The 126,209-nt window shown below is 34.3% G+C and overlaps 6 protein-coding genes and 1 pseudogene across 6 annotated transcripts; 3 read left to right on the top strand and 4 right to left on the bottom strand.

The window, feature by feature from the left end:
- Positions 1–22,107: 22,107 nt before the first annotated feature.
- On the top strand, positions 22,108–32,783 carry LOC118063360 (protein DMR6-LIKE OXYGENASE 2-like; annotated as a pseudogene).
- Positions 32,784–72,432: 39,649 nt separating this feature from the next.
- Positions 72,433–74,213, bottom strand: LOC118063363 (protein DMR6-LIKE OXYGENASE 1). The gene is made up of 4 exons (XM_035077385.2): positions 73,928–74,213; positions 73,504–73,751; positions 73,066–73,387; positions 72,433–72,913 (listed from the first exon to the last, which is right to left on the bottom strand). Exons 1-4 carry the CDS (start codon positions 74,147–74,149, stop codon positions 72,653–72,655), a joined length of 1,053 nt encoding a protein of 350 aa, XP_034933276.1. The 5' UTR covers positions 74,150–74,213; the 3' UTR covers positions 72,433–72,652.
- A 1,865-nt stretch (positions 74,214–76,078) lies between these two features.
- LOC140955807 (uncharacterized) lies at positions 76,079–76,927 on the bottom strand. Its single transcript, XM_073410526.1, has 2 exons — positions 76,557–76,927; positions 76,079–76,454 (listed from the first exon to the last, which is right to left on the bottom strand). The coding sequence occupies exons 1-2, from the start codon at positions 76,925–76,927 to the stop codon at positions 76,079–76,081; spliced, it is 747 nt and encodes a 248-aa protein (XP_073266627.1).
- Positions 76,928–80,433: 3,506 nt separating this feature from the next.
- LOC140955806 (uncharacterized) lies at positions 80,434–83,745 on the bottom strand. The gene is made up of 10 exons (XM_073410525.1): positions 83,586–83,745; positions 83,196–83,465; positions 82,951–83,096; positions 82,453–82,750; positions 82,212–82,345; positions 81,916–82,104; positions 81,630–81,798; positions 81,333–81,539; positions 81,077–81,198; positions 80,434–80,979 (listed from the first exon to the last, which is right to left on the bottom strand). Exons 1-10 carry the CDS (start codon positions 83,743–83,745, stop codon positions 80,434–80,436), a joined length of 2,241 nt encoding a protein of 746 aa, XP_073266626.1.
- Positions 83,746–87,030: 3,285 nt separating this feature from the next.
- LOC118063364 (protein DMR6-LIKE OXYGENASE 1) lies at positions 87,031–89,293 on the top strand. Its single transcript, XM_035077386.2, has 4 exons — positions 87,031–87,397; positions 87,997–88,244; positions 88,340–88,661; positions 88,958–89,293. The coding sequence occupies exons 1-4, from the start codon at positions 87,161–87,163 to the stop codon at positions 89,207–89,209; spliced, it is 1,059 nt and encodes a 352-aa protein (XP_034933277.1). The 5' UTR covers positions 87,031–87,160; the 3' UTR covers positions 89,210–89,293.
- Positions 89,294–107,294: 18,001 nt separating this feature from the next.
- Positions 107,295–108,788, bottom strand: LOC118063361 (uncharacterized). The gene has a single exon (XM_035077383.1). The coding sequence runs from the start codon at positions 108,786–108,788 to the stop codon at positions 107,295–107,297; it is 1,494 nt and encodes a 497-aa protein (XP_034933274.1).
- Positions 108,789–114,320: 5,532 nt separating this feature from the next.
- Positions 114,321–116,455, top strand: LOC118063365 (protein DMR6-LIKE OXYGENASE 1). Its single transcript, XM_035077387.2, has 4 exons — positions 114,321–114,625; positions 114,987–115,234; positions 115,407–115,728; positions 115,871–116,455. The coding sequence occupies exons 1-4, from the start codon at positions 114,401–114,403 to the stop codon at positions 116,120–116,122; spliced, it is 1,047 nt and encodes a 348-aa protein (XP_034933278.1). The 5' UTR covers positions 114,321–114,400; the 3' UTR covers positions 116,123–116,455.
- Positions 116,456–126,209: the final 9,754 nt, after the last annotated feature.

The raw sequence follows: 126,209 nt of genomic DNA, 5'->3' as shown, positions 1-126,209 counted from the left end.
AATGGCGCTCTCAAAACTTGAAGAGTTTTTTTCCATAAGAGTCGTGGCTTCATGAATTAAACTACTGGTTTATTATGCATGCTGATAAAATAAATGCTAAGAAAAGAAACAACCTTTCTTGATAAAGCCTGAGCATCTTGTTTTTTTGAAATTCATAAAAAGGTCACCTCATCACAGACGGTATAACATAAAAAGATATACCCAAAATCAGAGTTTCAATTTGGACACCAAAGAACTCATGAAAAAAAAAGTCATTTTAAATCTTACAACGGGTCATTTTTTGTTTTCAAAATACAAGACAAATCAAAGGACTGCATTGAATAACGTGTGTTGGGTCTTTGATCAAAAAGTTTGAATTTTCAAAAAAAAAAAAAATTTCCAAAAGGATATCTCTGATTTTCATTTCAAACAATAAGACTTTGAATAGACATGACCTTTAAATATGAGATTGATTCCAAGAACAAAGAAGGATTTTCAAACACAGAAGAACATTACATTGAGTTTGCAAAATCCTTGGAAAAAAATGACATCAACAATTTTCGCTCGACACTCCTTGAAAAAGCGTGGCCACTTAGGGGCAATATACAGTGGACCCTTGGAAGAGAAAAGTCAAACAGTACATTCTAATCAGCTAGGGGCAAAGAAAGAATCAGATGATGAGTCATCAAAGTCCTGGAAAAGTCATTCCTGATTAGCATTGACAATGACAAAGAAACCTTTGAGTATAAACCGAAGAATGAGCACATTCAGATCAATACTGGGGGCAATGTCGTTCCAAAATAGCCAATGCTCTAAGGGAACCCTTCAGCAATGGAGAAACAAAGATGTACCTGAAGGACACTTTCTTATCATATCTTTTTGAAACATGGCTGAGCGATCGATGAGGATGACATGAATGAAAGCAATTGAATGGCGAAAAAAAAAAAAAATGCATACCACCAAGACTGACTCTGGAAACAATGCTGCACTTAAAGGACAATCTCATATTGTATCATTCTTTGAAACATGGTTGTTGACAGATGTTATCACAACAACTACATTGAATGAATGTCAAGAAGGCACCCACCTCGAAGACCTGACTGTGGGATAATTTGTTTTGAAGCCATATGAGCGCCTCACCGCATTGAGTATGGGTGATAAAAGCAGCATCATTGATGAGGCCGAGGGCATTCTTTTTCATAATCTTATTAGAAGAGTTGAAAGGAGTCATAAGAAGAGCACTGAGCATACAACCATGAGCCTTTTTACTGCAAGTTATGAGATGCATGATTCTGGACGACTGATGATTTCCCAAGAAGGCTGATGATAAACATGTACTTGAAGAGTACTGTTTCAACTAGAGTCAAGTTTCATTGACTTGATTAACAATCTTGATTGGGTTTGGGCATGATGCACACAAATTAATCAGAGGATAATTCTCAGAAGAAGCCAGACAGAGAGAAAATCCTGGATCATGATGACATCAAGCAGCACCACACTTGGGGGCAGGGTCAAGCTTGATGAACGATGCAAGCAGTAATTGTCAGAGACAGCCCGGTTGGGCACTACATTTTACAGCTGAGTGGAATGGCTAGCACATGAATGAGCCAATGCATTGGAAGAGCAAGGAAAGCTTTGGAATGCAAACAAAGGCACCCTATGACGATGGAGCATCAAAGAGGGGGGGACCTATATTTCAAAACAGGTAAGGATGCATGCATGTCATCTAATCTAAAAAAAAAAAAAAAAATTTGCACATATTTTTGAATTGTTACAGGAAAATCCTTAAGGAGGTCCAGCAAGATATTGGAAAAAGAAAGAAGCATGGTGGTGATGATAATAAAGAATCGGTTTTGATAATGGAATAAAAGGATGATGGGATGAACCCTAACATTAGGAAAATCCCAAAGAAATGAAAAGATCAACCTTGCAATCGGGAAGCCTCGAGTTTTCAACCCTTGCAGTCAGGAAACACCGAGTTTTCAAATCCTACGATCGGGACTTATCAGGAAGCACCAAGTTTTCCAGCCCTTCTTCTGTCATCCCCTCAGGACTTCGTCAGGTAAGTCCTATTTTTCACACTTGTCATATCATATTTTTTCCATCTGGGTAGGTCGCCCATCATAATAAGATCGTTCTTCATATTTTTTCCATCCGGGTAGGTCACCCATGACAATGAGACCACAGTTTTCCACATTTTTTTCATCTGGGAAGGTCACCCATTACAATGAGACCGCATTTCATATTCTTTCTATTTGGGTAGGTCGCCCATCACAACGAGACCACTTCATCATATTTTTTCCATCTGGGTAGGTCACCCATTACAATGAGACCACACTTTATATTTTTTCCATTTTTTTGGGTAGGTCGCCCATTACAATGAGACCACACTTCACATTCTTTCTATCTGGGTAGGTCACCCATTACAATGAGACCACACTTCATATTTTTTCCACGTGGGTAGGTCACCCATTACAATGAGACCACACTTCATATTTTTTCCACGTGGGTAGGTCACCCATTACAATGAGACCACACTTCATATTTTTTCCACGTGGGTAGGTCACCCATTACAATGAGACCGCACTTCACAGCATTTTTCTAGGGTTCGTCACCCGTACAATGAGACCAGCATTTTTTCTAGGGTTCGTCACCCGTACAATGAGACCAGCATCTTTCTAGGGTTCGTCACCCGTACAATGAGACCACCATTTTTCTAGGGTTTGTCACCCGTACAATGAGACCAGCACTTTTCTAGGGTTCGTCACCCGTACAATGAGACCAGCACCAGGGTTCGTCACCCGTACAATGAGACCAGCAGCACTAGGGTTCGTCACCCGTACAATAAGACCAGCTTTTTTTCTAGGGTTCGTCACCCGTACAATGAGACCAGCTTTTTTCTAGGGTTAGTCACCCGTAAAATGAGACCATTTTTTACACATTCTTTTGTTTTGGTTAAATGAGGTCGCCAGATGGGATCTCATGTAGCTTTGGTTAAAGGGAATCGCCAAATGGGATTTCAGGTTAACCGAGTTACACAGTTTAGTTCCAGTTGAATGAGGTCGCCAGATGGGATCTCATATAGCTTTGGTTAAAAGGAATCGCCAGACGGGATTTCAGGTTAACCGAGTTACGCAATATTTTCGTTCCAGTTGAATGAGGTCGCCAGATGGGATCTCAGGTAAACCCAATGTGTGGGCAGGTCGCCTGTGAAAATAGACTATTGTGAGTGTGTGGGCAGGTCGCCCAAGATAATGAAATCATTTTCCTTTTGTTTTCTTTACAAAGCTTACTATGCAAAATTTTAAGGATTTTCGCTTCGTAAGCATTGTAAAGAGGGGGCATCTGTTGCTACCCAATTTTTGACCCATGTTTTTTATATATTTTCAAAAAATCCAAAAATAGAGAAAAACAAAGAAAATCCAAAAAATATGTTTTTTAATATATTTTCGTCATTTTAGCATTTTCAACGTCGTCTAAAAAGAATTTAATTTTTCAAATGCGTTCGACTTTTCACGCGTCGTTTTTAAAATCATTGATTTTCCTCATCGAGTCGACGTTGATATTGCTCATTTTCAAAAAATACAAAAAAACAAGAAAAATCAAATTTTACAAAAAAAGAAAGTTAAGGGACCAATTTTGAAAACTTGGCAATATTTTTTGCCTATAAATATTGGTTTCCAAAACTTACAAGGAGGGGGGGCAATTGTGTAAAGAGGAGAGAAACACAAAAAAACCCTAAAAACATAAACTTAACTCTCTACCCACACAAACGAGCCGCCGGCTCCTGACCAAAAAATAGCCTCCGTTCCCCGGGGTCCTTGGTTGGTGTTTTCAGAAAAGAGCCAAGGACCCCCTGATTGATTGCTCCCAACCCGGTTGGGACTTTGCTCTCCCGAAACAGTCGCTGCTGCTTCTCAACCAAAACCCCCCCACTGGTTTGATTTTATTTTTTTTCCTACAGCTGCCGGCCACAAACACAAGCCAAAACAGCTGCTCCCCACCCGGTTTTGATTTTTTTTTCTTCGGAACTAGCCCCCTTTCCCCTTCTCTTCTTCTCATTTTCCCCCGCCGCTCCTTCATCCTCTCTCGCCGGCCTCCTCTCCATCAACATCGGAGGCTTTCCCTCAGTGGCATCTTCTTCCCCCTTCGGTCTCCATCATCAGCCAGCCACCGCAGCCTTCCCATCAGCAACGGTTGTTTCCCCTTCGGTTTCCTCTCCCAGAGGCGGCCGAACAGCAGCGCCGGGGCAACACTCTCGTCGCTCCTCGAAACCACCTCCACCGCTGCCTCCTAACAGCCCTCCTCTTCAACACCGCCAGACCGGCCACCTGCTGAAGAAGGAAAGAACAGACGCACGAAGAACAAAGAAGACAGAAAAGAATAGATCTAAAAAAGGGGAAAATCAGCACAGATCTAGACATAAAATGGAATAAAATCAACTGTTGCGTGTGTTCTCTATTCTTGTTTACAGATCACTGCCGGAGAGGAAGAGGAGCGGGGAAGGTAGCCGTTTTGGACCCCCCTGTTGCTGTGCTTTTTACTGCGGCGGCGCGTGAACCCACGCGCCGCCAGTGGCGGTGGCGCGTGGGAAGACGCGCCGCCAGTGGCCTGCTGCCCATGATTCTTCACAGTGTCGTTCCCAGCAATTCCAGGAGGCTTTGGGGGGGCTGTTTTTTTTGTAAATTTAAAATTGTTTGATTTTTTTTTTTATTATTATTTAGCATTTGATTTTTTTTTTATTGTAAGTTGTAATGTGATGTAAAAGAAAAAGAAAAGAAAGGGAAAGAAAAAGAAACAAAAAAAATAGTGAAAAAGTGAATGTTTGTGTTTGCATTTTTATTTATGTCATTGAATTATAAAAATAAAATAAAAAACAAAGAATTATTTGTTAATTTAAATATGGTTAAATATCTCAAGGACAAATAAAATCAAGTTGTATTTTCCATGAAAATATGAGGACAAGTTTCTACATATATTCGGGGATTTAATAACTGATTTATTCAAGCCTAAGAATTTAATTGATATTTTAAATTTTCAAATCACATCAGAACACGAAGCAGCTTATCTCAGATAGGGTGTGTTAGGGGTGCTAATACCTTCCCTAACCACAACCAGTCCCTTACCCATGATCTCTGACAAGACCAGTACATCAGGTTTCCTAGTAGCCCTCAATAAATTACTAGGTGGCGACTCCCACGAACGAATTCAAAGCAAACGCAACAACGATAAAAATCGCCATCGAACGCCGCACTGAAATTTTTTGGGGTGCGACATATTGAACAAAAGTAGAAAAATAATTAAATAAAAATCAAATATATAAAAAGTAATTAAAATAATATAAAAATTAAATATTTATTACAAATTTAAATATTTTTAGGTTCAAATATAATAAATTTAAAATAGAGGCGGCACTAGAGAAAAAGGAGGAGGTTGGTCGTGGATCGCCATATATAATCTCATCTCCATTACCACTGGGTGGAGTTCTTCATAATCCATAGTGAGTTGTTCATTTTTTTATTAAGATGGGTTGTCTAATTTTGTACTCGTTGGGTCTAACATCGCTGCAAACTCTGGAGTTAGTGTGATCGGAACGGACTGCGAGCATCAACACTACGAGTTGTCCGCAAGTTTTTCAGACATAATGCTAGAGAGTTCTTATATTCCAATTTCTAATCGGGCCCACCAGATAATCTTGCCTCCAACCACAAAACTAGATCAATATTCAAATGAGTCAAAAAATTGTCCATGTACCTCTCCTTCAAGCGATTGTTATATGTATCACAGAAACAAAAAAAAAAATTCATCAAATTAAAGGAAATTATAACTTAATAAAAATAAATTTTGAAAACCGACATACCACAAAGTGTTGAGCTTGGCTATCCATGAGCTGATGCACCTCTTTTTGATGGTCATCACTTCGCATATGTGTTTCAACAAAAAGCTTCATCAGGCTTGGCTCGCGTCTAAGAACCATAGCCTGCGAGATAGAAATGTTGTCAATTAAATATATTTATAAAAAAATAACAAATAAAAAAATAGATGTAATACAAAAATTATTATCATCCGCTTTACATGCAAAACAAACGGAACAGACCTACCGATGTGTGTGGTAACGGAACCATGAACATCATGGTGCCAATTCCCTGCACCGAACTATGACTATCGCATGAAGGGCACACATATCACTTGTTAAATGTATTCTGCCCATACAACCTTTGAGATATATGGTGGTCTGCAATTCTATCAAATCATCACGTCATTCCAGGCTAGAAACTCGCTTTCTCTCGTATATTTTTTTGCTTTCTTTTGAGCCTTGTACCAAAAATCACACAACCTATACGTTACCAATAAATTTTCTTAATATTTGAAATAAACAATTATCCTGATTTCAATCTTCCCTAGTTGGGGGCATGATTCTCTTAAACCTTCCTCGTAACATTACAATCAACTCTTTCCCATTCAAATTTTTCCTTGCAGTGCAAATTTATAAAAGGAAAATTTTAGTAATTTCAATAAACTAACCAAATTAACATAATAAAAAATATATTTAATTTAATACAAACTTTAAAACTCGAAAATCATACATCAACCTATGGTTTCCATTCAAGATATTTGGAAACTTGGCTCCATTGAAACTATAGAATTTTTCATCGATGATTTAAATGTTGATGTTATTGTTCTTGCAACCTCAATGTTTGTAAAATTGAAATTACATTTATTAAATAAAATTATTTAAAAAAAAAAATATTAAACATGTTGTGAAAGCAAAAATAAACTTACATTGAAAGGTCGTCTTTTCAGTGGGCCTCATACTTGCAGGTAAATGGATCCTTATGTGAAAGGACCCCCCGACATTGCGACATCACACATGACGACCCCACGTTTTGAGTCGATGCATGTGCCTCAGGTGTTTGTTCTCGGTCGACACCTAATGACTCGTGATCATCAAAGAGAGTAGGAAATGAGAAGAATAAAGAAGATGAAGCATCATCTGTTGTGCTCATGGTCTTTTATTATAGGTTTAAATATTAATATCTTTAACAGAATAACCGACAGAATATTAAATATTAATATCTTTAACATTTTAGTTAGTGATTCTATCTATGAAGTCAAATTGAAATTTTTATTTCGCATGAAAATTTTCAAAAACCCTTTAAATACTACAAATATATTACCGACAACTTTTCATTCAGTTGATGATGCCGGCATTTAAAAGAGTAAACAATCAACAATCAAAAAGAGCATTTGATTGGTGATTCCGTTGGCAAAAAAAAAAGGCATTAATTATCAATGTCTTGAAAAGTGAACAGGGCTAAAGAGAAGGCGAGCAGTTCTCATCGTCATTGGAATATACCAAAAAACACATATGTCGATACTTCTATAGAAGTAAAAATATTGTTTGGTGCTAGTTTTGATTTGTATTCCTTATCTATCCATCTTGCCAATACTTAAATTCACAACTGCATGCACAACACAATAACACCAGTTCACTTCACAATACACACACACACACACATTAATTATTCAATAATAAATTAACATCATCATTGTCATTACATTGAATTGAATTTTCTCCATAAATATTACATTATAGTTTATGGCATTACACATTAGTGTTTTGCAAATTATCAAAGTTGTCTTCTTCTTTGTCAATTGACTCGTCCTCATCTTCATCACAATCTTCTACGTCGATTCCGTCATTATTATCATCTTCATCGACGTAGAAGATTGTAATGAAGATGTATGTGTTCACTTGAGCTCAAAACACATTTAACTCCAATTAGAAATCATTCCATAAGTATATTTAAGGACGTACTTTACCGCCATGTTAATTACTTATGCAACGTTGTCGGTAAAAGTTACACGTCATCATACTATTTGGTATTTTTTTATTCCTTATTTTTTCACTGCAATTCTATTAGTATATGCCAACGAAAAAAATTTGTTATTGTTTATCAATGGATACAGAGATGAAAAATTTTGTCGATAAAGTTTACCGCACTATACTGATAAAAAAAAAATTGTCAGTGTTTCCATTTATATTTTCTAGTGGTGTCTAAAATTACAGTTAAACTATAAACATAATTTTAATTTAATAAACATAATAATTGAATGCTAAAAACATCAGATTTGTTTTAAAAGTGAGGATGCACACTGTTAAAGCGTTTCCACGCTTCGCCGTCAGAAGGACGCACCATCACACCATCAACCGCATCATGTGCTTGGTGCCATGTCATGTGCTCAGCAGTCCCTGGTGACATGAATAATCTCTGCAGTCTAGGTGTGATCGGGAAGTATCTAAGTTTTTTATATGCCACTAGAGTTTTTCCCTTGTCAGTTTTGGGTTTGTAACGGGAATGCCCGCATGTCATGCACTTGGTCATCTCAGCATTTTCAAGGTAGTATAACATGCAGAAGTTAGGGCACATGTCAATTTTCTGGTATCCTAAACCGAGGGGTTTCATCATGGACTTCGCAGCATAAAAGTTCTCTTTTAGCCTATTCCCTTCAGGTAAAATGCTTCTTGCCCATTTAATAATTTTGTCATACCCGGCCTCACTCAGTCTGTGATCTGACTTGATGGTGAACACCTGTGCCACGGTTGATAATTTACTATGGTTTGTGCAACCATCCCATAATAGTTTTTCAGAATCTTTCAACAAATCAAAAAACCTAGCTGCATCTGCATTAGGTTCTTCTTCTACGATTAGAGAATGACTGAAATTACCTTGATTCATTCTCATTGCATCCATAACCATATTTCTGTAAGGATTAGTGTTGTCATTTGGCGCTTCATGCACATTGCTAGCACTAGAAGTTGACCCCACCACCGTTTCTCCCATTCTCCTCTTACTAACAAATACTTCTCCATGTGCATACCAACACTGGTAATTCTCCATAAACCCTTTGTGTAGAAGATGCATCATTACAACATTTAGATGCAGATACTTTTTATTTTGACACTTCCTGCATGGACACCTAATACCGCCTCTAGTAAAATTTTTGGGAATAGATGTTGTGAAATTAATAAAACCCTGAACCCCGTTACAATAATCCATCCTCCGCAATCCTTAGAGTGAATCTTGATACATCCGTGAACGATCATCCATGACTTATATATATCAAACCTCTATAAAATTATAATGACATCATGTATTAATTAACTAAATTAGGTAAATAAACTTGCAAAAATATTACTTTACCTCAAGATTATCCAACAAACCAATCACAACTTCTCATAAATATTAAATATTCATTATGATCATTTATCAACGTCCATACGTACTAATTAATATATATAAATTTACGGAAATTACCACACCGCAATACCATTAATAAAACTTAAAACGGACCCATTAAGCAAGTTATTAATTATTTCAAAAATAGCACATGTAATTCGGTAATTCCATAAAGTTTTAACGATTTACAAACAAATACAATCTTACAAAATCTAAAACAAACCATAATAGGTATAAAATTATATATTCATATACTACAAGTTTGTTTGAGAAATAACAATAAAACATGTACATCTACTAACAAAATACATATACTAAAAAAAAAAAAGCAAAATTGACATTTAAATGTTAAAATTTAAAAAGATAGAATTACTTACAAAAATTGATAAAATTCATCGGCAAATCAGAACACGTATGTTGTGACCACAAAACTTCAAGAAATATAACTTGTTGTGCTGAGATGAAGGAGATTTCTGTGTGGGTGTTGGTTGTTTGCAGATGGAGAGAGTTGGGATTAAGAAGAAGAAGGAGAAATAGGGGAGGAGAGGGTCGGCAGCAGGGAATTATATTAACTTTTTCCAACGACTATTCTGTCGGAAAAATAGACACGTCACCGTACGAATCCGCCATTTCAAATCCGTCGGTATTTTTAACAGTGAATCGATCACGTCACTGTACGAGCCTGTCATTTTGAATCTGTTGATAATTCTGTCGGAAAAAACCACCATGCCAAAACCTCCAACGTTAGCGACCTGTTTTTTTAATTCTAAACTTTCTGTTCATAATTTAGTTGGTAACTACCGATAGACAATATTCATCAGTAGTTACCAACTGAATTATGGATAGAAAAATTTTTATTGATAATTTTAACTTTAAATTACTGATAAAAATATTTCATCAATAAATCTATTGTTATTAAACGAATTTATGATAGTGGAAAGTTTCTCTTATAGAGGGTGTTTGGGAGTGTGGTAGCTGTTGCTTTTCAAATAGCTTTTCGTGTTGAAAAGTATGCCAATAATGTTTTTTTATTTTTTAAAAATTATTTTTGATATCAGCACATCAAAACGATCTAGAAAGTACAAACCGAATTTAATTTTAGAAAAAAAAAATAAATAATTTAAAATTGTGCAAAAAGCCGTTTGGACCGCAGTACCAAACGGCCCATAGTCGGCAACCATCACTGCCGTGCCCAGAAGTTTTGAAGTATATCCTAGCTGAGAGACAAGGTTGCCACGTTTCATATATTATTCTTTGCATATACGCATTAATGGCTCTAGATCTAGTGATATTTAACAAGATCAGACCGGCTTACCAACCCTCATTATAGTCGCTCTTCGATCCAGCTGGACGATGCCGACAAAATACCAGACAAGCAAATGACGCTGACAAACTTAGTCAGAATCCATTTAACCCGATCGTATCTGTTGTCAATTGGATCTAGCATTGATTTATTTCATTAACCAAAGGTTTGATGACATGGTATATGGGTCGAAAAGTTATTACAGGTTAGTATTTTATTTATTTATTTATTTCCTCTTTTATTTCATTGTTCTACACAGTATTTTTAAACCCAATTTGTTGACCCAGCTCGAGCCCGGGTCACCAGGTTTTGACGTTGTCATTGAGTTACCTGAGTTAATTTTAATTTTTTTTATAAATCAAAAACACGTTATTTTAATAAAAAAAATTAAAAAAAAATAATTAACAGGTTACAACAAGGTTTTTTTACCTGGTTATTTCTATTTTTTTTAACCCGGCCTGATTCTAGCACCAAGTCAGCCAGGTTTTTTGTCGACCAGTCAAGCCAAATTAGATTTCAAAATTATGGTTTAACAATTTTTTTTTTTAAAATGAGCTTTGTAATTTTTTTAAAAATATATATTTTTTATATGCAAATATAAATAAATTAATCCAAGCTAACTTGCTCTTTATTATTTAGATTTATGTTTATTATAGTTGACTAAAGTTAATTTTTTAAAAAAATTTATTTAATTTTTTCCTTTTAGTTAAAAATTAAATTGCATTGATTTTTTTCCCCACACTATCTTCATTGTTGTTGTTTTTTTTTTAGTTTATTTATTATTATTGTCAAATTTATTTATTCCATTAAAATAAAACTAATTTATTTGATTTAGCTGTATCTATAACTCGAGGTGGCTGTTTTTCTTCCTTAAAATGAGGTTACAATACCTAAACATTATTTAAGAAAAAAAAAAAAAAAGAGGCGTCGTTTCGTAGCATGTGAGAACCCAAATCCCGGGACCTGCTTCTTGTTGTATTCATCCGTGACCTGTCGTCCAGTTTTGTCAGATCATAATTGAAAGGAATCTTAGAATTTAATAAAATAACTTGTAGTTAGTTTAATAAATGTCCATACTAGTGTGTACCAGATTACTTCCGTGCCAGTTTGCTTTGAATTTTTTGTCAAAATTCATTTCTTTGTGGGGATATTTTTTGGTACCTCTCGAAGACTTTTGATGAGCTATTTTTCCAACGGAACATCAGACTTTTGATGTTGCTTGGAGTATTTGCCTAATTAGCTAGGCATAATCTATTTTTCAAGGAAATTTAATCAGATTATAAAGTGTGTTTTACTCTAACATTACACCGATTATCGGCTACTATGGTATTTTATATGTTTTCTTTCTAATTTTTTACTTTGTTTTTAGTAATTTTCAGGTTTGTAACATATAACTTCTTGGTTTTTTACACCTCGATCATCCTCTAAATGGCTATTTTAATATTTTCCTTGATCTTCATAAAATAATTTATTATTATAATAAAATAACTTATAATTAGTTTATGTATTCATATAGATAATAAATTGATATATTTTTTAAATTGTTTTATAATAACTTCATATTTTAACTTATGTGGTTAAACCATGTCCAGACAACCTATTACCTACCTATATTTTTTAAGAAGGGAAGGACGACTAGGCCATTCACCTTACTTTGTTGTCATAAGCTGTTTAAGTATTTTTTATATATATATTTTTAATTTTTAATATTTAATTTTTTTAATATTAAATTGATAATAAATTGATTTTTTATATTTTTATTATATAATAAAATAAAAATAATAACTTGATTTAGTAGAGTTTATATAACTCGAGTTATAATTTCAACAAATACATTATGATTATTAAATAAAAAGTTAAGTCATAAATTTTTAAATTTAAATCATTGTCTCGTGTTTAAAGAAACTTCTAAAATAATTTCTAATGTTTAAATATTATTTTTTAAATTCGAGAAAATTTTAATCCAACGTGATAGCAGGAATAGGGAGGCAGTTGGCTGTGATATTGTTGTCGATTCTTGTGTGAAAGGATGGCTTCGGGCACCAGCAGTAGGTCCCGCATGACCACAGAGTTGCTCAACAGCCTCAGAATGTAGCTGTCAACAACATAGTATTTATTGTAAGTCAATTTCCATCATCAGTCGGCGTTATGATAGTGCCCGGCGAAGAATTTAACTGAGTACTGATATGTCGGCAACATTAAACAAAATAGTAATAAGGTTTTTTTAGATTATTTTTACTGTTTATTTTGGTGTTTTAAAAATATTTTTAAAAAAAAATTAAATTTTTTTACTTTAAATTTAAATTTTTTTTCTTATTTTTAAATTATTTTGATACAATAATATCAAAAATAATTTTTAAAAAATAAAAAAATATATTATCTTAATATATTTATTATTAAAAAATAATAAAAACCACACAACTAAACTAGCTTTATATCTAATAATCATCAACTTAGATAAATAACTTATTAGTTGTTAGTTATTACGAGTTAATTTAAATCAATATACAAAGTGAGAAACCATCTCAAAATTAAAAAAAAAAAACAATAAACAAAAATCATCTTTCTATTCCTCACTAGTTATGGGACTTGCGCTCCGTCATGGATCAAATATTTTATTTTTTATAAAAAAAATATTTATGTATGCTTTTCAACTTATTTTGGTGGTTCATAAAATATATCAAATCAAAACATTTATGCATGCACATAATTAAATAAACTAAGAATTATATGCGTTAATAAATCAATAAAAAATCATTAATGACACTTAAAAACAAAACTTAAAAAATCGAGAGATAAATGTAGATCAAGATATTGAATATTGAAAAATAGAACATTAAATTGATTGAATAAAAAAAAAAAGAAGGAATAACATGTAAGGCTACACATATTAAGAATATTATCTAAAAATAAAATATTTTTATTTTAAAAACATAGTTTGTCTATATAAAATATAAAAACAAAATCATAGATGAATAAGAAAAACCACTCCAAAAATTAAACATATAACAAAAAAAAATCAATATTTTTTAAAAAAGGCCCTTGAACAAAACAAAAGAAATGAGGTTTTGTCTATTTTTTTGGTTTTTAGTTTTTTTAATTGGTTACATCACTTTATTTCTTTTCAATTGCATTCTTTAAAGTTACATTTTCATGGCAAATATAGTTATTATACTCGGCCTGGTGATTGACCTGGTCAAGTGGCCGGGTTCCGGATTCCACTTGTTGACTTGGGTCAACCTAAAAAAATAAAAAATAAAAATATTTGAGGTTTAATATTTTATATGATAAAATTAAAAAACAATCAATGTGGATATATGTTATACATGTTATAAGTAATTAAGTTTAAAACATTATTTCAAAAGTTTTTTATCCCACATTGAAAAAATATAATTTTTTTTTCTTATGAACATAGAGTATATATACTAAAAAGCTTCAAATCTCATATTGAAAAAAAATAAAAAAATTATTCTAGTATTTTATATAGTGAACTTTGAAATAAGTTACCAACCAATTAAAAATATGAAAGACAAAAAAGGGTCTGTGTATAGGAGAAAAAACATATTTAAAAAAAAATAGTATTTACCTGATTTTTTTCAGGTCACCTGAGTTTCGAGTTAACCCGGCAAGTCAACCGATTTGCTCTAGGCTAATTACATACCTGAATTTTGAATGAAACAGGCTCGTTCAAAATCCCAGGTACTGGGTTAACCCACCGAGCCAGGCGGGGTCTTATTATTATGATAGCAACCATGTCAAACCCATGGTATTGGGTCTCACATGACAGCTAGACCCAATACCATGGGTTTGACTTGGCTGATAGACCCAATAGCATGGGTTTGATAGCCATATTGGACCCAATACCTTGGTTCCCATTGTAAGATTCTTGGGTCTGGCGACAGAGCCAAACAAAAAGACATTAGGTCTAATAGGCAAGGAAATTGCGTCTGGTGGTCCAGCGAGATTCTACAGGCTTAAGTCTAGTTGCGAAGCAAGATCTAAATACTATTGGGTCCTAAATGCTATTAGATATGGCTATAAGCCAGACCTAACAACATTAGATCTGATGGTCATATCATATCCAATAATATTTTTCAACCAAAAAACAATGTTTTTTGATGTTACAATTATATTCACAGTATAAACATTTTATATTTATAATATGATTCATGGTATAATAAATATATATTCACAATACTTACATGATATTTTTTTCTCACATCTTTTAAAATATAATATAATATGATCACCATTTTTATCATCTCATCAACCTCTTTTTGTCTTTTTCTTAATATAATCTACCATTAATCCATTTTGGTATCACTAATACAAACAAATTGGCTATTTCTCGAAGAAATGCATTGCTACGTCTGATAAGAAAGATATGAAGAATTCTTGCTTAATCCTCAACTGTCTTATTGAATTGAACTGCAGAATGGCTTTATATAGCCTTCAAATGCAGAGTTAACATGCAGAGTAACTGCTGCCCCGTAAACCAAGGATTCTGTTGCTGAACTGATGCTAACCAACTAACTGACTTAACTAACTAACTGTTCTAACAGAATTAACTAACTGTTCTAACAGAATTATCTAACTGTCATTTCTCAACATTCTCTCCTTTAAACTAATCTGTGTAACAGTTAGTTTACATCAGGTATTACACAGACTCCCATTTGTCCTCGAAGATTCTCAAATGTCTGCAGCTTAACTGGTTTTGTTAGGAGATCAGCTACTTGATCATGTGAGCCACAGTGCATCAGTTCTATGATCTTGTCTCGTGTTAACTCACGCAGGAAATGGAACCTCACATCAATATGCTTGCTGCGTCCATGCATGATGGGATTTCGTGAGAGCTTGATGGTTGAGCTATTATCACACATTAAGATGGTGCAGCCTCTTTGTTCATGATTCAGTTTCTCTAGTATTCTTCTCATCCATACTGCCTGGCAAGCACAAGCTGCTGCTGCCACGAATTCTGCTTCAGTCGTTGACAGAGTGACTATAGGCTGCTTCTTTGATGCCCATGAAACTGCTCCTCCACTCAACATGAAGACATAGCCGGATGTGCTCTTCCTGTCTGTAATGTCTCCTGCATAGTCACTGTCAGTGTATGCAATCAGCTGCTTGTCCTCATTCTTCTTATAGTATATACCATAGTTAATAGTGCCCTTCAAGTATCTCAATATTCTTTTCGCAGCTTGTAGATGCCCTTCTGTTGGATTAGCCATAAACCTGCTTATAAAACTCACCCCAAACATGATGTCTGGCCTTATAGCAGTGATGTACATAAGACTTCCTACTATTTGTTTATAGTAAGTATCATCGATTCTGTTTCCTTCTCCAACTGTATTAGTTTTGCACCCAGGCACTATGGGATTCATTACTGCATTGCTTTCTTCCATTCCAAAGCGTTTCAGAACTTCCAATGTATATTTTCGTTGACAGATAAAGATTCCATTTGAATGTTGCAGTACTTCTATACCTAGGAAGAATCTCATTCTTCCTAGATCAGTCATATCAAAAACCTTCATCATGGACTGTTTGAATTCCAGAATCATCTCCTCATTATCTCCAGTGAAGATCAGGTCATCTACATAAATGCTCACGATAAGGATTTTGCCTCCACTGGTTAGTTTGACAAACAAAGTCTGTTCACTGATGCACTTTTGGAATCCTTCATGAGTGAAGTAGGCTTCAATGCGGCTAAACCAAGCTCTAGGGGCTTGTTTTAATCCATATAGTGCTTTGTGTAATTTGTAAACTTTGTGCTCATTTCCTTTCTGCTCATACCCTCTTGGTTGTTCCACAAACAACTCCTCACTTAATTCCCCATGCAGGAAGGCTGACTTAACATCTAATTGATAGATAGGCCACCCTTTCTTAGCAGCTAGAGCAATGATCATCCGAACAGTATCCATCCTTGCCACCGGAGCAAATACTTCAGTATAATCCACACCATGTTTTTGAGCATAACCCTTAGCCACTAGCCTGGCTTTGAACTTATCCACTTTGCCAGTTTCATTTAACTTGGTCTTGTATATCCATTTCACACCAATCTTCTTGGTTCCAGCTGGTAATTCCATTAGACTCCATGTCTCATTCTTCTGAATTGACTCTATTTCAGCATCCATGGCCTCCCTCCACTTGTAGCTTTTCACTGCCTCTTCATAGCTCACGGGGTCATCAGAAGTCACAATTGCCATGTTCAATTCTGTTTCTTCTTCTGATAGTCCTTCACCAGAGACATAGTCTCTCATCCAGCTGGGCATGATTGTCTCCCTTCTTACATTCAAATCAACACCTTCTTCATGTATGGTGTTGATATGAGCATTGCTTGATCCTTCAATGCTATTCAAATCTGACTCTGCTCCTGAGTCTGTAGTATTAGTCTCAATTGCCTCTGCACTCTCAATTGCATCTGCATTTCTACTGATGTTTGCATTTTCTCCATCAGTTGCACCTTCTCCTCCCCATTCTAAATCCATTTGTAACTCCTCCTTGTGACTGATATCCCAGTCCCAATGTTTTTCTTCTTCAAAAATGATGTCCCTGCTAGTTACAATTCTCTTTGTTGCAGGATCATACAATTTGTACCCCTTTGATTCTTCACTTACTCCCAGCAATATGCAGCACACACTCTTGTCTTCCAGTTTAGTTCGTCTTGCATTTGGTATGTGCACATGGGCTACACATCCAAATACTCTAAAGTGTTCAACTGAAGGCTTGATTCCAGTCCATACTTCTTCTGGAGTCATATCTTTTACAGCATTCGTAGGACATCTGTTCAAGACATATATGATCCAGTTTACTGCCTCAGCCCAGAAGCTCTTAGGAATCTTCTTTTCTGTCAGCATGGATCTTACCAAGTTCATCACTGTCCTATTCTTCCTCTCTGCCACTCCATTCTGCTGAGGAGTGTAGGCTGTGGTTAGCTGTCTCTTGATGCCATGTTGTAAACAGAACTCATTGAATTCCAGTGAGTTGAATTCACCACCCCTATCTGTTCTTAAGCTCTTGATGTACTGTCCAGTTTCTTTTTCCACAAGCTTCTTAAAATACTGGAAATGTTGGAGAGCTTCTGATTTCTCTGCCAAAAAATAGACCCAGGCCTTTCTGCTATAGTCATCAATGAGGCATAAGAAATACCTTTTCTTGCTGTTTGAGGTTGGTGTGATTGGACCACACAAGTCTGCATGAATAAGTTGTAATCTCTGTGATGCACGCCATTGACTTCTTTTAGGAAAAGGTTCTCTATGCTGCTTGCCCGTAATGCAGGCAGTGCATTCTGTGGTTGAAGCAGGAAGTTGTGGTAATCCTCTCACCATCTTCTTGTATTGCAGGGTTCTTAATCCTTTGTGGCTGAGGTGACCATATCTGCAATGCCATAAATGAGACAGATCCTGTGTATGTGTATGAAAACAGGAGGTATCTTTAGCTTGAGCCTTTGCTATTAGCACAAACATCCTGTTGATTGTCATCCTGGTTTGAATGATCAGACCCCTTATAGGATGATAGACTTTGCATGTTCCTGATTTGATAAGGATTGCCATACCCTTCTCTTGTAGCTGGCCTATGCTGAGGAGGTTATTCTTTAGTTCAGGTACATAGAAGACATCAGTGACCGTGTGCTGCAAGCCATTCAAGAGTAATTTGATTTTTCCTTTACCAAGAACTGTCATCCGTGTGTTATTCCCCAGCTTTACCAGTTGTCTAAATCCTTCATTCAACTCATGGAACATATTCTTATCCCCACACATATGATTTGAGCAGCCAGAGTCAAGAAACCATGAATCCTCTCGATTGCTGTCATATAGTTCCACATGAGACATCAATAGTATTTCTTCTTCATTGTTTAGTTCTGCATAATTTGCCTCCTTGTTTACTGTGGGACATTCATACTGGAAATGGCCAAGCTTGTGACATCTATAGCATTCCACAGTGGTTTTATCAAAGCTATATCGTCCTCTACCTCTTCCTCCACCTCTAAAACTTCTTCTGCTTTGACCTCTACCATATGATCTTTCTTCAGATGTTACTTTTAAAGCTTGTTCCTCCATGCTGTATTTCTGGAATTTTTGTTCATGTACAATCAATGAGCTTTGTAACTCATCAATTGATAGAACATCAATATCCTTCGATTCTTCAATTGAACATACTATGTAGTTAAATCTGTCAGTTAGAGATCGAAGAATTTTTTCCACAATTGTTACATCTTGCATTTTCTCTCCATAGATCCTCATTTTGCTGGCTACAGTCATAACTTTTGCAAAGTAATCAGTGACATGCTCACCAGTTTTCATCTCCAGTGTTTCAAACTCCTTCCTTAGTGTTTGGAGGATTGATCGCTTCACTCTTGCATTTCCTTCATATTTCCTTTTCATCGAGTCCCAAATCTGTTTGGAGGTGTTCTTCTCCATAATGGTTTCAAGTATAGTTCTGTCAATGGCCTGAAATAGGTAGTTTTTTACCTTCAGATCTTTCAGTTTTAACTCCTCTAATTTCTTGCGTTGAGTTTCTGTTATACTTGCTCCTTCTTCTGGTTCTGTGTAGCCTGTCTCAATCAAGATCCAGAATTCCTTGGATCGCAAGAAGTTCTCCATTAGCATGCTCCAGTGATCAAAATGGCCATCAAACCGTGGTATGGATGGTTGAATAAAATTGCTGCTGCTGTCATTTGCCATCTCTCAGTTTTGGCTCTCCTTTGTTTTGTGAGAGTAACAACACTTTTAATTTCGGCAGAATCAAATTACTGCCTTTCTTTTTCACTTGCTGCAGCTTTTCTTTCTTATTTCTGCTCTGATACCAATTTGATAAGAAAGATATGAAGAATTCTTGCTTAATCCTCAACTGTCTTATTGAATTGAACTGCAGAATGGCTTTATATAGCCTTCAAATGCAGAGTTAACATGCAGAGTAACTGCTGCCCCGTAAACCAAGGATTCTGTTGCTGAACTGATGCTAACCAACTAACTGACTTAACTAACTAACTGTTCTAACAGAATTAACTAACTGTTCTAACAGAATTATCTAACTGTCATTTCTCAACAACGTCATCATAGTCGCCACTTGCAACCCTAATGCTGACATATCATAGATAACCAGGGGTGTTGTAACCCAATTTTGGGTCCCCATAAAAAAATAATAAATACAAAAATAAAAAAAAAATAAAAAAAAAAAAAAAAAAGAAGCTCAAAACAGTGCCGTTTTGAACGGCACTGTTCCCCTTTCTTCCCCGCCGAACGCACAGCATTAAAGAAGGAAAAAGAATGCATATTTAATGACGCCGGTCCCTCAAGCCCACCGACCATCGGTCCCTCTAGCCCACCGACCGAAGACATTGGCCGACCACCTACCGCACCGCCGAAACTGAGGTAGGCACGCCTGGACAGCCGCGCCCGACCAGCCGCCGCATGACCCGTTCCTTGGCTCCACAATGAAAAAAACATGCTCACAAGCTCTATAAATAGAGGAGGAACAGCAGAAGAAAGGAGAGGGGGGAAGAGAAGAGGAAGGAGGACGGAGAGAGAGGGAACAAAAGAGGTAATAGAAGGGAGAATAGAGTGAGAAGAGAGGAGAGAAGGCAAAGAAGAAGAAGGGAAGAAGCAGAGAAGAAAACGGGAAAAAACAGAGGAGAGAGAGAGAGAAGGAAAACCGCCAGCCACCGCGAACCGCCAGCGCCGCCGCCCCTACTGCATCAGCTGCTGCCAGCATCAACACAGCTCCAGGTAACGTCCTACCTTTCCCGTCGTTTTTTTTGCTTCAGTTCATGCAGAACGTTTACGTTCTGCAGAATTAATTAGCTAGTTACTGTGCTATGCACAGTAACTGGCTAATTAATTCACATTACTGTGCATTTGCTAAATTAATTCTTTGGTCACTGTGTGCACAGTACCCCCGGTTACTATGTGCACAGTGACCAGCCCATGCATTTGGGCCAGGTTCGGCCCAGCCCATGTATTTGGGCCTGACCCGGCCCATTTCAAAGAAAACAAATCAAAAATATTTGTTTCAGCATTTTATAATTTTTCCGCGTAGTTTTTATGTCATTTTGATTAATATTGGGTGGTATTTTATGTTGTTAAAAATACAAAAATCTGATATTAAAATACCCGGTTTTCATAAAAAAAAAAACTTCCAAAAATACAAAAAAATTGAAAAAAAAAGAAAAAAATGTTTTTGTGCATACGACCAAGTGTCTCAAAGCTAAAAATTCATATTGTATTTTTTTCATACACAAAAAAAATGTTTTAGCATGCATTTTGGTTTTAATAACCAGTTTATTAAAGTCAAGAGAATATTGGCCAATATTTCAAAAACAAAAAAAAAAAAATTTTGTTTGGCTCTTAGTATCCGGGGTATGACTTTACACGTAATGCATATTCCGGATATTTAATTCTTTTTGTTTTTTTGGACAATAGAACCTGGGGTATGACATTACATGTAATGCGTATTCCGAACAATAAAAAACCACAACACGACCTTAGATTTTATCAGACATTAAAACAATGCAGCTTACCTTAGGTAGGGCGTAGTTGGGGTGCTAATACCTTCCCTTTACGCAACCAGTCTCCGTACCCGATCTCTAAAGACCAGTTAAGGTTCCTAGTAACCAGAATACTAGGTGGCGACTCCCTGTCCATTTTTTACCTTAGAGACAAAGAACTCCTTGTCTCTCCCTATTTGCCAAGAATAAATATTTTCCGTTTTTTCCTTGAGGGTGGACGATCGCCGCGCCGCCGCACACGTGCGACAGAATGGCGACTCCACTGGGGACTTTGTGGACTAAGCTTTCTTTTTGTCTGATGATTGTGTTTTTTTGTTGTGGTTTGCGTGTTTATTTTTAAATATGCATTTTCTTTATATATTTGTTCATATTTAGTTGTGCGCTTTAATATACATATTTATCTCATGCATCACATAGTTACTTTTTTTTTAAAGCACACACAAGCTTCAGGTTAGGAGGGGGACTAGCAGCTTACCTTACGACTTTTAGTCAAGGTTTAAGTTTGTGTAAACCCCAATTCTTCGTTGAGTGCTTAGACTGGTAATGGTTGGTACACGTACCATCTCATTGCCTACAAGCCCCCATATTGCCTCCACGAGGGCGATCACTGGGACAACGAGAGTCCCTTTTTTTTTAGAGACCAAATAGTAAACCTACCTTTTGTCTCACTTAAAAAGATTAAAACTAGCCTTTAGGATGTATGCTCCGTATACATTGTTTTGCATCCGAGCAAGCCCTTCTTGAAGCATCTTGAACTCCAGACTTTTGGTTGACACAATAACCGTCGCTCAGAAAATTTTTATTGTAGAGTTTGTGCAAGAATCAAGATTCTTGTTTCATCATACAAGATTTGTGACCATATGTCACCCCTCGAAGGGCGAGTTTGTGTTCATACATTTAACATGCATACATGTCAGATTGAAATATAGGTCCAAAAAAAAAATCTACAACACCCGACTTCGAGCAAGAAACATGGAAGATGAAGAGCGTGCTCAACGTTATGCCTATTTGCACGAAGAGTTGGAGTCTCTGAACAAAAGCTTGACTCACCTCTAGCTTACTCGAGCATATATGGAGAAATGCCTCTGGTGAAGGTCCTTCCAATTGACCTATCATTTTTGTTCAAGCCCCAACAAAGACTCAACCTGAAGACATTGAGGGCCCACATGATCAAGAGCCTCAACACAATTTGAAGGGAAATTGCATCACCGTTGCAGAATGGAGCCTGTTCTTTCTCTGCCAAAATAACTACCTCAGTTTGATCATGTCTCCAAAAAACTTGATTTTTTGTTTCAACCTATTCTAGTTTTTGTTGGTAATTTGGCTAAAAAATTCCACAAGACTTTCCTTGTCCACTGAGCCTTTCTTGTTAATAAAATCATGTGTTTTGTTGTGTTCATCACATGCCTTCATTTTTGTTGTTTCATGCAAATAACACATTGAGCATAACCTTTAAGCATGAAACCATCACGCCCAAAATCTTGTGGTGCATTTCCCTTTTCTTCCAAAACTATGCATGATCGCATGTGAGGATTTTTGGGAATTCAAAGTTTAGTACAAAAACAGAAATCATGTTGACGTTTGTCCGAAACAAACGAGTTCTGGAAATTCAGGTGATTCTTTAGAGAGGTAACCATACACCTAGAAAAACCAAAAAAAAAAAAAAACATGAAGTGACTCCAAAAGCTGGGTTTTATTTGCATGAATAATGAGAAATCATATTGCATACTCGCATGAAAGCAAGGCTTACCGATCCTAAATGCATGCATTTGAGATGAAGAAAGGCTATCTTTGATAATCCTTTCACAAAGTTGAAATATATCATTTGCAGTCCCCTTTTGAGCCTAATACATTTTCTTGAAAAAATGACCCTGGCTAGGATCACACCCCTACACTGGGGGGCAAGTGCAAAAAAAATCCATAATGATTGAAAGTGCCCAAATAACTCTTGGGGGCATGAAAAAGTCTTCAACAATGAAAGTGCCCAAACAATACTGGGGGGCATAAAAGAAAATTCTCAATCATCAAAGGTGCCCATACAAAGCTAGGGGGCATGAAGAAAAATCCAAAAAGTTTGAGCAAAAATTACAAGGCCAATGCAATGATGCTCAAAATCAAATGAAGAAAACAAAAACAAAGAGAAAGAGCCCAAGCCCAACACTGGGGGGGCACCTGTGGACCATTTTACAAATCAATTCTAAGGTCCAAAAAATGTATGAACAAAAGAGTTTGGGATATAAGCACTTGTGATTCTTAGTCTTAAAGTCCCTTAAACACCTTTTGAGCCTTACAAATATCCTTTTCTTCATAGCCAATAGCCAAAGCCTACATTACATGCCGTAATCAAGCCCTTTCTGATCAAAGGCAAGCAATCTGGATAGGTAGGCAGTGCTTTCTCGTACGGGTCAAATCATTATTCATGCAAATAAAATAAATGCTTTGAATCAATTCGGTTCTCAGTAACCCTCAAATTGAAATTTCAACCTTTTGTGACCAAACCAGATGTCACTTCATCTTTAAACCAAAAAGCAAAAAGCTTTCATCACGTCAAGAAACCTGTCCATAGGAATCACTTGAATTTTTTGAGAACAAGTTTATTTTGAACCAATATCAAAATCATTTTTGTGATTGGCATAACTTTTGAAGTTCCAAAAATTTTGCATGAAAACATTTCATTGTACAAAAAAAACCCAAACTTACTTTCACATATCCTCACCCCAAACTAAACCCAAGTTGAACACTTGGGGGGCATGATCAAGCTCGGGGGCAATCAAAAACACATGGTAGGGCTGGCTCCATGATTCCTGTTCTAAGGAAAATGACGGGCAAAATTGGTAACTCTACTTGTTGGGGTGAAGGACAAAGATGTATGATGACATCAAACCCTTCCCAGAGGTCAAGATCACAATATGTAACCCGAGTAAGCAAAAGTGGAAAAGCCATCGAAGTTTACTACCAACACTACAACTTTTGAGAGAAAACAAAAAGACACCATGAAGAAATGGGGGCCTATATTTCTCAGGTAAGTATACATGCATATCAATCATAATGCATTTTCTTGCAACATTCACAGATCAGTGTTTTCAACATCATCCCTTGGGTAGTGCGTTTTTCTAACCCTACCTCCGTTTTGAGTGCGCCTTTGAGCCCTCACCTCCATTTTGAGTGCGCCTTTGAGCCCTCATCCCTTGGGTAGTGCGTTTTTCTAACCCTACCTCCTTTTTGAGTGCGCCTTTGAGCCCTCACCTCCATTTTGAGTTGCGCCTTTGAGCCCTCATCCCTTTGGTAGTGCGTTTTCTAACCCTACCTCCGTTTTTGAGTGCGCCTTTTGAGCCCTCACCTCCATTTCTGAGTGGCGCCTTTGAGCCCTCACCTCCATTTTGAGTGCGCCTTTGAGCCCTCATCCCTTCGGTAGTTGCGTTTTCTAACCCTACCTCTTTTGAGTGCGCCTTCGAGCCCTCACCTCCATTTTGAGTGCGCCTTTGAGCCCTCATCCCTTAGGTAGTGCGTTTCTAACCCTACCTCCGTTTGAGTGCGCCTTTGAGCCCTCACTCCTTTTGAGTGCGCCTTTGAGCCCTCACCTCCATTTTTGAGTGCGCCTTTGAGCCCTCATCCCTTGGGTAGTGTGTTTTCTAACCCTACCTCCGTTTGAGTGCGCCTTTGAGCCCTCACCTACTTTTGAGTGCGCCTTTGAGCCCTCACCTCCATTTTGAGTGCGTCTTTGAGCCTCATCCCTTCGGTAGTGCGTTTTCTACCCACCTCCTTTTGAGTGCGCCTTCGAGCCCTCACCTCCATTTTGAGTGCGCCTTTGAGCCCTCATCCCTTAGGTAGTGCGTTTTCTAACCCTACCTCCGTTTGAGTGCGCCTTTGAGCCCTCACCTACTTTTGAGTGCGCCTTTAATCCCTCACCTCCATTTTGAGTGCGCCTTTGAGCCCTCACCTACTTTTGAGTGCGCCTTTGAGCCCTCACCTCCATTTTGAGTGCGCCTTTGAGCCCTCAACTCATTCCAAGTGTGCCCTTGAGCCACCACCAGTCAGGTAGAGCGTTTTGTAGCCCTACCTCCTTTTAAGTGCGCATTTGAGCCCTCACCAACATTTTTCTGGGTAGGTCACCCATTACAATGAGATCACACTTCACATTCTTTCCTTTTTTTTTCGGGTTAAAGGGGATTGGCGAAAGGAATCTCAGTTTAGCCCAACCATACATAGGACTTTGGGTCCGGTTGAAGTTTTAGGTCAATCAAATTTTGAGACGACCAGTTTCGGAAGACCAATGTTTTTTTCTTTACAACACTTACTATGCACAAATCTTTGCTCCGTAAGCATTGTAAAGAGGGGGGCAACTGTTGTAACCCAATTTGGGTCCCATAAAAAAATAATAAATACAAAAATAAAAATAAAAATAATAAAAAAATAATAAAAAATAATTAAAAAAAAAGCTCAAAACAGTGCCGTTTTTGAACGGCACTGTTCCCCTTTCTTCCCCGCCGAACGCACAGCATTAAAGAAGGAAAAAGAATGCATATTTAATGACGCCGGTCCCTCAAGCCCACGACCATCCGGTCCCTCTAGCCCCACCGACCGAAGACATTGGCCGACCACCTACCGCACCGCCGAAAACTGAGGTAGGCACGCCTGGACAGCCGCGCCCGACCAGCCGCCGCATGACCCGTTCCTTGGCTCCACAATGAAAAAAACATGCTCACAAGCTCTATAAATAGAGGAGGAACAGCAGAAGAAAGGAGAGGGGGAAGAGAAGGAGGAAGGAGGACGGAGAGAGAGGGAACAAAAGAGGTAATAGAAGGGAGAATAGAGTGAGAAGAGAGGAGAGAAGGCAGAGAAGAAGAAGGGAAGAAGCAGAGACAGAAAACGGGAAAAAACAGAGGAGAGAGAGAGAGAAGGAAAACCGCCAGCACCGCGAACCGCCAGCGCCGCCGCCCTACTGCATCAGCTGCTGCCAGCATCAACACAGCTCCAGGTAACGTCCTACCCTTTCCCGTCGTTTTTTTTGCTTCAGTTCATGCAGAACGTTTACGTTCTGCAGAATTAATTAGCTAGTTACTGTGGCTATGCACAGTAAGCTGGCTAATTAATTCACATTACTGTGCATTTGCTAAATTAATTCTTTGGTCACTGTGTGCACAGTACCCCCGGTTACTATGTGCACAGTGACCAGCCCATGCATTTGGCCAGGTTCGGCCCAGCCCATGTATTTGGGCCTGACCCGGCCCATTTCAAAGAAAACAAATCAAAAATATTTGTTTTCAGCATTTTAATAATTTTTCCGCGTAGTTTTTATGTCATTTTGAATTAATATTGGGTGGTATTTTATGTTGTTAAAAAATACAAAAATCTGATATAAAATACCCGGTTTTTCATAAAAAAAAAAAACTTCCAAAAATACAAAAAAATTGAAAAAAAAGAAAAAAATGTTTTTGTGCATACGACCAAGTGTTCAAAGCTAAAAATTCATATTGTATTTTTTCAATACACAAAAAAAATGTTTTAGCATGCATTTTGGTTTAATAACCAGTTTATTAAAGTCAAGAGAATATTGGCCAATATTTCAAAACACAAAAAAAATTTTTGTTTGGCTCTTAGTATCCGGGGTATGACTTTACACGTAATGCATATTCCGGATATTTAATTCTTTTTGTTTTTTTGGACAATAGAACCTGGGGTATGACATTACATGTAATGCGTATTCCGAACAATAAAAAACCACAACACGACCTTAGATTTTATCAGACATTAAAACAATGCAGCTTACCTTAGGTAGGGCGTAGTTGGGGTGCTAATACCTTCCCTTTACGCAACCAGTCTCCGTACCCGATCTCTAAAGACCAGTTAAGGTTCCTAGTAACCAGAATACTAGGTGGCGACTCCCTGTCCATTTTTTACCTTAGAGACAAAGAACTCCTTGTCTCTCCCTATTTGCCAAGAATAAATATTTTCCGTTTTTTCCTTGAGGGTGGACGATCGCCGCGCCGCCAGCACACGTGCGACAAAGGGGTTGGCAAAGAGCCCTAGCCCTTGCAAAAAAATATCACAAAAAAATATCACTCCCTTGTAAATATTTATAATTTTAATAAGAATAACTTAATTTTTTTCTTGGCCCTCCTAATTTATAATTTGACCCTTCATTTTTCTTTCTTGCTCCGCCCCTATGGATAACATCATGACAATCAATCACCACGGGATACCGTCCTACTGACAAATTACATCCATGGTTCTACTTGTTTAAATTCTTATCATTTTAATCCCTTGCTTCAATTTTAGCATATTAATAACATTAGTTCTATATATGATAATGATGATAAATAGTTAGTAAATAGTTAAAAAAAAAAAATTAACTATTATTTAAAAAATTGCTAAAATAGCTGATCATGATGATGCATGACGTTCTTGAAGTGATGTCAGTGGCATGTCGTATATTTGCTTACGTCATAATTCCAGAGATTGGTTGATTCCTGAACACTGGCAACTGGCCGACTTAATTAGTTAGTAGGTGTCATTTATTTATTGTTGATCAATTATTGGACCAAGCCATGTGCCTCAGTGAAGCACTTTATTTTTTTTTCTTACAACCTATGCGATTTGAGTGTTTAAACATTAATTGTGTTTCTGTAAGGTTGATTGTATGCTGTATTTTCTATTCAAGATCCGAGGGATGGTCCGAGGCATGGCTATGCAAACTAGTCATAAATAAATCAATAAATATAAAAACATAGATAAAAAAATGATGATTATCCCTCTATGTGTATACATTTTATATGATTTTGTTTATATTTTTATTAAACTATCATGTGATAATGCACTATAATTTATTATATTTAACAATTTTTTTTGATTGGTCAAACTGTAAATACTATTTAACTATGCAAATATTACTTTACCAAATATAAAATATATACACATAACGTGTTTATATTAAATAGGTGTATTATTGTTAGAGAATAATATAAAGTATATCCTGTGATCTCTCGTGATAATTTAAGCCATGGTTTTTTAACCCTATATAATAAAAGAGATGAATAAAATCATAAAAATATTAGTATTGGAATAATGAAAATGACCTGGAGAGTTGAATGACGGTTTTTTACAATAAAATTAAATCTATTTTGATAGAGCATGCCTGTTCCGATCTCTATGAAGTTAAACATAATTTTATTACATTAAACCAAATTTTACTATGTTTATGACCCGGATCTAGCACTATATTATATTTAATTACATAAAACAGTTTATGGCTATTTTACTCTGTGCCTTTTCTATATAATATGATCACCTACTTCATATATAAAAATAATAAAAATTGGGGGCATTATGTGGAATTTTTTGGGGTAAACCCATGGAGATTTAAATTGTCTTTTTTAGGATCCTAAACAGAATTTTCAGGATTGATACAGGTTTAGAGATAATTTTCAGTGTTTAGCCTATTATTTTTTTTACAAAGGTTTTTATTGATTTATCGGTTAGTTTATAATTAATTTATTTTTTAAATTTAAGGTTTTTGATTGTTATATAATTTTTAATTTTACTTTCCACCACCGTTTAAAAATTTTATTTACACAAGATTTAATCTGGTTAGAAGTCTTAAATTGGACTGATTTAATTTGGTTTTTTTATTTATTTTTTATTTCTTCTTTATGATACTTATATTATAAGTTTTTATTCATGTTGTCACTATTTTCGTGTTATTTTTTCATTTAATTTCTACTTAAAAACTAAAAAAAAATAATTATTTACTATTGTTTAATTTTTAAATTCTAAAAAATCGGAAAAGAAAATACACTTTCCTGTCCTGCTTAAAGTTCAATTTTTTTTTATTTGAATATTAGAGCAAATTCAAGGAAATAAACCCGACTCTAAAAGAACAAATAAAAAAAACCTTCACTGTAAATTACTTTTAACCTATTTTTCTGAAAAAGAAAAGAAAAAAGAAAAAAAAGCAAGAAAGGGCAGGGGAGGTGAAACCCCACTCCAATAAAAATTCAAGGAGCCCCATCGGAAACCATCAATTATTGCGGCTGATCAAGCCTTATAAGTATGGACTTCCATGTCTTCATTTCCATCAGCTCAAGAACATACCAGAAAGAACTCCATTGCATTCTCACCTAGTCATGTCTTCCCCTGCTAATCTACTACTAGCCGACCTTGCATCATCAGGTGTCAAGCAAATTCCTACCAGCTACATCCGTCCCATCTCCGACCGCCCCAATCTCTCCGATGTTCAGATTTCCGACGTCCCCATTCCTCTAATTGACCTTCACGGCCTTAATGGTCCTAACCACTCTCTTATAATCAAACAAATTAGCCAAGCTTGCGGAAACGATGGCTTCTTCCAGGTACTAGCTAAAACCGTGTTCGTTTTTCTTTGTTATTCCTTGCTCACTTCACTCCTTCCTTCTCTCTCTTCTCCTCGTTTCGTGCAGATCCTTGCTGTAGTTATGCTTCAAAAACTATGGCTGTTAATGTTCTTACAAAATAAATGCACCACTGTTTTCAGGTGAAGAATCATGGGATACCAGAGGAAATGATCGGTAACGTCATGAACATAGCTAGACAATTCTTCAATTTGCCTGCAAGTGAAAGGTTAAAAAGTTACTCCGATGATCCTACTAAGAACACCAGGTTGTCTACAAGCTTTAATGTTAAGACAGAACAGATTTCTAGTTGGAGAGATTTCTTGCGACTTCATTGTTACCACTCTTGAAGAATACGTACATGAATGGCCTTGCAATCCCCCCATCATTCAGGTAACGTCTAAATTCCACCCGTTTTTCAAACCATTTTTTATTTATTTCGATATACTTTGAATTAATACTACACATCACATCCTTTTTTTATATATATAATAAAATATCGTTGGATCCTTATGCTATTAGTAGTTAATTCTTTTTGATTTGGAAAATCTAATATTGAGTCTTTATATTTTCGTATGTGTTTGTAATTTAGTCTTTTTTGATGATTTGTTTTTTTTCAACCTCACTATTTACAAGATAAATTAAAAAATACACTTGAAATGAAAATTAAATTAATTTTTTTTTCTAAAAAATAAAACTAATCAAAATTTCCAATCCACTTATTAAGAGAAAAAATATATTTGTATTTGAAAAGGGTAATTTGGGATTTTTAAAAATAATTAATACTAAATTTTGGTTAAGAAACTAACTTATTGATTTTCAAAACAAAAAGGATTAACTTATAGAACATTAAAAATTAAGGGGGATAAAATCATAATACACTATTTTTGTTTCATGTTTCAGTAGAAGATGTGGCTGAATATTATAACAAGTATTAGGAATTTGTTTTTGTTGATTAGCATAGTTAAAAAAAAAATAATAAACAAACATAATTGAAAAAAATAATTTAGAAAACTATTAATAGATCTTGAAAAAAAATCTTAATTTGTTTTAAATGTGCTAGCTACAAAATTATAATTGTATCTGAAAAGGGTAATTTGGGAATTTCAGAAAACAATTAACAGTAAACTTTGGTAAGAAACTAACTTATGATTTTCAAGACTAAAAGGATTGACTTATAGAACATTATAAATTAAGGGGCTAATTATAACACTATTTTTTTTTGTTGTTGTTCCAGGAGAGATGTGGCTGAATATTGTACAAGTATTAGAGGTCTGGTGTTAAAGCTGCTCGAGGCCATATCAGAAAGTTTGGGGCTTGAAAGAGACTACATAGATGAGAAATTAGGCAAGCATGGACAGCATATGGCTATGAACTACTATCCACCGTGTCCACAGCCAGAGCTCACGTATGGGTTGCCAGGACATACCGACCCTAATTAATCACCATTCTTTTTGCAAGATGACGTGCCTGGATTGCAGGTTCTGAGGAATGGCAAGTGGATTGCTGTGAATCCCATTCCCAATACCTTCATTATCAACATTGGTGATCAAATGCAGGTGAACTTCTCTGTACTTTCCGGTCATCGGAACAAAGAAATATTTCTAAAAAACGGACTTGATCATCGGAGCATTAGATTGGTGGAGATTTTGTATTATTAGCTCATAAAATTTAATATATTGGCAAATAATTAATATAGTTACAGATAAAATAACATGGCTTGTGCATGTAGTAATTTTAAGATATGATACATATAAAAATTAATTTTGAAATATATTGTTATTTAGAATTATAATAATTTAAATTATCATGATTTAGAATTATAATATTTATAAATATCACGATTAAGATTAAAAAACAAGATTAGTTAAATTGTGATAATTCATAAAAAAAATTCAATAATTTGACTCAGTTTTTCCCGGTTTAGCTCCGTTTTTTCGGTTTGAATTCGATTTGGTTTTTTTCGGTTTCAAGTTTAAAAAATCAAAACCAAATTGAACCGGTTAGTTTTTTTAAATTTTAATTAGTGTAATTGTTTTTTTTATAGTTTGATTTTTTTAATTTTTTTTTATTAGTTTTTTATTTTTTTTCTCACCTCTAGATAGGATTGATACGTCATCATTGAATTAATGAGTATGTGCGTATGGCTTCCCATAAGGTTGCCTCGGAGTTGGCGTGGAAAAGCAATATTTTGAAATTGACCGACAACACTGGAATTATGATTTTTTACATTTGACTAAATCAAAAAAGTCTAACAACCTTTCAAAGCCTGGCCCAAGCCTTGTCTACTTTCGTCCCCTGCCGACTTTGAACTCGGTGATTTTAAGGATCATTTCACAATTCATTTTTTTTTATGTGTTTTAAAAATATTTTAAAAAAAATTAATTTTTTTTATTTTTTTTATTAACTTCAAATTAATATATATATATATTTTTAATTATTTTAATGTGCTGATATCAAAAATAATTTTTAAAAAATAAAAAAAAAACATCACTGTTATGTATTTTGGCATGAAAAGTTATTTGAAAAGCAACCGCAACTACACTACCAAACAAACTCTAACTGAGTGAGATTTTAATGGGTCAATTTCAATAATGTTTTTTTAATTTTGTTCAGAATAAAATTGTTTTAATTTTATTTTTTTAAAATAATATTATTTTATTTTTTATTTAAAAACATTAAAACAATTTTTATAATCTGTTTGAGAGTGTGGTTGCGGTTGCTTTTAAATCAAAGTGCTTTTTCATGTCGAAATGCATTAAAATGAAATTTTTTTTTTTAAAATTATTTTTAAGATCAACGCATTAAAACGATATATATATATATAAACTTTGATGGAACATGGTTACAATGCATTGCCAAACACCCTTAACTATTTGCATCAACAAATGCAATTAATTTGGTGGTTAATTATTATGCAATGGTTCCACGACGCAATTAATAATTTTTTATTAACTCTAATTAACTTGTGTTTTTTATTAATCTATTTATTTATTATGATAAGGTACTAAGCAATGACCGTTACAAGAGCGTGCTTCATCGAGCAGTGGTGAACTGTAACAAAGAGCGAATATCCATACCAACATTCTACTGTCCTTCGAAAGATGCTGTCATAGCGCCCCCTAAAGAGCTAATTGACGACGATCATCCAGCAGTTTACAGAGATTTTACATATGGTGAATACTATGAGAGGTTTTGGAATAGAGGACTCGTAAAAGAATGCTGCTTAGACTTGTTCAAAGCCTCTAGTGATTCATAAATTTTTGTGTGTTTTGCAACCATGGATATTTAAATAGTTTATATGTATTTTAACTAATCCTATAAAATTATAAAATTAATAATTAGATAAGCTTCTAGTTACCAACTTGAACCAGTAATTATTAAGGAACAAATCCAACATGCAACTTGATTCATTATGTTTTAATTAATTGAAATCCCATATCCATTTTTAGTCACATGTCCAAGACCATATGTATTTCTTTAATTTTAATGATAAATGTGATAAATATTAACTTGAAACAAAACTATCTATAAAATAAATATATATATATATATATTTTTAATTCCAAGCTAGAATAATTAAAAAATTAAATCGAGTTCCATCAAATAATTTACAAATTAATTAAATTTTAAGTTTATTATATACAGGGGCGGAGCAAGGAAAAACATTTAAGGGGGCCAGATCATAATTTAAAGAGGCCAAGAAAAAAATTCAGTTATGTTTATTAAATTTATAAAGAAAGGGGTATTTTCGTGCAGGGCCCTAGCCCCCTCCCTCCGCCACTGATTATATATATGACCTGATATGTTGTTCGATTTTGTCAGATCCCTTAACTTCGATTATTGGAACGAATTCTGAATATTTGAAAACAAAAAAAAGTGATTTGATGTGATATTTTAAATTGATTCTTCATTAAAAAAAATTAAAACAAATTTCCTTTTTCTTTTTTAGTAAAAAGTTCAATAACAGTACTCATTTGTTAAACAAGAAGACAAAAGGCAATATGTCCTTCGTTGTTCTCTACAATTTCAGCGAAGAGAAAATAATTTCCGGAGAAAATAAAATATGGTGGAGAAAATTCAAATTAAACAATACTGAAAATAAAGGCAGCAATAAATGAACTAAATAAAAAAAATCATTATTATTCATGGTGTAGAACAATGCTTAAGGATTTTTGGGATTATAGTAGTGATTTCAGTTTAAAGTATTTTTCGGTTAGAAATACATTAAGATGATGTTTTTTTTATTTTCTAAAAAATTATTTTTGATAGCAACACATCAAAACAATTTAAAAAAACTAAAAAAAATAATTTTAAGCAAAAAAATTAATTTTTTGGGAATACGGGTTGGACCGCATTCCTAAACATACTTTTTTAGATTGCCTCCCAAAAACATCTTGTTTTATTGTCTTTGGCTAGACAACTCTCAATAGTTTTTATTCTTGGATTTCGGTTAGATCATTTGTAATAATTATTATTAGGGTTTCATCCTCTGTCAAGCATATATACTTTAAATGTTTGGGTAAAGGCTTTAATTCTAGTTTAAAGCCTATTTAACAGAAGGTAAAACCCTTTCATCAGAAGTTGTTAGTTGTAAAAGAGAGTTAACCAACTTGTTTTGCTTTTTAAGTAGTGAATGCAAAGAAATAATTGATTCTTTCATGTTCCCATTCTTCTCTGGCCTTGCATCTCTACCTGTTTTGCTATGCTGTAAAACAAAGTTCAACTCATCATTTAAGAAATTATGCTTTTAATCATCATGCTATGTTGTAATATTTAATTTAAATTTTCAGTTTAATAAATTTTCTTAGAAACCCCCCAAATATCACCAACAACTTTTTAGTCCATCAAAGATTTTGTCAATAAAGAGCATTAATTGACAGTGTAATTGTGAAATAAACAAATCTAAAGCTCTTAGAAAAATACCGACAAACTTAATCCTTTGGTGGTCTTGTATGTAATTAACAATATAAATCATACAATTGAGAAGTGAACAATTACAAAATTCTTTGGAATATACCAACGAACTTAATTCATCAGTAATATCGTTTATATTTAACACAATGAACAGTGTCAGGGAGAAGAGAACAATTCCAATGCTCTCTGAAATATACTAACGAACTTATTTCGTCTGTGTATCTGTAGGTATTTTAGAGTTTCGATACTCTCTTAATTATTACCGATGAATTTACAAATAAAATTTATCAACGAATTAATATTGTTAGTAATGTCGATTATATAAAGGACATGTCATTGCAATTTTTGGATTTTTTTTATTCTTTCTTTTCCACTGTAATCCCCTTAATATATATCAAGAATATTTCTGTTAGTGTTTACCAATGGATATAACATATGAATATTCTATCAGTAAAATTCACTACAATTTACCAACTAAAATATTTTGTCGGTAAAATGCTTATAATTAATGTTAATACATGATATTGCTAGGGTAAGTTAATCTAGCCTTTTCCATTATTTGCTTTTTTTTAGAAATGTTTTGTCTTTGGAGATGGCAATAAGTATCTACCAATTAGGTATTTATTATATTTTTACCATATTCATTATTTATTCGATAAACCAAAACAAAGATCCAAAACCAAAAAAGATGAAACATATAAAAAACATAAAAACTAAAAAATTCCTTAAGAAAAATGGTTCAAACACAAAACAAAATGAAGAACACGAAAAACATTCAAGCTTAAATCCAATAACATGTAACCTAAACTAGACTAGATTTCAAGCAATAAAAGGCAAGGTTTTGTGCGCAATCAAGCATAGATCTAGAATAAGTGTCATTAAATTCCATTATTTGATCAAAATATATTTCGGATAGTTCAAAGAAACCTAGAATCTAAATGCATGAATTTGTGCTATTGATGCATCTTAAGCCTAAATTATCTACTAATCAAGTTGTTTGAAGGGTTCTGTGCAAATAAAAAGACCAAAACTTGTTCAAATTATAGAGCTAAGACAATGTTATTCCTAAGAACGTGAAGAACATTTTCTTAAAAACCCAAAAACTATCTAAAAAAATATTAGCCATTGTCCAACCCAGAATGGTAAAAAAAAGAACTAATAAAAACAACAAATTATCATAAACATGAAAAAAAAAAATCAGAGGTCCAAAATTATCAACCTAAAAGAAAGACATCCACCTTGCTAACACTTTTGGCAAATTTCAAATCAAACTTGGATGCAACACATAACATATTAAAGCAATCAACAATATGTTAACACATTCAAGACATTATATTTAAACAACTATAATCAATCTAATGCTTATAGACTCCACCTTCAAGGTTTGCAAAGATATACCTTTTATGTTTGAAATCTACAAATAAAAATGGATTTCTAATGTTCTCTCCTATTTCTTCTCTTCAAACCTTGCAAAACAAATTGAATCTTTGAAATCACAAACTTAATAGGATTACTTAAACTTTCACCAAAATGTCTTTTCTTTTTTATTTTTCTCCCACTTTCTCTTCTAATTAGCTATCATTTTATAAGCTAATTCAGAGCTTCTAAATGAGTTTGTTAAAGTTCTAACAAATCAAAACGAAGTTGGTTTTATCACAGGATCAATGATTTTTGGATTTAAATGGTTTTGTAATAAATTTGGAGACTAAGGTGAAATGTTTTTGGCCTTTTAATCTTGAGAGGAAGGTTTACAACCCTTGATAAGAACCCTCTATGAGTGTTTTATGTGTGAACACATTAAAGAGTTAGGTGATTTTGTGCAAATAAGTGTCTCAGTTAAGGCTGACTGAGTTGGTCATTTTTGCGGCTTTGCTGGAGAAACTCTGATGTCAATGTTGCTTGAGACCACTTGAACTTAATAGAAGGGGTGCATATCTTTATGCTGGATCCATTCTTGCTTAATTTGAAAGTATATAACTTCACATTCATTCATTAAAAAGTGTCAACTCGATCATCATAGAATCAGAAACTACAATGATGACTAAGCATGGACAAGATATTGTTGAGATAATTAGAGAGCATGGGATGTAAGCGTTTGATTTTATGGAAATAGGGTTGTTGAGGAGGTGTATTTCAGTTGAAAGGTAGTGGTTATAGCCTTTGAAGTGGTTGAAAAAGCTACATTCATCCACTTGAAAGTGAATACTCGACCAGTCAAAACTATGAAAGAAAAAGATGCACAATATTCTGAACAATGCTGTATCGGCTAAACCCTATAAATTAGGGTTTTTAATTTGGAATTTGGAAAACTTCAATTTAATTTCTATTCTTAAAATTTCTTGTCATTTTACCCGAAATTTCCTTCCGAACTCCTAATTTCATGCAATTTCGCCCTTGTCAAATTTAATTGCTAGCCCCAAATTTGAGTGCCTTTGAAAATTTGATCTTTGATCTTTGATTTGTTAAATTGGATCCTAGATGACCATCAAACTTTTAATTCCCTTCGATTTGGCCCTTGATTTCAACAATTTCAATCCTTGAAGTCATATGCTTTTTGCAAGTTGGTCCTTGGTCTCTAATTTATTCAATTAAGTTCCTAATTGTCCATCAAGCTTCAATATTTATGCAATTAAATCCATGATTTGACTTCAATAATTGTTTTTTCTTGAAATTAAGCCCTCAATAAATTCAATTAAACATTGAGAAATTTTATTTATATCTTTCAACATTTAATTTTGAATTTTCTTCGCCAATAAGGTCTTTTTTAGTAAAAAAATATGCTGACAAAGTTTTAAATTTTATATATTTTGATCATCCCCAACTAGTTTTCGACAACTTCCTGAGTGTTCTAGTACATTCTTTCAATACTTCTCAATCTTTTTGTAATTTCTCTTTTCTCATCTTTTTTCTTTTGAATTATTTTGTTTACGTGAGGTCAAAAAAATGATTAAAAGTATATATCACATCCATTACTCGCCGTTGTTATATATACATGATGGATCACTAACATATAATAATAGTCACGATCACAGTTGTTGTGAATATATATCATGGAAATATCACAATTTCATGATGCAAAAGAACATTTGTTTAAAAATAATTATCTCATATAATTCGTTGTTTAAGAGCTCAGTTTATTTGATTGAATAATGTAATACTTGCTGGTACCAATGATGCATTACGTATCATATTGTGTGATTTGGTCGTTGGTGAAGTTTCATCTCTCTTCTGGCAAAGACTCAATGCAGTTTGGTACATAAAATTAAGCAAACATTGTCACCTCATCAATCTGTCATACGTCGTGACGTTTAAAGCAATGACATATCAAAAACCAAATACCACGATGTACCGTCGTTGAAAAACAAAATCAAATAATTGGATGGTTTTTAGTGTAGCTATGGTTATTAAATCTAACCCGGCCTAACAGATTTACTTTAGAATCAATCAATCCTACACCTAGCTTAACCTGGATATCATGAAAATAAAAGAATTAATTTAGTGTGATTAATAAAAAAAATATAAATTAATTCGTGACATATAAATATAGAAAAGAGGATATTTTAAAGTATGATAATAGCTATGATTTAAAGTTTGTTTTTTAAAAATATATTAAAATAATATTTTTTTTATTTTTAAAAATTTATTTTTAATATTAACATAAAAAACAATTTAAAAATATAAAAAACTTCTCATTTTTTTATTTGTCCGGTTTCTGGGTAGAAATTTAGGCAATAAAGTTTAAAAAATAACTTATTTGTCTCTTTTCAAAGTTTCAACTCAGGCTTTTACCAGCACCATCAGTGTCCTCATATAAGAATTGTCTCCATCATCATAGTCGTCGTTTCCTTAAAAATTCTGACGTGTTGCGCAGGACTTCAAAAGAATCAGCACCTCTACAAACCGTCCTTGTAAGATAGCTGGTCTACTCTATATCACGGGTAAAATTTTCAATGTCAAATTGATGTTACTGTTTTTAAAAGAACTGAAAAAATATTGAGATTGTATTATAATAATTACAGTTAATTTAATTATATAATTTTAAAAAATATTATAAATATCATGAAAAAAAAAACAATAATTAATCATCATACCAAAAGTAACTTAATTGTGTCGTGAACATTACTCAACCACAAAAAATAACTTTTCAAGACATTTTGAATACCATTGTGAAAGGCTCTATATTAATATCATAAGACGTCGCACACATTGTTAGAATAATGAACAAGAAAACAAACTAATCATAATATCATAAAATGAAATAAGAGCATTTCATTCTTATATTTAATAAATTAAATTAATTTAAATTTAAAATAAAATTTCTAAAAAAAGCTAAATTAAACAAAGAATAATAAATAAAAAGACTCGATATAACTCAAGTCATTATCAAACTTAGTGCAAAATCCTATAGAAAGCAATTAAAAAAAATATTGGACTTCAATTTTCAATTAAATAAATGTTGAGGGATGAAACTAAAAAATAATAAAATTAAAAAAAAAAAAAAAAACAAGTAAGCCCGCAAAAATTTTCTAAACCTGGATTAATCTTCCAAACTCGTTGTCGCACGTATGCGGTGTCATGACGGTCGTCCTCTCAGATCGGGATCTTTGTTGTGGTGTGGGTGGAAAGAATAAGGAATTCTTATTTCTTATATATAAAAAAAAGGGATGAAGTTGATACCTAATATTATGGTCACTAGAAACCTTAATTGGTCTTAGAGTTTAGATAAAAGGAATATTTATGTATAAAGAGGACGTATTACTCTTAGTACACCTTACCTAAGATAAACTGCATTATTTATCTGTCTGATATAAGCTAAGGTGTTGTTGTGTTTTCTAATCGTTAATCTTGTTAATGGTTAAAGTCGGTCAACTCCAGTAAAATATACCATAGCTTTAAGGTCAAGTCTATATATTTTAGAGTCAAAGTGTTTTTTTTTTTTCCTTATAATGTTAGGAATGCATCTTATTTATAAGTTCACATTACTTAATATTAAAATAAATAAAACTATTTTTTGTATTTTTTTAAAATGTAGGTTAATTTCTCATAAATTTCATAAACTGATTTTGAATAAAAAAAATGCATGCAAAGATATGAACAAACTATTTTTATTGAATTTTGGTATTTAAAAAATGTATTTTTGTTTTTATTTTATACAAACATGATCCTTTTTTTTTAAAAAAAAAAATTTAGAGTGTTCGTCGTATGCAATTTAAAATAAAGTTGTATTTTTGAAAGAAAATTTTTAGTTATTTTTTTTTTGGAGGGACACCTATTTATTTAATATTAAAAGGCACCTCATGCGAAAGTTATAATTCTAAATATTAAATATACAAGGGTAAGAAAGTGGAGAATAAAAAACTAATTGCAAGATGATCTTTCAAAAATTAAAAATTTATTAAAACTGGACTAAGGCCATGTTTAAACAAACATAAATAAAGTGTTTTTATCAAACTATTTTAAACATGACATCCACTCAAGATGAATTGTCATTCATCAACTTAAAACCGAGCAACACTAAAAATTTACATGAATCTTATTAAATTCATGAATTTTGTTCAAATTTCATGCTAATTCTAATAAATTAATACAAACCCAAACATAACTCATGCATCAACATTTAATGTCCAAAAGCAATCAAAACAAAAAAAGTAATAATAAAATAAACTCATAATTTAACACAAATAAGCAAGTCATTTCAAGATTAAAAAAACGCATATCAAACCAAATTAATAGTGTTCAAATAGTTCAAAAGGTATTCATAATGATGAGCAATTTTGTCCCAAATTTTACAATATTTTAGCAATTTATTCAAAAAATGTTTTAATGGTATGAATTGACCTTCCAAGGTGTTTGACATGTTTGAAATATATTGTAATCAAGGCTGGAAGTAGAGGAACAATGACATGTATGTTCCATGCGCGACCATGAATTGTGGCATGTGAGAAAGATGCTCCAGAGACCTTGGTGACGAGTGACTTGCGGGATCATTTAGATCTCTTAACTCTCGTTGCTAAATATATCGGCGGTTTCATTTGTCATAACCTATTTTGGGGTTATTCCTCTAAATTTACCTTTTTCCTTGTAAAAAAAGAAGAAGCAATAATAATAAAAAGACTGAAAATTTGGTGGAAGGTCCCAGATAAATACAAAAGAATCAAACTGGAATTTTGGATAAAATTTGACACCTAATCGTACCTAAGATTCGAGAGACAAAGCAGACTTAATGTCAAATTAAATGATTATTGGTGAATCTATATAAAAATTAAGTTCATAAATATAATTAGATTTTTAATAGGTCAATTTGATTTAATTATGGTCCAAATTAAAAGTTTAATTATGTTTAAGAATTAATTTATGTCTATTTAAAGTATTTAATTAGGTGCAAGGACTTAACTATACTTTTAATAGGTCAAATTAATTTTATTAGTTACTTAATTGGTGAAAAATGAAGTTTGAGAGCCTGATTTCGGCTTAATTAAGAAGATTGAAATTTAAGAAGACCAAATTTAATTTTTACAAATTTAATTGATTGAAGTCAAGGGTAAAATTGCAAGATAATTGGAATTGTAAGGTCATTCAGGGGTTAAATTGAAGAAATTCATAGCTAATGACCACAATGAAAAGGACACTAAAATTTGACATGGAAAAAATTTCAGAAAGTGAAAAGTTTGGGGTTAATTAGAGATGCAATTAAAAGAAATCAAAGCCCAAGAGAATAAATTAAATTTTAGTCAAATCCTTAAATTAAAACACTAAAAGCAAAAAAATCGCTGCTTCATTTAAATAAAAAGTCACGTTTTGACCAAAATGATGTCGTTTTGACCAAACAATAACAAAAAAAAAAAAAAAAAATTGCCTAGTTACCGTTCATCATCTTACACTTATGTACCCAAAAAAGTTGCTCGAGTGACTACTTTCTTAGAGTATTTAATGCTTCATTTTTCAACCAAATCAGATAAACTATACACCACCATGATGACCTGACATTTTGGTACACCCCAGTGTAATCCTTAATGGTTGGTTGTCCTTACAACTGTCGTGGTGCTGCCTTAAAGAACCAACCTGATCACTCTTTTTTCAGCCAATTTTTACAAACCATGACGACACCTTTGAGCCAACGATTGAGATCCTTTTCACCTGAATCAAGGGCCAAGATTTGTCCCTAATAAAAACAAGGTGTACCTCTTCCACCTCCTATAAATAAGGGTGGATTTTGGGCATTGAAGAACAAGAAATTAGTTTACATAGTTGGCAAAATATTAGTCTTCTCCCTAATTTTTCTGCCATTATTGTTTTTCTTCTTCACCACCATCATGACTTTATCTTTTACAGCTACCACCACCTTACCTATGTCGTGACCATCAGTGGCCTAACACCCTTGCAACCCCATCTTCTTGCCGGCAACAAGAATATCCACTATGAGCTTCTCCTTCCCCCCACACTATAATCAATCAACCTATCCACCAATAGCTCCTTTATGTTGCCCTGATCGCCAGTTCATCCACTAGCAAACTCTAGCCTTCACTAGCATACCAACTAACCAAACCCATGCTAGGTAAACTTCTTCTCCCCTTTGTCATAAGACCGACCACTATATGCAGATTGAGAATTTGTTTTGCATGTAGTGCAAAAGGCAAACATTAATTCACATGGTCGCTAGGTAGGGACAGTGACCAAGTGCCTAGCGACCATGTGAGCCAGGCTAGACCCGTTTTAGCCCAACCTAAATGGCTCTGCTGAGTCCAACCCAATATTAAAAAAAAAAAAGACTACTAGGCTATCAGTTGGGCCAACCCAATTCGACTGAGTCAGGTTGGACACGTTTCAGCCCCGCCTAAACGGCTGGGCCAGGTCAATAGTTTGGTTATTGCTAGTCTTATTGAAGATGAGTTGGTGGTAACCAAGAGAGGAAATTGATGCTGGGGTTGTTGCTGGTGGTTCTAGCAGTTTTTGAGGAGAGACTTATTTGGGGAAGCTATGAAGATTTTTGGTTATGGAAGTAACCACTTGTGGGCAAAAATAAGAGAGGGGCGATCAATGAAGTCTTTTGTTGGAGATGCCCATGATGATAGTGAAAGGGACTATGAATGGCGCAAGGGCTGGTGGACAGTTTACCACATTTCCTGATGGTAGTTGGTGAATGAGGGTTAATTTATAATGATGGAAAAAACATTAGAGGTTAGGTAATTGTTGTGTTAATTTGATAATGAAGGAGGGGTTTAGGAGATGAGGGTTTTTTTTTTTTTTTAAATGTGTTTTTTGTTCTTCATAGTGATAATTTCTCGAGAGGACAAGGACAAAGTCTAGTCTGGTTTTTTCTTTTTATGAGAGGAGGCAAATGGTATTGTTAAAAGTGGGTGTCTGTTTTATTTTTCTTGAATTTTTAATTCTTTTCAAAAAACACTAAAAATGTCAAAATCAACATAAATGCAAAAAAAAAAAAATGCAAATATGTTAAAAATATATTTTCTTTTATTTTAGTTGTTTTTATTACTATTTTTTGGATTTTTTTAAAAAAAATAAGAAAAGAAAGTAAAAACATCATGTTATGACACTCATAGCTCGTGAAATTGTAGCCTCAAACTTAATTAAGAAGCTAAATTTTTTAAAATTAAATGGTGGAACCTGAAATCTGAAAAAAATGGATCAATCTAAAAAAACTGTTAAGGATAAAAAATATCAATTAAAATAAGAAGGATCAAATTTGTAGAAAAAAAAATCTTTAAATGGATGAAATTGTAAAAAAAAAAACTTTGCAAAATTATTTTATATAAAAACAAATATCATTAAAAGAATAGAGACTAAATGTAAAAAATAAAAAACAATTGATGGGGAATGAATTTGAAAAGAAAATCTAATTTCATAAATCATCTCAATTAAAACAAATAATAATAAAAAATAGTGAAGAAATAATAAAGTGAAGGGTACTTTTATTTTTTGTAATGTTAGCATGGAAATAGAGGAAAAGAAAGAAAAATAAAAAGAGAGTCATATGAGCTAAACCAAATGTTCTTTAGAATAAGAACTACTCTTGGACTGTGAGGAAACCGAGACGAATCTAACACTACCTTGGAACTCACTAACTACCACATGAGATCCCAAGTGTATCCCAAAGAGCTTGTGGATATTTCACACACTGGCATGCAAGTGTAACGCGCAAACTATTTTTTAAAATAATATCTATATTAAGTAATTGCAAAACAATATAAAAATAATAAAAAACTATTTTTTAAAATTATATATGAGAATATTGAAAAACAATAAAAAAAATAAAAAACATTTAAAATTTAAAACATATTTAATTTTAAGAAATTTTAAGAGAATTTCCAAAACCTCTAACAACCCATCACAGTCACGTCAAATCAAACATGATAAAATTGACATAAAAAAAGAGAATTCACGGACCTATTACAATCCACAGTTGCAGCATGAGTGAACAGTACATAAAAAAAATGTAAACTTGGATGCATGACGTTGTTGTATCGATGTCACAATGGCTATGTCATGGTGTAGTTTGATTTCGAGGATCCATTTAAGTTCAAGAGCTTTGGATATATGATTGTATTTGTATTTCTAAAAAGATTAGATTTTTTTTTTGTTCTTGTTAAAAGTTAATATATATATTGAATCGTTTGAGATGTTGATTTTAAAAATAAAAAATATATTATTTTAATATAAATAATACTTTAAAAAATAATTATTAAATTAGTTGATAGCTTCCCACTGAAGATGCTGGCTTCCACTTGCCGATTTATACAAGAAGAAAACAACTTGTACAAGCACTCGTTTCTCGACTGGCAGAAAGCTACACCCGTCCCCACTAGGTCGTCGATAAGCTACCGAGTAAACTATTATATTTGTTCGATCTCTATAATCTTAACGAATATAATTATTTAATATTCAGCTTACCGAATATGAAGTTGCTAGATTTTCATAATTGATTGTTATTTAATCAGTTTATAGATCTTTCATGATAATTAAATTATTGTTTTGTTTGAATACCCGTAATTTATAATTAAAGTTTTCAATCTCACCTACCACTTCCAAAATTAAAATTTCATTTTAAAATGACAATTTAGAAATTCTTCTAAAAACATTAACAAGTCAATTTTGATTAAAACACTAATTTGTGTTTTTCAGAACTAGAGACATATACTTGCAAGATTATACAAAAAATATAGAGACTAAATTAATAGTTACTAGATCATTTCCTTGCGCAACATTGTGGGTCGAATCAATATTTTTTGTAATATGTTGACAATTAATAATTACTTGATCATTTACTTGGGATAAATGTCTAATTATTACTAACATATTTTTAATATTTTTTTAACTACGCAGGAATGATTTGATGTGACTTGATTGACTTAGTACATCCAAAGGCAATCTAAAAAACAAAAAAATATTTGACTAAAAATGATTTTAAGATGATATTTTTTTTTATAAAAAAATATTAAGACGATAACATATTGAATAAAAAACGGGGCAACCCAAGTTAACCCGTAAAACCAAATCAATTAAGTTAACCCGCAAAACCTGTGATCTAAGTCATGAAACCAGAATAACTTTATAAAAAGCAATATTCTCAAACATGTTCTTTTCGATGTGCATGACGTCAAGGTTATGGCAGAGAAGATTGGTCTTTCAATAAGGAAGCTCCCAAAAGATACTTTGTTTTACCCAATTATGGGTCAAACCAAAACCAGGAAACTTTTGCTTACCTGATTGAAGGCCAAACACAATGTTACCGTATTCTGATACAACATGATGCAATTCTTCAACAGAAAAGACGCGGGGATGCAACATCTTTTTCAACTCTGCCAAAAAAGAAATCTTTTTTGTTCTTTCTGAACCTGTGATTAAGTGGCAAGAAGCGACGGTGACAGTAAAAAAAAGAAGCTTTATCTCCGTTTGCTAGCGTGAATGCCTTGTTGTTTTCCATGCAGTATGGACATGCGAGTTTCCCATGTGTGCTCCAACTAGAAAGCATTCCATAAGCTGGAAAATTATTAATAGTCCACATCAAAGCCGCCTCTATAAGGAAATTTTGTTTCCTCGATATATCATAAGTCAGAGCTCCGGAGGACCACAACTCCGCCAACTCATCAATCAACGGTCGGAGAAAAACATCTATATTCCGTCCCGGGCTGCTTGGACCGGGTATGACAATAGATAAAACCATGAACTCCGGCCTCATACACATTCCCGGTGGCAAGTTATAAACTATGAGTATGACCGGCCAACAAGAACAGGGAGCAGCAAATGACCCAAATGAGTTGAATCCGTCTGTACACAACCCAAGACATACATTCCTTGATTCAGCTGAAAAGTTAGGATGCACACTGTTAAAGCGTTTCCACGTTTCGCAATCAGAAGGATGCACCATCACACCATCAACCGCATCATGTGTTTGGTGCCATGTCATGTGCTCAGCAGTCCTTGGTGACATGAATAACCTCTGCAGTCTAGGTGTGATTGGGAAATATCTAAGTTTTTTATACGCCACTAGAGTCTTTCCCCTGCCAGTTCTGGGTTTGTAATGGGAATGCCCGCATGTCATGCACTCGGTCATCTCAACATTTTCAAGGTAGTATAACATGCAGAAGTTAGGGCATATGTCAATTTTCTGGTATCCTAAAACGAGGGGTTTCATCATGGACTTTACAACATAGAAGTTCTCTTTCAGCCTGTTCCCTTCAGGTAAAATGCTTCTTGCCCAATCAATAATTTTGTCATACCCGGCCTCACTCAGCCCGTGATCTGACTTGATGGTGAACACCTGTGCCACGACCGACAATTTACTGTGGTTTGTGCAGCCATCCCATAATGGTTCATCAGAATCTTTCAACAAATCAAAAAACCTAGCTGCCTCTGCATTAGGTTCTTCTTCTATGATTGGACATTGACTGACATTACCTTGATTCATTCTCATTGCATCCATAACCATAATTCTGTAAGGATTAATGTTGTCATTTGCCACTTCATGCACGTTGCTAGCACTAGAAGTTGACCCAACCACTGTTTCTCCCATTCTCCTATTACTAACAAATACCTCTCCATGTGCATACCAACACTGGTAATTCTCCATAAACCCTTTGTATAGAAGATGCATCATTACAACATCTGGATGCAAATACTTTTTATTTTGACACTTCTTGCAAAGACACCTAATACTGCCTCTTGTAAAATTTCTGGGAACAGATGTTGCAAAATTAATAAATCCCTGAACCCCATTACAATAATCCATCCTCCGCAATCCTTGGGGTGAATCTAGATACATCCATGAATGATCATCCATGACTTCTATCGAACCTCTATAAAATTATGATGACATCATGTATTAATTAACTAAGTTAGGTAAATAAACTTGCAAAAATATTACTTTACCTCGAGATTATCCAACAAACCAATCACAACTTCTCATAAATATTAAATATTCATTATCATTTATCAACATCCATACAAATTAATATATATAAATTAACAGAAATTACCACTCTGCAATACCATCGATAAAACTTAAAAAGGACCCATCGGTAAACAAAAATTACCACATTCATATACTACAAGTTTGTTTGAGAAATAACAATAAAACACGTACATCTACTAACAAAAATACAAATAGAATTACTTACAAAAATTGATAAAATCCATCGGTAAATCAGAACACAAATGATGTGACCACAAAACTTCAAGAAATACAACTTGTTGTGCTGAGATGAGGAAGATTTTTGTTTGGGGGCGAGGGGGGCTGGTTATTTGCAGATGGGGAGATTTAGGATTAGGAAGAAGAAGGAGATATGGGGGAGGAGAGTGTCGGCAGAGCGGCCATATATTTACTTTTTCCGACAGCTCACCGATGGAATAACACCGTCGGTGACTACATCGGCGACTCCGTCGGAAATTCTGACATGAAATCGACACGTCACCGCATGAACCTGATTTTCAAATCCCTCGGTGAGTCCGTCGGTATTTTTGACGGTGCACCGGTCATGTCACCTGCACGGATCTGTCATTTCAAATCTGTCGGTGATTCTGTTGGTATTTTTGACGGTGAACCAGTCCCATCACACGTACGGGTCACCCGTTTGAATCCGTCGGTGATTCTGTCGGAAAAATCACCCGCTAAACCCTCCACGTCAGGTACCCGCCCTTTTTTCATTAATTCTGAACTTTCCGTCCGTAATTCGGTCGGTAATTACCGACAGTTGTATATCGTCGATAATTACCGACCGAATTACGGACAAAAATATTCCGTCGGTAATTTCGACCGAAAAATACCGACAAAAATATTCCGTCGGGGGTTCCGTTGGTATTAAGCGAATTTCTGGTAGTGGTTAAGTTTTTTTGCTAGGGTTTTTTATGTTGTCCTTTTCATTTTACAAGATTGTCCCCCCTCCTCTTGTGTGTGTTGAAGGCTACTATTTATAGGTAAAATATTGTTTGGTCCTCAAACTTGGTCCCTCAACTTTTTTTTTGTAAATTTTGATTTTCTTATTTTTTTGTATTTTTTAAAAACAAGAAATATCAACATCGACTAAATGAGAAAAATCAATGATTTTAAAAATGATGCGTTAAAAGTTGAATGCGTTTCAAATATCTTTGAAAATTTAAATTTTTTTTGAGACGATGCTAAAAATGCTAAAAATGATACAAATATATTAAAAAACGTATTTTTTTTTAGATTTTTTTTTTTTGCTATTTTTGAATTTTTCAAAAAATTTATCAAATAGATGGGTCAAAAATTGAGTTACAACATTCTCTTTTCAGCTTTTTTTTTTCTCTGAATTATTTTGTTTACGTGAGGTCAAAAAAATAATTAATAGTATATATCACATCCATTACTCGCCGTTGTTATATACACATGACGGATCACTAACATATAATAACAGTCACGATCACAGTTGTTGTGAATATATTATGGAAATATCACAATTTGATGATGCAAAGGAACATTTGTTTAAAAATAATTATCTCATATAATTCGCTGTTTAAGAGCTCAGTTTATTTGATTCAATAATGCAATACTTGCTGGTGTCATATTGTGTGATTTGGTCGTTGGTGAAGTTTCATCTCTCTTCTGGCAAAGAGTCAATGCAGTTTGGTACATAAAATTTGTCACCTCATCAATTTGTCATCCGTCGTGACGTTTAAAGCAATGACATATCAAAAACCAAATACCACGATGTACCGTCGTTGAAAAATAAAAATAAAAAAATTAGATGGTTTTTGGTGGAACTAGTGTTAACAAACCTAACCTATCTGACAGGTTGATACGGGAATCAATCAATCCTACACCTACTCATGAAAAATAAAAGAAAATTAATTTAGTGGAATTAATGAAAAAAAAGTTAAAGTTGGTTTTGCTTGAAAATACATTAAAATAATATTTTTTTATTTTTTAAAATTTATTTTTAATATTAGCATATAAAAACAATCTACACAAATAAAAAAAATCATTTTGAATATAACATAAAAAAATTAATTTTTTTTTTAAACATGATTTCTATCACATTTCTAAATAAAAAAGTGAGTTTGGGAACGCGGTTTGCCAAAATTCAAAAATAATTTTTGCTAAAAATTTTATTTTTGTATGTTTTGGATCATTTTGATGCGCTGATCTCAAAAATAATTTTTAAAAAATTTAAAAACATCATTTCATATATTTTAATAAGAAAAATATTTTGAAAAGCAACTGTAACTACATTTCCAAGCAAGCAAATGATAGTTAAAATAAACAACTTATTTATTTATTTTTTTCAAAACAAAAATAGAGTGAACCTACCTTATGTTGGGTCAAATCACATGTTAGGTGGACTCGATAAAAATCGGGTTTACGGGCTCTCCAACACTACGGCCGACAACTTGCGGTCGGCTCATAGTGCTTCAACTGTCGGGAGCTCCCAATCAGTATCGAGCTCCCAATCTAAGGAGTTCGTGGCCTTGCAGCAACACACGGCTCAGCTCACCGAAAAGTAAGACCACCTATCATAGGCATACACACAACTCAAAGAACAACAAAACATGGCGTACAAACAACTCAAAGAACAACACAGAGCGGACTCTGAACAATAAAGAACGACCTATGAAAAGCTTCGTCAAATGGTCATGAACATGACACAAGGTGGAACATGTGCGCCTAATCCTTTTTGGCCGTATGACCGCCAGCCTCCTCCTCCTCCTCCTCCAACTCCACCTTTATATTAATTTTTAATAAACATTATTTACCTTTAAAATTTCATTTAATATTTTTTTGAAACAAATTCATTTTGTAATGAATATTATTTAACTTTGATTTTTTGTTTTTGATGCTTAATATAAATTTTATTTGCATAATTGGTTTTTATTACCATTAATTTATATCATTTTATATTACATAGTCTAAATATTCCATCAGTGTGTGACTGAGAGTTCGTCGGTAAATTATTTACCGACTATATTACTGACGGAATAAGCCCATCGGATTCCCTTTTATCGGTGATTTCACATTTCATCACTATATCGGTCGGAAACACAAAAAAACATTTGCGGGGACTCAATGCCCTATAACTCATCTCAAAGCATACTACAACAAAATGGCTGAGGTGGTTGATGATGAGAAATTGCTAATTCATTTCTTCCAAGACAGTTTGAGAGACGCTGCCCTCACTTGGTATATGCGGTTGGACAATACCAAGGTTAAAAAATGGAAGGACTTAGTTGATGCCTTCATGAGGCAATATAAGTTCAATATAGACGTGGGCCTTGATCGGTTAAGCTTGCAAGCTATGGAGAAGAACAACAAGGAATCCATAAGAGAATATGCCCGGAGATGGAGCGAGGTAGCTGCACAAGTTAATCCTCCCATGTTGGAAAAAGAGATGATCAGTTTATTTTTCAATACATTTAAAGCTCCGTACTTTGAATACTTGGTTAGAAGCTCTGCACAACATTTCACTGACCTGGTTATTATAGCTGAGAGGATTGAACAAGCCATTGGGTTAGGTAAGATTGCTAACTCGACTAAGAAGAACGGTTTCACTGAAGGTGGTTGCCAAGACACTTATCGTTCCTATAGCTAATTCCTTCACACCGACTCCCAGAAATCAACTATTTTGAAGATAAAGCTATGGTGATAATAGGTCGAGGATGGTCTACATGTGACTGAAACCAAGTGTTGAAGAGATGCCCTTTGTCAATGAGAATGAATGATTGAAAGATTCTTGAAAATTCCAATGAATGATCGCTAAATGTTTAGCCCTTTTATGTGTTATCATGCCAATATTCATGTTGGCATAAGTTCTTTGTTGTTAAACTTCTTTTCCAAAGCTTCAATGAAATAATGAGTTTCTCATTCAATTGTGTTTGCGACCAATCATTATTTATCTTCTTAAGAGAGTTTTCTTATAAGGACTCACGAATACACCTTTGAAGCCTCGCGTGATCTCATAGACGCAATTCATCTCTTGTACCAAAATCCATTTCCCTATTGGAGTTTTGAAAAATTGATCTGGTATTTTGATTTCAAAAATAATTTAATGTTCTTTCAAAAATGATATTTTTAACATTCTACTTGTAGAATGACAATTGAATCAAGCAACTCCATCATTGAGGTGACTAAATTATAAACCAAAAACAAAAGAAGAAAAAGAAAAAAAGAAAAAAGAAATGAATAAACGCCCTTACCCTATGACTCTTGAATCGTGTGTTTTTAAATGTATGAATAATGATATGTAGTGAACTCTTTACTCATGACTCATGAAATGCATCTTTGCAAAGACCAAACAATCATACTGGATGAGGTCAAAGTTTATTGATCTTAACTGCTTGCGCTTGAAATGAGGAAAGGCCATCTTTGTTATTCATTTCACGTTCTGAAATAAATATATCCCTTGCGATCCCTTTTTGAGCCTGAATAATTTTTCTTTCATGAAAAAATCCCGACTAGAATCACACCCCACACTGGGGGGCAAGAGAAAATTTCAATGAGAAAAAAGAAAAAGCTGTAAGAAAGCCAAAAAGGCATAAGAGCTCAAGAAACTCAAATGCTAGGGGGCATGCCCAAATCACTAGAAAAAGTGACATCCAAGATAAAGTGAGTATGTCTTAGCAAAGCAAAGAAAAAGAGAAGAAGCAGCAAATCAAAGAAGAGCAGCAAAAGAAAATATGAATGACATCAAGAGTCAAACTGTTGATAGTGATCCTCAGTCTTTGAAACCCTGAAACACTCTTTGAGCCTTATGAATCCTTTTCTTTCATAGCCAAGAACCATAGCCTACGTTACGTGTCTGTAAAAGTCCTTTCTAATCAAGCATTCAAGCGATCTAGAACAATAAACAATGCTCTCAAAATGCAAAGAATACTTTTTCATAAGATTCATGACATCAAGAATAAACTACTCATTATTATTCATGCTGATAAAAATAAAGGTTCAAAAAGAGACAAATTTTTCTCATACAAAACCTCGAGCTTTTTCTCGAGCCCTTCACTTTGAAACAAAAGGTCATCTCATGACGTATTTTCACTGAAGATCTCATTGCCAAACACAAGAGCAAATAAGCTCTTTTCCAAGAAAGAAAATAACCAAGGAGTTGCAAGATTTCAAAAGCAAATTGTTTTAGATTCACATCAAAATAATTTTTGTTTTTAAAATGCAAGATCAAGATTTCAAGATTCATTCTAGACCCATATTCCTTCAACAAAATGAACAAAAAGAGAAATGAGAGAATGGTCTTTCAAAACCATTATTTATCTAAGTCGCTGGCAAAGCACACTTGGGGGCAATGACTAGTACAAGGGGGCAACATTGTATTTTCTCTTCTAGAAAAAGAGAGGAATATTTCCTACATCAAGACAAGGGGGCATTTTGGTTTACGAAAGACAATTTAATCCTTTCAGCAAGTGACACCGAATGTTTTTATCAGTGAGACGAGAAGTAATGAATGATCCTTTCACAATATTTGACAAGTCAGAAAATCTTTAGCAAGCAAGTGGGTCACGATGGGCGCCACAAAGGTTGAGTTATGGGAACAAATCTGGAAATAGACTTACATGGGCCAACCCGAGTAGGCTAGAAGCCAAGTGACAAAGAGGACCCAAATCAGAGTTAGCAAGTCCTCATCAGTCAAGCAACGAGAAGACTAAGAAGAAATGGGGGCCTATATTTCAAATCAGGTAAAGATGCATGCATATCATCTAAACTTGGAGGCATTGGACAATGAGTTTCACAAATTTTGTATGAGAAATTTATGGCTGAATCCATCAAGTGGAAGGCCAACTTGAAATGGCCAAAGATTGAAATTGTTGTTGGAAATATTTTTGAGAATTTTTTCAACATGGGAAGGCCGCCTATAAGAAATAGGCCATCTGAAAAATCTTCGTGCTTTTCCACCTCTCTTGAGCGCCTTTGAGTCCTCACTTCCCCCTTCGAATGCCTTTGAGCACTCACTTTCCTCCTCGAGTGCCTTTGAGCATTCGTTTCTTCTTCAAGTGCCTTTGAGCACTCACCATCCTCCTCGAGTGCCTTTGAGCACTTGCCTTCCTTTCGAGTGCCTTTGAGCACTCGTCTTCCTCTTTGAATGCCTTTGAGCACTCGCTTCCCTCTTCGAGCGCCTCTGAGCCCTCGCCCTCCTCTTAGAGCGCCTTTGAGCGCTTTTCGCTTCTCTTCGAGTGCCTTTAAGCGCTTTTCGCTTCTCTTCGAGTGCCTTTGAGCCCTCATTTCCTCCTCGAAGGCCTTCAAGCCTTTGCTTTCCCCTTCGAGTGCCTTTAAGCACTCGCCTTCCTCTTCAAGTGCCTCTGAGCACTCGCTTTTCTCTTCAAGCACCTCCAAGCTCTCGTTTTCCTCTTCAAGTGCCTCTGAGCGCTCGCTTTTCTCTTTAAGTGCCTTTGAGCACTAGTGCCTCTGAGCACTCGTTTTCCCCTTCAAGTCCCTCTGAGCACTCGCTTTACCCTTCAAGTGCCTCTGAGCACTCGCTTTCCCCTTCAAGTGCCTCTGAGCACTAGTGCCTCTAAGCACTCGCTTTCCCCTTTAAGTGCCTCTGAGCACTCGCTTTACCCTTCAAGTGCCTTTGAGCACTTACTTTCCCCTTCAAGTGCCTCTAAGCACTAGTGCCTTTGAGCACTTGCTTTCCCCTTCAAGTGCCTTTGAGCACTAGTGCCTCTGAGCACTCGCTTTCCCCTTCAAGTGCCTTTAAGCACTCGCTTTCCTCTAGGAGTGCCTTTGAGCACTCGTTTTCCTTTTCAAGTGCCTTTGAGCACTAGTGCCTCTGAGCACTCGCTTTCCCCTTCAAGTGCCTCTGAGCACTCGTTTTCCCCTTCACGTGCCTCTGAGCACTAGTGCCTTTGAGCACTCGCTTTCCTCTTCGAGTGCCTTTGAGCACTCGCTTTCTTCTTGGAGCGCCTTTGAGCACTCATTTTCTTTTCGAAGTGCCTTTGAGCACTCACTTTCGTCTTGGAGCGCCTTTGAGCACTCACTTTCCTCTTCGAGCGCCTTTAAGCCCTCACTTTCCTGTTGGAGCGCCTTTGAGCACTCGCTTTCTTCTTGGAGCACCTTTCAGCCCTCCCTTTCCTCTTTGAGTGCCTTTGAGCACTCGCTTTCCTTTTCGAGTGCCTTTGAGCCCTCACATTCTTTTGAGTGCGCCTTTGAGCCCTCACATTCTTTTGAGTGTGCATTCGAGCCCTCATTTTTCTTTTTTTTTTACTTGGGTAGGTCACCCATCATAATGAGACCACTTCTAAAAAAAAAAAAAAACAAAAAACAAAAAATGTTAGTCGTCTTCCAAATGACTTGTTTCTTGATTTCTACATCTCTATGTAAAGGTCGTGTGTCAATCTACTGTTTTCAAAGTTTTCAAGACTAAAAAAAAAAAAAAAGGATTCTTTCTATATCTACTTTTCTTTATAAATTTACTACACAAAGCTAAAGAAAAATGAAAATTTCCAATATCTTTGCATAGTAAATATTATAAAGAGGGGGCAACTGTCATAACCCAATTTTTGACCATTTTATTTTTAATTATTATTATTATTATTTTATTTACTGAAAATGATAAAAAAAAAATGATGATGAAAAAATAATAATGATGAAATAAAGGAAGAATGAATTAAAATTTGGGTTAATGGCAAAATGATTGGAAGTTTTGGGGTTTAATTAAACTTTAGAATTAATCTAATTAAGCTTGAAATTAATTTAATTAATCCAATTAAGGGTTTTATTGGAGAATTGATAAGTTTTGAGACTTAATTGAGCTTAGAATTAATTTAATTTATCCAATTAAGGGTTTAATTGGAGAATTGATAAGTTTTGAGACTTAATTAAGCTTGGAATTAATTTAATTAATCCAATTAAGGGTTTAATTGGAGAATCGATAAGTTTTGAGACTTAATTGGACTTTGGATTTAATTAAATTAATGAAATCAAGGACTTAATTGAAGAAATATCAAATTTTGAAGTTTAATTGGGGTCCAAATTGCAAACATTAAAATCCAAGGACCATTTTGAAAATGACGCCGAAATGCAGGGGTCCAATTAAAATTTACCCAGGGGCTTAATTACAAAATTTTTAAAAATTCAAGGGCCAAAATGAAAATAACCATTAAACACCAAAAAACGGTGTCGTTTCTCAGCACTGTTCATCTTCTTCAAAGTCTTCAGCTGCCGGCCGCCACCATTACTCCTGCAATAACAGTCAATTGATTACCTGGTAACGGTGGAATGCTGTGGCTATAAAGCCGGAGAAAACAAGGAATCACGGGACGAAAAAAAAAGGGAAGAAAAACAGAGGGAATAAACCCAGCAGAGACAGAGTGAGACAGAGGAAGAAACCCAGCAATACCGAGAGAAAGAAAACACCACAGCCAAAAACAAAACAGAGAAAACGCAAGTGTAAAAGCCCAGAAAACCAACGTTATCATCACTGTCTTCTCAATCGCCCCCTGCAAACCAGAAAGAACCCAAGAAGTCAGTCGTGATCTTCATCATCACCAAAGCAAAAGGAAAACAAAAGGGACAGCCATACGTAGACGAGCACGAAATCACTGTGCTGCAAGCCATTTCACGATTTCCAGAAGCAGGTAAGCCATTCCCATTCTTCTCTTCATTCTCGTTTGAATTTGAACATAATGAAAGAACTGTGCGAAGGTAATTTAATTACCTTCGCACAGTTGCTACACGCGTGCAGTTTAGATGCAGAATTAATTAAGTTCTGCCAGGCCACTGGCTTGAGCCAGTGGCCGGGCTGGCTGGGCCCAGTCCAGCCTCTTTTGGGCTGCACTAGGCCCGACCAAAAAATATATATAGATAATAAAATAAATAAATAAATAAATAAAAATAGTAGAAATAAAAAATGAAAAAAATATGTGTATCCATAGAAAAAAATAATATAAATTTACCGGTTTATTCACCGACGCCAGAGTCGGGAATAAATACTGGTCTAAGTTTATATTATTTTTATTCATTATATATATTTTTCTTTATTTGGCAAGAAAAATATATGTGCATGTATGAAAAATGAATTTATTTATTTATTCACTGACGCCAGAGTCAGGAATAAAAATACTGATTTAATTATTATTATTTTTTTTTACTACATAAAAAACGAAAAAAATCTAGATTTAATTTCTTTTTTTTACTACGTAATAATTACCAACGCCAGAGTTGGAATTTTCCGTAGTTGAATATTCATTGACGTCAGAGTCAGGAATATTGTGAATAAATCGTCAGAACATAAACCAATAAAAAATTTAGCAATTTAAGACAAAACCAACAATGCAGTCTGCCTTAGACAGAACGTTTAAGGGGTGATAATATCTTCCCTTTTACTTAACCAATCCCGAGCCATAGAATCTCTGTTGACCAGTTAGGGTTCCTAGTGACCATAATACCAGGTGGCGACTCCTCAAACAAGACATTTTTCCTTAAAAGAACCGGATGCCAGAAATCTGTTCTTTTTCTGTAATTCAAGAGAATTATTTTTTAGGACTGCCGCGATGTCGGGTGCGACAATCGATAAAAGGGAATCCGATGGGCTTATTCCGTCAGTAATATAGTCGGTAAATAATTTACCGACGAACTCTCAGTCACACACCGACGGAATATTTTCGTCGGTAAAACTGTGAAATCTTGTAGTGATTTTTGTTCTAAAATTTAATAGAAAAATAAAATGGAAAACCATATCATTCACGAGGGATTGCATTTCTAATTATATTGTTGGCCCAGCAAATACATAAACAATGCCAATGTGGTCTCTAATTGTGCTTACGATGTGTACTTTTGCATATTGCTGGACTCTTTGGTCTATTTATGACTTCATCTGCCGTCTATAAGAGCTCATGTTGTTTTCTTCGTGTTTGCCCTTGATTAGTACTATCTAGTAGAATTTTTTTTAAATATTTTTGTTTGGCTTTGTTCATCAATTTTAATTATTAAATAGAAGAAATACAATGGCGGATATGAAAAACTATTGGGAAGCAAATGATATGGATTATAATTTCAAAGTAAGAACTTTTCCTCCAAATGTTCTTTTTTTCAAAAAAAAATGTTATCTAATAAACATGTTATATCCATCCTAGTGTTCACATTCTTCTTCTTAACTAAAAAAAGAAATTGGTTGATTTTTAAAGTAGAAAAAGAAGCTGAAAGGTAATAAGCAAAAATGAAAGTAGAAAATCATTCTTTTAATGATTTAATTCTATAAGTTATTGTTCAAACTTAAATAAGGTGTTCTTACTTGTGTTATTTATTTATTTATTTATTGAGAAGGGTTTAATGTAAGTTCAATTGTTTATAAAATGTTGTCATATATATTGTGTGGAAAAATGTTATACATTTATTTAAATAAAAATATATATCATTGATCGTAAAATTTATCTTAATTTAAAAATTTTAATTATTAAATGAAACATCAATAACAATTTTATATTATTCTTTAACATGTATAATATTAGAAAAAAAACATTTTTATGGTTGATTTTAAAGTAGAAAAAGAAGAGTAAAAAAAAGCTGGAAAATAGGCAATAAAATTAAGAAAATTAAGCCTTTCAACTAGTCTAAAATGTTGTTGTACATTCTTTGATTTGATAAATTGTGCTCACAATAGAATTCCTTTAGGCTGCTTTTCTTCTATGTTTTTTAAGATAATTGATCTTATTAATGTATCACCAAAGAAAAGCTTCAAGAAATTTGAAGTTTTGTGAAAGCTAACTCCGTAGAAGGCACGTTGCGCAAAGCAAGCAGACAATTTGGCGTGTGAACTCAGACCACCAGATTTTCAGTTCTAGAATGGGGATTTTCAGAGTGAGTCTTGCATCAAATTATACTTATTTTTTATTGTCAAATTCCATAACTAATCTTTTAATATCGTTCCATAATGACTCGCACTTCGACTTCAACGACAAATTCCTTTTTTTTTTTAATGGTTTGACAAAACTTCCTGCACCGAAATCAAATCTCACATCATTCAGGTTTTAAGTTATGAACGTATTCATAAAATACTACTTTTTTTTTAATCCTTTATAAAATTTAAATTCAGAATAATGATATGAGAAACAAATATCAGGTAAGCTTCGGATCGTCTTACATCAACAAACATTAGCTACTATTATATAAAGGATGGTGTGATAAATCAAAATGCTATGATGAGTGCATTTATTATTATTATTATTCAGTGAGAAGCTTAACAATAAAAAAATCCCAAGTTTAAAGTCTAATGGTGATTTTAAATTGAGAATAATAGGACGCTTAACTAATTAGTTAGTTGACTTTTTATTTTTATATATATGACACTGTATGATAGTTAATGTAAAGATTTTAGCATAAAATTAGCTTGTACACATGGTAAGTTGAATTGATATAATGTATATCCTATAAATTAGCACTTTTTATAATAGGCTCACTCAAGCTGAGGGTGGGGAGTTGATTCAACTCAAAGCTTAAGCCAAAAATAAATAGAAGAAGCAATTGGAAGTGGCATGGTAAGAACATCTACAAGTTGTTCATTGTAAGAAATAAAACAAATATAAATGTCTTTCTTGACAATCTTAAAGCGTACAAAATGATAATCAATCTTCATATGTTTAGTACGAGCATGGAAAATAGAATTTGTGGCACTCAAATTATCACATCAAATCATAGACACAAAAGTAAGATTAATCTGCAGATCCATCAATAAATATTAAAGTCATATGACTTCAGAAGTCTTGTTAGTCTAAGCCTTATACTCAATCTCAATAGAAGATCGAGCAAATGTGAATTGTTTGCCTAATTTTCAAGAAATCAATGTATTATCAATAGACATCAATGTACTCAAATTATCACATCAAATTATAGACATGGAAGATTAATCTGCAGATCCATCAATAAATATTAAAGTCATATGACTTCAAAAGTCTTGTTAGTCTAAGCCTTATACTCAACCTTAATAGAAGATCGAGCAAATGTGGATTGTTTGCCTAATTTTCAAGAAATCAATGTACTATCAATAGACATCAATGCCTTATATATATATATATATATATATATATATATATATATATATATAAAATAAAGAGTTAAAGAGAGAACTTTGAGATGTGATATTAATATGAGGATTAAATAAAGATAAAACAATTATCAAAGTTAGAGGATCTACTAATTGTATTTTAAATAAGTATAAGCATAAATTTTTTTTTTTATTACTCAACTAAATAAAGGAAGTTTCAATCGGATGATTTATCATGAATGACTCATTATAAATTATCAACATGATCATATTAATTATGTTATTTAAATAACACCAATACTTGTAAATATTGTCAGGTATTCATGATGCTAACTTATATCAACAACAAATCAAGTTTCTTTCATAGCACAAGAGTCGGTTATCCATATAGTAGGCTATGAAAGGATCAACAACAAATCAAGTTTCTTTCATAGTACAAGAGTTAGTTATCCATTTAGTAGGCTATGAAAAGATCAAGTATTTGTTGTACTAAAGGATGTACAATACAAATCTAGATTAACCATTTAATAAATAAGGTATTAAGAATGAGTGAGATAACCATTTAATAGCAAACTTTTTTAAATATAAACATTAAAGTCCATTATGAGTTTGTACTATATTTATTCTAACACCGTTAGTGAAATATTTTCACCTTGAAAAAAACTTAACTAAAGATAATGAAAAAACATAAATAACCAAGATAGTTCTTATATAAATTAACTAAGTATAGTAAAGAAAATGAAAAATATAAATAAAAAATTAATGAAAATATAATATGAAATAAAACTTGAACATTACAGAAAATAGAAAGAAAAAAAAAACAAAAAAAAAGTAGGGCAATCTTATTAGTATTAAAGAGGAAAAAAAAAGAAACTATAAAATATACAACTACTAGATTATATATATTTATGACATATTATCATATATAAATATAAAGCCAATATATTGTAACTACCACTCAGAAATAACAACCACTCGTAACTTCAAAGAAAATTTGGCAATATATTAGTATTAGAATTGAATACACCCTCATTTTCAAATATATTAATTACCGTTTAAAGAGAAGGTAGGGCTGCATTCACAAATTCTAAGATGACAACTCCTAAGAGCGTATCTATTTTTTTAATCAAACCAAAAACAAAAACTTCTGAGACGACGGAATGATTTAGTAAACTTTTCATTGATGTAAAAAATATAAAATATGACTAAAATCTTAGTCAAACTAATCAATAAATGGCTAGTCAAATGATGACCGCTGCTAGGAGACATAATTTCCACATTAAATTAGAAAACAACAACAAAGTGACAATTACATATTTGAAGTTATCATGGTGTGACGTCGACCAAACACAAGAAAAAGCACAAACAACGTAAGAAAAAAGTTGTAGTGAAAGGTTGATGATCACCCCATACAAACCTCGTTTCAAAAAATGAGGAATACAAAAATCGGCCACAGCCATTGAAAGCTTTTATTTTAAAAAAATCCTTTTAACTCGAAATTATATTCTGGAATTTTATTTAACAATTTAAGTTATTGGGTTGAAATGGTTCTTTGACATGGTATCTGTTGCTACCCAAATTTTGATCTATGTTTTAATCTTTTTTCAAGGAAAATCCAAAAATAGAGAAAAATATCGAAAATCCAAAAAAATACTTTTTTAATATATTTGCATCATTTTATAATTTTTAGCATTGTCTCAAAATAATTTAAAATTTCAAAGATCATAGGAACGCGCTCAACTTTTAACGCGTTATTTTTAAAAATCACTGATTTTCCTCACTCTAGACGATGTTGATAAAAAAAATCCAAAAAAATAAGAAAAAAATCAAAACTTACAAAAAAGAAGAAGTTGAGGGACTAGTTTGAAAAACCTAGCAATATTTCTACTTATAAATACTGGTCTCCTGAACACACTCAAGAGGAGGGGCAATTTTGAAAGAAAAAATACACAAAAAAGGGGGAAAACCTAACCCTAAAACCCATCTCTACCCCAAACACAGTCGGCGTCGCCCCCCTCACCAGAATTCTCACCCAAAGCCATTTCCCCTTAACCCAAAGCTCAAACACAGCCGGCCCCCACCCATCCGGTAGTCTGGTCCAGCTTCTCCTTCTTTTCCCCCGCTTCCTCTGGCTCTCCCAAAACCGAAACAAAACACCAGCCGCTCATCCTTCAGAAACCAGAGCCAACCAGACCTCTCCTCTCTCAGACCGACCGTCATCGTCCCCCTCAGCAGCTGCAGATCTGTCCTTTCCTCTCCTGTTCAACCGCAGTAATCGTCTCGCAACTTCTCCATCCGAAGCTTCCCCCTCAGCAACCTCTTCTTCGGCGGTTCCTTCAACAGTAACAGCCACATACCAGCCATGACTGGTCATCTCTTTCAACCGGTTGGTCGCAGATCCACCCGTCATCAATGACCCAACAACGGCCACAGATTCACCACCAGCCAGCAGTGCCGCCCGATCTGCCACCTGAAGCAGAGGAGAAGAAGAAGAAACACAAAACAGACCGATCTGTAGAAGAAGCAGACCCGAAACCGAGAAGAAGAGAAGGAGAAGAAGATCTGACAAAAAGAAGGAAAAAAAACCGAAGCAGATTTCAAAAACAAAGGAAATAAAATCTAAAATCAACTGTTTGTGGCCCCTTTTTTGCGTTTCTTATTGCAGGTAGAGGTAGCAGTCACCGCCGACGAGGAAGAAGGGAGGATCTCCCCAGCTGCCTATTTTGTTTTGGTGGCGTGTGAACCCACGCGCCGCCAGTGACGGTGGCACGTGGGAAGATGCGCCACTGTTCCCGTGCACTGTTCATGATATCCCATAAGGGCTTCCCAGCACTGTTATGGATTTTTTTAGGGGTTATTTTGTAATTTTCAAATTGTTTAATGTAATATTTGTTTACTTTGAATTTTTATTTGTATTTTGTAAATATGGAAGCAAAACAAAGGAAAAAGAAAAGAAAAAAAAATATAGTAAAAGTGAATGTGTGTGTTTGTATTTGTTTTATTTTTTTTATATATTTTTTTATGATAAAATTGCTAGGATTAAAGAAGAATTTAATATTTTGATTGGATCACGGTCAAGAGTTATTAACTTATACGTAAGTTGTATTTCTAATATCCAATGAAAAGAAAATTATTAAAACTTCTTTAACACATCACATTCGCGAAGCAGCTTATCTCAGGTAGGGCGCGTTAGGGGTGCTAATACCTTCCCTAACCACAACCAGTCCCTTACCAGCGATCTCTGACAAGACCAGTACATCTGGTTTCCTAGTAGCCTGCAATCAATTACTAGGTGGTGACTCCAACGAACCAATCAAAGCAAATGCAACAATGAGAAAAAATCGCTAGCCGATGCCGCACGGATTTTCTGACGTCCGACAGAATGACGACTCCACTAGGGAAGGTACTGTTTCTAACAATATTGGACTAAGCTTTGTGTATTTGATGTGTTTAAGTTTTTGCAATTTTATCTCTTTTTTTAATGTTTTTGTTTCCATGCATTTTATAGAATTGTTTCATGCATCACTGTTTTAATTTTGAAAGCACACACAAGCTTTTAGGTTAGGTGGGGAATTAGCGATCTGCCTTAAGACTATTGGTCAGGGTTCAGATGCGTGAAACACCCAACTTATATTTGTGTGCCTGCTTGGTAATGGTGGGTATACGTGCCTTAACTATTCCTTGCAATGCTCCTATACTATCTTTACGAAGAACATCACTAGGCAAGTATGAAACCCTTTTGAGACCAGGTAGAAAACCTACCCATGTTCACATAATGAATATAACTTATCCTTAAGTTATATTTGCTATCGTTATTTGCATGAGGACAAACCCTTCTTGAAGCATCTTGAACTCAAGACTTCTGGGTGACACAATGGCCGTCACTCAGAAAATTTTCATTATATAGTTTGGGCAAAAATCATGATTCTTGTTCCATCATACAAGAGTTACGACCATATTGTCACCCCTCGAAGGGCGAGTTCATCATATAGATTATATGTTCATACATTTGTCATGCATGCACCGGATTGAAAAGTAGGTCCCCTACAAGTCTACAACACCCGACTTTGAATGAAAAAAACACGGAAGATGAGGAGTGTGCTCGCCGTAATGTCTATTTTTAAGAAGAGTTGGAGTTTCTAAAGACATGTGTGACTCGCCTCTAGCTTACTCGAGCAAATACTGAAAAATAACTCTAGGGAAGTTTCCTTTCAATCGACCTATCATCTTTGTTCAAAACCTCACAATGACTCAACCCGAAGAAATTGGGGGCAGACATGGTCAAGATGCCTCAACACAATCCTGTATTTCTGCAAAATCTTTTGTGGAGAGGCTGACTGAAGGGGAATTGCACCACTGGTGCATATTGGAGCCTGTTCTTATTCTGCAAAAAGAAAGAAAAAAAAAAAACACCTCTGTTTGATCATGCCTGCAAAATTTATTGATTTTTGTTTCAACCTGTTCCAGTTTTTTTTGTTGGTAACTTGGCTTAAAATTCCACAACACATTCCTTGTTAAATGAGCCTTTATTGTTAATAAGATCATGTGCTTATAACATACATTCATTTAATGTTTGTCCACACTGGGGGCAAGTGCGAGAGACATAGCAAAAAAAAAAAAAAAAAACCTCAATGATTGAAAGTGTCAAGGAACACTAAGGGGCATAAAAGAAAATTCTCAATCATTAAAGGTTCCCAAACAAAGCTTGGGGGCATGAAGAAAAATCCAAAGGATCCAAAACTTTTGAGCCAAAAAAAAAAAAACCAATACGATGATGCTCAAAACTAAATGAAGAGAACAAAAACAAAGAGAAAGAGTCCAAGCCCATCACTAGGGGGCACGATAGATAGTTTTGGAAAGACATTCAAATGACAAAAGGTCAGGAAGCAAGCACAAGTGATCCTTAGTCTTGAAATCCCTTAAACACCTTTTGAGCCTACAAATATCATTTTCTTCATAACCAAGAGCCCAAGTCTACATTACGTGCCTAATCAAGCCCTTTCTGATCAAAGGCAAGCAATCTGGATTGGTAGGCAATGCTTTCTCATGTGAACCAAATTATTATTCATGCAAATAAAATGAATGCTTTCAAGACTGATTCTTTGAAACTCTCTGATTAAATCTTGAACCATTTCGACCAGCCAAATGTCACTTCATATTTTTCACCAAAAAGCAAAACAAAAAGTTTTCATCACTTCTGATAACCTCTCCATAGGAATCACTTGAATTTTTTCAGAATGAGTTTGCTTTGAATCGATGTCAAAATGATTTTTGTGTCTGGAATAACTTTGGAATTCTGAAAATTCTGAATGAAAAAAAAACTCATTGTCAAACCTTCCTTCACATAGCCTCGTCCCCAAACTCGAATTGGACACTTGGGGGCTTGATCAAGCTGGGGAGCAATAAAAAAATATATATATCTGGTAAGGCTGTCTCCATGATTCCCCTTCTAAGAAACTGTCAGGCAAAATCAGCAACCCTTGAGATAAAGGGCGGAGGACAAAGAAGTATGATGATATCAAGTCCTTCCTAGAGGTTGTCATAACCTAATTCTGGGTTATTCCCCAAAAATCAATTTGTTTTTCAAAATAGAAATCAAAAAAATAAAATAAAAGCTGGCAACATGGAGAAAGTAGGCCGGGAAATCAAGCTGTAATTTTTGAGGAAAATTCAAGGCCTAATTGTACCCCTTTATGCCCAAAAATGGAGGAAACAACGCAAATTCAAGGTCCAATTAAATGATTATTGGATGAATTTGCATAAACATTAAGTCCAAGAACATAATTAAATTTTTAATAGGCCAAATTGATTTAATCATGAGCCAAATTAAATTTTAATTATGTTTAAGAATTAATTTTGGTTCAATTAAAGGATTTAATTAAGTGCAAGGACTTAATTATACTTTAAATGGGTCAAATTAATTTTATTTGGGGCTTAATTAGTGAAAAATTAAGTCAATGATATAATTAAATTTTTAATAGGCCAATTTGATTTAATCATTGGCTAAATTAAATTTTAATTATGTTTAAGAATTAATTTGGGTCCAATTGAAGGATTTAATTAAGTGCAAGGACTTAATTATACTTTAAATGGGTCAAATTAATTTTATTTTGGGCTTAATTGGTGAAAAATTAAGTTTGGAAGCTTAATTTGGGCTTATGAGAAGATTGGAATTTTAAGAGACCAAATTTAATTTTTACCAAGTTAATTGATTGAAATCAGGGGCAAAATTGCAAGAAAATTGAAGTTTTGGGATCAATTAGGGGTTAAATTGACAAAATTCGCAACCAAGGACCATATTTCAAGAGGCGCCACACTTTAGGGGCTTAATTGACAAAAACCAGGGGCTAAATTGAAGAAATTGAAAGTTTAATGGTCAATTAGGGGTTAATTTGAGAAATTCCGAGACTAAGGACCATATTGCAAAAGGCGCGTAAATACGGGGCTGTAATTGAAGGTCATCAGGGGCTCAATTGTATTAAATCAAACGTTTAGGGTCAATTAGGGGTTCAATTAAAACAAATTGAAAGCTAGAGGACTACATTGAAATTCAGTAAAAAATCCCTAATTCAGTCCAAAACGGCACTGTTTTACTTAAAAAAAAAAAAGAGGACCAGACGACGCGTCGTCTGGTAACTATTCATTGTCTTCCCTGTTTTACCCGAAAAAAACAACATGGGAGCCTCCTTTGCAGGTGCATTTAATGCTTGATTTCTCCATCAAATCGAACCAAACTTGCACGAAACGGATCCCCTGCAGTTCCTCTACAACCCCATGTGAACAGTTCAGAATGTGTGACAGCACGGCGACGTCGGCGACAGCGTGAAGAGGTCAACTCAGGCAGCCTTTTCCTGTAGATTTGACAACTCGGGGAGGCTACTTTGAACCAACAGTTGGGATCCCTACCAAGACAATCAAGGGCTCAAATTTTACCCCAGTAAAGACGAGATTACCCTCTTCCACCTTCTATAAATAGAGGCGGAGTTGATGGCTTGAGGGAGGAGAAAATCGGGTCCAAAGTTGACAAAAAAATTAGCCTCACTGCTCCGTTTCTGCAGTTTCTCTCTCCCCGCCGCTCCAGCCACCAAAGGGAGCCACCACCAGCTTCTCCACCACCATCTCCACCACAGGAAGACACCAACCGACCACCGACAGCCACCGTGAATCTTCCCTCTCCCTCTGCAGATTCTCTTCTTCTGCATCTTTTTCTTTCTTCCTCTTCCTCCGCAACTGGCCGCCAACTCTTCCACCGTTCTTCGCAGCGACGCCGCCCGGGTCATCAGCTCACCCTCATGATCGCGCCCGTGACCACCGCATCTGGTAGCCTTCTCCTCCGCCGTTCCCCGCTCCTGCACCCAGCTCTCGTGGCCATTGCATGCAGAAGACATTCTGCATGCAATGGTGAATAATTAATTGAAGGTGGGCTGGATCTTATTCAGCCCAGGCCAAATTCATGGGCCGAATCCAGCCCACCCTTTTTTGTACGTTGGGCTCGGCCCAGCCCACATATTTTATATTATATAATATAATATATATTATAATATTATTTAAAAAAAATAAAAAAACAAAAAAAATCCAAAACAAATTCAAAAATCATTTTGAAAAAATTTATGATTTTCACAAATATTTTTCTATCCATTTTGCATAATATCGGGTTGTATATTTACATTGTAAAATACAAATCCGGTATTAAAATACCCGGTTTTTCTCCGAAATATTTCAAAAAAAAAATTTTCAAAACATTTTCATAAAGAAAATATATTTTGTTGCATACGGTCAAATTCTAAATTTTTTTTTTCAAGCATATTTTTCATAAAAAAAGAAAAAAAACAAAAAATTGCATCTTTGTCATGTTTTTTTTAAAATCTGAAAAATGATATCATAACCGGTTTATGATTATCCATTAGGATTTGGCCAACATGTCAAAAATATTTTTCCAATCTTTTTTTATGATCCAGATGTAGACTTTAATATTTGTGGGGTGTAAAATTACACGATAAATTACACCCTCGGGTATTAAAGATACAAGGTGTAAATGCGATGCTAAAATTCAGACTTTAGAACGGTTAGGATTTAACCCGATAAGGTAGAGACCCTCTCATGAAGAGAGATCTACCTTGAGCCTTAGAAAGACCAACAAAAAGCAATCAAACAATAATGCAGCTTACCGTAGGTAGGGTGCACTGGGGGTGATGCGTCTTCCCCTTGCACAACCAGTCCCTTAGTCAGACTCTCACAGACTATAGGTTCCTAGTGACCATAATACTAGGTGGCGACTCCTAAAAATTAATCATAATCCAAAACCCTTCCCAACACACCTCACATCAGGAGGCATGACAACAAGTAGCCTCCGTCGTCGCCAAACGACGTCGCGACACCCCGCGACAGAGGTCAAGATCACAAGAGATGACTCAAGTAAACAAGAGCGAAAAAGCCATCGAAGTTCACTGCCAACACTCCAACTTTTGAGAAAATAAAGACACCGTGAAGAAATGGGGACCTATATTTCTTAGGTAAGTATACATGCATGTTGACCATAATTCATTGCTTTCAACATTGTCAGATTGGTGTTTCATCATCACCTTTTGGGTAGTGTGTTTTCTAACCCTACCCCATTTCGAGTGCGCCTTTGAGCCCTCACTTCCTTTGGTGTGAGCCTTTGAGCCACCATTTCAAGTGTGCCTTTGAGCCCTCACTTCCTTTTGTGTGAGCCTTTGAGCCACCATTTCTCAGTGCGCTTTTAAGCCCTCATTTCTTGTTGAGAGCGCCTTTGAGCCCTCACTTCTCGGGTAGTGCGTTTTCTAACACTACCTTATTTTGAGTGCACCATTGAGCCCTCACTTCTCAGGTAGTGCGTTTTCTAACCCTACCTCCTTTTGAGTGTGCCTTTGAGCCCTCGCCAACATTTTTCTAGGTAGGTCACCCATTACAACGCGACCAATTCTCCATGTTTTTTATCTGGGTAGATCGCCCATTACAATGAGACCATTCTTTCACTTGGGTAGGTCACCCATTACAATGAGACCACTCTTTCCTTTTTCTTGGGTAGGTCACCCATTACAATGAGACCAATATTTTTCTGGATAGGTCACCCATTACAACGCGACCAATTCTCCATGTTTTTTTTTCTGGGTTGGTCATCCATTACAATGAGGTCATTCTTCCAATTTGGTAGGTCACCCATTACAATGAGACCACTCTTTCCTTTTTCTTGGGTAGGTCACCCATTACAATGAGACCGCACTTCACATTCTTTCCACCTGGGTTGGTCACCCATTATAATGAGACCACTTTTTACACATTCTTTTATTTCAGTTGAATGAGGTCGTCAGATGGGATCTCAAGTAGCTTTGGTTAAAGGGAATCGCCAGATGGGATTTCAGGTTAACCGAGCTACGCATATTTTTTTGTTGTGGTTTAATGAGGTTGCTAGATGGGATCTCAGGTGGTTTTGGTTATAGGGAATAGCCAGATGGGATTTCAGGTTGACCGAGCTACATACAGTTTTTAGTTCCAATTGAATGAGGTCGCCAGATGGGATCTCATGTGGTTTTGGTTAAAGGAAATCGACAGATAGGATTTCAGTTTGACCGAGCTACACACATTTTTTAGTTCCAGTTGAATGAGGTCGCCAGATGGGATCTCATGTGGTTTTGGTTAAAGGGAATCGCCGGAAAGGATTTCAGGTTGACCGAGCTACACATATTTTTTAGTTCCAGTTGAATGAGGTCGCTAGATGGGATCTCATGTGGCTTTGGTTAAAGGAAATCGCCAGATGGGGTTTCAGGTTGACCGAGCTACACACATTTTTTAGTTCTAGTTAAATGAGGTCGCCAGATGGGATCTCATGTAGCTTTGGTTAAAAGGAATCGCTAGATGGGATTTCAGGTTAATCGAGCTACACATATTTTTAGTTCCAGTTGAATGAGGTCGCCAGATGGGATTGCAGGTGGCTTTGGTTAAAGGGAATCGCTAGATGGGATTTCAGGTTGACCGAGCTGCACATATTTTTTTGTTCTAGTTGAATGAGGTCGCTAGATGGGATCTCATGTAGCTTTGGTTAAAAGGAATCTCCATATAGGATTTCAGGTTGACCGAGCTATAACATTCTTTGATTTTGGTAAAGGATGTTGCCAGATGGGATCTCAGGTTAATGAAAAAAAATACAGAGAGAGAAAGAGAAAGAAAGAAAGACAAGAAAAAGAAACAGAAAAAAAAATAGTGAGGTTTTTAGATGAGTGGATATTGAGCAAGTTAAGCAGACAGAAAGACAAGTTTTTCTTTACAAAGCTTACTATGCAAAATATTGAGGAGTTTTGCTTCGTAAGTATTGTAAAGAAGGGGCATCTGTTGCTACCTAATTTTTGACCTATGTTTTAATCTTTTTTCAAGGAAAATCCAAAAATAGAGAAAAACATCGAAAATCCAAAAAAATACCTTTTTAATATATTTGCATCATTTTATAATTTTTAGCATAGTCTCAAAACAATTTAAAATTTCAAAGATTATAGGAATGCGCTCGACTTTTAAGGCGTTATTTTTAAAAATCATCGATTTTCCTCACTCGAGACGATGTTGATAAAAAAAGTCCAAAAAAAAAAATCAAAATTTACAAAAAAGAAAAAGTTGAGGACCAGTTTGAAAAACCTATCAATATTTCTACCTATAAATACTAGTCTCCTCAACACACTCAAGAGGAGGGGCAAATTTGAAAAAAAAAAATACATAAAAAAAGGGGAAAACCTAACCGTAAAACCCATCTCTACCCCCAAACACAGTCGGCGTCGCCCCCCTCACCAGAATTCTCACCCAAAGCCATTTCCCCTTAACCCACAACCCAAACACAGCCGCCCCCCCACCCATCTGGCAACCTGGTTCAGCTTCTCCTTCTCTTCCCCCGCTTCCTCTGGCTCTCCCAAAACCGAAACAAAACACCAGCCGCTCATCCTTCAGAAACCAGAGCCAACCAGACCTCTCCTCTCTCAGACCGACTGTCATCGTCCCCCTCAACAGCTGCAGATCTGTCCTTTCCTCTCCTGTTCAACCGCAGTAATCGTCTCGTAGCTTCTCCATCCGAAGCTTCCCCCTCAGCAGCCTCTCCTTTGGTGGTTCCTTCAATAGTAAAGGTCACAGACCAGCCAAGACCGGTCATCTCTTTCAACCGGTCGGTCATAGATCCACCAGTCATCAACGACCCAGCAGCGGCCAAAACCGAGAAGAAGAGAAGGAGAAGCAGATCTGACAAAAAGAAGAAAAAAAAAACCAAAGCAGATTTCAAAAACAAAGGAAATAAAATCTAAAATCAACTGTTTGTGGCCCTTTTTTTGCATGTCTTGTTGCAGGTAGAGATAGCAGTCACCGCCGGCGAGGAAGAATGGAGGATCTCCCCAGTTGCCTGTTTTTTTTTTTCGTAGGCGTGTGAACCCATGCGCCGCCAGTGATGGGGGCGCATGGGAAGATGTGCCACTGTCCCGTGCACTGTTCATGCTATCCTAGAAGGGCTTCCTAGCATTGTTATGGATTTTTTAGGGGTTATTTTGTAATTTTTAAATTGTTTAATGTAATATTTGTTTAGTTTGAATTTTTATTTGTATTTTTGTAAATATGGAAGCAAAAAAAAAAAAAAAAAAAAAAAGAAAAGAAACAAAAATATTGTAAAAGTGAATGTGTGTGTTTGTATTTGTTTTATTTTATATATATATATATATATATATATATATTTATGATAAAATTGCAAGGATTAAAGAAGAATTTAATATTTTGATTGGATCACGGTCAAGAATTATTAACTTATACGTAAGTTGTATTTCTAATATCCGATGAAAGAACAATTATTAAAACTTCTTTAACACATCACATTTGCGAAGCAGCTTATCTCAGGTAGGGTGCGTTAGGAGTGCTAATACCTTCCCTAACCATAACCAGTCCCTTACCCGTGATCTTTGACAAGATCAGTATATCTGGTTTCGTAGTAGCCTGCAATCAAATACTAGGTGGCGACTCCAACGAACCAATCAAAGCAAACGCAACAACAAGAAAAAATCGCCAGCCGATGCCGCGCGGATTTTCTGACGTGCGACAGTATCAGAGCCTTGATAACCAAGTGGTCTCAAGTTTGAATCTCACCATCCCCATTTATTTGATAAAAATTAAGCACAAGATAATGTGAGCCTATGCAAGTTTTAAGCTCAAAAGTTTTCACTTAAGAGGGTGTGTTAGAAAATAATATAAATCATATTCTAGAATTTCACTTAACAACTTAAGTTATTGGGTTGAAATAATTCTTTGACACGACATGTCCTTGAGTTTCAAGAGGGTGGCTCGTGCGAAGTAGAGCATCTTTGTTGTTTTCTTTCATCCTTTTTTGAGATAGAATTTCTTTGCTTGTTCAGGGAAAAAAGCATGTATACGATCAACCAATAATTGCAAGATATTTTAATTAATTTCACTTTCAACAACCTCTTCCGAGATCATATGCTAGTGATGTATTTTAGAGAGGAAATGATTTGATCATGGCTTTAATTTCCTTGTAAAGAAGCCTTCGAAAACCTGGATTGTGATCTATAATTTTGATGAACTTATCCAATGAGCCTTGACTATATAATGGGATAGCCTTCTTCAAGCATATTAGTATGGTTGAGGAACTGCAATTACGGAAATTTGAATACTGGTAGAAGTTTTTTCTTAAATATTAGACCTTGGAAGGAGACATAATTTAGGTTAGCCCGGCCCAAAGAAGAATAGCGAGCAGGAGCACTATATGGTAATTTATGAGTTAATTCTCAAGGAAAGAAAAGTAATGGGTTCAGTTCTTGGGCTTTTTATGGGCTTTATAACTTGTTTCAGTTTTTTGAATCTGAGTTTAATCTTTCGGTCGAAAAAGTTGGCAAGTAGGGCTTAAGAACCAGCCCTTTCAATTACGTCAAGCATAACTGCTACTGCTTTGCCCTTCAAAACCATAATTATCAGATTGTATAAGTTTTTTTTTTTTTTTTTAATGAAATTATATCATTCGGATAAAAAAAAATAAAATGATATTATTTTTGAATAAAATTTAAAATAATTCTTAGAATTAACTAAATCAGATCTCATATAAGTTTATTAGGTCAATCAAGTTATAAGTTAACCTGCTAGGTTATTTATAACCAAATCAACTCTGATACCAAATTTTAGATTAACATATCATTAAATTGATCCAATAAATAATATTAAGTTTGATAACTATATTCAAAATTAAATCATATTAACACAACTTAACATACCGCAATTGAAAATAAAATTAAGCAAAGAAAAACAATTATGAAAATGTTATAGAGTTTGTTTCACTGCTGGTGTAAATATTACTACTTTACCATGTCAACATATTTGTCTTATCATAAGATCGATAATATATTTATACTATAGCTCAATTGGTTATAATGAGATCATAGGTTTGAAGATTTAATAGGAAAGAGTTATGTGCGATATTTAAATATTTTTTTTCATGTTTAAAACAATTTTAGCCAAATGGGAAAGAACCTAGTGTTATTCTAATTAAGTACGAATTTTGTGACTTTCATTCAACTCCAAAATATGAATCAAATTTTAGAGAGATGAACAAATCTGCACCATAAAACAAATTCTTCCAGCACAAAAAATTCACATGACATGACTCAACTTAAAAAAAAAAATAAAAATAGCAACATTGATTTTTATTAGAGCAAACAAAATTAATAATTGAACTTATTTGAAATACTGAAATTTTCTCAACAGTAGCACTTGCAAACGATACTGACAACACCCGTAATCGACACTTACAATTTATAGTTTTTATTAAGACAACGAGCTAATTAATATTTTCTTCAAAATAAGTGGCATATCCCATGCATTTTTCGAACTTTAATTAATTAAGCAGCAGGACTGGACACATCTGGTTGGGATTTAGCTGCTTTAGCTGCTGCAAGCCCTCCATTCCACAGTCTCTCATTGAATGCTCCACATGTAGACTTTCTATAGATGGCTGGATGGTCATGGTCGATCAAGTCTTTTGCTGGCCCTATTTCTGTATCTGGTGATGAATAGTAAAACGAAGGAATAGATATTCTCTCTTTATCGCAGTTCACAACAACACGATGAGGCACACTTTTGTATCGATCATTGCTAAGTACCTAAATCATTTAAAAAAAATCAGTTCTAATGACATATTCTTTAATGTCTTCCACTGTTGCATATTCAACATTATCAGTATTTTTTTTAATCCTTTTATCATGGCATAGGTAATAATTCAAATGGCATGTTAAGAAAAACAAAAAGAGTTCACCTGAATTTGATCACCAACATTGACGACGAAAGTGTTGGGAATAGGACGAATATTAACCCACTTGCCATTTTTGAGGACTTGGAGTCCAGGAACATCGTCAATCAAAAGAATAGTGATTATGGTAGGGTCAGTGTGGCCAGACAATCTGAAAGTAAGCTCTGGCTGTGGATAAGGTGGATAGTAGTTAAAGGCTATCCCTTGGCCATGCATGCTCAATGTCTTGTCTATATAATCTCTTTCCAAGCCTAGGCTCTCCGATATGGCTTCCAGCAATGCGAATTCTAGCCCTCTAACACTTGTCCCATAATTAGCCACATCCTCCCTGCCAATAATAACTTGTCAAATTAATAACAAAATAACTACAATAAGGTCTAAAAATAAAAGTAATGCAAATATATGTGTGTGTGTTAATATATATGTCCCATGATAAAAATTTACTTGAATGATGGAGGATTTGAAGGCCATTCATGCTCATAATCTTCGATAGGATAACTATGAAATTTCAAGGATTCTCTCCGGACAAAGACTTTCTGATTCTTGTTGTTAAAACCAGAAGTCAGTCTGATGGTCTTGGTAGGGTCAATTGATTGAAATTTCAACCTTTCGTCATTTGGCAGCTTGAAGAATTTCATTGCTGTACTTTGTATGTTGTTCATCGTTGCCTCTGGAATTCCATGATTCTTCACCTGGCAATATGAAAAAATACTTTTACAACTTATATATATATATATATATATATATATATATATATATATATATATATAGAGAGAGAGAGAGAGAGAGAGAGATAAATCGTCAAATCCGAGACTCGAGCCAAGAAATCCAACATTTATGAAACATATATAAGATTAGTATTTACTACCATGAAGAAACCATATTCTTCGCATGCTTGGCCAATCTGATTGATAATGAGAGACCGGTTTGGACCGTTGAGGCCATCAAGATCAATGAGAGGAATGGAGTCATCTGATGCATCAAGCTCTGAGAGTTTTGGTAGATCAAAGATAGGATTAATGTTGTTGGATGGAACGTCTTTCACGTCAGAGATTAGAAGGGATGATAGCACCTCATTAGAGTACATCATTCTTGAAGCTAAATAATTTGTGGGGATGTTTTTTATTCTATGACCTCTGGGTTTGATGAACAAATTATGTGCTATTATTTTGTTCTTTGACCCTATTTATAGCTAGAAACCACTACTGGCAGACAGCTGTACAACCTTTACAGCTGCACCGGTCCCCACTAGGTCGTCGATAAGCTACCGAGTAAACTATTATATTTGTTCGATCTCTATAATCTTAACGAATATAATTATTTAATATTCAGCTTACCGAATAAAGTTGCTTAATTTTATTTTCAATTGCGGTATGTTGAGTAAAGTTGTGTTAATATGATTTAGTTTTAAATATAATTATCAAACCTAACATTATTTGCTGGATTAATTTAATGATAAGTTAATTTAAAACTTAACATGACATTTAATTTTATTATAAATAACCTGTAGGTCAATTTATAACTTGATGGACTTGATTAAACTTAAATGAGATCTGATTTAGTTAATTTTAAGAATTTTTTTTAATTTTATTCAAAATAATATTATTTTATTTTTTTATCCAAATGATATCATTTCATTAAAAAAAAAAAAAAATTATACAATCTGATAATTATGGTTTTGAAGGGCAAAGCAGTAGCAGTTATGCTTGACGTAATTGAAAGGGCTGGTTCTTAAGCCCTACTTGCCAACTTTTTTGACCGAAAGATAATTAAACTCAGATTCAAACAACTGAAACAAGTTATAAAGCCCATAAGAAGCCCAAGAACTCAACCCATTACTTTTCTTTCATTGATAATTAACTCATAAATTACCATATCTCCTGCTCGCTATTCTTCTCTGGGCCGGGCTAAGCTCTGATATTTAAGAAAAAACTTCTACCACTATTCAAATTTCCATAATTGCAGTTCCTCAACCATGCTAATATGCTTGAAGAAGGCTATTTTTTTTTTAAAAAAAAAGAAGCTGATAGAATTAGATAAGACATAATTGTGTTATGCAATCACATTACACAGAATAAAAATTTGTTGAACTAACTAGCTAAATATAGAAACATAATCTTCAGATCAGTTAAGATTTTTCCATCATCTGTTCCCTGTATAGTAACCAAAACATTGCCCCAAAATACCACAAGCTACAAAGGCTAAACATGGTACCGACACATTATCTAGGAGGGTCATAGCCAGGCAACAAATTCAGATATTCTGTGCACTTCTTGTTTAGCGAGGTGATCTGCCATGTGATTACTTTCCCGGTAAGAATGAGTGTAGGTGATTGAATCAAAACATGAAGCTAGCCTCTGAGCTAAAGAGAAGAATTTATGATGAATCCAAGGCCTATTATAAGGATTATTCATCCAACTAATGACATTGACAGAATCAAATTCAGTAATAATATGTTTATGATGTCGGAAGCAATTAGAGGCTGATAATTCAATAGCTTTGACTACTGCTCTCAGCTCAGCTACATTGGAGTCTAAGATCCCAATCGACAAAGAAAAAATACCGAAAAGTATTCCATGGTGATTCCACAAAACACCACCTATTCCGAAGAGGCCAGGTTTTCCGATAAAGGATCCGTCAACATTTCATTTTAATTTATTAGTCATAAGGGGAGACCACATAACACAAGTCCTCAAAGTTTGAGAATTAGTCCATCGAATCAGACCTTCGGCAAATTTGAAGAGGAGCAGGGAAAATCCGGTTCTATAGCCTTTAACCATAAGCAAAGCCAAGTAACAATAAGGAAAAACAATATTTTATAGTCTGGGATCTTCTGCTCAAATATCACATCATTGTGGAGAAGCCATATAGACCATGCTATAGAGAAGAACAACATCACCCATGTTTTTTTTTGAAATTTGCCATAAACCAAAGAGTCCCACTAAGAGAAGAGATTTGCCAAGTTCCTTGGACAACACCAAGCTAAGCCCCACCAGTTGATGATTTTGGACCAAATGAGCTAGTGCTTGTAGCAATGGATAAAAAGGTGGTCGACCATTTCTTCCTCAACTAGGCAAATAGGACAGTTTGCAGCTGAGGTATCCAAGATGCCTCTTCTAACTAACATGCTACGGGTGTTGATTTTGTTGATGATAGCCATCCAACAAAAAACCTTTACTTTAGGGGGGACGAGACCTCTCCAAATCCCCTTAAAGGAGAAGACAGTGTTCAATGGAGGACTGAGATTTAAAAGCCCACAGAGAGATTTAACCCAGAATCTTTCTGTGTTATTGGCTTTCCAGACAAGCCTATCCTCTGTTTCTTTGTCCAATTGCACCCTTGACAGAATAACGTACATTTTAGCAAGAAGTCTAGTATTCCTGCCTCTTAAAACTCTGTTCCAGGAGAAAACCCAGCACCATGCATGGCCATCCCACATTCCCATCCTTTATAGGCTGGCTTCTTTATCATTGGATAACTAAAATAATATAGGAAACTTCTTTGCCAAGCTGCCATTGTCTGTCCAGTCATCAAGCCAAAACTCAATCCTTTTCCCATTGCCAACCAGCATCATAGTGTTATTATTCAAAATATTCTGCAATCTAGTATCTTTGCCACAATGATTAACAAGCCGAGACCACGTGCTTCCAGCACCTGAGATATGATCCTGTGGTATCAGGCTGGAGTATTTAGTATTGTAAATGCTTTTAATCACATCATTCCATATGCTCGACTCCTTAGAGCCATACCTCCATAGCCATTTGAACAATAGAGCTTTATTTTTATTCCGCAGAGATCCAATTCCAAGTCCACTAGCACTCTTTGGCAATGAAACAGTTGACCAACCAACATTGGCTTGAACCCACATTAGCTCGATCTTTTATTGAGGCTGAGTACAAGGCTTAGACTAACAAGACTTTTGAAGTCATGTGGCTTTAATATTTATTGATGGATCTGCAGATTAATCTTACTTCTATGTCTATGATTTGGTGTGATAATTTGAGTGCCACAAATCCTATTTTCCATACTTATACTAAACATATGGAGGTTGATTATCATTTTGTATGCTTTAAGATTGTCAAGAAAGACATTTATATTCGCTTTATTTCTTCCAATGATCAATTTGTAGATGTTCCTACCATGCCACTTCCTATTGCTTCTTCTATTTATTTTCGGTTTAAACTTCGAGTTGAATGCCCACCCTCAGCTTGAGTGAGCCTATTATAGAAAGTGCTAAATTATAGAATATACATTATAGCAATTATACTTACCATGTGTGCAAGCTAATTTTGTGCTAAAATCTCTAGATTAATTATTGTACACTGTCTTCTTACATATATAAAAATAAAAAGTTAACTAACTAATTGGTTAAGCCTTTATTATTCTTGACTTGAAATCACAATTAGACTTTTGACTTGGGTTTTTTTATTGTTAAGCTTCTCACTGAATAAAAAATAAATAAATTGCACTAATCATAGCATTTTGATTTATCACACCATCCTTTATATAATAGCAGCTAATGTTTGTTGATGTAAGACGATCCGGAGTTTACCTAATGTTTGGTTCTCATATCATTATTCTGAATTTAAATTTTATAAAAGATTAAAAAAAATAGTGTTTTATGAACACGTTCATAATTTAAAACCTGAATGATGTGAGATTTGATTTCGGTGCAAGAAGTTTTGTCAAACCATTGAAAAAAAGAAAAAAAAAAAAAAAAGGAATTTGACGTTGAAGTCGAAGTGCGAGTCATTATGGACCGATATTAAAAGATTAGCTATGGAATTTGACACTAAAAAATATGTGTAATTAGATGCAAGACTCACTCTGAAAATCCCCATTCTAGAACTGAAAATCTGGTGGTCTGAGCTCACACGCCAAATTGTCTGCTTGATTTGCGCAACGTGCCTTCTACGGAGTTAGCTTTCACAGGACTTCAAATTTCTTGAAGCTTTTCTTTGGAGATACATTAATAAGATCAATTATCTTAAAAAACATAGAAGAAAAGCAGCCTCAAGGAAATAACCAAACTACAAGCCCACAATTATCTTTTATTATATTAAAAAAATAATCACCAATCAAATTATAATTCTATTGTGAGCAAAGTTTATCAAATCAAAGAATTTACAACAACATTTAGACTAGTTGAAAGGCTTAATTTTCTTAATTTTATCGCTTATTACTTTCCAGCTTTTTTTTACTTTTTTTTTTTACTTTAAAAATCAACCATAAAAATGTTTTTTTCTAATACTATATATGTTAAAGAATAATATAAAATTATTATTGATGTCTCATTTAATAATTAAAATGTTTAGATTGAGATAATTCTTGCAAATGATACATATTTTTTATTTAAATAAATGTATAACATTTTTCCACACAATATATATGACAGCATTTTATAAAAAATTGAACTTATATTAAACCCTTCTCAAAAATAAAAATAAAAACACAACTAAGAACACCTTATTTAACTTATAGAATTAAATCATTAGAAGAATGATTTTTCTACTTTCATTTTTGCTTATTATACCTTTCAGCTTCTCTTTCTACTTTAAAGTCAACCTTCTTTTTTTTTTTTTTTTTTAGTTAAGAAGAATAATGTGAACACTAGGATGGATGTAACATGTTTATTAGATAACAATTTTTTTTTTTTTTAAATAACATTTGGAGGAAAAGTTCTTACTTTGATGGCGTTTGATACTTGAAATTATAATCCATATCATTTGCTTCCCAATGGTTTTTCATATCCGCCATTGTATTTCTTCTGTTTAATAATTAAAATTGATGAACAAAGCCAAACAAAAATATTTTTTTAAAAAATTCTACTAGATAATACTAATCAAGGGCAAACACGAAGAAAACAACATGAGCTCTTATAGACGGCAGATGAAGTCATATATAGACCAAAGAGTCCCGCAATATGCAAAAGTACACATCGTAAGCACAATTAGAGACCACATTGGCATTGTTTATATATTTGCTGGGCCAACAATATAATTAGAAATACAATCCCTCGTGAATGATATGGTTTTCCATTTTATTTTTCTGTTAAATTTTACAACAAAAATAAGATGTAAAACCTTTATAAAGTTCATGATCAAAAAACAAAATGCATGGGTAATTAATCCCTAAATAAATTGTTGATTTGATTTAATGCGACTGTTGATCTTATAATTCATGCAAAAATGGATTTGTATTATCACTGAATTTTATAAATAATCGAATACACAATGACTCTATGTAGTGATGAAATCTGACATCTGGTTAATAAAATAAACGTATCATGACCTTAGTATTTTATTTTTTTCAAAATTCCATCGTTTTTACCAGAGGCATCATATAAAATTCTTAATGGCTTGATGACTCCGCTGAGCACCTTCCCTGGTAATTCCATGGCAGATGGTCAAATTATGAGGTCATGGTTGACTCTTGAAAGGCATGTCGGTCTATAATAATAAAACAGTTATAGCATATAATTAATTAAATGCATAAATGTCTTCTAGTTCTAGATGCATAATATGTTGTAGAATTTTATATTCCTTATCTGAGTGCTTTGCGGAAAATTGATGGACAAGCTTCATCTTTTTAGAAATTGATATTGCAGTAAAGTTGATTTAGTAAAGCAGTTTATTCAATCTGTTCATAATTGAAGTCTTAATTGTTAGAGCATATGGTATTGTTACGTTTCTGTACAGCACAGTTTTTCCAAAACACAAGTTTTGTTGTAACGTTTTTCTTTTCAAATATTTTTCTGCTGTAGCCCTCCCTATTTTCTCTTTGCATGGACGTGGTTCACTCCATAAGAAGCTCACATCATTTGTTAGGATATAGTATAAATCAATATGAATGATATACTTTTTGAGATTTTTTTTATATCGTGTATATACTTCACGTATGAGTGGCCCACTTTGAAGAGCCGAACTATAAGGAGAAACCTGTCAATTTCAAGTCTTTAGCACTTGCATACCTACATGTGAATTAAAAAATACAAGTGGCAAATTATCTCTTTTTAGTTGATTTTTTATCACATGACTATTATTAGTTGAGCTACTAAATCACTTATATACTATTAGAATTTAAACGAGGCAATTTCAATCTTATAAATTAATTTTTTTTTGAAAGATGCGTATATTATTTAAATGCCGAAATCTGGCAGTAATAGTACAAAAGCTACACAATATCTTACTATGGCAAAAAACCATGAATAGGATAAAGCGCAGTCTAAAATAAGCAAAAGCAGGGAAGACCATAGAATATCTATCCGAATGAGCTCAAGCTAAACATTCCTTAACAATACAAAACAAAAATAACTCAAAGACATAATGGGAGAAGACACAATAGCAAGGCCATAGAAAAATGGTGGAGTCAAAGCTAGGCAACAAATTCACTTGATCTCCGCACTCCTTGTTTGGCCATGCAATCTGCCATGCAATTACTTTCATGAAAGATATGGGAGAAGGTGATTGAACCAAAATATGCTTTCAGTTTATTAACAAAGGAGAACAAATTATGATGCTTCCAGGGACGACTGTGAGGCTTATTCATCCATTTAATAACATTGACAAAGTCAGATTCGATGATGAGATGTTGATGGTGTAAGAGGCAATTAGATGCTGATAGTTCAATGGCTTTGACAATAGCCCTTAGCTCAGCAATATTAGAGTCTAAGATACCAACTCGAACATAGAACATACCAAGAAGATGGCCATGATGATTTTGCAGCACATCACCTATTCCAGAGAGGCCTGGCTTACCAAGAGAAGAGTCATCCACATTCCATTTGAGGCTATTAATCATAAGAGGAGACCATTTATTAATAATCCTGAAAGAGTGAGCATTGGACCACCGAAGCAAGCCATCTACCGATCTGATCAGATCTGTAGGGGAGTATGGAAAATCTGAATGGATAGCTTTTAGCTATAGACATAGACGAGTGATAATAAGAAAGAATATTGAATCATAGTCAGGTGTCTTCTGATGGAAAATCAGATCATTTCGAAGAAGCCAAAAAGACCATGCCACTAAGAAGAACAACATCAACCATGCCTTCCTCTGAAAATGACCATGCGCCATGGAAGTCCATTGAGACCACATATCTGAGAAGCTCTTTGGGCAACACCAAACTAAACCCCACCACTTAATGATTTTGGACCAAATCAGCCAATGCTTATGGCAATGCAGCAGAATATGGTCCACCGATTCTGCTTCGACTAGGCAGATAGGACAATTTGATTCCGAGCTATCCAATATACCTCTTCTAACCAACATACATCGGGTGTTGATTCTGTTAATGATAGTCATCCAGCAAAAGATCTCTACCTTAGGAGGGACAATACCTTTCCAAATTCCAGCAAATGAGAAGGCATTGTTTGTGGAAGGCTTCGGACTTAACAATCCACAAAGAGATTTCACTGAAAATCTTCCAAAATTATTGTCCTTCCATATTAGTCTATCCTCTCCATGTTTGTCCATTTGTACTGTTGAAAGGATTACATAGAGTTGATCAAGCAAGCCAATGTTGCGCCCTCGTAGTGGACGTATCCAGGAAAAAAACCAAATCCACTCACACCCTTCCCACATTCCCATTTTAGCAATGCTGGCAGCTTTGTCATTGGATAATTGGAAAAGAGTAGGGAAATGTTCTGCTAAACAGTGGTTATTAAGCCAGCAATCAAGCCAAAACATAGTTTTCTTGCCATTTCCGATAAGAACCAGAGATTGCTCATTCACAATATCCTGCAACTTATTATTTCTCACACAATGATTGACAATCCAGGATCATGTAGTTGCAGTTCCTAGAATAGGAGCTTGCAGTAGCTTAGAGTAATTGGTGTTGTAGATGCTTTTGATCACATCCTTCCACAAACTTGATTCCTCCAACCCAAACCTCCATAACCATTTAAAGAGCAGAGCTGTGTTTTTGTCCTTTAAAGAACCAATCCCAAGACCACCCGCATGTTTTGGAAGGGTAACAGTTGCCCAGCTAACATTGCATATTTTGTGCCTTTCCGCATTTCCAGACCAGAGGAAGGATCGAAGTTTCTGCTCAATTTTGGAGGCATGGGGAGCATAGCAAAGATAGGTAGTAGATGGGGAGATTGCTGAGCACAGATTTAATCAAGCACAACCGGCCCCCAATAGATAAGAACCTGCCTTTCCATGAAGCCAATCGATAATTGATATTGCGCAAAATAGGATTCCACAATGTAGCTCTGCCCAAGTTTCCACCGATAGGGAGCCCAAGATACATGAGAGGCAATTGATCCTGCTTGCATCTGAGAAGCTGAGCCGTGAAGTTACATGTATGAGCTGCTAAACCCACACCCACAATACTGCTTTTATAAAAATTGACCTTCAGTCCCGAGACAAGTTCAAAGCATAATAGGATACGTTTAATTTTCTGCATGCTATGTAGAGAGTCGGAACTGAACATAAGGGTGTCGTCCGCAAACTGTAAGTGAGATATGACAAGCCATGTATTGCCGATGTTTATACCAGAAGTCAAACCCAAATCACAGCCACGCTGCAACATACAACTCAGGCCCTGGACTGCAATGTTGAAAAGAAACGGAGAGAGAGGGTCTCCTTGGCGAAGGCCTTTAGCTAAGTAAAATTCCTCCGTGGGAGACCCATTAACAAGCACAAACATTTTTGCCATTATATGCATTGCATAATCCACCCTCGCCATCTACTACCAAAGCCCATACTAGCCATGATTTCATTAATATATTCCCATAGCACCGAATCAAAGGCTTTATGAAAATCTAATTTGAAAAGATAAGCTTTACCCTTTTTCTTCTTGATGAAAGAAAGGACCATATTTGCAATCAAGACGCTGTCTAAAATTTGCCTCCCTTTGATGAAAGCATTTTGATGATGAGAGATGACCTCTGGCATAACATGTTTCAACCTATTTGCTAGAATCTTTGAGAAGATCTTGTATAGGCTGCCTAACAAACTAATAGGTCTGAAATCCAATAGCTTGTTAGCACCTTTAATCTTTGGAATAAGAGTAACAAAGGTGCTATTGATACCTGCATGAAGGAGATTAGTCCGATAAAATTCCTCAACCATGTGGATAATGTCCTCACCTATAATGTTCCATGCTTTCTTGATGAAAATAAAGTTAATACCATCAGGACCTGGAGCTTTATTTCCATCACAATCCCACACAGCTGCTGTAATCTCTTCTACAGAAAATGGCAATTCAAGAGCAGCCGAGGAGGAAGGCTTCAGCCTTAAGAATTCCAGGTTTGAACATGACGCTCTAGGTCTGTTCTGGTGGGAGTATAGGTTGCGGAAAAAGTGAAAGACAGCTAGCTTCATATCGATTGGTTTAGATAGGATCTGTCTATCAACCTCCAAGCATGCAAGCTGATTCTTTTTTTGTCTTGTTGTTGCAGCTAAATGAAAGAATCGGGTATTTTTATCTCCAAGCTTACACCACTGAATTCTTGACTTCTGATGTCAGGCAGATTCTTGAGCTCTATACAGGATTTTGAGCTGGGAGGCAATGGATTTACTTCTAATTAGTTCATCAGCAGTCAAGACCCTGCACTCATTTTGACAATCCATTGAGTCAGCTTCAAGTTCCAGTTCTTCAATTCTAGTATTCATGGTTCCCACAGAAGCTTTACTCCATTGCCTACATCTGTCTTTCAACATCTTTAGAGCTGGGACCATTTTTCTTGTACGAGATTTGGAAACCATGATTGAGTTCCAGAAGTTTTGAATCATAATTCTGAAATCAAACACAAGCCACCAACAATTCATGAAGCGAAAAGGTTTCGGGCCCCAATTTGTAGAATCTAGCAACAGATGCAAAGGCCTATGATCGGATGAATATTTTGAGAGACCAAATAAAGTAGAGGATGGGAAAGCCTGCAACCAATCCCTTGATATAAATATTCTATCAATGCGGCTTGCCGCATTACCTCGAGACCATGTAAATTTTCTCCCATTTAAGGGGAGCTCTATAAGATTACAACCATCAATGCAATTTTTAAATCTTGTCATGAAAGATGTTATTTTTGAGCCGCCTTTCCTATCTGATGGCAATAAGGTTTCATTAAAATCACCCGCAAGACACCACGACTTGCTAACACTATCCCTGAATACAACAAGATAAGTCCACAGCTCATTCTTCAAGTTCCCAATATTCGAAGCATATACAAAAGAGACTAGGCAATCTAGATTGGATCGAGTGAAGGTTCCTTCAATATGCAAAATACGGCCATTCATAGCAACAAAACAACTAGAGACACAAAAAAGATCTGGATTCCATATACATAATATCCCCCTCGAAAGGCCTAACGAGGGAACTGCATACCAAGCCTTAGGATGACGACCCCATATAGCAGTAATAGTGAAATCATTCAAAGATTTCAATTTTGTTTCCAAAATACCCAGGATATGAAGATTAAATTTTCTACCAAGATTCCTCAAACATCTCTTTTTTTCTCTGCCTCCTAATCCACATACATTCCATACAATTATACTACCCATATAAGTCTTATAAATTAAATTTCTGATCCATTTTGTGTTTTTTAGGTTAATAGATATTTTGATGCTACCTACTGGTCTGTAAATCTTATTTTTCATATTTGTACTAAACATGTTGAAGTTAATTATTAGTTTGTACAATGTAAAGTAGTAAAGAAAAAAAATATTTCAGATTAAGTTTATGTTCTCACTAAACCACTGTTTTCATGCTTCCTTTGCTCATCTTCAACCCAGACTTCATGTAGAGTTTTTATCCTCAGCTTGAAGGGACGTGTTATCGAAAGCACTAAAATATAGGATGTATAGCTTTATAATCTTGATCCTGTGTAGTGTGCTATGTTCTTAATACTGTATGTAGCCCTACTTATATAAATAGAGAGAATGGCTATTACAATGGTTTCTCAAGCTGCTACAAACAAATAAGTAAAAATCAAAAGAGAAAATCATGTGAAAAACTTTATATTTCATTTGGTAACTTAAGCACTTGAAATATTTGGCCTAATCCTTTAGCTACTTAGAAAAGGACACATAATAACAGCAAGAACAAAAAAATATTACATCAATAGAAGAGGGGATGCATGATTGACCAAAATCCTCCAATTTACTTTTTAAAAAATAGTATAAGACATGCTAAATGAACGGTTTATTGTAAGCATAATAATAATAAAAAAAAATTCTTCAAAGTTAATATAATATGATGGAACATAAAATCTGTATTTAGTCACATTTGGAGTTGGGTTTTCAATTATGATGGAATTTAATACTTATTTGGCTTGAAATTAGAGGTCACGTTCTTTGCTTTCAACAACTTGGAAATTCGCATTTGGTTTTGTATGAATTTATTAGTCAACTATTCTAGAAATATGGCTTCTTTTGACCCTACTTCCTCGGTTTCATTTACCCGCCACCATATTCATTAGTAAATTATTATGTTAAATCACAATTTCTTTTTAATTGGCTAACGAAGAAAACATTTACAAAATCTTGACACAAATAATCCATTCTGTAGTTTGTTTAGCCAATTAAAGCCGAACAAGAAGAGAGCAATAGGAGCTCAGATAGACTGCCTGCACGAAGCAAGAATTGACCAAGAAATCAAGAATCCATCAATATGGGCTTAGAGTTCAGATAAAACTATATCGTTTCATCAGCATTGAAATACACAACATAATTACGGAATAAAGTGTTTCTTAATCGTTAATGTTGATTTTCTGTATTAATTAATTGCTGGATGAATCCGCCGAGTAAATTCCTATTTAATATTGTAATAGCAGATGATCAAACCTTACCAAAGCAGTTAATTGAGATCTTGGATGATCCTGTTAACGCTTACATGTCGTTCTAGAAGCACACTAAAGCATTTACTTGCTGGCTGAGGTTTCAGGGTAATTTGTGCTTTATTATTTTTTACTTTTTTTAAAATGAAATATTTTATATTTTTAGATTGTTTTTATGTGTTAATGTGAAAAATAATTTTTTAAAAATAAAAAATATTATTTAATGTATTTTCAAGAAAAAAACATTTAATATAGTGTTTGGTGCAAGACTATATTAAATTAATTAATATTTCAAGCAAAAATATTATTTAATAATTTAATTAGATAAAATAAAAATGATAAAAATATTTTAACTTATCCCTTGGTAAATTAAGACTCCAATATTATATTAAAAAAAAATCTCAATCGAAAAACTTTATTAAATACACTTTGGTAAGTTGGATTTGAAAAAAAAATGAAAATCATAAACAAAGAGTTTGAACTATATAAAAGGCATTAATAAGCTTATGGCATGGTGGTACGAGCTCTTTACATTTTATGAACACCAATTTTATTTTTTTTTAATAAATTGATGCTAAAAAGAGAGAAATCAAAGTAATTACTAAGCTAAAATTCAATTCTTATTTTCTTTGAATCAAGTAATTAATAATTGGAACATTATATGAGAAAGCTGATCCTTTATTCCTTGCATCACGACAACTTAATTTTTAACCAGATAATTAATGATGATCACCTATAATTAAACGTCTGATTGTCATTATTAAGATGGAATAATTCTAAGTAAATTTTTAATTTATTTTATTATTTATTATCAAACCCAACTTTATCTCCGACACAAAAGTAGATGGCCAAATGTATTAAAGTTGGTCGCTGTTTTTTTTTCTTTTTACCCTTTCTTGACGAGTTACAACTATCTATGTAGTGAAATATAATCATACTAGTACAAGCTGTAAAAATATATATAATTTTTTATTTATTTATTTTTTAATATTTTAAAAAGCAAAAACTATATTAGTTTCCGCAAACCAGCCGCATAGGAGAAAGAACATAGTTTTATGTACCTATCTCTGTCATAAATATAAGACTGCATGTTATTTCCTTTTTTGTGCGAGACTTGTTCATCTCTTGACTAGGAGAATAAAAAAACATAGAGAGATAAAGTGTTTGGTGCAGGACCAATACCATGATGCTTGATACTCCTATGTAGTTTCCTCCTATAAATAGGGAATTATAGAACTGCAAACCAACATAATCAGATCATCAAATCCACAAGCTTCTGTAGATTGAAGTCAAGTACTCCCTGCATTTGAATCTCAATCATGTCTCCTCCCACTATGCTGCAACAAGCTGATGCCCATCACCGTTCATTATCAGAGCCCAAAAATGGTCCCTTCACCTACACTGATCCCCTTTCAGAGGTTCCAACTCTCTCTGGTGTTGATACATCAGTTGATGGCTCTACCCCTATCATCGACATGGAAGGTCTTCTCGGTCCTCAGCGCTCCGAGTTCGTCAAACAGATCGGCCATGCATGCGAGAAAAACGGCTTTTTTGCGGTACAGAAATTATATAATTGCATACACTCTTGATAACTTTCGAAGTGTTTATTCTCAACCTAACCCTTTTTTTTCTGTTAAAATTAGTTTAATGGATGATAAGATTACCACCTCTAGTTGCTAGAAAGCAAAAAAGATACCACCACACCTAGCTAGCCTTCCACAAGAAAGCAAAAAAAAGATGGCAACCGGCAATAGGTGTCAAATAATACAAGGACAGAAAAAAAAACAAGCTGCAGACACCAACTACCATTTCTCCTACTACACCTAGCTAGCCTTCCATAAGGAAGAAGAAAAGATATACTACTACTACTAGCTTCAAGGAAAAACACCTAGCTAGTCTTCAAAAAGAGGATGGCAACCAGCGATAGGTGTCAACCAAATAAGGACAGCAGAAAACAAGCAGCAGACAACCAGCGATAATAAAAACACAAGTCCCGACTTTTGATTATCTTGTTTGCCACTCCTCACAATTCATAATATATTCTTCATTCAGTTAAAATCACCTTTTGTTCTAATTCGATATATTATAATCCAGATGGTGTATATGATATGCTGGAATGTTATAATTCTAACATTAAATGCTACACCATGATCAGGTCAAGAACCATGGAATTCCAGAAATGAAGATCAACAACATGCTAGACACGGCAAGAGATTTCTTCCACTTGCCAGAAGAAGAAAGGCTGAAATTTCGCTCGTCTGACCCTAACAGTATCATCAGGCTGGTTACAGGTTTTCAAGATAAGACTCGGAATATCTTCGTTTCAAGACAATCTTTGAAATTTCACTGTCATCCCGTCGAAGATTTCAAGAACCAATGGCCCTCGACTCCTCCTTCTTTCAGGCAAATAAATTTTCACATTAACATAATTATCCAGACCTTTTCACTTTAATTATTTTATTCGAGTATTCCACGGTATACTTAAACAATTTTGACAGGGAAAAGGTTGGTGAATATTGTGCAAGTGTTAGAAAGGTGGAGGTAGCAATACTTGAGGCCATATCAGAGAGCTTAGGCCTGGAAAGAGATTTTATAGGCAAAATATTGAAAGGACATTATGTATCCATCAATTTCTATCCAGCCTGTCAGGAGTCAGAACTAGATGTCACTTTCGGAGTCAGGACTCATACTGACCCAACTTTAATCACTATTCTGATGCAAGATGATGTGCCTGGACTTCAGGTTATTAACGATGATAAGTGGATTGATGTTAATCCTATTCCTAATGCCGTCGTTGTCCATGTTGGAGATATGTTGCAGGTGATTAATATATTGATCTACACATGCTAATTAAAGTGATTCAAAATAAAATTCTTATAAATTTCTGAATATGGGTATAAATAGTTTGTTTCTTATGCTAATTTAGAAAAACATGCATCAAAGAAAACATTAGCATTAAGTTTTTTACGTAAACTGGCATAAAAGGGATTTAAAATTTTGTTTTATAGCATGCATGATTAATATGTATGCAATATAACGGCTAAAATCATTATTTGTATACTATATTCTCATAAAAAAAATGACTAATTATGATTTTATTTTATGTTTTGTCTCAGGCACTTAGCAATTGTCGATACAAGAGTTTGCTTCATCAAGCTACAGTGAATTGTGAGAAAGAGCGTGTATCCATTGCCAGTTATTGCTATCCATCAGATGATGCGGAGATAGGACCAGCTAAGAAGTTGATAGACGATGATCATCCAGCAATATATAAAGATTTTACGTACAAAGAATTTCATGAATCCATGTGGCGAGTAAAATGCTCAACTGCTAAGCGTTTGGACTTGTTCAAGGCAGAAAGTGACTAGTAACCATTTTCCTCTAGTCCTGCTACTGGGAAGCTCGAGAAATATAGTAGTGTTACTAAATAAGAATTCCCAGCTGTTTTGCTATATTGTGACATTCAATAAATTTTATATATAGCAACTTATATTACTTTGTTTTTTGGTATATTGCGTATATAGTGCCTTTTTTTCTTATCTACCGTTTATACATACAAAGCAGATCCATAAATATTTATTATTGGAGGCAAATTCATGTATGTGTTGCTACCCTATTTTTTACCCATCTTTTTAATAAAATTTTTGAAAAATTCAAAAATAACAAAAAACAATAAAAATCTAAAAAATATGTTTTTTTAATACATTTGCATCATTTTTATCATTTTCAGCATCGTCTCAAAAGAATTTAAATTTTTAAAGGATTTTTGAACACGTTTGACTTTTAACTCATTATTTTTTAAATCATTAATTTTTCTCATTAAGACGATGTTAATATTGCTCGTTTTCAAAAAAATTAATTACATATGTTTTAAATATGTAATCAATTACATACAAGGGTTTTCCATAACTCGTGTATTGTGGCAAGAAATATTACCAATTAAAATTAGTGAATACTTAAAATAATTTTGAGAATTATCTAGTCAAATCTAGATATTTAAATGTCAACCTACTTGTATGTTCAATACCGTAATATTTATCATTAATTCTCATGAATTAAAATTTTAGAGATTATTGAAATATTGGCCAAATTCTCATAAATTTAGTAAACTGATTATTAAATCTAAAATGCATGCAAATATATATTTTTTGAATTTTTGTATGAAAATATTAAAACACCATGTATTTTATTTTCTTTAAGCAAGATATGATTTTTATTTTATTTTTGAGAGATTTATCCATATGAAATTTAAAATAAAATTGTATTTTTGAAAGAAAGATTTTTGTTTTTTTTTTTTTGAAAAAAATACTGATTTATTTTATATTGAAAAAACATCTCACATGTAGTTTATAATTTCAAATATTAAATATAAAAGGGTAAAAGAGTGTGAGGAAATAAAAATTAATGATTTTATGAACTTCAACTAGCATCTTAATTTTTTTTTTTTAATTTTAAAACACGCCCGAGGGTCTTATCATACAACAACATTATGCCATTGCATTTAAAACAGAACAAAACGACTCACACTGCCTTGAAAGGAAAAAAGGAGAGACAATCACTACTGTCGCTGGGGAACAATTGGCTGAAACTTCTGTTGTGGCTGGGCCAATGAGACAGTAGAAACCAAAAAATTTCTACAAATCAAATTCCACCATGTGTCATTTTTGTTATTTTATTTTTATATAAAATGATAAAAATAAAATAAATGATATGAAAAATAAATGAGCCTTCATATATTTTTTGGCTAATGAAATGTTGACACTTGGGATGAGATATTCAAGATTTATTGTCATAAATGCAAGATCCTATCAATAAACATACACTAATAAAATCATGTCATGTGGCATTGAAAAAGAACCTAAAAGCCTCTACAAACCTTTATAAATAGAGGAGTTCAACCTAGAAGAAAGCTTTCAAGACAGGCTCTTCAAACAAGAAAACTTTTTCTAAAGTTCTCAAGCTTTCTTCATTTACGTTTGAAGTCTACCAAGAACAAAGCTCTGTTGGATCAAGTTTAAACACCTCATAAGAGTTCTTTAACAATGTCATAACCCAATTTTTTACCTTTTTATTTTTATTTTATTTACTGAAAATGATAAAAAAAATGATAAAAAATAATAATAATGATGAAAATTTGGGTTAAGGGTAACAAGATTGGAAGTTTAAAGATTTAATTAAATTTTTTACTAGTTTAATTAATCAATTCAAGGGTTTAATTGGAGAATTGATAAGTTTTGAGACTTGATTAAGTTTGAAATTAATTTAATTAATCCAATCATGGGTTTTAATTGAAGAATTGAAAAAAACAGAGTAGGAGGAAGTAGCGTCGTTCGTACAACACAGAACGCCATCACCTTCATTTGACTCCCAGGCAAGTGTCTCCAGCTCTGCAAAATAATTCATCAACACTATGCATTAGAGACTTAATTTAAGTGGTGATTGTAGCAAGCGTGTGTGAACAATTCACGCACGCTTACCGGTAGCTAGTGACTGGGTCGGGCTGGCTGGGTCCAGCCCCAAAAAAAAAATTAAATAATAAAATAATATATATATATATATATATATATATATATATATATATATAGAAAGTGTAGAAATAAAAATTTTGCATGTCTTAGGAAAAATATATTTTTGTCAATTTATTTATTGATATCGGGATCAGGCATAAAAAAGAAGAAGAAAAATATACTGATTTTTTTTTTGTAGCTACAAATTTTTACCAACGTCAGAGTTGGAATTATTCGGGGTTGGAATTTTTACCACATCAAATTTGGAATTATTCGAGATTGAATATTAACTGGCGCTAGAGTCAGGAATAATATAAACAAATCATCATAGCATGAGCGAATAAATGTTTAGCAATTTAAAACAAAATCAACAATGCAGTCTGTCTCAGGCAGAACGTTTAAGGGGTGATAATATCTTTCCTTTTATGTAACCAGTCTCATACCATAGAATCTCTATTGACCAGTTAGGGTTTCTAGTAACCATAATACTAGGTGACAACTCCTTAAACAAGATATTTTCTCGTAAAAGAACAAGATGCCAGAAATCTGTTTTTTTTTTCATAAATCAAGATTTATTTTTATGGGCCACTGCGATGTCGGGTGCGACAGAATGACGACTCCACTGGGGACCTTAGGATTAAGCTTGTCATAACCCAATTTTTGACCTTTTTATTTTAATTATTTTATTACTAAAAACTTATGAAAAAAACAAGTAAAAATAAAATAAATGAAGAATGAATTAAAATTTGGGTTAAGGGCAACATGATTGGAAGTTTAAAAATTATTAAGCCCTTGATTTAATTAATTAAACTAGTCAAGAGTTTAATAATTTTTAAACTTCCAATCATGTTGCCCTTAACCCAAATTTTAATTCATTCTTCATTTATTTTATTTTTACTTGTTTTTTTCATAAGTTTTTAGTAATAAAATAATTGAAATAAAAAGGTCAAAAATTGGATTATGACAGTTGCCCCCTCTTTATAATATTTACTATCCAAAGATATTAGAAAATTTCATTTTCTTTTAGCTTTATGTAGTAAATTTATAAAGAAAAGTTGATACAGAAAAACTTTTGCTTCCTTTTTTTAGAGTCTTGAAAACTTCAAAAATAGTCGATCAACTTATGACTTTTACAGGGAGATGTAGAAATGAAGAAACAAGTCATTTGGGAGACGACTCACTTTTTTTTTTTTTTGAAATGGATCAAATTGTTTTGGGCAACCTACCCGATGATAAAAGAAATGCGAAGAATTTCACGAGTGGTCTAATTGTTCCAGGTGACCTGCTCGATGATTGAAAAATACGAGGATTTTTCAATATGGTTACATTGTAATGGTTTACCCGCCCAGTGAAAAAATATGAGGAATTTTTAGGATGGTCACATTGTAATGGGTTACCTACCTAGTGGAAAAATACAAGGATTTTTCAGGATGGTACATTGTAATGGGTTACCTGCCCAGATGATCATATTGTAATGGGTTACCTGCCTAGTGGAAAAATACAAGGATTTTTCCACTTGGTACATTGTAATGGGTTACCTGCCTAGTGGAAAAATATGAGGATTTTTCAAGATGTTATATTGTAATTGGTTACCTGCCTAGTGGAAAAATACGAGGATTTTTCAGGATGGTATATTGTAACGGGTTACCTACCCAAATGGTCACATTGTAATGGGTTACCTGCCCAGTGAAAAAATACAAGGATTTTTCAGGATGGTACATTGTAATGGGTTACCGGCACAGATGGTCACATTGTAATGGGTTACCTGCTCAGTAAAAAAATACGAGGATTTTTCAAGATGGTCATGATAGGGCTCGAAGGCGTATTATTCAAGAGATGGAAGCTCGAAGGAAATGAGGGCTCAAAGGCACGCTCGAAAGGAAATGAGGGCTCGAGGGCGCACTCAAAAAGAGGTCGGGTAGGAAACACACTACCTTTAATGGTCGAGGGCTCGAAAGCACACTTGAAAATAAATGAGGTGAGGGCTCGAAGGCGCACTCAAAAGGAGGTAGGATAGGAAATGTACTACCTTCGATGGTCAAGGGCTCGAAAGGGCGCTCAGAAAGAAATGAGGTGAGGGCTCGAAGGCGCACTCAAAAGGAGGTAGGATAGGAAATGCACTACCTTTGATGGTCGAGGGCTCGAAGGCGCGCTCAAAAAGAAATAAGGTGAGGACTTAAAGGCGCACTCAAAAGGAGGTAGGATAGGAAATGCACTACCTTTGATGGTCAAAGGCTGGAAGGCGCGCTCGAAAAGAAATGAGGTGAGAGGGCTAGGAAACACACTACCTCAGGAAAGGAAAATGAAAGGTGGTGGAAAAATACAAAGATTTTTTCAGGTGGCCTAATTCTCATGGGCAGCTTGCCCAAGCTAAAAAAATTCTCAAAAGTGAAAATTTTTCAAAAGCAATTTCAATGTTTGCCATTTCAAGTTGGCCTTACACTTGATGATTCTGTTAGAATTTTTTTCTAATGCAAAACTCATTGTCCAATGTCTTAAAGTTTAGATGATATGCATGCATCTTTACCTTATTTGAAATATAGGCCCCCATTTCTTCACAATCTTCTTGTTGATTGGTTGGTGAGATCTTGCTATCTGATTTGAGTCATCTTTGTCGCTTGACTTCTAACCCACTCGAGTTGGCCCATATAAGTTTATTTCCAAATTTGTTTACACAACTCAACTTTTGTGGTGCCCATCGTGACCCACTTGCTTGCTAAAAACATTGAGAGGATTAATTTGAGAGGATTATTCATTACCCCTCGTCTCACTGCTAAAAACATTCGGTATCACTTGCTGAAATGATCAAGTTGTCTTTTGTAAACCAAAATGCCCCCTTGTCTTATTGTAAGAGATGATATATTTTCCTTAAACACAATGTTGCCCATTTGTACTGGTCATTGCCCCCAAGTATGATATGTCACTGACTCATATGAATAATGGTTTTAAGAGGCCATTCTCTCATTTGGTGAAGGAATATGGGTCTAGAATGAATCTTGAAATCTTGATCTTGCATTTTGAAAACAAAATTTATTTCGATGTGAATCTAAAGTAATTTGCTTTTGAAATCTTACAACTCCTTGGTTATTTTCTTTCTTGGAAAAGAGATTATTTGCTCGTGTTTGGTAATGAGATCTTCGGTGAAAATACATCATGAGATGACCTTTTGTTTCAAAGTGAAGGGCTCGAGAAAAAGCTCGAGGTTTTGTATGAGAAAAACTTGTCTCTTTTTTGAACATTTATTTTTATCAACATGAATAATAATGAGTAATTTATTCTTGATGTCATGAATTTTATGAAAAAAATATTCTTTGCATTTTGAGAGCATTGTTTATTGTTCTAGGTTGCTTGCTTGCTTGATTAGAAAGGACTTCTACATGCACGTAACATAGGCTGTGGTTTTTTGCTATGAAAGAAAAGGATTCATAAGGCTCAAAGAGTGTTTCAAGGTTTCAAAGACTGAAGATCACTATCAACAGTTTGACTCTTGACATCATTATTTTTTTTCTTTTACCGCTCTTATTTGATTTGCCCTTTTTTCTTTCTTTTTCATTGCATTGCTAGAGCATGCTCACTTTATCTTGGTTATCACTTTTTTCTTGTGATTTGGGCATGCTCCCTAGCATTTGAGTTTCTTGGGCTCCTTTTCCTTTTGGCTTTCTCACGGCTTTATCATCTTTCTTAATCATTGAAATTTCACTTGCCCCCAGTGTAGGGTGTGATCTTAGTCGGGATTTTTTTTTTTATGAAAGAAAAATTATTCAGGCTCAAAAAGGGATCGCAAGGGATGTACTTATTTCAGAACGTGAAATGAAAAACAAAGATGGCCTTTCCTCATTTTAAGCACAAACAACTATGATCAATAAATTTTGACCTCATCTAGTGTGATGGTTTAGTCTTTGCAAAGATGTATTTCATGAGTTATGAGCAACAAGTTCACTACATACCATTATTCATATATTTAAAAACACATTATTCAAGAGTCATAGGGTAAAGGTATTTATTCATTTCTTTTTTTTTCTTTTTAGAGTTTGGTCACCTTTATGAAGGAGTTGCTTGATTCACTTGTCATTCTACAAGTAGAATGTCAAAAATATCATTTTTGAATAAACATCAAATTATTTTTTAAATCAAAATGCCAGATCAATTTTTCAAAACTTCAATAGGGAAACTGATTTTGGTAAAAAGAGATGAATTGCGTCTATGAGATCACGCAAGGCTTTAAGGATATGTTTGTGAGTCTTTATAAGAAAACTCTCCCAGAAAAATGAATAATGCTTGGTCGTAACACGATTGAATGACAAACTCATTAATTTCATTGAAACTTTGGAAAAGAAGTTCAACAACAAAGAACTTATGACAACATCTTGAGCTATGAATACTAGCATGATAACACCTAAAGGGGATAAACATTTAGTGATCACTTATTGGAATTTCTGGAATCATTCATTCTCCTTGACAAAGGCATCTTTTCAATAGTTAGTTGAAGTCATATGTAGACCATTCTCTACCTACTATCACCATAGCTTTATCTTCAAGATAGTTGATTTTTAGGAGTTGGTGTGAAGAATTAGCTATAAGATTGATAAGTGCCTTGGCAACCACCTTCAGTGAAACCATTCTTCTCAGTTTGGTTAGCAATCTTACCTAACCCAATGGCTTGTTTAATCCTCTCAGCTATAACAACTAGGTCAGTGAAATGTTGTGCAGAGCTTTTAACCAAGTATTCAAAGTACGGAGCTTTAAAGCTGTTGGAAAATAAATTGATCATCTCTTTTTCTAACATAGGAGGGTTAACTTGTGCAGCTAACTCACTCCATCTTTGGGCGTATTCCCTTATGGACTCCTTTTTATCCTTCTTCATAGCTTGCAAGCTTAACCAATCAGGACCTATGTCTATATTGAACTTATATTGCCTCATGATGGCATCCACTAAATCCTTCCATTTTTTAACCTTGGTATTGTCCAACCACATATACCAAGTAAGAGCAACATTACTCAAACTGTCTTGAAGGAAATGAATCACTAGTTTCTCATCATCAACCACCTCAGCCATTTTGTTGCAGTATGATTTGAGATAAGTTATAGGGCAATGAGTTCCCGTATATTTAACAAATTCTTGCACTCTAAAATTTTTAGGAATGACAATGTTGGGCACCAAACACATCTCAACAGCCTTTATAGGATCATATAGGTGAATTCTCTCAAATGCCCTCATCCTTTACTCTTGGGCAATGAATTTGTTCAGATCATCTTCTTTTACCATCATGCATTTTTAAGATTCCTTCTCTGTAGAATCTGTCACACCCGACATCGCGGCGACCTTAAAAATAATCCTCGATTATGGAAAAATAACAGATTTCTGGCATCTTGTTCTTTTAGGAAAAAGGTCTTGTTTAAGGAGTCGTCACCTAGTATTATGGTCACTAGGAACCCTAACTGGTCAAGAGAGATCCTATGGTACGAGACTGGTTGAGGTTAGGGAAGGTATTAGCACCCCTAACACACCCTACATGAGGTAAGTTGCATTGTTGTTTTAATCTTGCTAATTTTTTTTGTTCATTTGTGTGTAAGAATGTATGATTTTATTGACTCTAACTTCAATAAATAAACCTAAGAAATAAATTTAAATCAATGCATGTGTATTTTTTTTTTTTAAAAAAAATGATGGTTTGATCATAATATTCCTAACTCTGGCGTTAATGAATATTTGATCTCGAATATTTTCACCTCTGGCGTTGGTAAATATGCCACCATAAATAATTCCAATAAAAAAAATCGACCATGAATATTTCCAACTCTGGCGTTGGTAAATATTCCACCATAAATAATTCTAATTAAAAAAAAAAATTCAACCATGAATATTTCCAAACTCTGGCGTTGGTAAATATTCCACCATAAAGAATTCCAATTAAAAAATTCGACCATGAATTCCAATTAAAAAAAAAATATCGACCATGAATATTTCCAACTCTGGCGTTGGTAAATATTCCACCACAAATAATTCCAATTAAAAAAATTCGACCATGAATTCCAATAAAAAAAAATTCGACCATGAATATTTCCAACTCTAGCGTTGGTAAATATTCCACCACAAATAATTGTAATTTAAAAATTTCACCACGAACAATTCCAATATATATATTTTATTCCTGATCTTCATATCAGTGAATAATAAAAAAAAAACATTTTTTTTAACATGTGAAATTTTTAACACAAGCACATTGAAAAAAATAATAATTTCTAAGACATGCAAAAAAAAAATTTTAAACTTATTATTATTTTTATTTTTTATTATCTATATTTTTGGGCTGGGCCCAGATCAGCCCAAGCCAGTGGCCCAGCTGAATTAATTAAACTGCACACGTGAAGCAACTGTCATGCGTGCAGCAACTGTGCGAAGGTAATTAAATTACCTTCGCACAATTCTTTCATTATGCTCAATTACAAACAAGAGTGAAGAGAAAATGAGAATGGCTTACCTGGTTCTGGAGATCGCGAGGAGGCTGGCAGCAGAGTGATTTCGCTCTTGTCTGTGTATCACTGTCCCCTTTTGTTTTCCTTTTGTTTCGGTGATGATGAAGGTCACGGCTTGTTGCTTGGGTTTTTCCTTTTCTGATTTGCAGGGGGGGATTGAGGAGACGGTGATGTTAATGTTGGGTTTTGCTGGGTTTCTCCCCTCTGTCTTGCTCATCTCTTCCTCCCCGCGAGGTCTCCTTTGCTCAGCTTTTATAGAGACAGCGGCAGCCTCGGTGGTGGTAACAGCTGGCCTCCTAAATGCTTCGTAACCGACGCCTTCAATGAAGAAATGTCCCCGTTGGCTGCCACCGGACGAAACATCTCTGCCATTAAAGGCAGAGCCATTGCAGAGTAAACGGTGAACAGTCGTTGCAAAACAACCCTGTTTTGCTGGCTGCGAATTTGGTCCTTGTATTTCTTCTAATTTTGCAATCAAGCCCCTGGTTAAAATATAATTGGATCCTTACATGTTTGCGCCATTTTCAAGTTGGTCCTTGGATTTTAATTTTTTCAATTTGAACCCCAATTAAACCCCAAACTTTGATATTTCTTCGATTAAGTCCCTGATTGGATTAATTAAATTAATTTCAAGCTTAATTAAGTCCAAAAACTTATCAATTCTCCAATTAAACCCTTGATTGGATTAATTATATTAATTTCAAACTTAATTAAATCTCAAAACTTATCAATTCTCCAATTAAACCCTTAATTTGATTAATTAAATTAATTACAAGCTTAATTAAGTCTCAAAACTTATCAATCATGTTGCCCTTAACCCAAATTTTAGTTCATTCTTCATTTTACTTGTTTTTCATCATTATTATTTTTTTATCATCATTTTTTATCCTTTCCAGTAAATAAAATAATAATAATAATTAAGATAAAAATGGTCAAAAATTGGGTTATGACAGTTGCCCCCTCTTTATAATATTTACAATGCAAAGATATTGGAAATTTTCATTTTCTTTTAGCTTTGTGTAATAAATTTATAAAGAAAAGTAGATAAAGAAAGAACTTTTTTTTTTTTTGAAAACTTCGAAAAGAATAGATTGACACACGACCTTTACAGAGAGATGTAGAAATTAAGAAACAAGTCATTTGGGAGACGACTCAATTTTTATTTTTTTTTAATATGGATTAAATTGTTTTGGGCAACCTGCCCGATGATAAAACAACGCGAAGAATTTCACGAGTGGTCTAATTGTTCCAGGCGACCTGCCCGATGTTTGAAAAATACGAGTATTTTTCAAATTGGTCACATTGTAATGGGTTACCTGTCCAGTGGAAAAATATGAGAATTTTTCAAAAAATGGTCACATTGTAATGGGTTTCCTGCCCAGTGGAAAAACAACGTGAAGAATTTCGCGAGTGGTCTAATTGTTCCAGGCAACCTGCCCGATGTTTGAAAAATACGAGGATTTTTCAGATTGGTCACATTGTAATGGGTTACCTGCCTAGTGGAAAAATACGAGAATTTTTTAAAAAATGGTCACATTGTAATGGGTTACCTGCCTAAATGGTCACATTGTAATGGGTTACCTGCCTAGTAGAAAAATACGAGCATTTTTCAAAAAATGGTCACATTGTAATGGGTTACCTGCCCAAATGGTCACATTGTAATGGGTTACTTGCCCAGTGGAAAAATACGCGGATTTTTCAAAAGTGGTCACATTGTAATGGGTTACCTGCCCAGTGGAAAAATACGAGGATTTTTCAAAAGTGGTCACATTGTAATGGGTTACCTGCCTAGTGGAAAAATACAAGGATTTTTCAGGATGGTTATAGGAGGGCTCAAAGGCGCACTATTCAAAAGATGGAAGCTCAAAGGAAATGAGGGCTCGGAGGCGCGCTCAAAAGGAAATGAGATGAGGGCTTGAAGGCGCACTCGAAAAGATGTATGGTTAGGAAACGCATTACCTTAGGAATGAAAAATGAAAGGTGGTAAAAAAAATACAAAGATTTTTCTAGTGGCCTAATTCTCATGGGCGGCTTGTCCAGGTCAAAAAATTCTCAAAAATGAAAAATTTTCGACAGCAATTTTGATCTTTGGCCATTTCAAGTTGGCTTTCCACTTGATGGATTTCGTTGGAATTTTCTCATATGAAATTTACAGAACTCATTGTTCAATGACTCAAAGTTTAGATGATATGCATGCATCTTTACCTGTTTTGAAATAGTGGTCCCCATTTCTTCTTAGTCTTCTTGTTGCTTGATTGATAAGGATTTGCTACCTCTGATTTAGGTCCTCGTTATCGCTTGGCTTCTAGCCTACTCGAGTTAACTTTTGTAAGTCCTTTCCAAAATATTTATAATTTACACAGCTCATCCTTTACAGGGCCCATGATGACCCTTTCACTTGCTGGAAATTTGATCAACTTGAGACAATCATTCAATAATTCTTTATCTCATTATCAACAACATTCGATGTCACTTGTTGAAAAGATCAAGATGCCTTTGGCAAACAAGAATGTCCCCTTGACTGATTATAGGAAATTTTCCTACCTCTTTTGTTCCCCGAAAGGATCTAATCCTCTTTTAAGCATAATGTTGTCCCTTTGTACGAGTCATTGTTCCAAAGTGTGCTCCATTAGAGACTCAGACAAATGATGGTTTTGAGTAAACCCTTCTCTCCTTTTTTCAATTTGGTGAAGGAATATAGGTCTAGAATGAATCTTGAAATCTTGATCTTGCATTTTGAAAACAAAAAATTACTTTGATGTGAGTCTAAAACAATTTGCTTTTGAAATCTTGCAACTCAATTATTTTCTTTTGTTTTTTTTTTAGAAAAGAGATTATTTGCTCTTGTGTTTGGCAATGAGATCTTCGGTGAAAATATGCCATGAGATGACCTTTTATCTTTATAGGTGTTCAAAGTGAACGGCTCGAGAAAAAGCTCGGGGTTTCGTATGACAAAAAAACTTGTCTCTTTTTTTATTTTTATCAGCATGAATAATAATGAGTAGTTTATTCTTGATGTCATGAATCTTATGAAAAAGTATTCTTTGCATTTTGAGAGCATTGTTTATTGTTCTAGGTTACTTGCTTGCTTGATTAGAAAGGACTTTTACAGGGACGTAACATAGGTTGTGATTCATGGTTATGGAAGAAAAGGATTCATAAGGCTCAAAAAGTGTTTAAGGGTTTCAAAGACCGAGGATCACTATCAACAATTTGACTCTTAATGTCTTCCATCTTTTCTTTTGCCGCTCTTTTTTGATTTGCCCCTTTTGGTTTTCATTGCTTTGCTAGAGCATACTCACTTTATCTTAGTTATCACTTTCTTGTGATTTGGGCATGCCCCCTAGCATTTGAGTTTCTTGGGCTCTTTTGCCTTTTGGCTTTCTCACAGCTTTATTATTTTTCTTGATCATTGAAATTTCACTTGCCCCCAGTGTGGGGTGTGATCCTAGTCGGGATTTTTTTTTATGAAAGAAAAATTATTCAGGCTCAAAAAGGGATCGCAAGGGATGTTCTTATTTCAGAATATGAAAGGAATAACAAAGATGGCCTTTCCTCATTTCAAGCGCAAGCAGTTAAGATCAATAAACTTTGACCTCATCTAGTGTGATGGTTTAGTCTTTGCAAAGATGTATTTCATGAATTATGAGCAACGAGTTCACTACATACCATTATTCATACATTTAAAAACACATGATTCAAGAGTTATGGGGTAAGGGTGTTTATTCATTTCCTTTTTTTTTTTTTAGAGTTTGGTCACCTCTGCGATAAAAAATGAAAATATTGTCTTTAAACAAACCTCAAATCATTTTTTTTTTCAAAAAGCAAATTCACGTTTTCAAAATTCATTCTAGCATTTGGTTGGGGAAATGAATCGATTTTATGAGATCATGCGAGGTTGCAAAGGTGCATTGATGGATTCTTTGATATCGATAAACATTTATGGGAAAGATGGAATGTATACAAAGAGAAGTTCTTGGCCGAAACTTTGTTTTATTGATTTGATGAGGATTTATACAATCATGGATAATATTTCTTTACAGAATCAGAGTTCACTATTCTTCTCAAATCTTCTCCATCCATTCCTGTCAATATTAACGCTCCTCCAAAGAATGCCTTCTTCACTACATATGGGCCCTCATAATTGGGCGCCCATTTGCTATGATCATCACTAGGAAGTAGTAGGATTTTTTGTAATACAAGATCTCCCTCTTTGAATTCTCTTGGTCGAACTTTTCGATCGTATGCTCTTGCCATCCTTTTTTGATACAGTTGGTGGTGACAAATTGCAGCCAGTCTTTTTTCACCGATCATGTTTAACTGCTCATATCGTATTCTAGCCCATTCAGCTTCTTCAAGCTCAGATTCCATGAGGACCCTTAGAGAAGGAATCTCCACTTCTAACAGCATTACTGCCTCCATCCCATAGACTAATGAGTACGATGTAGCTCCAGTTGATGTCCTTACTGCAGTTCGATACGTGTGAAGAGCGTAAGGAAGCCATTCATGCCAATCTTTGTAAGTAATCACCATTTTCTGAACTATCTTTTTTATATTTTTATTAGCAATTTCTACAGCACCGTTCATCTTAGGTCTGTAAGGGGACAAGTTGGAATGCTTGATCTTCCACTTTGTGCATAGCTCCTCTATCATCTTTTCATTGAAGTTTTGAGCATTATCAGTCACTACTCTCTCGGGTACACCATATCTACAGATTAGATCTTTCTCGATGAACCATTTGACCACTTTCTGAGTCATATGGGCATATGAGCAAGCCTCTACCCATTTTGTGAAATAGTCAATTGCAACCAGGATAAACCAATGACCATTGCTAGCTTTCGGGTTAATTGGTCCCACCACGTTAATTCCCCACATTGCGAACAACCAAGGTGACACCATGTTGAATAAAGGTATTGGAGGTTCCTGGATCTTGTCACTATATATCTGACATTTATGACATTTTCGAACGAATTCTATGCAATCCCTCTCCATAGTCATCCAAAAATACCCAGCTCTTTGTATTTGTCTAGCCATCATGTGCCCACTTGCATGAGTAGTGCAAATTCCTCCATGCACTTCTTGTAAAGCCTTGTTAGCTTCTGCCTCATCCTTTACTTGTGTGTTTTTTATTTGTTTCAAATGATATTATATTTTGAGCTTATTTGCAATTTTATTATTTTTTATGGTTAACGCCGGTCCCTAAAAATAGGATACACGTTAAAAATGACATCAGTCCCTAAAAATAGGAGACTTGTCTAAAATATTGACGTTTAACCCTAAAAAGGAGAAGTACGTCTGAGTTACCAAAAAAACTATGGACATAATCCATATTGGTATTTAAACTTTTGACATCGGTCCTTTTCTAAAAAAGAGACGTGTCGACGAATAATATTTGTTTATAAAATTATTTTTATATCGTTGAGAAATGGGTATCTTATATTTGAGATTTGGGCTTTGGACCCACAAACGATAACATGATAGGATGGGTGTTGGACCCGCGTTGTTATTCTTTTTTTTTGTTTTATTTTTTTATTTTTACAACATGCAAGAAAATTTATATACAAAATAACAAAAATGTTAGAAATAAAAAAAAATTACGTGAGCACCACAGTATAGGTAAAAGACTGAAATACCCTCGGATTTATCAGAAATTTACGAAAATGCCACTGGCGGCGCGTGTGGCTCACGCGCGGCTACTGTTGGTGGCGGCGAGATTTTCAGGCGAGATTTCTGGCCAACCGATGGTCGGTTCTGGTAGATCTGAGGTCGAGGATTCTGTTTGTGGTGGTCTCTACGGCCGTTGATGGCTGACGAGGGAGAATCGACGACTTGAAGCTTCGGTGGCGGCGCCGATCGCGGCCTTTTTCCGGCCATATGTGGCGGTGAAAACGATTAAAACCACCGGTTTTTTTATTTTCAGGAGATTAGCGACCTTTCTGTGGTGGTTAGGAGGCTGGAGACGGCCGGAGATGTTAGATCGGAGGAGAGAAAGAGAGTCGCCGGCGAGAGGAGAGAGATGCTCTGAGATTTGCTACGGTGCGGACGCGTATATGGTTTACCGGTGCCGCTGAATGATGTTAACCGTGGGATCTTGGATGAAACGATCGGACGGCTGTTATTGGCTAGATCTGCAGGTTGATCGGACGACCCAGATTGTCCGGGTTTTGATCTTGTGTGTCGCGGTGCACCGAAATCTCGGTGCACCGGATGACGTGGCGCGACGGGATTAAATCTTGAATTAATTCAATGGCTGAGATGAGTCGGGATATATTTGGTATTTTTCAAATTGTTTTTTTTTTTAAATAATATCCTACTCTCCCGAAGAAAAATTAAAAAAACATGCAGTGTTACAATTCTTTCTCCTCCCCCTTTTCTCTTCGCTCGTGGCAATTTATACAATGAGCAGGGGACACCACAACTGCTCCATAGCTACTCCACAACTGCTCCATATAATTACAACTGCTCCGCTGACTAATAATTATTATTTTTTTATTTTTTTTGTTTTATTATATATAATAATAAATTTTTATATAGGTAAAATTAAAAATTCAAATCAGTATTAGAAAAAGCCCGTTTCAACCGCTAACACAAAAAAAACATTTGATAGGTATCAACTTGATAAACCGGGTTTTAACCGAAAAATGATGGTTTTGACCCAAAAATAGCCCGAAACTCATTTTTCATCCCGGTCAACATGGTTTGACCCGTATTGACCTGGTGAACTCGGTTTTGGTCAAAATTGATGTTTTTGACCCGAAACAGCCCGGAACTCATTTTTAAACCTGGTCAACATGGTTTGACCCATATTGACCCGGTGAACTCGGTTTTGGTCGAAAATGATGTTTTTGACCTGAAACAGCCCGGAACTCATTTTTAAAACTTGGTCGACATGGTTTGACCCGTATTGACCCGGTGAACTCGGTTGTGGTTGAAAATGACGTTTTTGACCCGAAACAACCCGGAACTCATTTTTAAAACTGGTCAACATGGTTTGAATAAAAAGATGCGGTTGACTCGAGAAAAAAATATTTTTAAATTTTGAAATTTTTTTCTTAATTTTTTTGGATTTTTTGAAAATATATCAAAAACATGGGTCAAAAATTAGGTAGCAACACCAGGCATGTCAGCGTATGACCAGGCAAACACATCAGCATATTCTTGTAAAAGAACAATCAACTTTGTTCTTATGTCAATAGCAATTAGCTTCCCTATTTTCAACTCTCTTTTATCAAGCTTTTTATCAATTCTATTTCTTCTTTTGCAGGCTTCCATGCATGCTCATATTGTTCTACCAGCTTTGTGATCTTTTTGAGGTCTTCCTCTCCAAATTCTTCCTCATCCATTGCAATTATAGTTTCATCAAATTTGGGCTAATTATTCTCAGTGTAATGAATTTGTGAGTTTATCGATAATCCGCTTTCAGATTTCCTGAAAGCGGAAAGTGTTTTGGTTATGAATGTATAATTCCAGGAAAGTAAACAAAAATCAAAGACAAGAAGGTATGATTTAAAGAAAACATGCATGATCTCATTAAAATTCAAAGGATAGAAGGGCTCAAACAAAACCTAATTGCCAATAATTTGAGCCGTCATTATTGGCAACGCATAATTATTCAAACAATAAAACGTAAAGAAAGCATTACTTTTTGAAAAAAATCGGGACTTCCATAGTTTCCCAATTGTTTAACTTTTCCCCATCAGCTAATTTTCTCACGAATCCAGAGGGCTCATCTTCTAGAGCTCCCACAGTTAGTTGGGGTAGTGCTTTAAAGGGGCTCTCTTCATCTTCAAAATCTCCTTGGGGTTCTTGTTCACTGGTTCCTTCCAGATAATGAATAGTAGCACCACTAAACTCCTTGCTCAGCTTCTCAATTTCACCATCAACCTTTATCACTTGTGCAGGTCGTGGGAATGTCACGTGGATTGATGGAATTTGTATCCGATCTTTATTAGGCTCCCTTCTTTCGATTCGAGCCAGCCTTCTTTCCCGTTTAGACTTGATTTCTCTCTTGAAATCTGCCTTTCATGGCTTAAAACCCAAACCAAATCTCTGTTCAGTGCATTTCATTTTTATCACATTGATCCTCTCCGGCATTCCTGTTGTAGGGTCATACTGGAATGGTAGCCCGTGCTTTAGAAAGTATTTAGCAGCCATTTTTACTGCATCAGAAATTTCTAGCTTTCTTCATGTAGTATTTGTTGGTACCTATTTAGCATTTACCACTTCAAACACATGCAGATTTCCATATGTGCTTCCTTCAGCTTCTATGTAAGGGATCGATATATTTCTTGTCATTGACAGAGTTTCCTCAGCTTTCACTGTCACCAAATTCCCATTGATGATGAACTTAAGCCACTGATGTAAAGAAGATGTGATGGCTCGGGCTGCGTGGATCCAAGGCCTCCCCAATAAAATACTATATGATGGATGATATCCATTACTTGCAACGTTACTTAGAACGGCTGAGGGCCAATAACCAGTTCAACATCAATATTCCCGATGATTGGTCTAGGTGACCCATCATATGCTCTGGCAGTCATGGTACTAGGCTTCATGTGAGAGGCATCAACAAGCATTTTATCCAGCACATGTCTTGGCAACACATTTAAAGCAGAGCCATTATCTATGAGCACCTTCGCAATAACAAAATCCTTGCACTTTACGGTGATGTACAACAGCTTATTATGGCCGGCCCCCTCAGGATCAAGCTCATCATTGGTGAAGTAAAGATAGTTGGTGGCTTGAATTCTGCCCACCAAATGCTCTATAAAATCGTATGTGATGTCTTGAGGAACATATGCCTCGTTGAGAACCTTTTGAAGGGCATTCCAATGGAGTTCTGAACTTAATATTAGTGATAACAAGGAAATCCTAGCCGGCGTCTTTTTAAGCTGTTCCACCATGCTATATTCACTATGCCTCATCAATTTCAAAAACTCATTAGCTTCTTCATCACTTACTGGCTTATTAACTTCCTCCATCTCTACCACATTCTTCCCTTTATCTTGTTTATGGTTTTCTAACTCTTCGGGAGTAAAGCATCTCCCACTTCTGGTGAGTCCTCCTACCTCGGCATTGAAAACTGGGGTAGGACCCGGGCTACAAAAGGAATAACCATAATTATAAGGCAAAGCATTATAATTTCCGCTAGCAGTATTTGGAGGCTTAGTTAGGATCTTTTTTGGTGGACCCCCTTCAGTTGGTTGATATCGACAAACTTCCTCCTTATTGCCATAACTAGTCAATGTTCCTACCAAATCATCTTCTTCATGTTTCATTAATCTCAACACCCTTAGCGTCATCATACTTTCCACCTCACAATTAAACTCCTCACTAGAGTCTATATCGTGCCCAAACTGCTGATGATATTTGTAGTATTCGCTCATGCCTCCTACAGCTTGCACATTGACTGGTATTTTGAGATACCCAGCTTGTTTCAACATCTCATACATACTATCCATTGTGACTTTTAGTATTGTTTTACCCTCTTTCCCACCTCCAAGCTATTGACTCCCCCACTTCCTGAAGCGTGGTTTGGTAAAGGGTTGGATTTCACATTCGGGGAATCATCAAAGGAAATCCACCCCGCTTTGATAAGTTTGAGTATTTTCCTTTTGAATGCAATACATCCATCAAAGTTATGACCAGGGGCTCCAGCATGGTATTCGCATTTTTGATCAGGTTTATACCAAGCAGGGAATGGTGGCTGTAAAGGGGGTAAAGGAACAAATGCTATTTGGCCGATGTTTAGAAGCCTTTTATGCATTTCGGCGAGAGTTAGAGGCAATGGCGGAAGTTGTACTTGTTCCTCTGAGAAATTTCTTCTTGGGCGGTAGGTATTGTTGATTGGGTTAATTGTGGGGTTATTTTGGTTGTGGGTAGGTGAAGCAAATTTTATGTTAGATATGGAAGGAGTAGGTGTGACGGTTTTGAAGTTATAATTTTCTTGGTAGACTTTCCTTCCTCTTCCTCCCCTCTCAACATTATGAATTTTTGATTCTTTCTTCCTTCCAACAAAACCTTTTTTTTCAATTGGATCTACAATTCTTCCCGCTCGAATAGCGTCTTCGATCCTTTTAGTTATGAAAACCAGATCAAAAAAATTTTGTGTGGCACTACCAAGCAAGTACTCAAAATACAGGGCTTTGAAAGTGTTGGAAAATAAACCCGTCATTTCCCTGTCTAGCAATGGAGGGTTAACTTGTGCAGCTGCCTCACGCCATCTTTGGGCATACTCTCTTACAGACTCTTTATTTCCCTTTTCCATAGCTTGGAGACTTGATCGATCTGGGGCAACATCCATATTAAACTTATATTGCTTAATAAAAGCATCCACCAAGTCCTTCCAACCTTTAATCTTGGTGTTATCTAAACGCATATACCAGGCAAGAGCAGCATCACTCAGACTGTCTTGGAAGAAATGGATCAATAACTTCTCATCATGAACCACCTCCACCATCTTATTGCAATATGCTTTAAGATGGGTTATCGGGCATTGAGTTCCAGTATACTTGACAAACTCTGGTACTCTAAATTTCCTGGGAATAACCACATTAGGCATTAAACACATTTCAGCAGCCTTTACTGGGTCATACAAATTATTTCCTTCGATGACCCTCATTCTTTCTTCTAAAGCAGCTAGTTTCTCCTGACCATCCTCGTCCACCGTTCTATCCCTTTGGTGCTCCTCTTCTCTTGGAACAATATGGGGAATCCTTATTAGGAATGCTGGTTGAGCAGGTAGGAAATGAGCAACATCATGAGGTTTTAATGGCGAAATGAAAGACGCTGTAGGCATTGGCTGGAATTGAGCTGTGAACGATGGTTGAGAAGATGTTCCTTCTCCAGATTTGAATTTCAAAGCTTGCTCGAGTAGACTAGTAAGCCTTGCTACATCCTCCTTTAGGCTTTTCATCTCTTTTTTGTGTTCAGTTTCTAACTGAGCTCTCTCTTCATTTTCCATTTTTTTCCGCAACCGTGTGTTATGAGTGTGTTTTAATAGGGGACCTATATTTCACCTGATGTGCAGCATTATGACAGTTTATAAGTGTATGTTCAAAAATGCATGAATGTGAATGCAACATATTGGGCATGGATTATTTCATGGGAGGGTGACAAAACAACTATTATTCTTTGGATGCTTGGTCAGATCTACATCCGATACTTATTGCAATGCCGAGAGGAGATCTGTTTAACCTTTTACCATCTGAGCTTTCAGCCTTGAATACACATTTTGAAAAAATAAATAAATAAATAAAGGTCTCCGCCTTTTTTTATTTAACATGAAATGATTAAGCATAAAATAAAGGACTCTATTTATTGTTTAAATGCAATGAAATGTTAAATTGTCAATTTTAACTCATAATGATTAAGCATCTTTGTTGTTTTGATTTGGCAATTTTGGAAAATAAAATTTAATGCATATTTATGATGATTTATTGTTTTTGTTAGTTTCTTTTTGTTTCAATTATGTTTGTCATTGATAATGTTATTTGTTGGAACAAAGAAAACATGTTTTGGAGGTCTAAAATAACCATTATGGGTTTGACAAAGACTGACTTAATTCTAGTCAAGTTGTAGGTTTCTAAGACAGTGTTCATCATGTTCTTGGAAAGAACATTATCTTAGCTCTATTTTTAGATCATTTTTGGTCCATTTGTTTCCACAGATTCCTTTGAACAACTTGATTAGCAAACAATCTAGGTTTAAAACACATTAATAACATGTATTCATTTTGACTGCCCAAAATACATTTGATCAAATCATGGCTTTTGAGTGATAATCAATGGTTTTTTATGCTTGATTCTTGATCTATGTTCTTCATTTGTTTTGTGTTTGATTCATTTTATCCAAAAAAAAAAAATTGAATTTTTATGTTTTTCTTATGTTTAATATGTATTGGCTTAGAGTTTTTGTTTTTGGTTTGTTTTAGGGTCAACCCGGACAAGTCAAAATCGAGTAAGACATTTAAAAGTTTGTTTGATTTGCTATTTTTTTTTTAATATTAAATAATTTCTGGCCAAAGGAGGTGTTTGGCAAATACACCCTTAGGACTGCTTTTTAACAGTTTTTTTCAAAGAAAAAATTAGGTCTTGCCAAACATGGCCTTAAAAAAATATAAAACAATATAAAAAAAAAATAGTTATATAAAAAAAATGATTTTTGTCTGTTGCATCTAGTCAAGTCTCTCGAAAATCAAAAATCATATTTTGCTTAAGAAAATAAAAACATAAAATACATGGTATGTTTTAGTATTTTTATACAAAATTCAATATATATATTTGCATGCATTTTGAATTTAATAATCAGTTTACTGAAACCATGAGAATTTGACCAATATTTTAATAACCCCTGAAAATTTTTAATTCATGAGAATTAATGGTTAATATTTTTGTATAAATATTAGACCTATAAGTAAATTTTTATTTAAATATCAAGAATTGGTTAGAAAGTTCTCAAAATTATTCTGAATATTCATCAATTTTACTTGAAAGTACTTTTACCACAATATATGAGATGTGCAAAACTCTTTCACCTTTTAAGATAGGTGAACCCTATCAAAGCACTTATATGAACCATTTTCATAAGAATTCATTTTGGTATACGAGCCCATAAAAATTTCAAAATACTAGACTTATTTATAAAAGTAAATTTTTTTTCTAGCCCATATACGAATCACTGATTAAAAATCTATCAATGTCGTTCAGTCACATATAGATCACACAATTAATCTTACCTTGAGTAATGTGTACTAATACTTTTTTTAGTCATAACCAGTGTTTTATCTTAGAAATTTTTGATAAAGTGACTTTCTAATCCCAACATTGCAAGGGATATGATCAAATAAAATCCTCTTAAATGAATTGAATGAGATCAAATATTTTACTTCAATAATAATACCATAAACTATATTGAATAATTCCTCTCTTTGTGTGATAAAAAAATATTTGAGTGAAATAGTCATGTTTTGTCAGTGTTTATCCAATCTCTTGCTCAAACGCCACCCCCACCGATCTGCTGATTTATATTTAACATATTTTCTAATGTTTTATTAACATATGTCATTCAAATACTTTATTTATACTTTATACTTTGAAGCTATTTAAATTAACCTAAACTGATGATGACATTGAACTTCCTTTATTATACTTTAAAGCCTACCCTTCGAGAACCATTTTGACATTGGAGGACTTCACATGTGAATCATGAAACATGACAGCCATTATTTGATTCTCGACTTAAAATCTAATTACGATGGGATTGATTAATCTTGACTTTAATTCTAATTAATTAACTTTCTCAGAATTTAATATAATTTTTTAAACTTTACTTTTTGCTGGGTAGTTAACTTTTCTAGAATGTGAAAAAAGTTCCATATACAGGTGAAACTAGAACTGTGGCTTAACGAGAAGGAGAAGCAGATAAAAATTGTTTTTCATAAACTGAAATTTAACTTTAATTTTTGGATGGGACCATATTAAAAAAAATATAGTTTGTATTAACCAAACACTTTAATTTAGTATTTGTTTCTTGCCGTTACCGCTGCTGCAGTGCCATAAAGGTACGGCACCACCAAATGTTGATAGCCTAATTCTTCCCTTGAAAAAGAAAGGCCATGATACATCTTTGTCATTTCCCTCTCCTTCCACGAAATGGGATGTGGGAGTTCAACTTAATTGCACCTTCATCGAAATTTGTTATTGAGTACATTTTTATTCTTATTTTTACCCCTAATACAAAGCAATTTTCAGAGATAGTGTGGGTACGGGGGAGATGAGAGTAGAATAGTAATAATTTTATTTCTTTAAAAAAAATGTTTAGATATACTGTATAAAAAATAAAATTTTAAAAAATATTATTTTAATATATTTCTAAATAAAAATTACATCTATTAAATATATTTTACATTTAATTGGATTAGTAGAGAAGAAATACTTATTAATATGTATTTTGGTAAAGGGACAATCGGTAGAGGGTTAAAAAAGAACAATATTATGTTATGAACCATTAAGTTGATTGTTGGAAATTAAAAGACACGTGAAACGATATTATTGGTTGGCTAATTATTAGAGATAAATATTAATTCATGGTTAAGTTGATTCTTTGAAATTAAAGACATGTTTGATCACCAATATTACGTAAACGCAAAACTTGAATAAACTTGGTAGCTTGTAATTGTTGTATGTGATTCTTCCTTGTTTGCCGCATTCAGTGACTCCTTTAACTTTATAATTTCTTGTGATCTGGTGTTGGACGCCATAATGGAAGTCCAAGAATAGATTCAGTTTGGAATTACAAGGTGTTTTTTAAATGTTTAAATTTATTTTTATTAAAATTTATTTTTTGATATTTTTAAATTATTTTAAAGTGTTGACATGAAAAAGGCCGTTATAAGCTCCAAGAGGTATTGCAGAAGATAATGGAAGAATATTGAATGTATTAAAATAGGGAAGAAGGAGAAGAGAAAACAAGAGAGATGGAGGAACTCTTGTGCGTCGTTCATTCATTTCTTTTTGCATAATGCCAAAATTTGCTACAGTATAACAAATAAAGAAGAGCTGTCAAGAAGCAACAGTAGAATTGACAAAAGAAGAACAAATAAATTAAGGAATTGATCACAAAACCACATCGTGATTTGTTATTGAGTAGCATAATAGAATATAAAAATGATGGCTGCCTTCTCATAACACAGTTAATGTCTTGTATTATAATATGAAGATGACAGTACGTATACACAAGAGCACAAAATAGATTAAGGAGGTTGACATACACTTGTATTAGTCTTGATATTTTTTTATTTATTTGATGAATATGAATATTTGAGTCAATTTATATATATATTTTAATTAATTTTACAAGTTTTAAAATTAAAAATTATATAAGGCTGTTAGACTACCAATATTACGTTCCATTTGGAGCTTTTTCTTAATTTTAATCCAATTGCATTTACCGATGAACAATTTCTTGAAGGATCCATCGTCCAAAACATTGAGAAAAGGACAGTCAAGATGTCATGGCTGATCACAGATTTTTATTTATCAATCTTCTAGAAAACACATCATCAAAGCATGATACTCTTTCCTTTAATAACAAAAACAAAAAACCCTGCACTTATAGCCCAGCGATGGTAAGAAGTTTTCTTACCTTTGCATCCTGGGTTCAAATCTCAGCGTGTATGTTTGTCATCCCGGCAGTACCTTACATGTTCACTGGGTTTGCAGGATGTTCAGTGAGTCATGAAATTAGTCGTGGTGTACGTAAGCTGGCCCGGACACCCACATAAATCAAAAAAAAAAAAAAACAAAAAACCCTACCAAACATCATTAAAGCATGAGGTGACGTCTGTTGAATAAGAGAAATGGCAGAAAGTCAGGAGCATATTCTGGCATTTATTGTTTTTTTTCCAAACTCATAACTATTAATTAACAAAACACTGATCCGTCACGTGAAAGCACTGTATACACATGCACTTTCTACTCTCTCGTAATTCAAGGTGGATTCAAGTAATTTAAAGTGGTTTTAAAATAAATGTTAATAGTGCAATTTAATTTTTTAATTTTTCTAAGTTAATTTGGTAAAGATTAATGTATCTTTGTTGAATATTATTAAATATAGGAATCTACGTTTTTCAATCAAGAATAAAAGCTTTTGAAAAATCAATGGACAAAAAAGGGGATCGGAGTATACTATTCGTTGGCTTGCTCCCGCGCACATACGCTGTGTTCTTTTTCCTTACTTTGACTTAAATAGTCAATACTTGTCATATATATCTTACAAGTATTTTCTGGTTGTCTTTGCCGATCAAAATTTGAAATGGAGCACTTAAGATTTGTAAGAGAATCTTTTTCTCTTAACATTATTTGATTTTTTTTATTATTATTTTTGAGTTGGACTCTTTCTAATATATTTGCTTTCAAACTTTTAATGTGTAAATATCAATATTTTTATATTTAATATTAAAAGTTTTAAGAGTAAAATAGTTATCTTATTTGAATTTCATAAAAATTTCCTAAGATATACTAAGCATGGTGAATACATATTATTATTGAAAACTCCCATTCTAAAAAAATAGCATATAATTTTTTTTTATCTAAATTATTTTCAATTGCATTAAATTTAAACAAGGTATCAATATTCACAGGGAAGCATCACAGGAAAAATTCAGCAGCTTCCACTAAAATCCAAATCTGAAATTATCACATGAACAGCAAATCCAATAGCCCCAAATCAAACCTCAATGGTCATATCCAACATTTATATCGTTTAAAGCACATTCAATTAGCACAAAGGTTCAGGTTTTTTATTTTTTTAATGGCACCACCAACCTGGGACCCACCTCACAAGTTATTGTTCATCAAAGGCGCCAAGAAAAGTCTAGTAGACCGTCCATTAATGTAAGAAAAGTCTAGTTTGCGACCATAAAATAAGAGACGAGTACTGCTGTGCAAAGCCAATGCTGTGGCGTTGGTTTCCTCCTATAAATATTGATACGAGCTCACTTACTTAGGCCATCAAATCCCACGTTGCACGCAAACTTAAGAAGTCCCTGATTAATTATCCCTACTAATTCTAATCATGCCTGCCGCTGTGTTGCGTGTAGCCGAAGGAGTTGCTTTACCAGAGACCAAACAGCTTCCACCCACCTACAAAAATCCCATTTCCACTCTAGCAACCGTCCCTGAGGCTGAGCTTTGTGATGGCTCTATCCCTATCATTGACTTGGAAGCCCTTCATGGTCCTCGCCGTTCCCATATCGTCAAACAGCTCGGCCATGCATGCGAACACAAAGGTTTCTTTGCGGTAGGTTTTTTCTTTTTTTTAATGGATTCATTGCATTAAAATTAGATCTAGCACCATGAGAAGCACATCAAATTGTAAGAAAATCATTAGCGGTGTGCCCAGGAACTGAGAAGAGAAGAAAAAGAAATAACACCAGGAAATCTAGCTTCTATTATGTGTAATTCCCCAGGGTAGAGAATTACGTTGTTTGCACTGTTTCTGGTGCCCTTTCCCAGCAGCTTTGCCTCTCCAGCAACCTGCTGTTCTAGCTGCTAATTGTTTTCTTTATTTAATCTGTAGTTGTAGCTTGGTATATTATATTCTGTTATGTATGAAAATAATCTAGCTAGTTCTAACAAGAAATTTTATGTTAAACTGTCAGGTGAAGAACCATGGAATTCCAAAGACAACTGTTAACAACATATTCGACACATCAAGGGAGTTTTTCCATCTGCCGGAGGAAGAAAGAATGAAATTCTACACTCCTGACCCTAACAGTGACATCAGGCTAATGACAGCGTATAAAGATGAGGTTGAAAATGTCTTCGTCGCAAGGGAATCTTTGAAATTCCATTGTCACCCTGTTGAAGATTATGTCAACAAATGGCCTACAAATCCTCCTTCCTTCAGGTGAACAAAAGCACAGATTGTTATTTTAGTATCTTTTTAAAACAAGTCTTTCCTTGCTTGATTTTAATTTATTGCGCGAATTGGAACCGAAGATTACTAATTTGTCACCTCCATTTATCAATATATCTTACATTTGGATTCCACTATAATGAATACGTTTGCTTGTTGACAGGGAGAAAGCTGCTGAGTATTTGACAAATGTTAGAAGGGTGGAGATGACACTACTTGATGCAATATCAGAGAGCTTAGGTTTGGAAAGAGATTACATAGAGAAGAGATTGGGTGGACATTATGTATCATTGAACTACTATCGAGCTTGTGAACAATCAGAACTAGAGCTTACTTATGGAGTGCGTGGCCATACTGATCCAACTATAATAACTATGCTGTTGCAAGATGATGTTCCTGGACTTCAGGTCCTAAGTGAGGGAAAGTGGATGGATGTTAATCCTATTCCAGACACAGTGGTTGTCCATGTTGGAGATCTTCTGCAGGTGATTTACAAAAATATATACGATTCCTTAATTACTATTAACATTCTAAGCCCTCTAATTTATGGAAACTATAATATATTGCCATGACATACTTTCCATGTTGTTATAATTACATTTTTCTCTTATGTTTCTGTTGTATCAGGCAATTAGCAACCATCGATACAAGAGTTTGCTCCATCAAGCTATAGTAAATTGCGAGAAGGAGCGTATGTCCATCGCCTCTTATTGTTATCCATCGTCTGATGCTACAATGGGACCTCCTAAGAAGTTGATAGACAATGATCATCCAGCAATCTATAAAGATTTCTCATTCGGAGAATTCAGTAAACAGATGTGGAAAGTGATAACGCCAACTGATAAGCGCCTGGACTTTTTCAAGAGCTCTGCTGCCTGACCATTTTAGCTTCTGAGATGGCGCGTACTTGTCTAATAAGAGAACATATAGCAGTGTTACTGAATATATAATGACTTTCAGTTTCTTTTGGTTAAATAATAGTCCAATTCAATGCCCCAAATGCTTACAAGAGTGAACCCAAATGATGTAATTTTGTAGTTGTTCTGAAATTGATCAGTCCAGGTAAATTATTTCGCAAATGAAATGTTGAACAGTAAATTTAATTTCGAAAAGCTAGAGGGTATTGGTAGAGGATTTTCAGAGTCAATATATCTCCTTACTTGTGTAAATGACTTAATTTTATCCATCAAATAAAACCTACTTGATTCTCAATGTTGTGTAATATTTTGAGTATTGACATCAAACTGATCGAAGCTGCTTGACTGATTGCATTCATGCTTGTCAGGAAATTGGGATTTCTTTGGATAAATTGCTGCCAAACCCTTTATATATCACTAAGCTTTTTGAATAAGCAACCTTTTATGTTTGTGATGTTTGGTTTTATTCAAAAAGCTTTTAAAAAATACAGGATCATTTGTAAAATATTTTGGTACACTTGAATAAAAATTATTTCCAGGCCCAAGCTCTCTGATATTGAGGATAAGCAAGAGACAAGAGACAAGAGAGTGGCTCCAAATAGCACGAGATTGAGAATATTTTTTTGAAAGATCCATCTTAGGTAATATCTTCATTAATTATAAGCAAGAGCACAGAGGTTTTTAAGATCCCAGCTAAAGATTAAAAAAGAAGAAGAAGACTCCACCTGTACGCGCATGCTGCATTTCTTAATTTCATATCCTTATTTTATGTCTTAATTTGTTTATCTCCCTCGTCACCTTGCTTTCAAAGATCAGCAGGCTATTTTTCTTATCTCTCTGATCATTTGATTCGATTTCTGTATCCAGATGACATGAAAAGGGATAACGTAGAAGGCATTGCTTCGTGTCTTCTATATGTATAATCAAAGATCAAACGCAGAAAAATAATGCAAATATTGAGTAACCTATTCTTTCATCTCTATATGTACAATTTGTTGGGATTTAATTGAATTTCTATAATTCTGTTCAAACAAAATTCTTATGTTTTGTTTTGGAGATGGATGTATGATGATGCAGGTCTTGTCGGGATTTAAATAGGTTTTTTTTTTCATAATTTTGTATCTAATTAATAAACATGTAATTATAAATCAAGGATGGACAAAATTAGTGGGATTTTCTTTTCTCAATTTTCTTTTATTGGTTTTCTTATTCCTGTATTTTTCGTTTAAAGTCTTTTTTTTTTAATTCATCTATTTTTTATTATTTTATGATTGGTTTTTTTTCAAAAAGATATATATATTTCAAAGAATATTCTAAAAATAATGGCCAAATAACATCGTGAGTGAAAAAGAAACTAACAACATAAAAACCAAGTAATAGTAAAAAAATTGAATAAAAATATTTCAAAGATTCCGAGCTCATTAATCCATATTTTGTCCAAATCAAGGGAATGAGATTCCTTCGATTTCAAGCCACCCATTTGGAGGATGATCTAGAACTATTTTGACAATGGAAAAGAGTGGGAAAGTACAGTGTGATGTATGGAGGGAAAAGTATTATTTTGATGGCGTTTGATTATTCTTGACCTCCATATATATTTTTGTCAATATTCCTGTCTTTATATTAATTTTATAGCACTCATACATTTTAAATCTTAAATTGTGAGACTTGTCTAGAATGTGACAAGTAATATTATTGAAGATCATGGAAAATAAATATATAAATTGATAAATTAAAAAAGATTTATTAACAATAGTTAAATATTAATAAAATAGAAAGCTAATTTTCTTAGTAAAAGCAAAAAATAGTTGCATATGCAAATATTTAACTTTGATTATGCTTTTTATTTTATAAATTTTTATTTATTTTATCTTAGAAGTTAATTATGATTGTTAATAACAAACTATTTTTATTTTATAAATATATCATTTAAATAAAATTTATTTAAATTATGAAAGGAAAACAATATTCCACTAGCTGACACCATTTCCGATGCTCACATTGATCTCCATGGGCATGAGCTTTGGGAGAGTTCCTTCCCCTTCATCGTCATGCATGTAACACTATATATATATATATATATATATATATTGAAAAGTTCATGTATATATTATAAATATTATCTGAAAATAAATATTTTTTATTTTAAAAAAAAATTTCATCTATATAAAAGATTTTAAAAAATATAAATGAATCAAAATAATGTTTTTCAAAAACTAAAATAACACCGTTAAAATCTCTATATATAAAAAAAGGTTAAGCAAGAAGAAAAAAAAAAAACATAGAGGAGAGATATTAATTGAAACATAAATTTAAAAATTATTTAAGAAAAAAAAATTAAAAAAGATATCAATTAAAAAAATATTAGAAAAAAAATATAGCACGAATGTTGTGGCTTAACTCGTCAAACTTGTGCTCTGTGCGTCTAGGTCATTGCAAGGAAAAGCCTAACAGCGTCTCTGTGAATCTTAAGTCTTTATGATTAATATAAAGAGATACTAATACAATTTGAGTCATATAATTATTTAGGGAAAAATACATTGGCATTCATTTAATTAATAATTCATACAAAAGAAACTAGAAAGACTAACTTCCTAATTCATACAAAAAGAATTAGAAACATGAATTTTCTAATTCATATAACAGAAATTAAAAACCTAGAACATTACTCCTGGCGTGAATGTGAAGGACCTGCAATATCAAAATATGAAAATAATTATATTAAAAGCAAACATACAACAGAGATGACAGAGAGTCACAAATACATGTATCTACATATATAATTACCTACTCGATAATACACAGTCATAATTGTCATGGAAACCCACACTTAAATTTTCATTTACTACATCTAGAGCCTATCATTTCATAACCCACTTATGGTTTTTTTTTTTTATGATTATTATCCATTATTCTTCACCGAGTACACCCATCTTACAACCTTGTCCCAAATTTAGGGAGGTTACTATTGACACTAATAATTCATATTAGTGTCATTGGTCACCCTTACCCGGACCAACTATTACCCGGACCAACTAATCAAATTCTTAATAATGATGGCACCAACTTATCGGTTGGTGCCATTAATTATTTCCAACCTCAAATAGCAATCAATTATTTTCTGCCTCACTTTGGAGATTTTTTCTGGTAATGTTGATGCTAAGGTCTCCAGACATAATTAGCTTCCTTCTTGGGAAGCTAATCAAATTATCCTAAGTTTGATGATACCGACATTGATTGTTGATATCATTAATTATTCTTAACCCGAATAGTCAATTAAGTTCAACATTCATTATATTTTTATTAAAATCATGTCGATGTTAGCAAATCTTGCTAACAACATTAGCCGCTCATATTCAAGATCGACTAATCAAGTTCAGATACGGTTGTTTTGGATAGTTCATTATACGAAATCGAAGTCCATAAGTTCACAACAAAATCAGATTTCAATCCACATCCATTTCATCATATCTTTCCTTTCTGTAACTTTATTCACAAGTGTTAAATTCCAAAATAAAATAGAATACTAATTTCACTATTAACTAAGGAGAGTATAGGTGTGAAACACCTACCTATCATCAAAGCTCGATTTGCATTCCCTTGATGTTGTTGTACGCCTCCCATGGTTCCTCTTGAATCCACAAGTACACCACATTAGTTCATGTTCACTTTACATTTCGTTAATAGCAAGACAACAACAATAACAACAAATTCATTTTCAAATGTGGTTTATTCCTTTTTGATGTCAAGGTACAATGTTACAAAAATTCCTAGTGGGAAGGAAACCGAGTTCTACCTCTATCGTGGCTAAACTTTTTCATTTTATCAATTTTTCCGAATCTACCACTAGAGGTGGCAGCTCAACCTTTCCTCATACATTTATCTATAAAACATATCAAAATAAATTATAAATATCAATTTCTAATCAACCCAATGTTGAAGGAAAAATTTGAAAAATAAATAAATTTAAAAAAAGATAAAAAAAAAAACCCTAATCAATTCAATATGAGATAATATGTCAAACTCACGATTAGTAAACAAATAGAGAAAAAAATTATGAAGTCTAATTTCCAACTAACATAATATTGAAGGATCAAATTAAAAACATTAAAAAAAAAGACAAAAAAAAATAACTCAAGTTAACTCGAGCTAATCTGTTAAACCCGCAACCTCGAATATGAGACATAAAAAGCAAATAAAAAAACTATGAAGCTCTATTTCCAATGAATTCAATGTTGAAGTTTAAAATTAAAAAAAAAAAAAACTAAAACCATTAAATTAAGAAAACTTAAAAATATCTAAAGTCCATTAAATTATATAACATTTTTCTTTCAACATCTATAATACCTTCGATACTAACTCACTATGAAATTGCATTAGGTGAAGAACCATGGACCAATAACATAATACGCGTAGCAAAAGAGTTCTTCAATCTGCTAGAGGAAGAACGGATGAAATTATATTCTCCTGACCATACCAGTCCCATATGGTCGGCGACCGAATTTAAGGACAATACTCAGAATGTCTTCGTCTCAAAGGAATACTTGGTATTTCAGTGTCATCCGCCGGAAGAATATGTGGATCTATGGCCAACAAATCCTTCATCCTTCAGGTGATTCTTAATGGATCGATTAAGTTATAAGCAAAAAAAAAAAAAGTATTTCAAGTTTTTTGATCTAGATGGACTAATTTATTTGTTTTTTTTTTTTTTTCTAGTATAGAAATCATTATTAAGTTATAGCCTTTCATTGTTTGCAGAGAGAGCTTGTAGCTCTGAGTACAGTGAAGTTGCTAGAAGGGCAGAAATAACACTACTTGAGGCCATATTTGAGGGCTTGAACATGGAAAGGGAGTCTATAGACCAAATATTGGACAAACATGGATAGAACATGTCTATGAACTACTATCCACCTTGTGAAAAGTCAAATCTTGGACATACTTTTGGAATGCGTGGTCATACTGATACCACTTTAGTCACAATTCACCGCCGGCAGATGATCAGGTGCCTGGGCTTGAAATTCTACAAGGTGGTGAGTGGATGCCTGTCAAGCCTGTTCCAAACATCTTGTGTGTCCAAGTTGGTGACTTATTACAGGTCATATACTCTCTTTATATTTACTTGCTATAAGAATTATCTTTTAAGCCAAGAAAAATCAAATTTTAGGGTGCTAGAAAAGTAAGTACAGGGAACATTAATCTTATACATCCCCATAATAAATCTAAGTTGAGGTAAAAGCTTTTTGTATATGACACATTCGACATCGTGGCAAGCTATAAAGTTTCTAGTAAAAACAACAAATATCTAATATTTTGTTTTTAGAAAAGTAAAATCTTTGGTTTAAGGAATCGCCACCTAATATTATAGTTACTAAAAACCCTAATTGGTTAATAAAGATTCTATGGTACGAGATTAATTACACAACAACGAAGATATTATCTCTCCTTAAGCATCTTACGCAAGAACGAAGAAATTGTTAAGGATTCGTTATATTATGTTTATGATGGTCTTCCTATAATATTCCTGACTCTGGTGCTAGTGAATATTCAACTATAAATACTTCCAATTTTGGCGTTGGTAAATATTATGTCATCAAAAAAAGGAAAAAGACAGGTACATATTTTATACCAGATTCTCATTTCACAGTATAAATCTATAACCCAATACTAAATAAAGTCATAAAAAAAAACATGTATGGGGCCCATAAATAAATTCAAAAGGGTCCTTGAATTTTTTCAGAATTTTCTAATATCTTAAAAGGCCTATTTGCTAGATATCAAAATAATAAATTGCAAAAAAACAAGGGAAAAAAGTATAAGCATATGTTTGGCAAACACACTATTAGTCCAAAAATTGAGCCTAGTGTTTGGAATGATGTCATTTTAGGCTAGGATTGTTATTCTTCATTTTGCCCCCTGAAGCTCTGATGTTTTTCAATCAAGTCCGTACTTTTGAGAATCTTCTCCTTTTTTTTTTAATTTCACCCCTAGATCAATGCAATTGGACCCCTAGATTTTTGTGTCATTTACAAAATAGTTCTTGGTTTCAAATTTAATCAATCGAATCCTTAATTGACTCCTTAAACTTTTAATTCTTTCAAAATTACCTTTGGAAAAATCAATTAACGCCCCTATAGCATCAACGCCTATTCACTTCAATCCTTGGAATTTAATTTCTTGTAATTTTGACCCAAATTGACCTTAAACTTTTATATTTCTTCAATTAAATCTCTTCTTGAATTAATAATTAAACTAATTTAAAGTTTAATTAAGCCTCTAAACTTATTAATTCTTCAAAGTTTAGCCAAATTAACTTCCAACTTTATAATTTCATCCTTATTAGTCCCCACACTTTTTAATTTGTGTTATCTTGACCGAATTCTCAAATTATTATTTTTATTTATTATGAGTTATTATTTTATTTTTATATTATTATTATTTTGGAAATTCAAAATTAGTTTATGATAATATTATCAAAATATATGTTTATGTTGTCCATAAAAATTCATCCTAAAAACTGTTGGAAGTAATACTTAGGGTTAAATATGTGGGAAGATAACAAATAGATATTGAGTTCCCGATAAATTCAATATAAGATAGTTAGGGTTTTAAAATAGTAAAATATAATAATTGCAAATATTTTTTGTATAAAAATATTTTTAAAAGTTGCTATAAAAAAGATGAAAATTAAAAAAATGTTTTAAATAAAGGTAAATGATAGAACTTGATAGAAATATAAATAGACCATAAAAATTAATTATTTGACCCTATAGTCGGATAATAAACTTGATAAAATTTAGAGTTTCATGTGGCTTTGCATGGTAAACAATCAAGCAATTATTTTGTTACAAGAGAAAAAATATTTCGTAAATCCGATGCAGGCCATCCTATTGATTAGCAACGCAATGTGATATTTCTAGTTGCTACAATTTCTTTATTTATTTAATTCATCTTAATTTTATCTTAATTCTGAGAGATGAAATTATAGTAAATATTTTATTTTGTATTTGCTTATAAGAGTTTCGTGAATTTGTTATCAAACATGAAATTTCACTAGTTCTTTTTTTTATATATAACTTAAATAGTGTTCACAAATATATCTTAAAATTTGAAATTGAAACAGTTATTTAAAATCTCTTAGACCTAGAGATCGGATGTTATGGTCGCCCTGGCCCCTCCTACAAAGTTTTTGAAAGGCTCAAAAAGATTTTAAACTTGTTAATTTTTTAGGGTACTTTTAAAGAATAGTATCGTCTGTAAATATGCCGTGCCTACTCTTGCTTTAAATGGCTCATGTTGACTAGATTTGGCTAACTAAATATATTTTAAGAAATTAATCTTACTATGTAGTCATTGTAAAGATGATGCGCTCCTTGCTCCAAATTGTGTAAGCAAATTATCAATATACAAAGATAACCATTAAACCTAATAACTGGAAAAAAAAGAAAATTCAAGATTTAGGATTCATGAAAGGTTGGGGAAAAAAAAAACTCCATTAATTTCCCCATGGAATCACAACAAGAATTCACAGTTTTACCGACGGAAATATTCCATCGGTATGTGATTGATAGTATGTCGGTAAATTATTTACCGACTAAATTACAGACGGAATACGTCCGTCGGCTTACCTTTCGTCGGTGATTCCACATTCTGTCGCTATATCGGTCGGCAAAACAAAAAAAATCATTTACCAACGGTTTTACAGACGGAATTTGCTCGTCAAAAAAAAAAATTCTCGCTTCAAAAATACCGACAGATTGTTATTCCGTCGGTGATATCACAATTCACTGACGGTTGCTTTCCGTCGGTAACTTAGTTGGTGAATTGTTGAAATGCCGACAGAATATACCGTCTATAAATTCATCGATAATTTATTATACTGACGGAGTAATTCCGTCGATAAATCTGTTGGTGAGCCATGAAAACACCGACCGAATTTATCCGTCTGGAAATTTGTCGGTGATGGTCGCGGCTACTGTCTAATGCCGACGGATTTAGTCCGTTGGTAAATCCCTTTGTAATTTTTTTTTTATTTTTTTTATAATTATTTAGAATACATAATATAAGATGATATAAATTAATGGTAAAAAAAACCAATTATGCAAATAAAATTTATATTAAGCATCAAAAACAAAAAATGAAAGATAAATAATATTCATTACAAAATGAAATGTTTCAAAAAAAACATTAAATGAAACTTTAAATGTAAATAATGTTTATTAAAAATTAATATAAAGGAGGATGAGGAGGAGGAGGAGGAGGAGGAGGAGGCTGGCTGTTATGCGGCCCACTTGGATTGGGTGCACATGTTCCACCTTGTGCCATGTTCATGACCACTTGACGAAGCTCTTCATAAGCCGCTCTTTGTTGTGAAGATTCTGTTGTGTATTGTTCTTTGAGTTGTGTGTACGCCTCTGATAGGTGGTCGCACCTTTGCTGTAAGGCCACTAACTCCTTAGATTGGGAGCTCGATACTGATTGGGAGCTCCCGACGGTTGAAGCAGTACGGGTCGTCCGTAAATTGTCGGCCCTAGTGTTGGAGAGCCCGTAAACCCGATTCTTATCGGGTCCACCTGACGATCCAGCCTCCATCCACAAATCCGAATCGAATTCCGGATGGGTCGAAGGATCGTCCCCGTATGTCTCTCTCAACCGATTATTATACGTCTCCTGAAAATAAACAAAGTAATCATCATATTCAATTTAATAAACATAATACTAACATACAAAATAAAATAGTTGAACAAACATACCACAAAATGTTGAGCGTGGCTGTCAACCAACTGTTGCACCCCCTTTTGGCGGTCTTGACTCCGCACGTGCGTCTCCACAAACAGCTCCATAGGGCTCAGCTCACGTCCAAGAGACGTAGCCTATAATGAAAAAAATTTATTAACAACAAATTAATTGAACAATATATTTCATTTAAATTAATCTTACCATCTGTTTCGCATATGCAACAAACAGAACGGGGCCGCCAGTGTGCGTTGTCACCGAGCCATGAATTGGCCGATTCCGGTTGCCAGCACCGGACTGTGAGCATCGTGTGAACCGCTCAGACGTCATGTGCTCAAGATAGTACGGCCATATATCCTCCGGGATGTATATCGGTTTGAAATCCCTACAAACCGCAACATCGTTCCAGCCTTGGAACCCCCTATCCCTCACAGTTTTTTTTGCCTTTTTTTGGGCTTAGTACAAAAAATCACGCAACCTACTTAACGCAAGCAAAAATTACATTTCGAAACATAAATTTTTTTGTAAAAAAAATTGTATTGTTTTCGATGTTACCTAGTTGCCGCGTGATTTTTTCACACCCTCCTCACAACACTGTTATGTTCCTCGTTCCAACAAAATCGATTCTGTGTATAAAAAAATAATTTTTTAAAATGTTAATAATTTATTTACAATTATATTAAGAATTTATTAGAAATAAGCTAAAAATTATATATTAACACGAACCTCAAATATGGAAAACCATGCATTGATTTGAGGCATCCATTCAGGATGCCTGGATATTTGACTCCATTGAAACAATGGAATCTCCATCGACGCTTTAAACGCCGATGATATTACTCGGGCGGCCTCAATATTTATGAACCTGAAAAGAATTGAAATTAATTAAATAGTGACTTCATAATTTTGTTTTAAATTTGTTTTTTTAAAAAAAAAAACTAAAACCTTAACAAACTTACATTGAAAGATCGTCCTTTCATTGTGCCTCATACTTGCGGGTCTATCGATTCCGCTGCGAAGGCACTCCGCTTCTGCGATGTGAAACATCGCTGGAAAAGGCAGCATCAGCTGACGGCGCAACTGGTGTACGTGCCTCTTCTTGAGAGGCACCTAAGGAAATATCTGTCACTGCTAGACGAACTAGATGCGACCGTACGTGAAGCTCTGGTTTTCATTCTCTGCATCTAACCAATTTTATATAAATAATTATATAGTTCAATTCAAATGTTAAAAAAATTCAGCAGCATATTAACAAATGAAAGGTAAATTATTCCAAATCCACAAATCCTGCAAATATTAACAATAGCCACAACCAA

The sequence above is a fragment of the Populus alba genome, chromosome 7, assembly GCF_005239225.2.
Source record: "Populus alba chromosome 7, ASM523922v2, whole genome shotgun sequence".
Lineage (NCBI taxonomy): Eukaryota > Viridiplantae > Streptophyta > Magnoliopsida > Malpighiales > Salicaceae > Populus > Populus alba.
Note: the sequence above shows the minus strand (reverse complement) of the source record. Positions and strands in the feature narration are given on the sequence as shown.

What these genes read in the sequence shown, in the direction of transcription:
- LOC118063363 (XM_035077385.2), bottom strand. Translation starts at nt 74,149, where the DNA reads ATGATGTACTCTAATGAGGTGCTATCATCCCTTCTAATCTCTGACGTG. An exon ending in TCAAATCCTCCATCATTCAA is followed by an intron (nt 73,388 to 73,503) that starts GTAAATTTTTAT and finishes TATTATTGGCAG; the next exon opens with GGAGGATGTGGCTAATTATG. An exon ending in ATGTTGGTGATCAAATTCAG is followed by an intron (nt 72,914 to 73,065) that starts GTGAACTCTTTT and finishes TAAATGATTTAG; the next exon opens with GTACTTAGCAATGATCGATA.
- LOC140955807 (XM_073410526.1), bottom strand. Translation starts at nt 76,927, where the DNA reads ATGTGGGTTCAAGCCAATGTTGGTTGGTCAACTGTTTCATTGCCAAAG. An exon ending in AATGGCAGCTTGGCAAAGAA is followed by an intron (nt 76,455 to 76,556) that starts GTTTCCTATATT and finishes CTCCTGGAACAG; the next exon opens with AGTTTTAAGAGGCAGGAATA.
- LOC140955806 (XM_073410525.1), bottom strand. Translation starts at nt 83,745, where the DNA reads ATGGTCCCAGCTCTAAAGATGTTGAAAGACAGATGTAGGCAATGGAGT. An exon ending in TGCTGATGAACTAATTAGAA is followed by an intron (nt 83,466 to 83,585) that starts GTAAATCCATTG and finishes TCTTTCATTTAG; the next exon opens with CTGCAACAACAAGACAAAAA. An exon ending in TTGGCTTCATGGAAAGGCAG is followed by an intron (nt 82,105 to 82,211) that starts GTTCTTATCTAT and finishes AAAATTGAGCAG; the next exon opens with AAACTTCGATCCTTCCTCTG.
- LOC118063364 (XM_035077386.2), top strand. Translation starts at nt 87,161, where the DNA reads ATGTCTCCTCCCACTATGCTGCAACAAGCTGATGCCCATCACCGTTCA. An exon ending in AGAAAAACGGCTTTTTTGCG is followed by an intron (nt 87,398 to 87,996) that starts GTACAGAAATTA and finishes CACCATGATCAG; the next exon opens with GTCAAGAACCATGGAATTCC. An exon ending in ATGTTGGAGATATGTTGCAG is followed by an intron (nt 88,662 to 88,957) that starts GTGATTAATATA and finishes GTTTTGTCTCAG; the next exon opens with GCACTTAGCAATTGTCGATA.
- LOC118063361 (XM_035077383.1), bottom strand. Translation starts at nt 108,788, where the DNA reads ATGGAAAATGAAGAGAGAGCTCAGTTAGAAACTGAACACAAAAAAGAG.
- LOC118063365 (XM_035077387.2), top strand. Translation starts at nt 114,401, where the DNA reads ATGCCTGCCGCTGTGTTGCGTGTAGCCGAAGGAGTTGCTTTACCAGAG. An exon ending in ACAAATCCTCCTTCCTTCAG is followed by an intron (nt 115,235 to 115,406) that starts GTGAACAAAAGC and finishes GCTTGTTGACAG; the next exon opens with GGAGAAAGCTGCTGAGTATT. An exon ending in ATGTTGGAGATCTTCTGCAG is followed by an intron (nt 115,729 to 115,870) that starts GTGATTTACAAA and finishes CTGTTGTATCAG; the next exon opens with GCAATTAGCAACCATCGATA.